The 132169-nt window shown below is 36.5% G+C and overlaps 2 protein-coding genes and 1 pseudogene across 5 annotated transcripts; 1 reads left to right on the forward strand and 2 right to left on the reverse strand.

Moving 5' to 3' along the window:
• Nucleotides 1–31898: 31898 nt before the first annotated feature.
• LOC123784387 (transmembrane emp24 domain-containing protein 2 pseudogene) lies at nt 31899–32524 on the reverse strand (annotated as a pseudogene).
• A 12617-nt stretch (nt 32525–45141) lies between these two features.
• LIPI (lipase I) lies at nt 45142–106826 on the reverse strand. Of its 4 annotated transcripts, XM_087861727.1 has the most exons (12): nt 106761–106826; nt 104313–104446; nt 102667–102831; nt 88363–88748; nt 86187–86295; nt 83604–83705; nt 74233–74322; nt 73090–73257; nt 71314–71406; nt 62123–62234; nt 55514–55690; nt 45143–46117 (listed from the first exon to the last, which is right to left on the reverse strand). In XM_087861727.1, exons 4-12 carry the CDS (start codon nt 88657–88659, stop codon nt 46030–46032), a joined length of 1236 nt encoding a protein of 411 aa, XP_087717853.1. In that variant the 5' UTR covers nt 88660–88748; nt 102667–102831; nt 104313–104446; nt 106761–106826; the 3' UTR covers nt 45143–46029. The 4 variants fall into 4 exon arrangements, with proteins under 4 accessions (XP_045641393.2, XP_087717853.1, XP_087717854.1 ...); XM_087861728.1 differs by lacking the exon at nt 102667–102831; XM_045785437.2 differs by lacking the exons at nt 102667–102831; nt 104313–104446; nt 106761–106826 and adding an exon at nt 101538–101783 and having other exon boundaries at nt 45142–46117.
• Nucleotides 106827–106912: 86 nt separating this feature from the next.
• Nucleotides 106913–119135, forward strand: RBM11 (RNA binding motif protein 11). The gene is made up of 5 exons (XM_045785440.2): nt 106913–107082; nt 110719–110881; nt 112205–112277; nt 116454–116550; nt 118079–119135. Exons 1-5 carry the CDS (start codon nt 106987–106989, stop codon nt 118364–118366), a joined length of 717 nt encoding a protein of 238 aa, XP_045641396.1. The 5' UTR covers nt 106913–106986; the 3' UTR covers nt 118367–119135.
• Nucleotides 119136–132169: the final 13034 nt, after the last annotated feature.

Here is a 132169-nt window from a genome sequence, read left to right on the forward strand (position 1 = left end):
GTTGGTGGGAATGCAAACTGGTACAGCCACTCTGGAAAACAGTATAGAGAGTCTTCAAAAAGCTAAAAACAGAACTACCCCACTATCTAGCAATTTGCATTACTAGGTATTTATCCAAAGAATACAAAAATACTAATTCAAAGGGATACATGCAGCCCAATGTTTATACCAGCATTATCTACAATACCCAAATTATGGAAACAACCCAACTGCCCAATGACTGATGAATGGATAAAGAAAAAGTGGTATATATAAAAAATGAACTGTTACTCAGTCATAAAAAAGAATGAAATTTACAATGATGCGGATGGAGTTAGAGACTATTACGCTAAGCGAAATAAGTCAGTCAGAGAAACACAAATGCCATATGATTTTACTCATATGTGAAATTTAAAAAACGAACCAAAGGAGCAAAGGGGACAAAAAGAGAGACAGAGACTCTCTTTGCAGATGACATGATACTCTATATGGAAAACCCAAAAGAAGCCACTCCCAAACTATTAGAAGTTATAGAGCAATTCAGTAACGTGGCAGGATACAAAATAAATGCTCAGAAATCAGTTGCATTTCTATACACGAATAACGAGACCGAAGAAAGAGAAATTAGGGAATCCATCCCATTTACAATAGCACCAAAAACCATACGTTACCTTGGAATTAACTTAACCAGAGACGTAAAGGACCTATATTCTAGAAACTATAAATTACTCTTAAAAGACATTGAGGAAGACATAAAAAGATGGAAAGATATTCCATGCTCATGGATCGGAAGAATAACATAGTTAAAATGTCCATGCTACCCAGAGCAATCTACACTTTCAATGCTATCCCGATCAAAATACCAAGGACATTTTTCAAAGAACTGGAACAAACAGTCCTTAAATTTGTATGGAAACAGAAAAGGCCCCGAATCTCCAAGGAACTGTTGAAAAGGAAAAACAAAGCTGGGGGCATCACAATGCCGGATTTCGAGCTGTACTACAAAGCTGTGATCACAAAGACAGCATGGTACTGGCACAAAAACAGACACATAGACCAATGGAACAGAATAGAGAGCCCAGAAATGGACCCTCAGCTCTTTGGGCAACTAATATTTGATAAAGCAGGAAAAAACATCCGGTGGAAAAAAGACAGTCTCTTCAATAAATGGTGCTGGGAAAATTGGACAGCTACATGCAAAAGAATGAAACTTGACCACTATCTCACACCATACACAAAAATAAACTCCAAATGGATGAAAGACCTCGATGTGAGACAGGAATCCATCAAAATTCTAGAGGAGAACATAGGCAACAACCTCTACGACATCGGCCAAAGCAACCTTTTTCATGACACATCCCCAAAGGCAAGAGAAACAAAAGATAAAATGAATTTATGGGACTTCATCAAGATTAAAAGTTTCTGCACAGCCAAGGAAACAGTCAGAAAAACTAAGAGGCAGCCCACGGAATGGGAGAATATATTTGCAAATGACACTACAGATAAAGGACTGGTATCCAGGATCTACAAAGAACTTCTCAAACTCAATACACGAGAAACAAATAAACAAATCAAAAAATGGGCAGAAGATATGAACAGACACTTTTCCAATGAAGACATACAAAGGGCTAACAGACACATGAAAAAATGTTCAAAATCATTAGCCATCAAGGAAATTCAAATCAAAACCACACTGAGATACCACCTTACGCCAGTTAGAATGGCAAAAATAGACAAGGCAAGAAACAACAATTGTTGGAGAGGATGTGGAGAAAGGGGATCCCTCCTACATTGTTGGTGGGAATGCAAGTTGGTACAGCCACTCTGGAAAACAGTGTGGAGGTCCCTTAAAAAGTTAAAAATTGAGCTACCCTATGATCCAGCCATTGCACTACTGGGTATTTACCCCAAAGATACAGACGTAGTGAAGAGAAGGGCCATATGCACCCCAATGTTCATAGCAGCAATGTCCACAATAGCTAAATCGTGGAAGGAGCCAAGATGCCCTTCAACAGATGACTGGATTAAGAAGTTGTGGTCCATATATACAATGGAATATTACTCAGCTATCAGAAAGAACGAGTTCTCAACATTTGCTACAACATGGACAGCACTGGAGGAGATAATGCTAAGTGAAATAAGTCAAGCAGAGAAAGACAACTATCATATGATTTCTCTCATCTATGGAACATAAGAACTAGGATGATCGGTAGGGGAAGAAAGGGATAAAGAAAGGGGGGGTAATCAGAAGGGGGAATGAAACATGAGAGACTATGGACTATGAGAAACAAACTGAGGACTTCAGAGGGGAGGGGGGTGGGGGAATGGGATAGACCGGTGATGGGTAGTAAGGAGGGCACGTATTGCATGGTGCACTGGGTGTTATACACAACTAATGAATCATCGAGCCTTACATCGGAAACCGGGGATGTACTGTATGGTGACTAACATAATATAATAAAAAATCATTAAAAAAAAAAAAAAAAAAAGAGAGACAGAGAGGAAAACCAAGAAACAGATTCTTAACTATAGAGAACAAACTGATGGTTACCAAAGGGGAGATGGGTGGGGGGATGGGTTAAATAAATGATGGGGATTAAGGAGGGCACTTGTGATGAGCACCAGGTGTTGTGTGGAACTGTTGAGACACGATATTGTACACCTGAAACTAATATTATGCTGTATGTTTACTAACTGGAATTTAAATAAAAACCTAAACAAATAAATAAACTGAAAAATCACTACTTTAGGTCATGTCCATTTCAGATCTCTCCAGAAATGGAAATCGGAAAACAACAGCAAAAAGCTTTGGCAGAAAATTTATTCCCAGGAGGAAGTACAGGCAACTATATTACACACAAAGTTAGAGGAATCTTATAATTATTTGTTGTCATATTTTGTAAACATTGAGCAAGCTGAATTGTGCATCAGAACTGACTGGTGACTAGAGTCCCTGTTTTTTATTTTATTTTATTTTATTTTATTTTATTTTATTTTATTTTATTTTATTTTATTTTTTTAAAGATTTTATTTATTTATTTGACAGAGATAGAGACAGCCAGCGAGAGAGGGAACACAATCAGGGGGAGTGGGAGAGGAAGAAGCAGGCTCATAGCCGAGGAGCCTGATGTGGTGCTGGATCCCAGAACGCCGGGATCACGCCCTGAGCCAAAGGCAGACGCCCAACGACTGCACCACCCAGGCGCCCCTAGAGTCCCTGTTTAATATAATTTTCTTACTATTTAGATGAGATCTCTGTTGTTGAAAATCTTAGTCTTCCTTTGATAATTCAGTTTTCAGAACCTGATATTGATTCATGTAACTCTTATTAAATGTAGCTGTGCATATGATTTGGGAATCATGAGGGAGATTGTAGGTTTCATAGCAGCTTTATTTTATGTCACTAGACTTATGTCCTAGCTACCCATGTCACTACTTTGAAATCTAGTCCTGAATTGAGGTTTTGCTACCTATTTTACCTCCAGAGTATAAAGATAATTCATTGCTCTGATTGAAAAATTTGGTTCCCTGGGGGCAGAAGAGTCTAGTTTCTCTCTTCTCTGTTCAGTATGAAAATACAAAAGCATGTGACTTTTGGAGTCTGACAAGCCTGAGTCCCACCATGGTTTCTTCTTCTCATAAACTGTGAATTCTCAACAAGTTATGAACCCTTTCAGAGCATGGAAAAAATTACATTACTTGGAAACATGAGTCTGATAATTAGAAGAAATGGTATCAACATAATTTCTGGGACATAGTCAATTTTTATAAATGTTGGCTTTCTTCTTTTATGATTCAACATCTAACGATTCTGCACTCAATCCTGGTGTGTGAGGCTTTTCCCCCAACATCAAGCAATTCTCTACACCAGCTGAGTGTCCTACAATTTCACTCATTTTGACACTATCTACCTGGATATCTATCAATCCCACAAGACTGCCCCCCACTTCAGATGCCAATCTCAAGTCACCTGTGCTTCTGACCAGGCTATGAATCAAAGGTTTCCATGACCACCTACTAAGGTTCAATTAATTTACTAGAGCATCTCACAGAATTCAGGGTCCAATTTATTCCCTAAATTATAGGTTTATTATAAAGGATATTAAAGGATACGAATCAACAGCCAAAAGAAGAGATAGATGCAGAGGGTAAGGCAGGGGAAAATGTGTGGAGTTTCTATGCTGTGAATGCGCTATTCTCCCCAAATCATCACGTGTTTAGCAACCCAGAAGCTCTATGAATCCCACTCATTTTTTGGGTTGATGGAGGCTACATTATGCAGGCATGATTGATTAAATTACTGACCATTGGTGATTGATTCTACCTCCCTGAAAATAAGGGAAAGGGACCATTCGTGGTGGTTTCCCCTAGCTGCCGCATCCCCCTTTGGGAGATTTCTATAAGTCACTTTATTAGAAAACTCAGGTGTGGTTGACAGGCACCAGTTATGAATAAGACACTCATTTCACCTTCACTGCGGTGAAGCAATTTCAGGAATTGAAAGGACAAGACACCAAATATGACAAAAGATGTTCCCATTGCTCCTATTGCTCAGTAATTTCCAAGGGTTTTGGGAGCTGTGGGCCAGGAACCATGAACAAAGACCAAAATATATATTCTCAGTCACAATGTCACAACATCTAAATAGAAGCCAGCTGGCAATTGTAAGACATTAGTATGAAAATGAAAGTTTGTTGATGGACCTTCAATTCTTGAGAGCTTACTTTATAGGAAGCAAAATTAACATTTTTTCCTCACACTCACACACACTGAGGAGACAGAGAGGCAGTGTTCCTACCAGGATGGAGACAGTATTCTGTGTGCACACAAGAAGATGTGAGAGAATGGTTTTATTATCAGGTGCTCTCCTTTTACTGGCAGTAACATCTGAAGAACTTAAGGGCATATGAAATAGACCTTAAATGGACTTAAGTGCTGGGAAATTTTCATGAGAGTGTTTTATTTCTTCTCTGGAAATCTGGGAACCAATAAAATCGCTTTGCTAATTCATTCAGTTTGTTCTTTCCAAGTGAAGCTATTTATATTCTAAACTTTATAGATATATATTGTAATTATTAATGCAAAAGCATAGCATCTCATTTGTGAATACATGAAAACTAACTGTATAACAAGGGAAATGTGATTTGAGACAGCTTAAAGGAGGGTTGCATAATTTAACAAATGTTTATGAATTCTTGTCCCTACTATAAAAGCATATATATCCTGAACAGAACACTGAAGGTAAGTGATCTCCTTAAAGAACTTGACGGTGAAATAGGTTTTAATTTCCATACGAACTGTAGAACTGTTGTTCAATGATTAAAAAGAAAGTACGTAAAAGTGAGAATAAAGATGTAGCTTATTAGCACCTTATTTTGTGAATTGGACCTGCAAAATTAAACCTTTCTTAGGGATAAACTGAAGTTAGTTATGTATATGGAGTGTAAATTGATAGTGTCCATATTTTCCTCTACTTAAAGAGAAATATGTAATTTGCACTTCAAAACCCTATTACAAATTAGCTGTGTCCTAAGCAGCTATTTGTAAGTGTTAAAATTATTCTAATTATCAAATAGGCCTTCAGTTCATTATAATGAGATGTTCCCATGATCCAGAGTTGAATGATATAGACAGACTTGGGAATCTTAATCCTTTGGAAGATCAACTGTGATAAGGGAAAATCTGTAGAATACTATTTCTACTCAAACGTGTTTCCATTTACAACACACTTTATCAGTGTTAACCACACAAATGTTTCTGACTAGCAGGAACAGCCCTTATAATTATGTATAATTACCCAGGGGTGAATTAAACATGTGGATTGAAAGAATTCAAGGGTCATAAGAATAAATATTATATCAGGCATTTCTTTTTTTTTTTTTTTAGGCATTTGTTGATATAGTGCTATATTTGGTTATTTTTCTGACAAGAAAAACATGAATACCTTGAATATCTAAGTTATCGAAGGAAAACACATTCAAAGGCATGATTTTATAAATAAGCCACATGTGTAAATCAAAACCATAAAATTCTACATTTAAAGTTGTCTTTAAAAAAAAGAAATAGGGATGCCTATGTGGCTAAGTCGGTTAAGCATTTGCCTTCAGCTTAGGTCATAATCTCAGGGTCCTGGAATCGAGTCCCACAACAGGCTTCTTGCTCAGCAGGGGACTGCTTCTCCCCCTGCTTGTGCGCTCTCTCTCAGTCTCTCTCTCTCTCTGACAAATAAATAAATAAAATCTTAAAAAAAAAAAAGAAAGAAAAATAGACAATTGGACAGCCAGTTATGGGCACTATAGTAAGATTACCCTGGTAACCTGGTAGCAAGAGGACCTTTGATACTAAAAGGCCTGATAAGCCACTTGTCCCATGAAGGCCATCATTTTTGCCACCAATTTTTACTCAAAAAGTCAAGTGGTAGAGATGAAGACTGTTGTGGAATCTCATGGGTCTTTAAACCAGAGATTTACCAGTTACTACTAGAAGCTGACTTGGAATACACTATCTAGAGGTTGAAAGACTTGGCCTTTTACAGAAGCTTCCACTAAGATAGGCAGGCCCTCCTGGAGACTGTTACTCTTTTGGCATTTAAGACAAGGTAATCTTAAAGATCTTGAAAATGATACACATTCTTCAGAGAGCAGAAGTTATTCAATTCTCTTGGTCTATTCTGGATTTTATTTTACAGTTGAAATGCCAAATTGTTTGATCGTTATGGATGAAAACATACCACATTAGCCTTTGTTCCAATCTCAAAATTTAGGATAACTCCTGGCAGCTGGAGAAATGATACATGGTTAGGGATATACATTCAAGTTTGATGACGGGCACTTTCTAATAAACTAGCGATGATGACATACCTGTTTACTGCCTAAACTCACTTTATAAAACCCTGTTAAATAAAAATCAGTGTTGAGAAACTAAGAAATAAAAAATAGAAATACAAAGGAATAAAAATAAAAATAGACAATTGCACAGCCAGTTATGGGCTCTATGGTGCCCATAGATGATGCCATTTACCTGTTTATGGCCTAAACTCACTTTATAAAACTCTGTTAAATAAAAATCAGTGTTGAGAAACTATTTTTAATGACAAACTGTTACACAGAAAAAGAAGTATATACATTCTGAACAACTGAAAGAATATACAGCCTCTTACTATATATGATTCTGGTTTTAAAATCCATTCTTAAATCATTATTTCTCTTTTATTTTCAAAATGCCATAGGAGGACTTTGAGAAAACATCTAGATAATTTGATAAAGAGAAAAATAAATGTTGGTATGCATTAAGTTAGTGATTTAACTAGTAGGTGGTAACTTGTAAGTTTTAAAGTGCTATAAACCGAAATAAAAAGAACACTTTCCTGAAAATTTTTAAATGCTTGAAAATCTTATTGAATGTCCTAAAACCCACACAATCGGATATATTCTATAGCAGTAATTCAAAAAGATAACTTTACATACCATATGGAATTTATATTTATACTGAGTTTAAGTAAGGAATGGATTACTTGTTATCAGAGGAGGATAAGAAACTCACTAGAATTGACGTGCATGAATCATGTTAAAATAAATTGATGTCAAAATTAAACAATGGATTCAGCCCCAGATGTGTGAAGAACAAAGGAAATTTTTGAAGTTTGGCTACTAAATTCCTTCCCTGAAAGGGCTTTGAGTCCAGACAATTGAATCCATTACTGATCCTCAGAGTCTCATGTTTCAAACCACATTCTAGGGCACCTGGGTGGCTCAGTCATTACGCATCTGCCTTCGGCTCAAGTAATGATCCCAGAGTCCCGGAATCAAGTCCCACTTTGGGCTCCCTGCTCATCAGGGAGTCTGCTTCTCCCTCTGACCCTCATCCCACTTGTGTTCTCTCTTTCTCAAATCCTATATAAAATCTTAAAAAAAAAATTAAACCACGTTCTATTGTAGCTACAAGGTAACAAAACATTTAAAAAGAAACAATCAAAGATCTAGGTAGGTAGTTATGGTGAGGGAGGTTCATCCACAGGTGGGCTGGCCCTGACAGGAGTAGGGAATGATAGGCAGGTCCCCAGAACGAGAACAAGGGAACCTATCAGCCAGAGTCCCAATTAGAACTGGAAACAGGTATAGGACATGGAATCCATCCTCATTTTTCTTATTTCACCCCTAGGGTTTTTAATGTCCTATGAAGCAGAGAGAGTGCCCTTCATTTCTGTTTGTTTGATTTAAGTCCTGCATGGTTTAGGACTATTCCTTGAACTTAGCTATTTGTTGAATAATTAATGACGACTAAAATCTGTCCACGGGTCATGTGTAGTACTGAAGAGAGACTTCAGCTATTAACGTACCTATTAGAAGTCTTACTTTTTATAAAGCCTCTAATTAATTATTAATATGTATCACTGACAATTTCACGCTCACAAGGTAGAGAAAGCAGGGAGGTTATTTGGCCTCTTGGCTCCTCTTCCTTTGCCTTCCACAGCCCTCTCCCTTGGTCCACACATAGGCATCTTTTGTGGCTTTCAATGTATTTTGCACTTCTGCCAAAATCTCTTTCCATCCTCCAGTGTAAGCAACTTTCCCTCTGCCCAATATTCACTTACAGAGGGACAAACAGCAAGAAGTCACTCTCTAGATGATAAGGAGAAAGAAGCATCACTAGGACTAGAATGACTCTCTCCTATGCTCAAATGGATATTTCTGCTGGATCTCAGCAATGCTTTCCTTTGAGCCCATGTCCTAAACTGGCCCTGAGTTAGGAAGAAGAATAAAGAATAGGACCCTATTTATCAAAAAATTCCCTAATCTAACTACCAGGTTGAACAAGTTAAATGCTCACCTCACCATCCTTTGTTTCTCCATGTCTGGATGCTTGATGGTGTTGGAAGCTCGACTCATAACAACCCATAGTTCAAAATTGTTAGCAACCAACCTACCAACCTTGTTGAGTTACATCTCAAGGCAACCTCTCAACAAGTCAACTTTAAGCCCACTGCCCAATCACACACCTCAGCAGAGCCGTTCATCATGCCAACTTCCATTATAACCCATCAAGACCATACCAGAGGCCAGAGTTCCTGACTACCTGACTTGCTGCTGTCATGGTACCTAAAAAAATAATAATAATAAAGGAATTTGGCATCTAAAAAAGCTGATATGTAGGCAATGTCCAATAGAGATTTTTTTTTTTTAAGTTTCAAATTTATATCATCAGGGCCACAAACCTAGGATAGAGTTAGGCTTACATTTAAAGGGGCTAAAAATATTTGAAGACAACAGCGGTAACTAATTTTATACAGGAATTTTTTTTTAATACCTAGCTTTCTTTGTGTCTTTTAGATTTTATGATTTGTTGATATAATGCTCTGTTTTTAAGTGAAGTGTGGTTTTTTTTAATAAAAAGAGAATGGAAAATATACTATTGACATCATCAAAGCTGCAGGAAAACCATCTGTATGTCCCACAGGCCTCCATCACCCACCTGGTAGCCATTTACCCAAATTGAAATCCAAATACGAAAAAAAGTAAATAATATTTGTGTTGTACTTGCCTTACAAGCTTCCAAGCCCAAATCTATAAAATGAGGAGAAACTTCCTAATTATTCATAATTTGCTCTGTGGAGTTGAAACAGATGGATTATAAAGATGATTCCATGATAAACAACTAAATGTGGTTACTACCTTCTGTGCTTTCTTGGTTCATATTTTTATTGTTTTTTTTTCTTTATAAGCAGATAATACTTTCTTTTCTGTAGCAATGCAAAATTTGTAGCTGCATTGGAAATGTCATAGTTATTTTTTTTTCTTTACCATAGGTGTCTATTTTTAAAAGGTAGAGAAAACAAACAGGAAAGTCTGCTCTTGGAAAGGGTAAAGAAAAATAAAGCTTGAAGAGGAAAGAGAGTTATTTGAAAACAAAAATTCTTAAGAGATAGGGGAGCTAGTTACTTAATTAGATTAAGGTTCTTTTCTAAGTTTTCCTGCTTCATCTCTTGGAAGACATTTATTGATAGCAGAAAAGAAAGAAGGGTTTAAGAAGAAAATACTTAGGTGTAAAGAGACTGACCATTTCGTGAAGATGTTACTGAAGATGCACCTTTTCCAACACTAGTCAGCCTGGCATTATGTACGCGTGTAATCTGAAGGAAAGTTAACACACATTGTTGGACGGGTGATCAAATCGTGATTCCCAGAATAGAATCAGACACTGATTCATTTTCCTCTTGAGATTCCATAATCTTAGTATCTAAAATTGAAAATTCAAAGGAAGCTTAAGATACATAATTTTGCCCCAAATTAAAAATCAGCAGGAGTCTATTATTACTGATAAATGTGTTTTGTTTCACCATCAAAACTAAAGAACATCATAGACTTAAACAGTATTTACATAGTTAATATAATCTAATATTGGATATTATAGTGTGATGTACAAAATGCTTTCCTAACACTCAAACTGATCTTTAAAGCAATTACCATGGGATAAATTTGCACATAAAAGAAAAGAAATGATATTGTGGGTTAAGGCAAAATGTTTCTGTTCAAATTATATGATCCTGAATGAAATCATTATCTCAAAGATACTCCCATGAGTATAAAAGAAAGAGAGAAGAGGAAGGAAGGAAGGAAGGAAGGAAGGAAGGAAGGAAGGGAGGAAGGAAGGGAGGAAGTAAGGAAGGGAGGAAGGAAGGAAGGAGAAGAGAAAAGGAAAAAAAAAGAAAAAAGAAAAGAGAAGAAAAGATTCTCAAATTAAGATAATTTAATAAAAGCTTATTTACAAAAGACTACTTACAAAGGTAAAGGGGATGGGAGTGGAGGAACCACAATGAGCAGCACTATAACTCTGGGTTAGTAGCAGCAGAGAAAATCATTGGGAAAAAAACATCTTTTTTTTTTTTTAATTTAAATTCAATTAGCCAACATATAGAACATCATTAGTTTTTGGTGTAGTGTTCAATGATTCATTAATTGTGTATAACACCCAGTGCTCATCACATCATGCACCCACCTTAATGCCCACCACCATCTACCCCATGCCCCCACCTCCCTTTCCACAACCCTCAGTTTGTCCATCTTAAGGGGCGAAGGGAACAGTGAACTTCCTCTGAGAGACACAGAGTGACCGAAGAGACCTAGTAGGGAGGGAGCTTGGGGGATAATCCCTGACCCCTCTCTACTCCTCCCCTCCAATTTCTTTTTTTTTTTTTTTTAAGATTTTATTTATTTATTCGACAGAGATAGAGACAGCCAGCGAGAGAGGGAACACAAGCAGGGGGAGTGGGAGAGGAAGAAGCAGGCTCATAGCAGAAGAGCCTGATGTGGGGCTCGATCCCATAATGCCAGGATCACGCCCTGAGCCGAAGGCAGACGCTTAACCGCTGTGCCACCCAGGCGCCCCTCCCCTCCAATTTCTTAAACATAAACAGAAGACAAAGGGCAAGGGAGCCAATGAGATATTCAATATAGGTCATTCTACTTGGACCAAAGCAGGGTAGACTGTGCAGTACAACTGGGGATGGGGACAAACAGAAGATATCTCTGGCATTTGTCAGTCCAGATCAATCATGTCAACAATGGGAGTGGCAGCTTCAGTATTTGAATTGTCCAATAAAACTCACATGCATTTCCATACTATAGCTTCGCATTTACAATGATTCAAGATACAAGTGCACACATAAAGTGTATTATCTTCCATGGTATTTAAATATATAAATACTTTGGAATAACTATATACATTCTTTATTATAAACTGATTTCAAATTATTTCTCCTTTATATAACTTGTGGCATTATATTCATTTCTTAAGGACTCAAATATGTACATTATGTTTTTCACTAACATTTTAGTGTAGTGAAGAGGCCACTCAAGAATGTGTTATGATTTAGAGGTATTAGGTCACATAGAGCTGAAAACCATTGGCTTAGATTTATCACTATTCATTCTATGGCTAGGAGGGCCTACTGAAGCATTTGGTGTCCAATTCCTGTATGAAATGGGAGTTCTATTAACCAGAGAAATTGAGAATGTCTCATGTAAGTAATAAGTGTGTCTTCTATGATTTATAACATTATGCACTCTCTTATTAACTAACAATTGAATAATTAAAAAGCTACAGCCCTCATAATGTGGAAAACATTTGATAAGTACTTTGAGACAAAAAAAAAATACATAGTCCCTGTTTTCAAGTAGTTGGCAGTCTAATTACTGTGATGATAACAGGTCTTTTGAAGGATATTAAAGAGAAGAGAAAGAAAGAAAGTCGTCTCTGTAATAGTGTCCACAGTATGGGCTTTCTGTGCTTTCTGTTAAAGGCACATCCGTATGATCTAGTAATTAACTGAACATAAAGCAGCCTAAAGGATAGCTTATGGTTTTGTTTTATTTTATTATTTACTTATGTATTTGCCAATCAACATAAATTTCTAGATCACAGGGCAACCATCCTTTCCTTGGAAATCCTTCCTGGGAGAAGCTGTGGGCAGAGGCAAAGGGCAATGGTAGCCCCACAGTAACTCTACGCTGGAAATATCCAGAACATCTATATCTAAAACCTACTCTTTTCTATCAGTCAGGTCTTAACTGAATCACTTAGTGACTCATTCTTAGTGAATCTCTGTTGCCAGCCTTTTATCCTAAGTGTTCTCAAAACACTCATTTAATGGACCTTCCTGAAATTGTGCTCAGGATCAATAAGAAGCTCATTGACATTTGGAATTCACCATTTGCTTCTTTTTTAAGCCTGGGGTAGTTACCTACCTTCTGGGTTCTAGCATCTCAACCCCTCTTCATGGCTCTCTCAAATTCACCAACATTGCTTTCAATATCATTCCTAGAAGACTTTCTGATCCTGTGTATTCATCTGACACTTGAACTTTTATAGCAATAAGAATCCAATGCTATGTCCCCCCAACTGAAACTCACAATTATATATTTTAGATCACCTTTGAGGTCCTTATCCTTAATACCAGACATCTTTTATAAATTTCAGTCTTAAAAATAATTTCTACTTGCTTGTCTATGAAGTTAGCTGAAATTTTTTACATGTATTCTATTATTACCAGAATTACATAATATATTGAAGGCTAAATCTCTCCAATTTTCTGATTACATTAAGTTGGAAATGGGAATATGTTTTCTTTCTTTTCCTAACTAGGCAAAGGTTCTGATTGCTCATGTAAACTATAGGCAGATTTAAAACGCTCAGGTTCTGAGTTTCTGAAAGACTTCACACAAGTGGACTTTATCTGAGTAGTTCCAGTTTCTAAATTAGGATATAGACATGTGAACATAATGGGGGAAATCAACTGATCACTTGGTAAACATTGCTTTGTGATCACCAAAGGAAACCATGTGTTTTTGTGCTTGGGCTCACAGAGCAAGAACATTTAGCTTGCTTGGATATCACTAAAGAAGAGTTTTGTAATTATTTATAGAACTCTAACGCATTTAAGCCATCTTGAGAGTAGCACCCATGAGGAAAAGAACATATGGAAAGCTTATTGTTTTTTGGTGTGGCATTCCTTTGGATTAAATTTAGCACTTTCTTTTAAACTATCTCCCTTTGCAGGTCATGTGCGATTTACATCCACTTAAATTTCTAGGTGTACCGCCAGAGCTATTTCCAGCAGAGGAAGTGGAAAGCCCTACACCCAATGAGGATTCTTTGCTTGATACTGCTCAACTAGAGCACTCTCTAAAAGCAGGTGCCTAAACAATGTTCTTCTGGATTCAGATTATTCACCTAGATATGTTCTGATAATGCTACCAAATTATGCCACTTGCAAAGCCAAACATGGAAGTCACATGTCTAGCATTCACAGACTTTAGATTCTGACAAAATGGAATAATAAATAATTCTGTGTTGAAGTTGAAAGGACTTTTTTTTTTGCTTATTGTCTTTATCCTCATACACACAATCATATTGCTGCATTGCTAACTGCCCTCTGGGAGCAAAGTCATACCAATCACAAATACATACCCCAAAGAGAGATGTTTATTACTCTTCTATGAATTCCATTTCCTATTATGCTTTACAGATGCTACAAACTTGAGCCATTACTACGTAAATGACATTTCCAGCAAGCCCCCAAATAACATCTTATGAGATTTCAAATGCCATGATTATGAAACAGTAAAAGACTTAAGGAAATAAAGAGCAGCACGGTATATGTATGGAATATATTAGAACACAAATTCTCAATTATGAAACATATAAGTAGTGAGCTTTATTCTAAACACCAATTAAATCAGAACCACCACACAGGGAGTACAAGTACATATTAAACCATATACCAACAAAAACAAAAATTTCTTTCTCCTGCATGATGAAATTTAGCATTTACTAAGGAAAGCATAGCATAAAATGCCTATAAAAATCCGTCCATCAACTTAAGAAATGTATACACTATTGAGAAGATTTTAAAAAGTCTCTGGACAAAGTCCAAAAACACTAAAAATGAGTATCAGTCAATAGTGAAGTAACTACATTTATTAATGTTATATTAATAATACATTGATTACTACTAAGGATTAACATTTATTCACTTACTGAGCCAAAACTCCCTTAACATCAACCATATACAACATTGGTATACTATTGAGAAAATAAGAGCTTACCATCTTCTAATTCCTTCTAAAGCCTTTACATGGGTTCTTTCATGCAATCCTTACTATACATTTATGAGATATATACTGATTTTATAATTTTACAGAGAAGAAAATTGAGTGTTATAGATAGTAAGTTGTAATGACATTCAGATAATCAGTGACATAGTGGATATTTGAAGTCACAGGATAGTAGAGTATAATTTAGAGAACAGTAAAATGATGGTTGGAGGCATAGGCCCCGGATTAAACTTTTAGCTCATTCCTTTAGTAGCTGTGTGATTCTAGGAAATTCCCTTACCTCTCTGTGCCTTAGTTTTACACATGCATCAGTTTGTGCCTCTCTTATGAGCTGCGATTATACTAGTTTATGCTTGCAAGGACACTTAAAACAGTACCTGGCTTTTGACAAATATTAGCCATCTTGTACCATTTTCTTCACCTTGAGTAGCTTATGGTCTGATAGAAATCAATATCAACGTGGTTAAATGATTATAAAGGCACCAGGAAGAACTGTAAAACCATAGAAACAACTCTATTTGACTGGAAAGCATATTTGAAAGCCTGTTAAAATTGAGAAGGGGAAGGGTGAGATCACAATGGTGAATCAGTGACTGGAAAGAGATGTGGCTTGTCAGAAATATTCTGTTGGAGATCCCAAGTCTTAAAACAAAAAGTTTTGACAAAGGGAAGGAGATGATTGAATAGTGTTGGGAAAAGACATTTTCTGAAGTCAGCAAGTATGATAGCTCAATAACAAGAAAAACAAACACAGTAAACAATATAAAGTAATAATGTATTTGAAGTGCTTTCTGAAGGGTAACACATGTAAAATCTGCTGTATGTAAATTATTACAATTATAATATCATTATTGCCTGGCTAATGCACTGCAGCCACATCACTTGGCCATGTGAGATCAATTTCCCATGCCTCAGAGAATACCAATAACATCCAATCAGAGGTATCAGCAACCTCTGTCCACAGCTGAGTAGACCCTCACAGCTATTGGGTGAAATTGATTATGTCTTCAAAGGCAGTTTCTAAGATATTAAAAATCTATTGCCAGTAAGCAAAGTGTAGGTTGCCATCAACACCTTCTGCTTTTAGTGTGTCTCAGATCACATTACAGAATGATTATCAATTTATCTTTTATCACATTCCAAACATTCTTTCTTCCTGGTGCAAAAAATATCTTCTTTGAAATTGTGGCATCTAGTTGCACCTCTATACCTTTTGAGCCTGGCATCCACTGACTATGAGCCTCTTACTTAGTCTTCTATTTAATTGCAAATTCTGTTTATCCTATGGCAGCTCTCTGCCCCAGTGCTGTTCCCCGACTGTATTGCTAGTACTGGGTAGAATCTGGTTACTGGGCTCTGTTGCCCATTTCATTCCCTGAGCTACATCTTCAAGTATTTCTCTCCAAACTTCTTCACCTCTAAGCACCTAGATCAATTTCTTATTTTCTGACTATACTTCCTCAGTGTTTCAGATATCCCCATCACCTCTTCTACTCTTGCTTTTCATCTGCACAGAGATGTCAAATTTACTGACTCTTCCAATTTCTTACATTTTCACTTATTCCAAGACTTTATGGGTCCTTATAATGTGTGTCTGTCCTCAGGAATTATGGTCCTACAATGTGTATATGACCATAGGTCCCATGTTAGGCATGGTGGAAATAAGGATAAATACACCCCAACACCTGCCTACAAAGAGCTAGTTTCCAGCCTAACGCACTGAAAAACAAGTAAAATCCAGAATGGTAAATGTCCAGAAGTTCATCTGTGTGTGCCTAATTCAGACTGAGGATATCAGAGAAAGCTTTTTGACAGTGGTTATACTACACTGTGCCCAGAAGAATGAAAAAAATAGAAATAAATAAAAGTAAATTAGAGGATGATATGGGTATGATGGTTGGGAAAGGACATATCTTCAGGCCAAGGGACCTTGGAAATGAGAGAAGGCATGAGAACATATAGGGAAGTTCATTAGCTCAATAAGGTTGGAGAAAAAGGTATGAAAGGAAAAATAGGAAGGAAAGCTACAAAGGAAATTAAATTGTATCACAATGGAATCCATATAACTTGCTAAGCTTTTTGGACTTCTTCCTCATGGCTTATAGGAAGACATAGAGAGACTTGGTATAAAAGCATGACATGCTTACACATGTGTCATACAGCACCCTCACAGCAATGTGGAAGATTTTTAGAAAGGAGGCAAAACTTCCAGTAACATGAGATTCTAAAATCAAGTATCAATAGTAGAGATGTAAAGAAAGGGTTAGAGAGAGGCTAAGGAGTTGGAAGAGGTGGGCTACATAGAACAAACAAGCATTGGGGTAGAGGGAAACATTAATGTTGAGTATGACCCATAGATTTTGGATGACACGGTGACTGCCAGTTGCTTTCACAAATATTAACAAGTAATAAATAGAGAGGTAAAAAGAAAATTATTGCAGTGTTATATTTCCTTCTTAGTAGAAACCGCAGCAAAACTTATCATCAATACTTGATATTTTAACTGACCAATACTCATTTTACTTCCTGGATTAACATTATCTTTCTGCCTGAAAAACTGCTCAACTCTTCTGGCTGGCAGTTTTCTTGCTAGTATACCCAGGCATTTCTGCTAATACCACCGAGTTGTAGGTTCACTAAGGGTGCCACGGTTGTTCCTCATTGTATATATGCTATTTTCTGTTATCACTGTAAACACAAAATTTAATTAAATATTATGAACGCCAATAATATGAGTGCAAATGTAGTTTTAAATGCTATAAGGATTAAATTGGTGCCTTTTCAACGTTTGCCACGTCTTAGATGAAGAGTTTGGAATGTGTGTTTCTAGTAAATGGATAATTCACTTTAATCATTCTGGTTCATGACTAAAATATAGGAAATGGCTTTAATCTTACCCTAAAACTTAGAAAACAGAAGACCATAGGGGAGGGGATGATGATTCAGAGTCTGCAAAAAACACGATTTATCTGAGTCAAACTTTGTTATTTCATGGGAGCAAACCTATCAGTCAATATTCAAAATTTACAATTTCAAAAGCAGAACATCGGACTGGGAAAGTTACCATTGCATGTACAGAAGAATGGAAGAATCTGCCTGAACACAGCAGTTCTAGTGATTTCCTTCATCAGTGGTTCCCAAACACAAGCCCCTGAAAAGTCTACATAAGGATAATTGGAAGGACATGTGAAAGAAATACATAGGCCCAGCTCCCCAACCCAGAGATCTAGGAGAAAGGTAAAAAAACCCTTCTAATCACATATATATGTATAGTTATCTGTCTATAACTATATAGTGGTGTCAGTGAAGGCCTAGAACTATGCTTCTTGACTACACAGAATTCGGCAATTACAATGGCCGGAAGCTAGACTCATAAATGGCACTTACAAGTCATATCACATATTAACAGAACAAATATGATATGATTTCACTCATAAGTGGAAACTTTAAAAGAAGTAAACAAAAAGCAGAATTGGACCTACACATATAATGAACAAATTGATGGTTTCCAGAAAGGAAGGGGAGTGTGTGATCGGGCAGAAAAGTGAAGGGGAGAGGGAGATACAGGCACCCAGTTATGGAATGAGTAAATCACTGGAATAAAAGGCAGATTATAATGGCATAGTATAATGCATACTGTAACATACACACTATAATATAGTATAATGATACTACAATAGTGCTGGAACAGGACAGATGGTAGCTACATTTGCGGTGAACATAACATAATGCATAAACTTGTCAAATCACTAAGTTGTACACCTGAAATTAATGTAACATTATGTGTCAACTATACTCAAATTTAAAAAAAGAATATTTCCCAAACTAAATATTGTCTTCTTTGATAAAGAGGCAATCATGACCCAAGTTTAGTCCACAATAACTGCAGAAACATTCAAGACAGATCAATGCCTGCTCTGTGTAGAGGTTAACAAGAAAGTACATGTATTTTTTTAATCTTTTTTTTTTTTAAGTAGGCTCCACACCCAACATGTGTCTTGAACTCACAACCCTGATATCAAGAGTTGTGTGCTCTACTGACTGAGCCAGCTAGGTGCCCCAAAAGTACCTGTTTTTATAATGTAAAAATTTGCCTCATTTGACACCAGGTGATCTTCTAGGATTTATCAGACAGTCTACATTCTCAGGCAGCTGCAGCATTTGAGGAGAACAGCCATGTGAGCAGGAAGGAATTCCCATTTCAGGTGATGAGAATTTAGCAAACACATTTTTCATTTGTTGAAATCACAGTGGGCACTTCAATACCATCCTTTATTAATTCTTTCATTATGAGATATTACCATGGGAACCTGATGGGAAATGAACACCATAGCTCCATCACAAAGAGAAACAATTAGTTATGAATTGCAGTTATATTGGTGGCTACAGGTCTCACAAGAAAGTCTTAGGAGTGTTGCTCCACCTATAAGGACATGAATAAAAAGATTTCTAAAAATCAATTACTAATGTTCTGAACAGCTTTCTTGAATCTCTGCTTGTTCACATTTGATTTTATCGTTCACTCTATTGTTGTTCCAGAAGCATCTTACATTAATTTCCCAACTACCGCTTTTTATACCACTGCCATCCTGAACAACAAAAAATAGAACTCACTCAGTGAGGAGGTACAGACACTGGTCAGTTCAGTCTTGCGTATGTATGACATCATTTTCCACCCACACCAAGAGCAGCCATACCTACAGCCATCTAGAGAATGTTGAAAAGAGAGAATCCATAGATAAAAAGGCAATGATAAGATGTTGGTGCAGGATAAATGGGCCATCCAGCATTCTGCTTAACCTGATTCTGAATGCATCCAGATTGCTAGTGCTATTCACGTCTCTTCAACAGTCCCAAATCTATTAATCTTCTGGGCTGTACCTTCCACTGCTAAAACTGCTAAATGTCTAGGAAATACCACTGAACACAGTTGACTCTTAAACAATGGAGGGGTTAGGGGCATCGATCTCAGCCTCACGCAGTTGAAAAAAATCACTTGTTAACATTTGACTCCCCAAGAGCTTAACAACTAACAGCCTACTGGTGACTGGAAGTTTTACCAGTAACATCAACAGTCAACTAATGCATATTTTGTAAGTATATACTGTACATATACTGTATTCTTATTGTAAAGGACACTAATGAAAAGGAAATGTTATTAAGCAAATCATAAGGAAAAGACATTTACAGTTTATACTGTAAAAAGATCTGTGTATCAATAGATCTATGCAGTTCGAACCCATGCTGTTCAAGGGTCAACTGTATTTATAAACTGGTCTTGAGCCTTTAAGTGCTCTCCTCTAGAGTTATATGTCCCAGTGATCTAACTTGGGGTTTACCCTAAACTCTACTTCCCTCGATAAGGTAGAGTTGTAAAGACTTTGCTTATTTCTTCATTATTGTTACACCAATAGTTGATTTACTGAATTCCACAGTGGGAATAATTGACTCCCTGCTAATAGTAAACATATCTTATAACCTAGACACATCTTAGCCAGGTATGTTCCTTGGTCTTTCTATGTGCAAGAGTGGGTGATGACAGAATGACCTGCAGTGTTACAGTTGTTGCCCAAGAGGCTCACGGGAGATGCAGGCTACTGAGGTGACCTTATGCATGGCACATTTCCCACCAGCAATTTGGGGAAGCTCTTCCCACACCCCATGTATCTTTTGATATGTGGGTTACATCTGAAAGAGAGAAAGAAACTCTGAACACAAGCATCAAATACTTTACAATGTTACCTAGAGCTGGACCTGTCCCAAAGCTTTTGTATCAAGTTGCTTACTAAGCAACTGTTGCCCATTGGCACATTCACCGTACAATACACACTATCAAACTTCAAAACAGGAGACCAAAATTTATATTTTATGTTTCCTAAAATTAAATAAAAATATTTTAAGCTTATACTCTCTTACAAATGTTATTAGATTTTTTTTTAATTCCAGGATATGCCAATTAGAAAATTACTTCCAGTTAAATGTAACCAGCCCCCTGCAGGTGGGCTAATTAGTTATAAATTGCAGTTATATTAGTGGCTACGGGTCTCACAAGAAAGTCTTAAGAGTGTTGAATAAAAAGATTTCTAAAAATCAATTAATAAGAAGGAAGAACTGTAGTGGCCTAGCTTTTCACTTTGAGGATCCAATTAATTGTACCATTTAATATTTTATTCTTATAGATATAAACTTGTAAGAACGTAAACTTGCTGAAAATGAAACCGTAAGTGTTCTATACACTTTGACGAAGGTAGCTATTTGGGGCTGAGATTTTGCCAGTGAGACATCCCTAGAAAATCCACTAAGAGATAGTTTCAGGAGGTCATTACACCCCTTAAAAATCAAGATTATTGCTTTTAACATAAGTATAAATAATTCATCCTCTATCAACCATTTTTGAGATTATAATACATAGCCTGTATGGCTTGTTTCGTGGCATAATTTACATAAGCAGGTGATCAATCATCTCACATGGTACATTTAGAAAATACTACCCGATAAAGTCAAGTTTTGAAAGTACCTCCCATCTAATTATTTTCTTATAAAAACAATTCCACTTTCTATTTGTCCCTCATTTTCACCTCCACTCTATCCTTTGCCTCTTGCCTGTTCCTCATGATCAGTGACCTGCAGCATTACATATTTCTGGAAACCCTTCAACATAATGATACCACATAGAGAAAAAAAACATCTCTATTAAGCATTGTTTTATTCACAGGTGTCTTTGCCTATTCATCTATAGGCAACTCTTTATAGCTCTATAGCTGTTAATTTATATGCACTTTTAGAATTTTCCTGAAAATGAAAGGCTTATATAAATTATATGCTATTGTTACAGTACAGTGCTTTCATTTGTATTTCACAATTCATAAATTGAAGCAATTAATAACCAGTTGTACAGGATTTATGATTTAAGCCAAAAGGTTGTTACAGAAAGGCATCGGCTTTATTTTGTCTAATTACTCTTTATTTCGTATATTCCAGCAAAGCTGGAGGCCTGGACTGGTCAGTAACTATATTAAACAGAAGAAAGAAAGGTTGCTTAAATTTCAACAACAGCTAAACGAAGGAGCTGACCCCTTTGAATACCACAGACACAAGACAGCCTTTAAAAATTAAACATTTTCACTGTTTTGGAAAATGTTGAAATAATCCATTTTAACTTCTGCAATTTTATTAAACAGAGGGAACTCATATCCTAACTTCATTAGTATCCTCTGAGGTTAAAAAAGAAAACTTTTTAAAAAATTCAGATAAATAAATTAATGCTGACATTTATTTGAAGAACTCTTTAACCTCTCAAAAAGCATTTTGACAACTAATTAGCCACATATCACTATAATGCAGGCTAGCAATAAATGGAAATAATGAGTTTCATTGTAAAGTTTAAGCCAGTGGTAGCATGATCAGGAATTTTTGTTAACCTAGAATGCATAATTAGCTCTAGAGGGGAAATGAAAGGCAGAATCACTTTACGTATTAGTGTTAAAAAATAAGGCGTAAAAAAATTAGAACATAACTTTATAAACTACTATTGTCCCATCGCTGTTAAGAATCAATGAAATCTGTAATTAGGAAACATTATGGAAAGGTTAAAGATGAGAATACATGTAGTCTATCTACAGGAAACCTAAACTGTTTAGGTTAATGAAATGTCTATGACAGTCATATTAATTAGCAGGTTCACAGGAACCTAACTTTTATTTTATAAATGCCATGATAAAAAGTATTAAGGCTCCATGCACACACTGTGTTCCATCTAGATTCCTGCACAGTGCTTACCTCTTTCAATCTTCTAATCATTTCCCACCTAATGATCCGGATGCTATTAAGTATTGCATATTTCTGAAAATCCTTCATGTGGTAGAAATCGTATTTAATGATATTGTGTGGAAGATAATGAGAAACAGTAGAAACTTGCTCTTTTTTTAGGAGAGGATTGTTGCATTGTCAACGTTTCATTAACACAATGTTATTAAGATGACAGATTTCCGAATTTTCCTCTTTGTTGTTATTTCTGTCTAATGTCAACCCAAACCCTTTCTTTCATTCAAAAGTGAGAATGTTGTCCATCAAAGTCCAGTTTATGCTGGGAAACAAAAAGCCAGAATCAAATTATATAGGAAGATTATATACGGTAAAGATAGTAGGACCAGGAAAAAACAAAAAAAAAGACAAAACCAGGATATTATCAGAATCAAGCACTACCCCCACATCAATTCTATTTCTATACCATGAAGTTAACCACTTATCTACAGGAAAACAATCACTGAGGACAGAATTTTCTGGTAAAAGTTGGTTATGGTTGTTCTTGGCTGCATCAGTTAAAATGATATCTATAAACAGTGCCTTTCACCACTTTTCTTACTTTCAAATGAATGAATATGTCTGATTAGCTGAGCCTAAGTTTCAAGACACATCTGCCTACAAGGGAAATAGTGAGCCTTGCTTCACTTTACAGAGGAGTTCACAGCTTGGAAAATTCCTTAAATATAGGGAGGTTTTTCAAAAGATGATAGAAAGTTTACTATACAATGATGGGTATAGTAGCTCATATCTGACTAACCCAAATACAGAGGAAAAATTATAAACTCTATCAAAACAATTTTAAAAACAGACACACTTGATGTTACGGCGGGGGGGGGGGGGACGAGAAAATAGGTAGAAATATCAGAGTATTCATCCAATGACCAAGTATTTGACCATCAAAGGCAGATAACTGCTCTGGTTAAGTGTGCATTACTATGGTTTTTCACCTGATGACACTGCAATCTTGAAGAAGTGGGTGACTACAAATTGAGCAATGATTTTATTCCAGCGTGAGGAGTAAGAGTATAGAGTTCCAAGCTAACAAAACAGAAGAGCTGGGAAATTAAGGGGAGTGGGAGAGAATCCCATTCAAGTGAAAGTCACAGAAAAGAATGTCACAGAAGAGAATAGTGAAGATCTGAAATATTCATAAAAATCCATACAGCTTATGGGTGACCCCCAAATTGCACATGCACAGAGGAGATTCCATAGACCCCAGCAGAAAGCAATAGCTGAGGGACTAGAACAGAACAAAGATTTCAACTATAATGCACTAGAAAGGTTTGAAGGTTTGGTATTTGAGTTACAGATAGATAAGTAATACTAGAAAAGAGTCACTCCTCAAAGAACAATAACAGAACCCAAAGTCTCTACCCCCCAAATCCAGTATACAATTAAAAATAGCTAGACGTGAAAAGACACAGAAAAATATAATACATAGGATAAAAGTAGACCATGGAAAGACACATTGAGATGGTCTACGTTTGGGATTAGAAGGCGGGGACTTTAAATTACCTAGTATAAGTATGTTCAAGAATTAAAGAAATAGATGACTATACATATGAATATATGGGGAATTTCCAGAGAGAAATAAAAACTATAGAAAAAAGGAAATAGAAATGCTAGAACTGATGAATACAATACTGAAATGAAAAATTTACTAGGTAGGCTTACCAGACATGGTAGAAGAAAATACCAATAAACTTGAAGATAGATCAAGATTTTTTTTTCCAAAAGGAAGAATAGAGAGGAAAAAATATTGGTTGAATCGTATGCTTTCTAAACACGAAATTTAATTAAATTCTCTAAATTAACTGGAATGTTTACTGTCACATCATTTGCTTTTCTATTACTTAAAAACCACAAATTTTCTTGAAAAACTTAAAATATCCATAAGAACTGAATCAGTATCGAAACGGGTAATACTCAGACTTCTACCTTTCTTGTTTTAAAGTCCCCAAGGTTTCCACCATGCAGTCGGACTTACAGACTTATAAAGCTCTGTCTTGTTCAATTACATCAACCTCATTCAATTTCTCTACTCTTCTATACAAAAGTGAGCTTTGACTATAAACTTGACACTTAGAGGGTATAATATATCCATTTATTTAACCAATACTTATTGATAAATGATTATATTTTTGGTTATATGCCAGACCCAGGAATGTAGCTGAAAATTACCTAAGTAATTTCGCTGTTCATTTAAAGAGAGAAAGAGAAGTACACTCAGTGTAGAATCAAAAAGAAATTTCAAGTCTCAAAGGCAGAGCTACATCATTCCATGGAATTCCTAACTGCTGTCATCATTCAGGCCCCAATCTGTCTAATACACAGGAAATGACTATACCACGTCACATAGAAATGGCTTAATTTCAATAATCTGGTGTTAAAAACATATTATCACTGCCTTTCAAAATATTTAATTTACAAGTATTTCTTTTAGAGTTTGCTCATCTAAAATCCTTAAGCTATAAATTGATAAATTTATCTAATTACATTCAATTCATAAAATACTGATTAATGGGGCATAAGGCTTTGAATTATAGAGAATGTAAAAGTTAACCAAGTTCATATCATAATAATATAAATATATACATATATGTTTTTTAAATATTGTCATTAGTAATTCTCTCTAGGTTTAATCACATTTTTTCTAGCTTGAGACCAAAATGGCCTATAGTGATTAGATTCAGTGCCTTATCATTTATAGATGAAATGTTTTCAATATAACTTTACATATTTTGCTGATATACTATCCAACTTCCCTAGTAATTTATATTTTAAACTTTTGCTTTAGCTCTTCCAAAGAATTTAACGAGTTTCTCCTTTGATACAAAATAAGTGTAATGAAATTCAAAATGCATTAAAAATGTATATTTTAGATTGAAAATTGATGAGTTACTATGATTTTTGTTATCAGGATGTAAAATAAAGATTTAAAAAATCTCACTAATTTTAAAACAAATTCCACTCCATCTCACATGAAGATCAGCTGTGTACATGTTATTAATCTTTAGGGATAGAGATCATAGTGTGCTCCATGTTTGCAAATGGCTTGGCAGATGTGTAACGTTCCCATCGATTTATAAATGCATAAAGGAAAGGATTACTTTTTACTAAGAAAGTTATTCCCTCCTAGTACAAGGCTGATGATTGCTGTAAGTTGCCACCAAATGAATGACAGTGGCTACTTGCATGTACATGGCATGTATATAGCCACTAGGTGGCAAAATTTAATTATGAATTCAGATTCTCCTCCATTCTCTTCCCAGAACGGGATCTAGATTCCAGGGACCAGACAGGAGTTTCCTATGTTGTCAAGATCTCGCAGTGGGCTGGAAGTAGCACCAAATATTAACCACCGAGATAGACTCACACTTTCAGTCTCAGTCATTAGTCCCTGAAGATCATTGCTGTGCCCACTTTGTCCCTAGCACAACCACAAATCCTCTCCAGATCTGCCAGATCTGTACAACACACATTTCTTATCTCAGGTCCACAGGATCATTATGAAGCTCCCTTGTCACTCCACCCATTGTGTGACATGCCCTAGTTTGACTAAGCGCCTCGCTGTTTTTTGATAGCAGTATCCAGGATGGGGTCACAGAGAGACTCTTCTGTCTCATGACTATAACTGGAATAATCTACAACTGTCAGAGGTGATGTACAAATACAACTTCAGAAATGAGGCCTTTCAATCCCTTCTGCCATAGGTCAGGATTGGTCCTAGAGATAGGGAGGTGAATACAGCCTATAGATATTGGTGTGTCAGAAGCAGGAAAGGGGGAGGGGAGGGCAGCTAAAGGGCCAAGCTCTGGATAAGAGAGAGGTATTAAGGCTGAAAACCTAGATACAGTCTTTAAACCACACAGGGAGATTTGGTCCTTTGTTACTCTCTGCCAGTAGCTGCTAATAGTCCTCAATTAGAATCACCTGGAGGGCTCGTGCAGCCACAATTGGCTGGGAGAGTTTCCAACTCAGTAAGAAGAGAAACCCAAATTGGAGCAAGGTGGGGCAAGGGGGGGGGGGCGCAAGTAGTTATAACACCATGTGCTACTCCTGGGAATGTCTCATGACTTTGGGAGAAGTAATTCTACACAGCTGTGTTACAGACCAAGCCCAGCCACATACCACCACATCTTGCAATTTAGTCTTTATCAATATATCTAATAGCATTGTGTCTTTAGACACTTAAAATTTTAAAAATTTAGAAACAAGCAATCCAATGATATTAATTTGCCCATGGCTAATAGATCAGTCTGGATGCCTCCAGCTTGCATTTGGTCATACAAAACTTTGGTGTACTCAGGTATACTCTGTAAAGCCATCTTTCTACAAGAGACAATTCAGCCCGTGTTTTCTTTATAAATTTAAAATATTTTTTGTTAGCAGTAATGAAGAAAAAAACCCACCAAAGCATTTGCTTGAACGTTTTGTGTTATTATTTGTGTGGCTTTAAGTAATTGTCTTAAAATTTCAAGGAATGCATACAGGTTGAGGAACAATTCGTGTTAAAAGGCTGCCCTCTTGTGACAATGTGTTGTATGTTTTACTGGTAAAAACTTGACCTTATACCCTCTAAAATCCAATTCATAATAGCATTAAAAAGATAGAAAACCTCAATGTCGTTTGGGATTTCTTAAAAAAAAAGGAATCTTGTTTATATGGCAGTTTTAGATAATGAATTTTTCTGATTAGGTAGGTGTTCCAAGAAGCTGAAATTCAAACCTATCTCATTATTTAACTAACTTAATATATACATTTCTAATATATACGACCCACTTCCCTGCTTTTAAAAAAATTAGTTAAATTTTGCTACAGACTGAAGTGTCAGTGGCACACATCACAGAACTTAATACTCATCTATGTTACTGTAACTATGAATGTCACCCCCGGATTGAAGAGTCAGTTAACCAGTAAATATCACTAAGGAAAAGATAAATAGTCCATATCTTCTGGCTTTGAGGAATTCTAGGTCTAAGGCAGGAGATAGGTGATGTAAACAAATGATCGCAAAGAAAAAATCATAAAAGTTATAGTACAGGTGTATATACTATACCTGGGAGTAAAGGAGAGTACTTAGCTTTTCTTTAGAGAACCAGGGAAACAGACTAGAAACAGCTAACATTGGAGACACTTGAAATTTGAATAAGACACACAGGATTTTATTATATGCCAAGAACCCCCTAGATATTAGAGATATGTTAATGAAAATAGTTAATCCCTACTTTTAAGGAACTGAGTTGTAATGGAGAAACCACACCATAAACAATCTGAATACAATGTGATGAGGGTTTATAACATTCTGTGGATTTTCTCTTTCCTATCTCTTGAAACTGTTCCCTTCTTCTCATTACCACCCTATAGTACAAATATAGTGGCTGTGGTGTTTTGTGATGTTAATTTTGGGTTGTTGTATTATTTTCTTGTTTTTCTTCCAGTATTTTTCTAGGTCTTCTTGCCCAGTTCTAGGAGAAAAGTGATTCTGGGTTCACTAATTTAGAAGAATGGAAAGAAAGCATTTTATGGAAAGGAATAGTAGCCTACAATTATTTCTGACTTCTAAAAACATAGCCCTTACTGAGAATCTAAAAGAATCATGGAATTAGTGGAGGAAAGTATTTTGATGAATGAGAAACACTGTATTATTGTGAAAGGAGACAGATTTTCCCCAGATTAGGAAAAAAATCCACTCTCAACACCTCTGCATTCCCTCTCTCTGGTTGAAAGGAGGGGAAAACAGAAGGTCCCTTGATCAGCAGAGGAGACCTAGAAGTAAGGAAATTACTTCCTAGAAACATCCCATGAGATGTAAAGGTCCCAGAAAAAAAAAAAAAAAAGACAAAGAACTACAATGGTGTTTAGGCAGAAGGGGCCATCGGCAGACTCATGAGAAGATTTTTGCACTCCAAATATGAGAAAGAAACAACATTGGGCTTTTGGGCCTCAATGAGCCATGTGGGGATGGACAAAGAAGAGGCCAGCAGCAGCTTGTGTGGACAGATGGTCAACTAAGGACCTAACTACCATCCACCCCCATGCTCTGGCTCTGCTTACCAAGGCTGTGCTCTGCCATCCAGATGCCGTCTTCAGGACTAAAGCACCATTCTCCTAGCTCCTAGGGGTGCTGACAGCTGACACCTTGCAGTACTGTCACAGCTGAATAAAAACATGTCATGGAAGTTCACAGACCCTTCTCAGCGACAGATCATATCCAAAGACTGGTCAATGTGGGTTTATAAAGCCCTGGCTCCTTTACCCCAATCTAGGACAGTTTTAGACCCATCAGAGTCAAGCTACCAAAAAGGAGGGGGGGGGGAGATTATTTTATCAAAGACAATGATTATTCCTAATGGTGTGACATCAAAATTCCAATTAAGTACAACTTTAATTATTATTTAAATGAAAATTCTAATTCCAGTGAGATAAAGAAGAAATTGGTAATAGCTTTGACTCCAGGGCAGAGAACTCTGGATATATGTCCTTTTCGTACATTTTGATTCTGTGTCATGTCAAGAGATTAAACCCTTTAACAAGCAATAGGAAATTCCTCATGACACATTATATACAGATTTCAAAAGTTCCAGAACTCAGACAACTTGGACAGACATGAAAAGTATGGCCTAGAAAACCCTGTTAGATAACACTAAAGGGGATTTAATTGGTAAGAAGACATTGATATAAAAAATGTATGTGAAGAGTTTGATTAAATTATTTCATGAAATGTGAGAATTTCTAAGTGTGAGAATTTCTAAAAATGTCTAAGAAATCTAAATTTCTTACATAATATGTATGATTAATAAATATAAGTAGATATTTCTTTGTATTCACAGCCTAAATTACATATTCAATTTATATATTCAATTGTGCTCACATGAAAATCTGAATTTCCTCAATGAGAAAATTGGGGAGATTTCTAACCCTTTCTCCTCCCCCACACAGGGATGTAAGCAGATACATATAGTTGTGAGTCAGTCATTTTTTCCTAGGAAAAAAAGAGAAAATAAAAAGAACATTAAAGACCCCTTATCATGATCTCTATTAAACAACAACAAACAAACAGAAGCAGAACAAATAAAAAATATCCTTATTCTGGAGAACAAATGACAGAGATATGATGCAATTCAAGCCTAGAGAGGATGGAACCAACTCATTTGGAATATTCATGTTTGGCAGGCATGGATCTGCAAACCACCTCTACGAGTAGCCCCTCAAAGAGCAGGAACTGTCCAAATTTACCTCTACTATGTAGGTCAACTCATCCTACCATTTCCCCCACGTCCTTGCTATTGCCGGAAAGAAAGCCTATTATGTCTTTTAAAATAAAACCCATAGGATTGTTAGGTGGATGGGACACAGTAATTGTTAATTGTTTCTCGTTTTTTGTTTTTTTTTTAAGATTTTATTTATTTATGTGACAGAGAGCCAGCCAGCGAGAGAGGGAACACAAGCAGGGGGAGTGGGAGAGGAAGAAGCAGGCTCACAGCGGAAGAGCCTGATGTGGGGCTCGATCCCATAACGCCAGGATCATGCCCTGAGCCGAAGGCAGACGCTCAACCACAGTGCCACCCAGGCGCCCCTGTTTCTCTTGTTTTGCCCCTTACTCCATTTGAGCCCGCCTTAGGACTTCCACTAGATTTTCACTTTGATAGGGGTGGAAAGGGGGTCTCAATACGTTTTAGAAGAAGGGATGAAAAAAAAATTATGCCTCATTAGAAGGCCACATCTATACAACACATAAACTTTTCTTTCACTCCTGCTAGGCTGTTGTGGCAAAATGTCAATGCACCGCTGTGCTAATTTCTCCATCTTCTTGGAGGTGCTCGCCTTGCTTACCTAATGTCTTTTATTATCCTACTTCGTATGCCCAGAGCCCCAGCACTGGGGTTGGAGAAAACCTCTTCAGTAAAGCATATGAGAGATATGTCTTTTTGAAAACGCAAGTATGCTCATGCCCTGTTCTTACCTGAGAATCTTAAATAGCTCCTGTTTAGAGTAAATCCTTGTCTGTGATACACAAAACTTCACGTAATCTGGCCTGCCTGTATCCCTTCTGTTCTTCCTTCCTAACTCATTGTCTACAAGTCTACCAGGCTACATTCTCTTCTATACCTCTCTCTTTGCATGTATTAATCTCCAACTATCCATCAAGAACGAATTTTGTTTGTTTCTAAAAAGAATTATTTATTTACTGAATGGGACAGATTAGATAACAACGAATTCTAAGTTTACATCCTTTAACTAAATTTTGCAGGGTTTTCAAACACACCAAACAAACAAACACCCAAACGAACAGTTGTCTTAAGGTAAAATACAATCGTCTTAAACTGTTGCAAGTAATTTCACTCCAGGATGAAAAATTGTTTATCCTGAACATGAAAACCTGTAACAAAATTAATTATATAAAACTCATTACTTCCAGTTTTCCCCTTGCAAAGATCCAAAACAAATGTACAAGTAACTAATATACATCAGTCACAATACAAACCTGGATTATATGCCACAACCAGATGCTCTTTTAATTTTAAACTCATCATCAGAGACCAAGAGAAAGTCATTTCAAAAATGAAATCCTAGTACGGACAGTGATGCTCAGTACCCTAATTGAACAGTGGCCAAAATACCACTGATCAAAAATAAAATACTGGCTGTATATCATGGCAGTGAAATTCAAGAGGCTTTAATCCTTGGCATCAGAAATCCAGTTTTTTCCAATTACATGAATGCACACTTCCTACACAGCAAGAGTGGAGAAAGCGGATGGGCCCCCATAGAAAGTGAAGAGCTACTGTCCGCAGGAACACCCAGAGAACTGGCTTTAATGGAGACTTCTCACAAGGTTGGGCAGAAACCAACAAACGGTTATTAGCTGCTGTTTCATCAATTCAGTCTGGAGGTGATCGAGTCCTAACGTTCAACATACAAATTTAGGCGGGAAAAACGTTGATTTACGTCTTATTTTTAAAGGAAAACACAAGACAGACAAGTATAAAAGTACCAGCCTGGTCCTATGCTCCAGTCAGAGCTCTGCCAATAGGCTGGGTAGAAAATGTCAAGATTCAGACTGCTGTTTCTCATAAGGACTCAACAGAATGAATCTATAATGACTCGAACTGTAGGATAAGGGATCCAAAGAATGCAGGCATTTTAGTTAAAGTACTATCAGTAAAGTACTAGTCTGAACAGACTGCATTTTATCGTGAAAACAAAAGGAAAAAAAGATATAATCAGGACTATATGCCTATATTTCATTTACAGTGTTTGAGTTCTGACAGGCCTGTATAATGGAGGCAGAATTCAAATAAAAAATTACACCAATCGAGTGTCAAATTTTCACCATACCTTTCCTAAAAAGGTGTTTTCCCCAATATCTACTAATCACAAAGAAACATGCACTGTGAGTACATAACTGTACATAAGTACCTTTCTGAAAAAACTGTAGAAACTAATGACATTGGTATGACAAAGATGTTTGGTAAATGGTGAATTACGATTTTGAGATCATCCAAAAAAAGTCTTTTTCAACAACCCTCCAGACTTCAAACATTTCTTCAGGTAGTTGAACTGTCCCAGTGTCATGGCAACGAGAACAAGAACTTCAACAAAGGCCCAGAGGACCACTCTGCTGCTTGTGCCATTGTTGATCTGTCTGTGCATCCTCTCCTGAACTTCCATGGACTCCTGTTCATGCTTGGCAGCTGCCGCCACCCCTGCCAGCTCATTGATCATTTCTTCCAGCTTGTTCTGGTGAGCTTCTATTTCCATGTCTTGTCCTCTGGGGACCTCCCCAATATCAATGGAGAACATCAGTATATTTGGAGTCATGGTAGCATCCTGTTGCTAAAACAAAACCTACTGTGTTCCATCTATGTCAGCAGCAAATGTGTATTTCCCACTGACATCTCAGTCTCCTTTATAAATTCTTTTATTATCAGGCCCTGTCATCTCCACATTGATGTCGGTAAGAAGCTGCCGTCTGCCATCTCGAAGATGAAGCCCATCTTGGTGCCCGAGGTGACCTGCTCCAAGAAGTACTCCTCTTCGTGCCTGTGGATCCTGGTGAAGTAGCCCACGGCTGTGGCCAGAAGGGTGGCCAGGAGCACCAGCAGCTCAGTGAGCATCACCATGGTGGGACTGGGGCCAAAGTCAGGACCTGCACTGGGGCCTCCAGAGCCACTGCCACTGCTACCACTGCCTCCTCAGCCACTGGTGCCTCCACTCCTTCATCAAGAACCAATTTAATCATCTCTATTACCAGTCAAGCCTTCCCTAACCTCCTCCACTGAAGCTGATACTTAGCCTTTCTCCACACCACACATTGGAGTAATCACTATTTCTGCAGTTATCATGTGGTACTGCAACATATGTTTATACAAGTAGCTTTCCTAATACAATATAAGTTCTTTGAGTCTCAGAATTCAAACTTTTCCATTTTTGTAATCCATATATCTGTCATACTTGAGTAAGGCTTATTGAGATTGAGATGATTAAGTACGTAGTAACCCCACTCCTTTCAAGGAGATGCATGAGGAACACTTGAGTGTTTGTAAAATATTGTAAAGCTGCAGAAGCAAGTCTTCAGAGATATACTCTCTAAAAAAACACTTCAAGAAACAGCTAGCTCAATATTGAATGAGATTAACAAAGTTGGAAGTATGACACTGACTTTGAGACTTACTATAAAGCTACAGTCATCAGGACAGTGTGGTGTTGGCAGAAGAATCACTGGAACAGAATAGAGAACACAGAAATAGACTCACATAAATACAGTGAACTGATCTAAGATACAGCAGCAAAGGCAATACAATGAGGCAAAGCAAAGACTGTCTTTTCAATAGTGGTTGAACAATGGAACAATTGGACATCACATGCAAAAAAAAAAAACCAGTGTATCTAGACAATCCTCTTACCCTTTATAAAAATCAATTCAAAATAAATCATAGATCTAAATATAAAACAAAAAGCTATTAAACACCTAGAAAATAACATAGGAAAAAAACCTCGACAACATTTGGCATGACCATGACTTTTTAGATATAACACCAAAGGCATGATCCATGAAAGTAATAACTGATAAGCTGGACTTCATTAAAATTAAAAACCTCTGCTCACTGAAAGACAATGCCAAGAGAATGAGAAGACCAAGCCACAGACTGTGACAAAATATTTATGAGACACATCTGATAAAGAACTTATCCAAAATAGACAAAGAAGTCTTAAAACTCAACAATAAGAAAATGAACAACCCAACTGAAAAATGTACAAGGACCTTAATAGACCTCACAAAGAAGATGTACAGATGGCAAAAAAGCATGTGAAAATATGCTCAACATCATATGTCATCAAGGAAATGCGAATTAAAACAATAGTGAGATTCCACTACATTATCTATTAGAATGGCCAAAATCCAGAATACTGACAACACAAAATGCCTGTGAGGAGGGAGAGCAAGAGGAACTCCACTCGTTGCTAGTGGCAATACAAAAGGGTATAGCCATTTTGGAAGACAGGTTAGCAATTTCTTATAAAACTGATGAAGGATAGTTGGAAGGCAGGCAGGCAGGGACAAGGGGCCTCCACACTAGGAGGAAACCACCCTTAAAAAGATTTTACACTACCCTGGGAGGAGTCCTCCACCCTTTCCCACGTGATAGATAGGTGACAAAAACCTGATTGGATGACAGGAGCAGGGAGGGTTCATCAGATTAAAACAGCCCACTGACAAACCCATGAAAACCCCTAGATTTAGAAACCCTGATGGCAACCTTTTCAGCACCAACAGAGAAAAAATCCTGTAACAAAACCAAACATACTCTTACCATATGATCCAGCAATCGTACTCCTTAGTATTTACCCAAAGGAATTGAAAACTTATGTCTACACAAAAATCTACACATGGGTGTTTATAACAGCTTGATTCATAATTGCTAAAACTTCCAAGTAACCAAGATGTCCTTCAGTAGGTGAATGGGTAAATAAACTGTAGTATATCTGGACAATGGAATATTATTGAGTGCTAAAAAGAAATGAGCTACCGAGCCATGAAAAGACATGGAGGACTCTTAAATGCATATTTTTAAGTGAAAGAATCCACTCTGAAGGGGCTATATACTGTATGATTCCATACCATAAAAAAAAAAAAAAGGCAAAAGCAAAACTAGGGAAACAGTAAAACTGTGGAAGCAGTAAAAACTAAAACTATGGGAACAGTAAAAAGACAAGTGGTTGCCATGAGTCGGAGAGAAGGGAAGGATGAATAAGGAGAACACAGGATTTTTAATGCAGGGAAAATACTCTGTATGATATTATAGTGATGGATACATGTCATTTTACATTTGTCCAAACCCATAGAATGTACACCACCAAGAATGTTAACTATGCAAACCATAATGTAAACTGTGGAGGTTGGGTGATTATGATATATCAATGTGGATTCATCCATTGTAACAGATGTTCAACTTTGGTGGGGGATGTTGATAACGAGAGAGACTCCCAAGCGTGTGAGCAGAGGTGTTAGAAGGCGGAGGAGGGGCAGTAAAGTATCTTCCACACTAAGAAGGCACTTTGAGAACAAAAAGCAAAGCAAGCCATTCCACGCCACCTACACAATTTTATTCAGGGTAACTCGCTGACAGGGAGGGGGTCAGGTGGGCAGGTGATCCAGGCACTAAGCAGTTATTCTCTGCAAAGTCTGGATTTTATAGAGGGAGGGGCTACTAGTTATCTAAAGTGATGCCATCTGTGTGCCAGAGGGGAGGGAGGGGAAGAACTGTGTTATCTCTACTAGTTATCAACAGCCTTAGGGAAGATCAGAACAAGTCTTCCTGCATTCCAGTCAGGATATACAATAACCTCCAAGGGGCCTACCGGAAGGCCATTGCACAGACATAAACAAGATGGAGTAGCTAATATGGAGTCAGTATTGTCAGCCATCCCTACAAAGGGATATATAGGAAATTCCTGTAACTTCCCCCCATTTTTGCTGTGAAACTTAAACTGCTTTAAAATTAACAATAATAATAATAATAATAATAATAATAATAATAATAATAATAATGTCTTAGTAAAAGAAAATGCTTCAGGCAGTCTCTGAACGGAGACCATCTGGCTAACAATCCAGCCAGATGACCAGCTTCTAATGACCTCATAGCACAATCTTGCCCCGACATATACTGTTCACACAGCACTGTAACTTCTGTTACTTCTAAAGTCTGCTCTGTAACTTCTAAAGTCGCTGACCAATGACCAATGCCTTGCTTCTTGCCTCTACCGTATGTAAAGGTAGTAGTTAGCCCACATGCAGATAATAGTGTATTGTTACTATGTGCCAGACATTATAATTACTTAATCCTTACACCAACCCTGTGAAGAAAGCATGATTACTACCACCATTTCTCAGCTGAGGAAACTAAGGCAGAGAGCTTAAGTAGTAAGATAAAGATCACCAGATGGTATGTGGCAGATCCAGCATTTGAACTCTGGAAGCCTGGCTCCTGGGCTTGGACTTGAAACCACAAGTCACCACAGACCGGTTGTAGGAGTACTCCTCCCACAAAGTCAGAATCCTAGACATTGCGGTTCTCTGGAAACACACTCAGAAGTGTTTAAGATGTGAAGTCCTGAAGGACAACCAATATCCTTCTGTAGCTTATTCTATAAAATGAGATTTCAGGGAGGAAAGAGCGACAGTAACAGAAGCACAGCATTTTTCCTCTTATAAATTTATTCATCACAACGTTTTATGCCTAAACACATAGTTTGTATGTTCGTTGCACGGTTATAAATAGATACACTCAATCTGGTAAAATGTAGAGAAAGTGGGCAGAGTATTTTTAATCTTGATAAAATGCTTCAGAAAGAAGCCCATTCTCAGGCTCTTTTGGGTCAGAAATAGGGACGTTTGTGAACTAGCTTCCTTACCTGTTGCTCAGTAGCCTCGATGTAGGTGTCCCGTGTTCGCTAGCCTTGAAGGTGGGTATTTCATGTTGAGTCTATTTTTGTTCCTCGAACCGTAACAGTTGGTATATCCAGCACCTCCACAGAGTTCTTCTACCTGATTTAGGTGTTCTGATGTCCAGGAAGTCCTTGCCATTAAGGGATGATACTTCATGGGCATTTCTGTCGACATCTTTTTTCTCAGAAACCAATTCCACTTCACCCTGCCTACATTTGAAAATGAATCATTTAATTCATTTCTTCTAATCTCTTTCTTTGCAGTCCATCAATTTTATAACAGAAAATAAACACTACAACCACTGTTGCAAGTAGGAATGATGATTGGCATTATTTTTATATATCATCACACAATATTATTGTTATTTTTCCATAATAATATAAAGGTAATAACTCTTAGTTATTTCAATCATTTCTAGTTAAAGTAGAACTAAATAAAATTAAATTCATAGTACCCTTCTAGGTTCAGAAATTGAAGTCATCCTTAATACCATTTTAGAATACAAAAGCATATTAAGGGTGGATAATTACGTAGAAAAAGAACTGGTTTAAAAAACTGGATTTAAAAAAACTGGATTTTGGGGGGTGTTCTTGGGCGGGCTCATTTCTGCACAATTTGTGAGCACTGGCTGCCTTGTTTGAATACCTTTTCAAGAATGTCTGTATAGAAAACAGGCTTGGGGTATAGAAGCAGTGTCTCCTTCTGGAGCGAAGGCTGAGCACATCTCTCTCTGGGGAAAAGTCCTGGCAAGTGAACTGCTATAATAAACGATGTAGATTCCCTAAGCTTGTGGTTGTTCTCCACAGTACGATGTGCAGACGTCGCTGGGCCCCTTTGTGTCGCCCTGTGAGAGCTGTGTACTCGGCTATCCTGTTGCTAAGAGCAATAGGGTGTTTTTCCCTCTGAGCCAGAAGTCTTATGTCTTCAGCCAGCATCCATTCACTGTGGCAGAAAAACTTGTTAGCTTGCGAGTAGGGTAATGTCTCAGACCCTTCTAAGTTATGGATGAAAAGATCTAAAAAATTTTTAATGTACAGTTTTATACATAGATACAGGTTTGGAGTGCATTAGTGAAGTGGGGAGAGAATAGAAATTAGGAGGAAATGCTAATAGGGATAGGATTTTATGATTTTTAAATTCACTTCTTTTTGTTTTTCCATGCTTCCACAATCGATATGTATATAAACAGGGAAAAAAAATCAATGTTTCATTAAAATAACATGCCAGGTATACTATACTTTATTGCCAATGTGAATTATATTTCTTTTAAAATGGTAGTTTCAGTGTTTTCAAACTTAGGAATACAGAGAAATTATTAATTTTTCTGTATTCTTTTACATCCTATCACTTTACAGCATTCTTATTTGTTACAAGGGTAGCTGATTCTATTGTGTTTTGTTGGCGTAGAGTATTACCATCTACTATTAACTTTAGAAAAGGGGAGGACTCAAAGTTAATGGTGTTTATACATGGTGGTAATACATAATATAATATGTTGCTTAAGTGTATTATATAATATTCCTATTTAAGCTATATATCATATATACCTTCTTTATTGTCTCTCAAATTTACATGTATTTTATATACACTTATGTTTCCATTTCACATTTGGGCAAAATTTCCAGATAATAACAACTACTAAGAGTCATAACAGGTTTCCTTACCTTGATTCTGATGTCAGCAAGAGTAACTTGGCTGTTGTATTAATTAAGTGAAAAACATTGATTTAAGATATGCACTATCATCTTAAAAGTGTTTTTCTTTTCTTTGTAGTTTAATAAAGTTTTATTTTGTCCTTCTATTTTTTGAGCTGAGGTTTGGATTTTGTACTGGCTTAAATAGTGTCTTCCCCCTAAATCCATGTCCACTCAAAATCTCAGAATGTGACATTTGGAAATAGGGTTTTTGCAGATGAAGTTAGTTAAGATGAGGTCATGCTGGAACTTTCCTCCCTCAACTTCCATATTTAATAAGTTGGCGTGTTATAGTTCTACCTTCAAAATACTTGAGTCTAACCACTACATCCAGCAAAACAAACAAACCAAACCAAACCAACAACAACAAAAACACCGTAGACCAAGCCACCATGATCACACAGCCTTCTTAGCAGTTCCTCTGCTTTCCACCTTGCCTGCCTATTGGAAGTGGCCTTCCAATAATGAAATACAAACACTGTTACTCTTATGTTTGAATGATATAAATGGTTTTATATTATATTTAGAATAAAATCCAAACTATTACCATGGCCAAGAAGATGTTTAAAATCTGGCTTCTGCCAATGTCATCAACCTCAACTCTTGCCACCATTCTTTGGATTGCTGAACTCCCAGCTCCACTGGCCTTCTTCCTATTCCTCCAACACACTTTCATTCCTCAGGTCCTTACACTTGCAATACCCTCTGCTGGAAATGCTGTTCCCTAGATCCTTGTATGGATGGTTCCGTCTTGGCATCTAGGCTTCTGCCAAAATATTGTCTTTTGGGGAGGTTTTCTGTGACCATTTCAACTAACTCAGTCCCTCTAATATCATTATCTCTCTTCATTGTTATTTTCCTTACCACTCTCTGAAATTAAATTTTTGTTACCTTATTTATTCTTTGCTTGAAGCTTACTGAGTTCAAGAACATGCTCTCTTTTGCTCATGGCTGTGTCCCCAGCAAGATGTCAGGCACACAATATACATCCAATGCATGTTTGAATGAACAAATGAATATCTATGTAGACATGTCTGATTTACACATTCTAGATGCAGCACATAGTTTTTTTTGCAATGATCCATGCTATACCTATTTCATGTTTCAGAAAGCACATTGCTTGACTTTTGCTGCATAATAAACAATCCCAAAACAGTGTCTTAAAACAACCACAACTGTAGTTCCCTCATGATTTTGTAAGTCTATTGTGTTTCTTCAGGTCTGGGCCAATTCTACCAATCTCTGTGTCTGTGGTCAATCTGCTGGGTGGCAGTCGTTGGCTGAGGTGTCTCAATTCTCCTCCATTCCTTGTCTCATCATTCCAGCAGCCTAGCTTGGGCATTTTAACATGATGTCTCTGGGATCCAAGGGCAGCAAGTACTTGTCAGGCCTCAGGTCGGGTTACATTTGCCATTGTCCCAGTGGCCAAAGGAGGCACGTGTTCAAGCTCAGATTCAGGGTTTGAGGGTGTTATCTATGGGAATGGTTACAGGGAGATTTGAACAAATTGGGTGATATTACTGAAAAAATCTACCACAGGTGGAAAGCCACCATAGCCTGTGTATATTTATTTCCAACAGTATAATTTTCCTGGGTTTGTGGGCTACTGATAACTAGAAAGTGAAATACTGTAGGAGAATGTGGAGAATGGAAATTTTCTTGCTCTCAGAAAGTTACTGAGTCCAGTAGATAAATGACCATACACCTCTGGTTGGAAAGTGAAATGGAATCACCGTGCAATGGGTCAAACTCTCTTCCCACCCCCTATTCTCAGTTCAAGTATCTGCCTCAATGTCCCATTTATGTTTGGTTATTATAACTTCCTTCTGAAGTTTGTAAGATTGTAAGTAATTTTCCTAGATTACAGATATTTTTAATCCTAGATTCTGTGTATTTCCTTGACTTGTTCAAATGAAAGAGAGGTAAGGGTGAATCTATCACTGTTGGCTGCCATCATCATAACCCTGTGGTGTCTTCCAAATTTTTCTTTACTTTATATTAAAACTGCACCTATATTCAAATCTATAAATATTGGTCAAGTGTTGTTTTCTTTGGTACAGATTGTGGGAAAATATGGTTGAAATAAGATAGTCCCTATGATAAGTAACTCATTATTTCACAGAAACTATATCTTGTGCTTCAGAATGAAAGTTTCTTGGGGGTGGTGTCCTAGGTCATGTGGTTCTAAGAATACACTTAGTTTGATCATTAAGATAAAGTGTATTCTTAATATATTCGAATTCTCTTTGTCACTCTCTCTTATCTCATACCCCCTCCCAATTTAAAGAGTCTTTGCTAAGAGTAAGCCCACTTTCTAAGTCCTTCCTTCTTCATTTACTTTGACAACCCTCATCTTGAAAACTTTTTCTATAGTTATTTTCCCAATTAAGCATCTCTCCTACCAAGTGTTAAAGTTTAACACAACACTAACATGTATTGGAGAGTAAAAAACCCTTTGATAGCTTATGGCAAGTTCAACTGACAAAGGTCCAGTGATTTCAGAATCTATGCCTGCTGCAGATTTTGTTTTTTTTTAACCTTCAAATTGTTTCCTTTTCCAGGGAGTTGTTTTTAAAAGACCTGAATTTTATCATTCTTCTACGTATTTAGAGTGTTAGTGTTTTAAAACTTTAATGATTTATGTGGAAGAATTTTTTTGAATTCAGTCCTAAATGCAAATTGTTCTTAAGTACTCTGTCTTGACTAACATCATCTAATGTTAAAATCTGGTTTTACTACATTTTTAGAAAAGAGTTTAACACACAGATAATCTTAAATTTGCTGTACTGTAGAGCTCTGTGATCTCCAACCAGAACGACTTATAACATTTTGTTCTTCTAAATAGCCTCAATCAAATGGTGACTGCCTACTCTTCCTGACTAAGCTGAAAAGAAACTTACTGCTTCATTTAATTCTGCATTTATCATTCAACAAATATTTATGAGACCCCTGAAACAGTCAAGGCATTGGTCTAAACCCTGAAAATACAAAGTTGTATAATACAAAATGTCCTACTCAGGAAGATCACATCCTTGTGATGGATATAGACAAATAAGCAAAGAGTTAATAGCCCATGTTGTAACAGGGACATAAAATAGCATCTCTGGGAAACAGAGGAGGAGGTGAAAGCAAAGGAAGAAGTGATTTGGTGAGACATAACAAGTTAACTATGGAAAAGGCCAAGAAAAGGACCAAGTGAGAAGTGAGGACAAATCTGAGTTAAGAACTGGAAGGTGCTAATGGGGATCAAACAGGAAAGCTGGAAAAGTGTTCAACTGAGTCCTAGAGAATCTGGGGGAATGATCTGTTGCTTTGAATCTTCAAACACTTTCTGCAATATTATGTTCCATTTGAAACACTTTAATCATGACTGCTAGCCCACATGCAAACACATTCTTCCATGTCCCTGTGAGAAATAATTCTACCCATAGCCAAGAGCCTAGCATTCCAGAAACTTAAGCCATGATACAGAAATCCAAATTCAATTCAACACCATCTGCATAACCAGCTGTTCACCTCCCATATTTCCTTCTTTTTTCATGTACCACATGTTCATGGGAAAAAAGAAATTATGAATGAAAATGTTAACTGTGCTTTGAAGTCCTACATTTCATAACCCCAAAGTCTTCCACTGATGTTCTCTGACAGCATTGTTTATGCCACCTGGAGAAGCAGATTATATTTCCTTGGGGCAGGACTCAGGTATTTGGTAACTTTTAACAGGATCTTCATACTAAGATCCTAAAAGCATACTCCAGAAAACCAGCACATGTGTCTGGCGATTTGCTAGAAGGGTTACATTCAGCAAGCACCTTGTCAGTTGGCAGGCACTCACCAACCACATCACAATTTTTGAGTCAGGCTCTTCTTTTTGCCCTATGCTTCTTTTCCAGTGGCCTTGACTTCCTGTTCACACATCCATCCATTTATTCATCCACAGACATTTACCTAATGCCTATTACATACTCAATAGACAACATACAACAAACATATCTTTCAAGTATTGTCAATTGATCAAAGATTTCTTTTTCCTCTTTTATTCCCCTTGGTCACTGAAGGTAATAAAAGTATCTAACTTACAGGGCATTTTTAAGCACTAAATGAAATAGTGCAAGTCAAGACTTAAAACACAGGCTGGTGGGGCACCTGGCTGCTTCAGTTGGTAGAGCATGAGACTCCTGATCTCGTGATCGTGAGTCCAAGCCCCACCCTGGGCATAGATCTTACTGTCAATCAGTCAGTCAATCACAGACTGGTCCGTAGTAAGTATGCATTATGTATTTGCTATTAATATTATAATAATGTCAAAAAATAGGATTAATACAGAGGCCATAAATGTTATGACCCACAGCACTTTTATGAATGTAACTAATTATAAGTAAGTATTCTTATAATTGTGCCTTGTCTATTTTGGCCACACATACACACAAATTAAACAATTATCCAGTACATTAGAATAGTATTACAGCTTATAAATGATGCAATTTGGTTTCTTTTTTTAAAGATTTTATTTATTTATTTGACAGAGATAGAGACAGCCAGCGAGAGAGGGAACACAAGCAGGGGGAGTGGGAGAGGAAGAAGCAGGCTCACAGTGGAGGAGACTGATGTGGGGCTCGATCCCATAACGCTGGGATCACGCCCTGAGCCGAAGGCAGACGCTTAACCACTGTGCCACCCAGGCGCCCCTCAATTTGGGTTTTTTAAAATGTATAGTTTGTTAAACAAAATCCAGTTGGTCAAGGATTATACTTCCTTGTCATTTCAGTCAACCATTGTGGGAACAAAGGTATGATTTGTTGCTTTGTTGATTTATTTCTGTAAATATAAAGTTTATTATTGCACAGAAACACAAAGGCGGCACATCAGTAAAACACTAATATAGTATTTAATTAGATAAATCCTAAAATTAACCTAAAAATAATAAAACTATGTTGTTGAGAGGACTTTGAAAGACAAGGTTGAGTCCGATTTTATGATTCATGCCAAGTAGGCATTCTGAAAGACAAAGAATCTAAACATCTCATCTCTTTGCTTCCTTTTCTATCTGTTCCAGAACAGCATGCCTTCAAAGCAGCCTGGCATAACGTATTTTGTGCATAATGTCTACGTGTACCTTTTGTTGTCCCAGATAATTGCTGTAGAAACCTTACGATCCTCCAAAAAGTGCATTTTTTCCTCTTCTATTTTTGATCTATGATTTCCACAAATTTAAAAAAAACCAAATATGATTAAAAAGATTGCTTGAAGACTATGAACTTGAGGTCAGACGAGTCAAAGTCTTCTTCCCTTATCTGCCTTTATTAAAAAAAAAAAAGATGGGAAGAATTAGGATTCTGGAGAAGTTATTGCAATATGGAAACCTACAAACATTTTGTAAGTTTATGCCTTCAAGTTTTCCCTGGGAGATCCTATGGCAAGGAAGTTTTATTATGAGGTTTGCAGGATCCGTTAATATGCTATAAGTCTATTACCCAGAGACCCAAGCAACCAGGAACACTGGAATAGAATTTCTCCTCCTCATAATATATCTATAGTGCATTTTATTTAATTTTAAATGTCATTAATATCACAAACTGAGACTCGAAAGTTGCTAGGGCTATCTGGCAAATTAACTGGAGGGGATTAGAAAAGTAAAATTACATGAGGGTTTGTAGTTTTGTTTAAGAATGTGGGAAGTCAGGGGCGCCTGGGTGGCACAGCGGTTAAGCGTCTGCCTTCGGCTCAGGGCGTGATCCCGGCGTTGTGGGATCGAGTCCCACATCAGGCTCCTCCGTTATGAGCCTGCTTCTTCCTCTCCCACTCCCCCTGCTTGTGTTCCCTCTCTCACTGGCTGTCTCTATCTCTGTCAAATAAATAAATAAAATCTTTAAAAAAGAATGTGGGAAGTCTGTGAGCAAATGCCTACCTGACAGAGAGGAGAGAACAGGTATCTCTGCAGACTTGAGTCCAAGGCCTGTGGAGAGAAGGGCTGAAACAGAAACTGAAGGAGCTGTCTTCAAGGACTGTCGGACAGTCGGGGGGTACAGGCTGCACTGATCAGATCCCTAGACAAAAAGTGAGGAGGCTTCTACTTGTTTCTGCCTGGAACACACATCTAATACATCAAGGGTCTTCACACAATGGTCCTAATTAACCTTCAAAAGACTTATTAGGCAAAGGTCATCATTGTGGAACTAATGAGTCATGGCAGGTGTTACAGACTGAACTGTGCCCCCCCCCCCAATTCATATACTGATGCCCTAACCCCCAGTACCTCATAATGTGACTATAATTGGAGATGGGGGTCTTTAAATAAGTGATTAAATTGAGTCCATTAGGGTGGGCCTTCACCCAATCTGACTGGTGTTTTCATAGGAAGAGGAAATTCAGACACATGAAAGAGACACCATGCACAGAGAAAAGACCACGTGAGGGCACAGCAAGAAGGCAGCCTCTGCAAGTCAAAGAGAAAGGCCTCAGAAGAAATTAAGACTACTGACACTTTGATCTTAGACTTTCAGCCTCCAGAACTATGAGAGAATAAAACTGTGTTGTTTAAGCCACCCTTTCAGTGGTATTTCGTTATGGAAGCCCCAGAAACCTAATATACTAGGAAGTCAAAAGTATAGAGACTGAATGTAATAGACAGATTAGTTTAGAAACATACATGAAACAGGGGCGCCTGGGTGGCACAGCGGTTAAGCGTCTGCCTTCGGCTCAGGGCATGATCCCAGGGTCTTGGGATCGAGCCCCACATCAGGCTCCTCTGCTGTGAGCCTGCTTCTTCCTCTCCCACTCCCCCTGCTTGTGTTCCCTCTCTCACTGGCTGTCTCTATCTCTGTCAAATAAATAAAATCTTTAAAAAAAAAAAAAACATACATGAAACAAACCGTGGGAGTATTCAGACATAAGTGAGAGGGAGCTGAGGCCCCAGGAATCCTTCAATTTCTTCATCAGTAGAAATAACAGGCCAACCACATAGGGTTTTAGTAAGGATTAAATGAGTTGATATATTGATCAACTCATTTAATAAGTCATTTATATATATATATTATTAAGCTATGTAGGAAGACAGTGATGTATGTGTTAGCTATAAGTATTTTTATTATTATTATCATTATGGGCAGACAATAGTCAAAATCTTGACTTAATCTTCACAAAAATTCTTAGATGACTGAGACATGGTAAGTCTAGCTACTCAAGTTCACACCATCAGTAAGTGGACCCAAGATTTGACCTGAAGCATTACAGACCCATAATATTATTGTGCTCCGTAGAAACAAATTTATTTACGATGCAAAATAGATCAAATGGAGTACTAAATGCCAAATGGATCACTAAACAGAAGTTATGTTTATGTTTACAAGATTTACATTAATCCCAGTGACTACTCCACATGACAAATTTACAATTAAAAATATATATACTCACTCATTTTACTACTGCAGTCTGAGAAGTAGAGAATGATACTATTTAGACAGTGTATTGAAGCAATCAGCTTCTCTATTTTTTTTCTGAAAACACAGTATCTGTTATTAATAAGTAATTAAGGGAAACAGTCAGTGATAAACATTTGATTGAGGTAAACAGAAATAAAGAGCTTTTAGAATATATTCAGAATGTGGGGTCCCTGGGTGGCTTAGTTGGTTATCTGACTCTTGGTTTTGGCTCAGGTCATGAGCTCAGGGTTATAGGATCAAGACTGGGCTCTACACTCAGCATGGAGTCTGCTTGCCCCCTCTCTCTCCCTCATCCCGCTTGTGCTTTCTCTCTCTCAAATAAAATAGATAAATTCTTAAAAAAAAAAAAAAAAGAATATGTTCAGAATGTTTTACCATATGCACTTTAATATTTTTCTATATTTTTGATTTTAAAAATTTATTCTGGAAGTAGAAATATCTGAATCCCAGATTGAACAACGCATTCTAAAAGAATACATTGTTCCCATTTACAAGTTCTTTAATTCACAAACAAGTTTTTTTATTTGATGGAAGAAGGCATTTTATATTTTCTTTGATGTGCATGTGCTTGGACTAAGAAATACTTCCTCATCTTCTTTAAGTACAAAATTGTATATGCAAAGTGGTGGTCTGTGGAAAGAGAAAAAGAAAGAGAGAAAAATAACTATTAGTAAAAAGCAGCAAAGTTTATATTTTTTCCTCATAAACATTAGAATATTCAATGTCTGTAATTAATTAGTTTTCCAAATGCAGGGACAAACCTATGGCATCGTTTCCATTCCATCTCATTTGGCTATCCAGGGATGAAGTAGACACAATATTTATGAAAAAGAAAAAACTCTCTGTGTTTCAATTTCTTCTCTGCTTGATGCTTCAGTCGGATAGTTACTTTATATGTGAGATATTTTTGGATACTGAAATAGCTGAAGCCTGAACTCCGTGCTTAGTGGCTAGGCCATTTTTTTCTACCGTGATAGCCACCATCAAAGAATTGGGCTTAATTGCATACACAGATTTTCTAATAATCTGATCAGTCCTCTCTTCCACCTACTAAAATGGAGATAATAATCAGAAAGAATTCTATATCTTGGAGAGATTGTGTATTTAGCATTTGAAGACTTCTGAAAAGTCAAGTCACTGTGATGAATCAAGCATCTTGTCTAGTTTTTATCTTCTCGTTGATGTCTTAAAAAAACTTTAAAAACCTTCTTAAAATCCTTAAAAAAGTAATCAAGTAGAATAAGAAAAGATTGGTTAAAATTCAGGGAAGGAGCTAAGGAAAAAAATACTCCTATGTGAGCAATAGCAACTTAGTCAAGGAAAAGAGACAATTCAGCTGCACGGGTGCTGACTGCTCACCTTTACTTGACAAGTGCATTGCTCTAGTTCAAGATGTACATTGCTCCCAGGCTCCTTCTAGCTTGGTTAGGACGCCATCAAACAAGCTTTTAAAATATTCAATAGCATTTTTAGTTTAAGTTATTCAATTTTTAAATAAATAAATTTTCTACATTTGCTAATGTGTTTAAAAGTAATAAAATATATGGGGCGCCTGGGTGGCGCAGTCGTTAAGCATTTGGCTTCAGCTCAGGGCATGATCCCGGCGTTCTGGGATCAAGCTCCACATCAGGCTCCTCCACTAGGAGCTTGCTTCTTCCTCTCCCACTCCCCCTGCTTGTGTTCCCTCTCTCACTGCCTGTCTCTCTCTGTCTAATAAATAAATAAATAAATAAATCTTAAAAAAAATAAAAATAAAAAAATAAAAGTAATAAAATATAGACATTCATTTTTTATTATAGAAACTGATACAGAATACTACAGTATCTTCCATTTGAAATAATAAAGGCATCTTGAAATTTTAATTTTAATACTATAACAGTAAACGTAAAATGGTAATACTTCAATCTTATTAAGAGTTTTAGGTGCCAGCAAAAGTAGAATTTTGTTATATTATCAAAGATCATCAACCTTCAGGGGCGCCTGGGGGCACAGCGGTTAAGCGTCTGCCTTCGGCTCAGGGCGTGATCCCGGCGTTATGGGATTGAGCCCCACATCAGGCTCCTCCACTATGAGCCTGCTTCTTCCTCTCCCACTCCCCCTGCTTATGTTCCCTCTCTCGCTGGCTGTCTCTATCTCTGTCAAATAAATAAATAAAATCTTTAAAAAAAAAAAGATCATCAACCTTCAAAATTACCAACCATGCAAAGAAGCAGGAAAATGGGCCCATCTGAGGGTTGCCACTGAAACCAAACCAGAACTAGCACAGATGTGAGAATCAGCAGGGGACATTAAAAGAATTATTATAACTTTATTCCATGCATTCAAATAGTTAAATAGAGACATGAGAGATATAAAAAGATCCCAATCAAACTTTCAGAGGTGAAAACTACTATGTCTGAGATGAAAAACAACCTGGATGGGATTAATAGCAGATTAAACATTGCAGAATAACAGTGAACTTGAAGACATAGCAACAGAAACTATTCAAAATAAAATACAGAGAGAAAATGAAATTTAAAAATTAACAGAGCATCAGTGAGCTGTGGGATAACCTCAAGCAGCCTAATGAACTTGAAATTGGAGTCCCCAAAGGGAAAGGAAAGAGAAGAGACTTAGGAAAATATATTTTAAAAAAATAATTATGATTTTAAATGAAATTTGATGAAAGCTATAAACCTTCGGGTCCAAGAAGGTCAACAAATGCCAAACACAAGAGGTATGAAGAAAATTACAAGTCACATCATAACTAAACTTCTTAAAATCAGTGGTAAGGAGACAATCTTAAAACCAGCCAGAGCAAAAAAGGTGCATAATCTTCACAAGAACAAAGGAAGGAGAGTAATAGATTTCTCATTAGGATCAATTCATGGTAGAAGACAGTCCAGCAACATCTTTAACTAATGGAACTTAAATAAATAAATAAATAAAAACAACAAAAACAAAACAAAAAAACCCTGTCAAACTAGACATCTATATCCAGAGAAATGATTTTTCAAAACGAAGGCATCATAAAGACTTTTTCAGATACACAAAAGTTGAAAGAATTCACACCAGCAGACCCACACTACCACATAAAACAACACAAAAACCAACCAAACACAAAACGCTTTAAAGAACTCCTTTAGCCCAAAGGTAAATTATACCACATAAAAATATGCATCCACATAATAGTGAGAAGTACACCAGAAATGGTGACTTTTCCTAATTATTCATTTCTCTAATAGAATGACTCTTTAAACAAAAATGATATACTGTATTATGAAGTTTCTAGCATATGTACAAGTAAATTGTATGCTAACAATAACATAAAAGCTAGGATGAGAGAAATGAAATTAATCTACTATAACGTTCTCATGTTAAATGTGAAGTGGTAAAATTCACTTGAAGGTAGACTCTGATAAATTGAGGATTATAATATAATGCCCAAAGAAACCACTAAAATAATCAAAGAATTAATAATAATAATAATACCACAATAAGGAAATAAAATATAATCATAAGACTACTCTTTATCCAAAAGAAAGCAGACAATGACAAAACTGGGAGTGAAGAACAGATGAGACAAATAGAAAACAAAATGGTAAGATGATAGATTTAAACCCAACTGTATCAATCACATGTAACTAAATGATGTAAATATCCTCAATTAAATGGCAGAAGCCATCAACATCATTCGTCATTTGAGAAATCCAAATTAAAAACACAATATCTAGACACCTATTAGTATGGAGAAAAGAAAAACCAAACAACAAAAACACTGGGGAGGGTGCACCCTTTGATGATGTGGGAGAGCAATGGAACTCTGCTAAGTGCCAGTGGGAATGCAAAATGTACAGTCACTTTGGAAAACAGTCTGGCAGTTTCCTCTAAAGTTAAACATACACTTACAGTATGACCCAGCAATTTCACTTCTAGGTATTTATCCAAGGGAAATGAAAACTTATGTTCACATAAAAACCTACATGCAAATATTTATGTTGGCTTTATCCATAGATAGATATCAAAAACTGTGAACAAACCATATGTCTTCAAACTGGTGAGTGGATAAACGAACCGTGGTATATACATACAATGGAATACTATTCATCAATAACATTCCGTTGGTATAAGCAACAAAATGCATAAATTTTGAATGTACGAAGCTAAGTGAAAAAAAGCCATACTCAAAAGGCTACATACTATTATGGTTCCATTTATACAATGTTCTGGAAAAGGCAAAACTAGAGACAGCGCATGCCGGGGAGTAGGAGTGGGGTTGAAAATAAGGGGGGTAGCACAAGGCAGTTTTTGTCATTGATGGAAATGTCCTGTATCTTGAATGTGATGGTCCTTACATGACTCCATGAATGTGTCAAAACTCATGAAACCATACACCAAAAGGAGTACATTTTACTGTTCAGTAAAGTTTTAAAAAGTAGCTTTAGTTCAACTTTTCTCAGGAAGTCATCCCAGGTCACCTCCGCTGTGAATATTCCTCAGTCCCTAAGTTTAAAGGCCCTACTCTACTGGAAACATTCTGAAGGAGATCTGTGCTGTAGTCTCAGAGTTTGTTACAGAGAGATAATTACCGGCTGAATGCATACACAGTTTATCCAGACCATAAGGTGTCACATTTTTAAAACTCACATTCCCAATAATTTGGCAGCGCTAATTCTCATTAATTGCACATTATCTGTATGGACAGATCTAAATAGAAAAAGCAACTAAATCGTTATGGCAATTATCTAGGTAATTAAACTTAAAGCATACATTTCATCCAAGCATCTGTTAGCATCCCCAGTCAGCAAGGAATGTTAAGAATTTTGCTAACCGGGGCGCCTGGGTGGCACAGCGGTTAAGCATCTGCCTTCGGCTCAGGGCATGATCCCAGCGTTCTGGGATTGAGCCCCACATCAGGCTCCTCCACTGGGAGCCTGCTTCTTCCTCTCCCACTCCCCCTGCTTGTGTTCCCTCTCTCGCTGGCTGTCTCTATCTCTGTCGAATAAATAAATAAAATCTTAAAAAAAAAAAAAAAGTATGTACATTAAAAAAAAAAAAAAGAATTTTGCTAACCACCCACAAAATGTATTTTAGGTTACCCCCCACCCCGCCGTAGAAACAACTGCAACTAAATTTTGTAAATTCAGTAAATTTTCATGGCCTATTCACTGTTTAGATTTTACATAAAAATTGAAATTACACACATGCTTATTTTTTGCTCTATACCCTCTTCCAATTTCTTTACCCTATTTTTTACTTATTAACCAATGAATGAATTGGGTATAATAGCTGTCTATGCAAAAATGATTAAGAAGATAGGGAGTCACATATAATCATGGACACACCTGTCTGCTTTTTTACTCTTTCCTTTCCCCATATAAGGGACATAAAAAGGAGAAATGCATGGAGAAAGCAACCACTGTCTGTAGGCTCACCAACAACCTATATCAACCAAGTGTGAACATCATGTGCTGGGGTGGAGGATTTGAAAATGTTCTTCCTCCTTGATGTTCCCTCTATGAATATAGAACAAGGAAGTTGTTCGCCGTGCAGATAGTTTTCTATGCATCGATAGTCAGTATTTATGATAAGCAAGCATTGAGGGGGAAAAAGCCCCCAGATGCCTAACAATAAAGGAAAGACTAATTTGAATAGTCCACAAAAGATGGAATATAATGGCAGCCATTAATTTATATGTTGGAAGAAAAAATGCTTCTGATCACGACCATGGTATTGCACGGCTCCAAGTACATTCCGTTCGCCTCGTTACCTGTGTGAATAGTGATGCCAGCAGCTCCTGCAGGGAGTACGCTGCACCATTCTCCACAGAAGCCGGCTTACCATTTAACGTAAACAATTAGATTCATGATTCACTTGTAACATGTGTGATGATAAGTAAGCATGACAAAATATTACCGTGATAGCTCCTGGTTATAGCGTTACATTTGAATTAAATTTTTAAATACTCCATAATGGGAATAAATCACTATATTAATTAGTGAAAAAAATGTTTATTCCTATCGAAATAACAGCAACTGAAAGAAAACAACAACATTAAAAACCCCAAAAAAGTCTGGCTTCAAATCATTGCACAGGCCCTTCTCAGCTGAGAAACCTTAGACTTGTTATGTAAAGCCTCTCCGTTTCTGTTCCCTTAGAAACAAAGAAAATACTTAGAGAGGTGTTGCAAAGGTTGCAAAAGCAGTGTCTGGGGTGTAGTAAATCTAAACACACTTAACCACTATTATTCATCTTGAAAATGGTTTACTAAATGTTGAAACTATTCAACGAAATGCAGTGTTAAATAACTAGGGAAGTTAACAGGAAGGAAGTAAGGCATTCAGGGCAAAGCCGCAAAACTGTCGATTTAAATATTAAATTAATTTGAAAAAGGACAAAATGTCTGAAGTTATACATCAACCCTCCATGATATACATTGGAGTAAATTATTTGAGGAGTTAGTACAATGTTCAACTCAAGTTGTCTTATCCGGCAAAATATTTCATTATAGCTATCCAGAACAATAAATATAACCACTTAGAAAACCTAACTTACCCCAAAATCATTTGAAGTATTCAGATCTTGAAAAACCTGAATTTGAGTGAGGCAGCTTAGCTATTCATTTACTGCCTTCATTCAGAGGTTAATAGCCAATCAAAATTATACTGAGTTTTTCGTTGTTAAATCAATATTTAACTTCAGTAAGATAAATTACAAGCTAATCTACTTTTAATTAATGTTTTGCCTGATTTATCAAAATATTTTCAGTCTTTCTGTAGTGTCCTGTTATTTTTTTTCACCTTACAGGTAATATTATCTTCTCTGGTAATATTACTTCTAACATTCTTCATCCTACTCTCAATTTATAAACTTTGATTGAATGTGATCCAATCTTGTCACAGAGCAAGCATAAATCAAAGGACTTATTTCCCTGGCCAATCAGAAGAATCTACTTCCCTGACCACAGTGTGAGGTTCAAAGGTATGCACTTGCCCAAAGTCAGTGACTTGCAAAGAGAACTCTTTCCCTACCCATCCACAGGGATTTGAATTTGGAATCAAGTAGCAGCCAAGTTGGTATTACAAAGACTGAGGATGAAGCAGTGAGAATGGCAAAACCAGGAGCTAGCACAGCAATGAGCTTGGTCCTTTGAATGCAGCTAAGCCAGGAGCCATTATCTTCCATGGGATTTTCAGATACATCTGGCTACATGCCCCCTTTATCTTTAGGGATTTGCGGTTGGATTTTCTGTCTTTTGTAGTAAGAGTTTGCTTGTTTTTCCGCTACACAATATCATGCCTATAGTAAATAATAGAGCGCTTCAAAATTTGTTGAAAGTAAATCTCATGTTAAATGCTCTTACCAAAACAACAATAAAAAAAAATGGTTAGACAATATAGGGTGGGGGACAAGGGGGTGGAGCTGGCCTCTTGCTTCACCTCGAGCAGCAGGGGCAAGTTCTTTAATGAATAAGCCATTTGGTGAAACACATCGGGTGGTGGTTAATTAATGTTTTGCCTTAACTGGCAAATGTCCATAGCTATTAGAAAGTGTATTTTGTTTACATCCTCAGACTGAAAAGGAAACTTTTTTTTTCTCTTTCCATATATGATATATAGGGAGAAGACTTTACTCTGAGACAATATGAATTCTTTACACTTTTTTTTTTTAAAAGATTTTATTTATTTATTTGACAGAGATAGAGACAGCCAGCGAAAGAGGGAACACAAGCAGGGGAAGTGGGAGAAGAAGAAGCAGGCTCGTAGCAGAGGAGCCTGATGTGGGGCTCGATCCCACAACACCGGGATCATGCCCTGAGCCAAAGGCAGACGCTTAACTGCTGTGCCACCCAGGTGCCCCGAATTCTTTACACTTAAGCACCAGAAACAGAAGATATAAAATTACAACCTCTAAACTTCTCTGTTCATACTCACCTTCCTTATGCTCAGAGAGCTGTTAATGGGGAAGACAAAGGGGATATGATGGTGCAACAAGCTTGGGCCCTTTAAAACTTAGCTTTGGGGGACTACGAATATAGTTTGCATTCTTTTTTTTTTTTTTTTCAAAGATTTTACTTATTTATTTGACAGAGAGAGAGAGCCAGAGAGAGAGGGAACACAAGCAGGGGGAGCGGGAGAGGAAGAAGCAGGCTCCCAGCGGAAGAGCCTGATGCGGGGCTCGATCCCATAACGCCAGGATCCCGCCCTGAGCCGAAGGCAGACGCCTAACGACTGAGCCACCCAGGAGCCCCTATAGTTTGCATTCTTATGTTTAGTAGAAGCTTTGCATCTTTAAGATAATAAATACAGGGGGTGGGGAATAAATAATGTCTTAAAAAAGGTAATAAATACAGAGATCAGTTGAAGATTAAAAATCTTGAGCTCTAGTCCTTCAAACATGACCCCCTGATGTGTGTCTGTCTGTCTGTCTCTCTCTGGTATACTTTGGCAGGGAATAATGTTGCTAATATTCCTAGCTGAAAAGTTCTATATATTTTGTTATTTTTTTGTAGGCATTTCAATCAAAGGCAAAGAATAGTAAACTTATTCCTAGATTTTTTCCACTATAATGACATCTTACTTACTGACTTTTGAGTGGCTATTTTCATGCCAAAAGTTACAAAATAATTTTCACTTCAAAGAATCTTTCCAATTCTCCTTTTTTTATTTTTTTTTCATTTTTAAAAAGATTTCATTTATTTCTTTTGAAGAGAGAGAGAGAACAATCAGGGAGACAGACAGGAGGAGAGGGAAGAGCAGGCTCCCTGCTGATCAGGGAGCCTGACGTGGGGCTCGATCCCAGGACCCCAGGACCATGACCTGAGCCAAAGGCAGATGCTTAACCAACTGAGCCACCCAGGTGCCTCCCCCCATTCTCCTCTTTTGATACAGACCTTAGCTAAATGCATATTCTTATCATTTATTATTTTCATTCTCCAAAAATTTTTATTTACTATGTGCAACATTCATAGAAAGGTAATTAGGGAATCAAGTATATAAATACAGAAACATAAAAAGAAATAAAAAGTAGGCTCTACTGCCAGCTAAAGAGAGATTTCTAGCAATCCACAAACCCATTGCTATTGGCTCTGAGATGACACTCATAGTTGGAACAAATCACATGTCACATATCCAAATAGACAGATAGTCAACTCATTAAAGAGGTCTTAGTGGTTCTTAGTGCTTTCACAGGGGTGTTTTTGTGGGAATATGAATTCTGCTGTGGTGAACATGTATATCAATATTGTGGGGACAAGGATAGTAGGAAAACCTCTTCAGTTATGAGCATACAGAACTAAGAAAAGCATATTAAATGGACTAAGAAAAATACTGCTGGAGTCTATCATCTTCCCCAAAAACCCCATCAAGTCATGATGTGGAATGGAGGTATTTGTGATACAACAGACAAGCCAGGATATATGATGGTAAAATTAAAGTGTAGAATCAGATTTTCCTCATGCTGTTATTGAATATATGCTAGAGCTTCACTTCTGTCAATATATTGTTGGGGTTGAATTTCCAATGATATGTAGAATCTTAGATACAAAGATGAAAATGCACTTTTTTTCTCTTCCTAAATAAAAATAAACTTAAGAGAAAGAGAAAAATCATTGAAAGTCATGGTGACTTCAACCTCCAAGACCATATGCCTCATTACGGAGTTTTCAGCCATTAAACCCCATCTAAAGAATTGTATAAAAGGAATCTCATCCACTTTGTAAAAATATATGTATAAATATATGAAATTATTGATCAACTTCTAAGGCAGATGTCTCTTTTTTTTCATTTTTATTGTGTCTAATGAAATGATTGTTTTTTTTCTTTGCTTAGGTAATGTGATTCCAAACTAAGTTTCATTCAAACTAATTTTCATTTTTAAAAAAGTGTATTTTGTAACTCTTAGATATTCTAATATTTATGTAAAATATAATCTGAAATGCACAATAAACAGATATTTGAATACATAAACTCTTAAAACATCTCTTAGCATACCAATATTTTCAAGTATAAAAGATTATACACTGAAACCAAAATTTAGTTTTCTTACCTTTCTGGATATGTAAGTGATTGTAACATGATACGTTGGATGTTGTATCTGCCTGTGAAACACTGCAAATTTGAGCCCTGAGAATATGCCAAACCAATGCTTGAAATATTTACAACATCATTTAAAAATTGAGCAAGAATCTTGACTTCTTGGAGCTCATTAAATGATCTGTTCTTCCTAAAGAGAGAATTTAATATGCTCAGCATATTAGTAAAATATAATTTAACTCTAAAGTCAATGTAATGTTAACAGTGCAGGATGGAAAGAATAATCTTAAAGGAAAAAGGCCAAACAATAAAATATTTGTTAAAGTATTTATTAAAATAATTTAAAATATGACCCAGCAATTATACTACTAGGTATTTACCCAAAGGATACAAACATAGTGATCTGAAGGGGCACCTGCAACCCAATGTTTATAGCAGCAATGTCCACAATAGCCAAACTACGGAAAAAGCACAGATGTCCATCAACAGATGAATGGATAAAATACATTATATATTTATATATATAAAAATACATTGTACACACACACACACAATGGAATATTGCTCAGCCATCAAAAAAATTAAATCTGACCTTTTGCAATGACATGAATAGAACTAGAGGGTATTATGCTAAGCAAAATAAGTCAATCACAGAAAGGCAATTATCATATGATGTCACTCATATGTGGGATTTAAGAAACAAAACAGAGGATCATAGGGTAAGGGAGGGAAAAATAAAATAAGACAAAATCAGAGAGGGAGACAAACCATAAGAGACTCTTAACTACAGGAAACAAACAGGGTTGCTGAGGGGGAGGAAGTTGGAGGGATGGGGTAACTGGGTGATGGGCATTAAGGAGGGCACATGATGTAATGAGCACTGGGTGTTACATGCAACTGATGAATCACTGAACTCTACCTCTGAAACTAATAATACACTAATTGATTAATTTAATTAACTGAATTTAAATAAAATAAAATTTTTTAAAAACTAATTTAAAATAAGTTAAAACAAAATAAAATAATAATATATACACCTCCATATAAAATTATTGAGGATACTTTTTGAGAAAAAAGTGGGACATCTTGTCTTTCTGACTTGGTGTCTAGATTGTACATTTAAGATTAGAGAAGTCCCCTTATGCTTCTTTTTTTTAGACACTGAACAACTATCATAGTTCCCTGAATAGGCTGGATACTCAAATAATAATTCTTCATTGTTCTGTGCCATTTTACCAAATATTTGTGAATTAAAGGAATAATTATAAAAGCCTCAGATTCAAAAGGAAAAAATAAAGGTAGAATTTAATAAGTACAATTTTCTGAGCATTTACGGTATACCCAGAACTGTAATAAAGTTTGACATACTTAACTTTATTTAACTATCTTAACAACTCCCTTTATTAGGTACTATTCGTATTGCCATTAACAGACCAGAAAACTGAATATCAGAGCATAAGCTGGTGAAATGCAATTCCTAAGCTAGTGAATGCAAAGCCGGAACGCAAACACAGTCATGTCAATGTTCTTCATCACTACTCAAATTCCTCATCCTTGTGTGCCAGAAGCTTGGGGGCCTGGAGTCAGTTAGATCAATATGGATCTGCTTAACTACAAAGGGAACTCCAAAGAAGAAGGAAAAGGAGAAGGAGGAGCAGGAGGAGGAGGAAAGAAAAGGAGGGAGAGTGGGAGGAAGGGGGAGAGGTGAGGAGGAAGCAAGGGAAGAAGAGAGAAGAGAAGAAAAAGGAAGAGGAGAGGAAGAAAATTTAAAAAAAATCTATTGTACTGGGGCGCTTGGGTGGCTCAGTCAGTTAAACCTCTGACTCTTGATTTCGGTTCAGGTCATGATCTCAGGGTAATGGGCTTGAGCCCTGTGTGGGGCTCCACACTCAGCGCCAAGACTGCCTGAGATTCTCCCTCTCCCTTTGCCCCTCCCCCTGCTTGCATTTTTCTCCCTCTCTCTCTCTCTCTCAAATAAATAGATAAATCTTTAAAAGAATCTGTTGTATTAATTTCCTCCTTCAAGGCAACAATGATTTGCTTGAGCAAAGGCAACAATCATATGTAGGACAGATGAAGAGTGTGTCCAGCACTTGTGCCATCTTACATTTATCCCCACCATTTCCTCCTCTCAATTCTTCAAAACAGCTAGGCCCAAAAAAGGTTGTCATCACACACCTCAAAGCCCATCTCTGATCCCTCCAGGCACTGTTACTACCTCCGCTTTCACGGATTATAACATCAATGATCATATCTCTAATTTCTGTCCAAGACCTTATCTGGATTTTGCAGAGATATTTCAAAGTCAGTATGTCCAGATGGGAACGTGCTATCTTTCCCTATAATTTCACACCCACTCTAATGGTTTCGGATACCAACTGTTTGTTCATGACCACCAAATCTCTGCCTCTCACTGAGCTCCATCTGCTGAGATCCAGACACACATACCTACTGTTATTCACCATGTCTACTTGGATATCTCAAGCTCAGTAGATTCAAATCTAAATGACATCTTCCCCAACAACCATTCCTCACCAAAAAACAAAACAAAACCTGACAGCTTACAAATTTCTTTATCATTTTAAATGGCACCACCACCTATTACCCAAGCCAGACAATTAGTATTCACCCTTGATATCCCCTCTTTCAACCCCTACTTCCAATCTATCATAAATTGTAACTGACTATACCTATGAAATATCTTGAATCTGCTTTGAATCCATCCTCAGTTTCCATCTCCACTGCAAGCACTCAGGACACCATTGTTTCTTGCCTATATTCTTGCAACAACATCCTGTCTTTTCCCTCATCAACTCACTGTGATCAAATTGTTTTTCCAAAATAAAGATCCAATCCCACCTCCAACCAGGCTGCCCCAACTAAAACACTTTAGTGGTTTTCATTTGCCCAGTGAGTAAATATAATCCTAGAAATGCCCTATAAGTTCTAGTTCTTACAAAATCTAGGGGTTTTCTACCTCTCTCATATCTCTCTTGCTTTCCCTGCCTCCATTCTAAGACATTATAAAATTTCTTCAGTTCCTAAAATGGGCTATGTTCCCTCCTATTTCAGGATCTATGCATTTGTTGACCCTTCTGCCTGGAATACAGCAAAGCAGACGAATTCCTGCTTATCATTTAGGTCTCAACTAATATGAAATGTCCTTAGAGAAACTTTTAGTGACCTCACTACCCCCTATTTTATATTTCTGTACACACTATAATTTGCTTCGAGACATTTTTCAGATTTTATTTATGTATTTTTATTTATTTTTGATTAGTTATATCCTTCATCAAGCTGTAATTTTAATGAGGGTAGGACCATGTCTATTTTTCTCATCACAGTATCCTTGGCACTTTGGACAGTCCCTAGCTCAACGAGATACACATTAAAAATTGTTTGAATAGAGGAATGATGAACATCATCATTTTATTTGTATTATGTATTTGTAAAGTCTGTTGGCTGCACTGGACAGAAATTATGTAAAGACAGCAATTTAATTTGTCCAGAACTGTATCCTAATTTCTAGTACATTACTGGCTTATAGAAACTTTCAAAATATTATATTGAATGATTAAATTGACTCCTCTCCATGACCTCCTAGCTCAGTAAATGGCACCATAACTTAAATATTTGCCTCAAAACTGATTTCTTTCCTTCACTTTCACATATTTAGTTAATCATAAAAACACATCTAATCTAAATCCTAAACACACACACACACACACACACACACACAAACACACACATTTCCATGGATTTAGTCCAGGCCTCCATTATCTCACAGAAATTATTACGATAGCCACCTCTCTGGACTTGTGCCACTCTAATCTCTCCATTACTCATCCTCTGAGGGAATTGTTCTAACCAGAATGTCCAAAATTGATACCTCCTGTTTAAATTCCTATGTTGATATATTAATATATTTGGCATCATATTATAACGTGTGAGTAATTTTCAGTGACATAAAAAATGATTACGCTGTAGCATTCAGTATAAAAATCAGGATAAGATCCTAATTTTGCTAAGTGCAAAAAATACTGCACAGGGGTATGGCAAAAAGAAAGAGGAAGGAAAGGAGGAGGTAGAGGAAGAGGAGGAGACATAGATGTAGACCAAATAATAAATGTGAACATCCCTGGATGATATAATTATATATGACTCTCATTTTCTATTGTATGACACATTTTCTACAGTGAACAAATATTCCTTTTCAATTTTGAAAAGGGAAACAAAAGGTCATTAAAAAGTCTCTGGGTTCCCTGGTTTCTGAAACAGTTAGAATCCCAAAGCATGACCAAAGCTATTAGCAAAGAATTATTAATAGAAAAACAATAAAGCCTTTGGCCAAGCTTAAATGGACATATTTACCATGAATATGTCATCCATGTTTTATATTCCTTCATGAAAAATGCACTAAGTCACGTATGTGAATCAAACGCATCAATATTTCATGGTATTCTGCATAGACAATGATGTTTATAAAGGAAATCAAGAATCGCAATTTCATTGCCTTCTGAACAAGTTGGAAACAACTTCTCTAGGACTATAGTCTTTGTGCTGTTACTGAACTCTGGTACTTTCCTCTTTCCATGCTTTTGAAAACACTCTCTCTCTCCACTCCTTGACTGCAGTCTCTCCCCTTCAAATGCTTCCTTGCTTCCTCCTCTGTACACACACAGCACGTAAGTATTCTGCTACTACAGAACTTATTACTCAGAGCTATAAATATGCATTAGTCTCCTCCAGGATTCTGTGACTTCCTTGAGAACAATAACAGTGCTATTTTATCTTGAATACCCATTATTTGGTGAAATGCCTGAATAAGCTCCATTGGTGCTGAATAACACTGTTGAATAAGTGGATTCAAAACCTACGGAAGCATGTGTCTTATAAAAATAAATAATGGATCATACACATATGTGTGTTATATATATGCACATATATATACTATTTTAAGCAATGTAAAGCAATAATCTATTATAAAATAACTATTTATTATTACAACACTGTCAATCAGTGCTCAAAATTAAGTGGCAAAAGCTTAAGTTTCTCTTAATAAAAATTGGGCCTTGATGTAAATGAAGAATTTGAAGAATCTGAAATCCTAATTTGATTTATTTAATATTCTTCTTTGGGTGACTGAGGGGAAGTTGAAGAAAGGGAAAAAACCAAAAATAATTGATGCTCACTCATCACCAGTTCTATTCAACTACTAAATTATCTGCAATGCCTTTGATCATTTTAAGAAAATTAAATTTTTAAGGATCTAATATTAAAAATACATTTATCTCAATGTTTAAAAATTTTTCCCTGACTTATAACTCAGAATATTATTTCCAAGAATGACCTCAGTATCCCATGATGAAGTAGTCTTTATATTACTTCAGTACATAGGTTCTCAATATTTTATCATAATATACTTCTTTTACTATTATTTTTCTTTGTGGATTTCAAGGTTTTAAAGATTTATCTACAAAACAAACTTCATTTATTATGAGCTATGGCTACTTTTTATATTTTAATATCATTTTAGATTTTATACGAGGTTCATAATAGTACAGTAAAATTACATACATTGCTTTCATTGTTTCAATGCTAATGTGCAAATATATAAGCATGCAGAGACTTTTCTCTGGTTTGCTTTAATGGTTGAATAAGTTTGGACCTCACAATGTATGCAAGTCCAAAGCCCATCACACATCAGGTTTAGTCAATTCAGGTACTGTAACTACCTAGACTATGACAACAGTAAACATTGGATATACCAACTATGCTTCCTGAAATTCTAATGATGTCGTCAGTAATCAGTCTAAACTTAAACTAAATTGTTCTAAGTCCAGGCACAGTAAAATAAAGTGTATCTTTTATTTCATCACTAGATATGGTACCAGCGATCCTTTTGAAAAGTTACATTATTTAATGGATTTCTAGAAGTCTAGCACAGTAGGTTGGAAACTACAATTTTAGTAGTTGCATACACCTTCATATCATTCTTTTGTTTAACAGGAAATGAACTTCTTAGTTTGAGAATATATTAAATACACAAATATGCATTCAACAAATTCAAGCTGAGAACATTCTTCGAGATGATTAGATAACTTTAAAAATATGTATATATACCTACACATACATACATACACAAAGAGTTAAATAGAAGATTAAGTAAAAACAAAACCTCTTCTATTATTTGTGGGATTTGTGGCTGGGAGTGTTCTCTGAAATAACTGAAATTGGGTCACTCTACCAACAGAAGTCACTAGACATTTATTCACGTCACGGTGAACACAATGTTGCCTGAAAACCAGAGAGAATTAGAAGGCAAGGTAGTTTGAGAAGAAGAACACAGGAATGAGACTTAGAATGAGAGGGAAAAAAAGTTTCCCCTAATATTTGTAGTTCCTAAGGTGTGTATGACATAAACAAGTTAGCCGACTTCATATTCAGCATCTTCTTCCATAGAATGAATGGACTGGAATATACGCCCAAGATTCTTTTAATGTTTAACATTTTAAGGCTCAACGGATAGAAAATTTACACCATTTGTATTATATTTAAAGTAGATGCTCAAGAAAACAAACATTTAATTTATGAAAGGAAAAAAAAACTAAATTGTACTTACTCATAGAGCCTTGGCTCTTCAACCATTCCAAGCTGGTTTAATAATTTAAATGTAATATAGCCATCCTCCAGGGTGTCATCCAGAACAGTTACAGTGAGAACAAAATAATAGGCTATAAAACAAAAATATAGAATGCAATTCACATTATTTTTTTCCCTTATTTTTGGTGCCTAGGCAGATACACATATATGTATATATGTATGCAATCTAGGCACATATTATATACGCACATAATACTGACTGCCATTCATTTGGTACATGGGTAATATATTTTACTTTTTGCCAATTTTTAATTAGACTTGAAAAAGCCTGCTAGACAGTCATAAATATGGTGAAAAGTTGGCTAAATAATTATAGAATACTAACTGGTCTGCAAACCAAAAAATTTCAGAATTTAGGTCAATGAAACAATTTTTCTTTTTAAATAGCGCAACTAAAGTAAATATGATAAGGTTCCTTAATTATCTGATGAATAGTCCTAGGTAAAATTGTTTGACAAATACAATTCCCAATTTCACTGGTTTTTTAGGAATGACTGTAAAATTAAGTATTTCTATATTTAACAAGCTCATAATAGTTCTTATTCAAAATGCCACAGCTAAAAATTGATATAGTAAATCTTCCAGAGGCAAGGATGCTGAACTTACCCCTATACTCAATATTGTCTGAGTATATAGGAAGTTCTGACTCCCTGTGAGGTGGCTTTTTTTTTTTTTTTTTTTTTTTTTTTTAGCACAAGAAGAATTTAGTAGGGGGTATGTAGTTCAAATAACCACTGAAGGCCAGAGAACAAGGCTCTGCCAGAAACACCACCCAAAAAATCACAGCCCAGAACTGCTTCAAGATCCCACTACTCCCACCTGCAAACAAGCGCTAGAAGATTAGCTGAGAAAGCCGGTTTAAGATACTTTCATTTCTATGATGAGAAGATGTTGAGCATCTGGAGGGGATATATCCAGACAGAGGGAGGATTTAAATTCACAGCAAAGAGATATTTTTAAGTGCTCACTAAGTCTACCCCTTTTACCACTTAACATCAATATCCACTTTTCTTCCTATACTTCAAGTATAATGCCATTATGACTTAGATGCCCATCCCCCAGTCCCAAAAACAGCCAAGTGGACTACATTTTGCTACACTCCAGTGTAAGGTGATACCTGTTCTTTTAGTTCTATCCCAGTTCTGTTGTGATATTTTGACTTATGGACTAGAATGTGCAGTCCATCTCCATCATACCTTATATAAGAGAGGTAGACATTAGTCCCTGTACTGTGAACCATTTCTTAGAAGAAAATGTACCTAAAACAGAACATGGAGGGGCACCTGGGTGGCTCAGTCATTAAGTGTCTGCCTTTGGCTCAGGGTGTAATCCCAGAGTCCTGGGATTGAGCCCCACATCAGGCTCCTCCACTGGGAGCCTGTTTCTTCCTCTCCCACTCCCCCTGCTTGTGTTCCCTCTCTCGCTGGCTGTCTCTCTGTCAAATAAATAAATAAAATCTTAAAAAAAAAAACAAAAAAAAAAAAAACAGAACATGGACTGTGAAATTTTCTTACGAGCAATGCCTGTACTAAAATCATGCATGGTAGCTGTTAAATGTTGCTACTAAACAGGCAAGAGTAGTAACTTCTTATTTTATTCCTGATGCTGAGTACGACCTCAAATAAGGTAATGTATTTATCACTGGACCTCATCAATTTCTAACACAAGAGAGTTAAGGACCACTTCTTACTTTGAAGTGACTGCTCAGCTTTAGACAAAATACTTTGTTCCACCTCACCCAAAAAAGCAGATGTTCAGACTTTCTCAGATGACTTCTGGTAGCATGATATATTGAGAAGTTATAGAATAAGCCCACCTCTTGCTACAAGTACATGTAAATGATGATTATACAATTCATAAATTAAATACACAACCAAGCTCAGATGAAGGTAGGAAAAATATCAGGAAGCAGAAATGAAGAGAAGGTAAAGGCAAAACTTAAGACGGACTGAAGCTCTGGATCCCAGCAGGACCTGAGAACTGGATGTAGGGAGACTGAAGCTGCAGTGTCAACTTCCATGCACAGGAGACATTATGTTAAGTGACAGAGCTGAAATGAAGTCCCTGCACAGAACCAGAGACCTCAATTCTCTGCTTTGTCATTCAAAGAGGAAGTTAGAAAATTCTTCCTACTGGTTGTCTATGAGTCTTAGATGGGGGGAAAAGTTTTCCAAGACTAAATAAAACTCAAGGTAACATGGAATTTTTTTTTTTAAGATTTTATTTATGTATTTATTTATTTATTTATTTGAGACAGAGACAAGCAGACTCCGCCCTGAGCATGGAGCCAGTCACTGGACTTGATCTTAGAACCCTGAGATCATGACCTGAGAGGAAATCAAGAGTCCCATGCTTAACCAGTTGAGCCACCCAGGTGCCCTGGTAATACGGAATTTAAATTAGCACTCATCACTCCCCACCCCTTCCAAATTATATTAAAAATGCTCTGAGACTATGCTACATAAATTCTGGAAAAAACAAAATCCAACTTGCTCTGAAGAGAGAATTTTGAAGAGCTGACTACTGAGAGTTTTCTATATTAGAAGAATACACGAATCTTTATTTTGAAATAGCACAGATATCTTTCTTTAATTTTTAAGAGACTTAAAATGACCATTGAGACTAGAAAATAATAATAATAAATCATGAATAGATTAATTAATTAGTTAATTCATCCAGAAGAAAACTATAGATTACCTACAGAAAAAAATTTACACTGACAATAAATGAAAAAAGAAATTTATCTAAAAAGAAAATTAATATCTTCAAAGTGCTGAGTGAAAATACCCTTAATGTAGAATTCTATCTTGAATTAAATTTGCATTCCAGAGTAATGAAAAAAAATTTATCTAAAAAGAAAATTAATATCTTCAAAGTGCTGAGTGAAAATACCCTTAATGTAGAATTCTATCTTGAATTAAATTTGCATTCCAGAGTAATGAAAAAATAGGACATTTTCAAGGAAATAAACTGAGAGAGACCACTAGTGAAAAGTCACTAAGGACATATTTTAGTAAGACAGGAGTTAAACTCAGAAGGAAAAAGTGGGGGAAGGAAAAGAGAACAAAATAAAAGGTAGAAAACTAAAACTGGTAAATACGGTGAGCATTGGTTGTAATGATAACACTCAAAATAAATACCGATTGTTAAGTAGCATGTGAAATAAAATACTGCAGAACATAATATGCAAGACAGAAAAGAAAACACAGGTTCAAAGGCTCTATGAGACAAATTGTTGTTGTGATAGAATCAGATAAAATTGGGAATCAAAATGCAATTTTATGCATAAAGCAAAAAGAAGCAAGTCCCCAGGAATATACAAAAATCCTGAACCTTTATACATCTAAGAAATCACAGCCTCGGAATACATAAAGCTAAAATCTAAACAATGTGGCTGCCTGCTTGAAATAAAAGATTTAAACAGGACTCAAATTCCAACATAATAAACAAAATGTCCAGGATGTGACGGAAAATTGCCCATTATACCAAGAACAATGACAACCATAACTTTGGTGAGAAAGGACAATGAAATGATGCCAACACTGAGATGAATCAGACACTGGGATTATCTGACAAGGGTTTCAAAGAAGCCACCATAAAGATGCTTCAAAGTCAGTTAGAGCCTCTTGAAAAAAGGAATAGAAAGATCTGAGCAAAGAAATAGGAGCTGTAAAAGAAAACAAAGTAGAAATTACATAAATGAAAGCTACAGTAAAATATATAAAACTCACTGCATGTGCTTAATGGTAGAGTGGATGATAGAGGATAGAAATCAGTGAATTTGAAGACAGATCAATTGGCCACTCAACCTCAGCCATGGAGAGAAAAAGAGACTGAGGGGAAAAAAATGAACAGGGCCTCGGATACCTGTGTGACTATAACAAAGATATTATATGTGTGCTATCATGTCAGGAAGAGAGAAAAGAAAGTAGGGCTAAAGAATATTCAAAGAAATAATAGCCAAGGACTTTCTAAATTTGGTGAAGAAAACAGATATGCAGATTCAAGAAGCTGAGTGAACTTGAAACAGGATAAACCTAAACAAATTTCACCAAGGCATATCATAATTAAACTTCAGAAAAAGAAAAACAGAAAAAAAAAAATGAAAGCAGCCTAGGACAAATGACGCATTATCCACAGGAGAACACCAATTTGAGACACAGTGGAATTTTTATCTGAAACTATGGAGGCCAGCATTTTTCAGGCATTATGTGGTACATTTTTTTAACATATATTTTTTAATTTATTTACTTAACAGAGAGAGAGAGCACAAGCAGGGGGAGCAGGAGGCAGAGGAAGAAACAGGCTCCCCACTGAGCAAGCAGCCCAATGTGGGACTTGATCCCAGGACCCTGGGATCATGACCTGAGCCGAAGGCAGACGCTTAACCGACTGAGTCACGCAGGCACCCTGTGGCACATTTTTCAAAGGTCAAAAGAAAGAGCTCAACTCTAAACCTTATAGCGAGCAAAACTATCCTTTGAGAATAAAGGATAAACAAAGGCACTCTAAGACAAAGAAAAACTTAAAGAATTTCTTATTAGCAAACTCCATCTCTTAAATATTGTAAGAAGGGATTTCTTCAAACAGAAAGGAATTGAAATCATCTCAATGCATCTAAAACAAAGAGGTAAAAATGGGAAGGGAAGACATCTGCATACATACAATAGATTATCCTTTTCCTCATGAATTTTATATATTTGATAATTGAGACCAAAATTATCACGCAATCTGCTACTCAAGACAATGAGATTTTAAAGTGGAGAATGTAAAGAAACCTAAATGCAAGTCAAGTTCTCGCAACTTCACAGAAAATGCTGATATCAGGAAACTGAAAAATCATATGTGCTATTATAATTGTGGTAGACCTCCCCAAATATGTCCATGTCCTAATCTCTGGAAACTGAATATGTTACCTTAAATGGCAAAGCATAATTAAGATCTCAAATGGAATTAAAATAGCCAATCAGCTGCCCTTAAAATAGGAAGATTATCTGATTTGTCCAAGTGGGAGCAATGCAGTCACAAAGATGGTAATCACAAAGCCTTAAAAGCGGAAGAGGAAGATGGAAGAGAATCATAAAAAGAGGGCTGAAGAGATGCAGTGGGTGTGAGTGAAGACTCAAGCCACCACTGGGGAAGAAGAGGCCACAAGCCAAGGAATGCAGACAGCTTCTAGAAGTTCAAAAAGTCAAGGAAAGAGTATCTCCCTTGGAGTCCCCTGAAATGCAATCCTGCTGACACCCCGATTTTTGCAGTGACACCTGTGTCAGTCTTCTGACCTACAGGACTATAAAGATACTAGAGTCTTGTGTTTTAAGCCACTAAGTTTGTGGTAATTTGTTGTTAGTGACAGAAAATGAATTCGTATTTTGATGTGAAGAATGGGATGCTCTTGTAACAAATATCTAAAAATGAGGACGAGGTTTTGAAATTGGCAATGAACAGAAGCTGAAAGAATTTTGAGGAGCGTGATAAAAAAACCTAGATTACCTTGAATACATTGTTAGTGGAAATGTAGATGGTAACAACTCTGTTGTTGAGGCTTCAGAAGGAAAGGACATGATTATTGGAAACTGGTAGAAAAAGAATACTTGCTATATAGTCACAGAAAGCCCAACAAAATTATGTCCTGAAATTATACGGAAAGCAAAAGTTGTAAATAAACTGGACATCTAGCTAAGGGGATTTTCGTGCTAATGAGGCTTCAAAGTATGGCCTTGTTTCTTATTGGTGTTTATGGTGAAATGTGAGAGGAAAAATGTAAATTGAGATAAAAGTGTTACACAAAAACAAACCTGGACCCAATGACTTGAAAAATCCTTATCCTATCAAGTTTGCAAAAGATACTAAAACTAAGAGATTCATCGCCAGGAAATCACGCTCTAGAGAAAAATCTAGGAGCATGGCTAGACAACCTTTTGTCTTATACAGATCAAAAAGTCAGAGTATTCAGTAACGCAAAAGGCTCTTTGGAAAGATTAAGTATGTGGTTCTTAGATTCCCTCAGCCATCTCAGCAGAAGCCCAAAATAGAGATAGGATTATCTACAAAAGATATTTGGAAGTACCTCTTGTCTAATTGAATGAATCTCTGACATATATGGACATCTACAAGGTTTTTGACAATGTTATACCATAAACAGTCAGCTTGGACTGAAGGAGACAGAGTACAAAATGAAAGAATGTTGTTGGACCCCCAAAATTTTTTAGGCAAGGAATAGAATGTTAAAACTATTCAGCGGTAAGCATAAGTTACCATTTATACAAAAAAAATAAAATAAAAAAGAAGAAAGAAAGAAGAAAAAAGATGATTCTAAGAAGCTAGAACATGGAGTCATGAACTCACAGAGCAGACCCCAGGAAGAATAAACCACAGGGAATTATTCCCAACCCTTGAAACCAAATGGAATTTGCCTCATTGGACTATAAAATTGCTTCAGGACATTGACTCCATTTTCCTTTCATTTTTTTCCCCTTTTGAACAGGAATGTCTATGACAAGTATACTATGCCTGTCTCACCAACGTATTTTGGGAACAGATAACTTGATTCTTGAGTTTCACAGACTCACAAATGAAGGTAATTGTGCCTATGGGTGGATTCTACCTAGAGTCTTACCCAAATCTGATTTAGATTTGGAATTGAATGATATGATTTAGAACTTTTTATCTGATGACATTAGATGAGATTTTTTTACTTTGAGTTAATATTGTAATGAGTTGATGATGTTGGAGACCAACAGAATCTTATGGACAGATATTGAACACTGCATCCAACAAAAACAGAATACATATTTATTTCAAGTGCCTATGAAATATTCACCCAGATAAACTATATCCTGGATTATTACAAAAATTCAACAAATTTAAAAGAATTGAAATTATATAGAATTTGTTTTCTAAACATAATGACTAAAGAATATAATCAACAGTAGAAATCAGTAATAGAAGGACAACAGGAAAATCTCTAAATACATGAAATTAAACAACATGCTTGTGAATAATCCATGGTCAAAAAACCTACAGTAAGAAACAACGCTTTCTTCTAAGATTGGGAATAAGACAAGATGTCTGTCCTCACCATTCTTATTTAACGTAGTACTGGAAGCTCTAGCCACTGAAATAAGTCAAGAAAAAGAAATAAAAGGTGTACAGATTAGAAAGGAAGAAGTAAAAGTTTCTCTCTATTTGTAGATGATATGACTGTTACATAGAAAACTTTAAGAAATCTATTTTAAAAATCCAAGAAATAGGGGCGCCTGGGTGGCACAGCGGTTAAGTGTCTGCCTTCGGCTCAGGGCGTGATCCCGGCGTTATGGGATCGAGCCCCACATCAGGCTCTTCTGCTAGGGGGCTGCTTCTTCCTCTCCCACTCCCCCTGCTTGTGTTCCCTCTCTCGCTGGCTGTCTCTATCTCTGTCAAATAAATAAATAAAATCTTTAAAATAAATAAATAAATAAATAAATAAATAAATAAATAAATAAATAAATAAAAAATCCAAGAAATAATAAGTGAATTCAGCAAGGCTCCAGGAAACAAGCTCAATACAAAATATTCAATCCTATTTCTACATACCAACAATAGACATAAGATATAAAATTTTTAAAATATCATTTACCATCACTCAAAAAATTTAAAAAAAATAAATATTTAGGTATACATGTAACAAAAGATACACAGGGCCTATATGCTGAAAATTACAAAATACTGATGAAAGAAATCAAAGAATCGAAGTAAATGTAGAGACATAACATGTCTATGAATCAGAAGACAACATGGTAAAGATGTCAGTTCTCCCCAAATCGATCTATAGGTTTAATGGAATTCCTATCAAACTCCCAGCCAAAGTTTTGTAGACATAGACACCTTATTTTAAATTTTTATTGAAAGGCAAATACCCTAGAATATCTAAAATAACCATGACAAAGAAGAACGAAGAAGAAATAATCATTCTATCTGATATTAAGGCTACAGTATTAGCTATAGTAATTAATAATGTGTGGTATTGGAAAAGGGATAAGCAGATAACTAACAGGATAGAGAATGAAATCTAGACCAAGTAGAAATATGCCTAAACAAAGATATTTAACTGATTTTTGATAAAGGTACAAAAGCATTTCAATAAAGCAAAGATAGCCCTTTCAACAAATGGTGCTAGAGCAAATGGACATCCATTGCCAAAAAAAAAAAAAAAAACTCAACCTAAACCCCACATATTATACAAAAACTAAATCAATAATGAATTACAGACTTAAATGTAACACATAAAACTATAAAACTTTTAGGAAAAAAATGTGGGAAAAAAGTCTTCAGGACCTAAACTCAGCAAAGAGTTCTTGGACATGAAAAAAAATGTTCTATGAAAAGAAAAATGATAAGTTAGATCTCATCAAAAGTAAACACTTTTGCCTTTGCAAAAGCCCTTGTAAGAAGATGAAAAGATAATCAAGTTACAGACTGAGAGAAAATATCTGCAAACCAAGTATCCAACAAAGACTGCTATAAAAATATATGAAGAAAACTTTTAAAACTCAACACTTAAAAAAAAAATGCAGTTGGTACATGGGCAAAAGACATGAACATACATTTCACCAAAGAGGATATATAGAAAAGATATTCATTATCATAAGCCATCAGGGCAACAAAGATTAAAACCACAATAAGGCATGACTATCCACCTATTAGAATGAATAATTTTTTTTTAATGATGACAACACCAATTGCTAGTAAGAAATCAGAGAAATTGGATCATTCATACTTTGCTGGGAGGATTGCAAAATGGTACAGCACACTGAAAAACACTGTCAATTTCTTACAAGGCTAATTAGCTTCTGACCCAGCAACTCCATTCCTAGGCCTTTATAAAGAAGAAATAAAAACTTAAATTCACATAAAAACTTGTATATAAATATTCATAGCAGCTTTATTTATAACAGCCAAAAACCAAAAATATTCCTGATGTCCTTCAAGAGATGAACAATTAAACAAATAAAAAAAATCAAGTCCTTATTTGAATTTGGCTCTAACAAATTTCAGAGTTCCTTGAAATTTCATGATGGAATTGGAGTGGGTAGGAAGAACATTTTGGAGAAAATATTAATTAGTATATAAAGCCAATCATTTGTTCATTTGTTGAAAACGTTAACTTACCACAGAATGGACTTGTGCCAGCAGTATCTAAAAACACAGTGGTCTCTTCTCTTCTTACTTTTAAAACATCTTTCCATAGCTCAGCTTGATAACCTAAGATTTGAGAAAGAAAACATTAGAAACTAGATTTCCATCAAATAGCACACAAAGCTTTCAAATCACTAAAGGAACCAAAGAATCAATGCATTATAATAATAATTTATGATTTTTATAACTTAAAAACCACTTTTCAAATAATTTTATATTCTATTCATTCTAATTACATAATAAATCAAATTCAAGACTCACAAACAAATCCCCTCCCTGGAAATCTTATCAGAGCTGAGCATACTCCATATGGCTACAATCGATTTGTAGCAGTTTTTACCATTATTTCATAAATTCAGAATTTTATTTGTATCTCCTTTTAGTAAATTCAGCAGAATAAAATGATTAGATAAAACAAACACAAAATTTAGTTCCATGAGTACAGCTCCCAATTCTCCTACATATATACATTCATACAGATAAACTATGCATGCGTATACATTATAAATGTGTTGTACAGATAGTATCTACATACACTATATATTAGGTATATATTCCAGATACATACATTATTAGTACATTTGAAATATTATCACACTTTATGTATTTGCTTTATGTATTTGTCTGTTCCCACATTGCTACCTCCAAATTCAAAATTTGAGTATAGTAGAAAGAACACTGAGTTGAGAATTAAGAAGTTTAATTCTAGTTCTCACTTGTGTCCTTACATAATCCTTCTGTTCACTGGGTCACAATTTTCTCACTTATATGGAAAAGCAATGAGACCAGAAAAGCAATCCCCAACATGAGATCTGAAGAAAAAAAATCCCACAAGACGTCTTCTGGACAGAAGGGGTTCTATGAGAAAATAGGTCTGGCAAAGCCTGCAGATTGCCTGCCTCTCCTAGCAATTCTCTACACACGTTAGTATAAACCTCCTGCCGAAGAACACTGCAGAAAGCTGTTTAATTCAGCCGTTGTAATTGCCTCCCATTTCATTGAGCCCCTTTGGCTTTGAAACATTTCTAGCAGATCCTGATCATGACACTGATAAGATGTTCTATGCTCATGACATGCTTGGGGTCTGGTAATCTCTTTGGAAAATCCTGAGCAAAAACAGCCTCTGAAATTCTTTCAGCTCTACCGTTCTATTTTTATGTGGATTCTTTTTTCCTCTATAATTTCCCACCGGCAGGCTGTCGTTATCGAAAGTTGCAATACTTAACTGCTCTTGCCAAGCTTTATCGATTTGGAAGGTGTGAACCATGTATGATTCATGCCTACTTGCTAATAGCAAATGAAAAGCTAACTATGGTTTACACCTCTCCACTTGCTCCTAAGACTTTCCATAAAAATAAAAACTTTCAGTGCCACTAAGAATGCACAAGTCTCAAAAAGAAAAAAAAAAAAGCATGCACAGTCTCTTTCTTTAGTGGAAATACAGATGGATGATAGACAGACTCCTTTACAAAGCAAGACCAAGGATCATGGTGAGGTCACCAAATTTGCACACTATATTGAGCACCGTTGGTTAAATTTCATTGAGCAGTTGATTAAATTATTTTTACTAAACACCTTAAAAATATTTAGTAGGAAATAAACTATTTTCTCTGGTTGTTCCACAGGTAATTTTTCCATAAAATGCTAACATGTTCGCAAGTAAATATGAAAGCTTCCAATAAAAATTCTAACAATTATGTTATTCATTTTCCACAAAAACTTAGAGTAATTAATCACAGTCTCACTTACCTAGCCTAGGGCATGATTTTTCACTGAACTTGTCACAGTCTACACATGAGCCAGCTTTAAAATCTTCATATGAAGGACAAGGAAATGAAATAAAATTGCAGTTTGTTTCCAAGGAGGCCATGAACAAGTAAACTGCTCTCTGGTGGTCGCATTTAATAAATCTAATTCCTTAAGTGTTAAAAATCAAGCAGAAAAACTGTAGATGTATTAAACCAAGTTCAAGTAAATTACAGAAAAATTAAAGGTTAAGTTCTACTCAATACTATGCACTTGTGAATATTAAAGTGTTGATTACAACGTACAGTTTTATCTCAAGCAATTAAATAAATAGTACCATTAAAAATTTACATTTAGTATGCTTTTACATGAGATTTATAAGAAATTTTTCTGAAGTAATAATTACCACAGGAAAAAAATGTTTAATTTCAATAATTTGACAAACTCTACAAACACAGTGCTACCATATTAATAACTAAGTGCACATCTTTCCCTTTAACCCTGCACCCCTAACATATCCAATCAATGTCAGAGAGGACTATGAAACCAGGTAACATTAAAGCTTCATCATGTCCCTTTCTTTCCCCAACTCCTCACATCCTTATAACCTTTGGCCAAATTTTTCTAGCTGCAGTGGCCTTTCACTATATGTTACTTAACCACTTGTCACTGTAGACCTCAAAATATTGAATTCCTCGGACTCTGAAGTGAGCCAAATTCCACACCTAGAGCAGCTGCTCGGTTATTTGTGTAACAACCGAGTGCAAGAGATTATGAATCTGTGCTTGTACAATATTAGAGTGATGGTAAAGATTAAATCCTGAGACCAAGCTCATGTTCCGTGATACTTCGGCCATCTGTGCTTCTTCACTGACTTTAGTACTTCTCCTAATGTTTGAAATGATGAAATAAAGCTGTTGAAACTCATGTAATGGATCGCATCATGACCAAATGGGATATCTACTGGCAAGCTTTATGAACTGAGAAAAATCCAATTCAACCATTTTTTGCCAATCACTCTCCTAAATCATGAGCAAGGGTGATCAAAATCTTACCCACAGGTTAAGAAGGAAAAAAGTAAAGTAAATTGATTTTCCTTCATCATTTGAATCATATGTAATTCATTCAAAATTACTGTTGGTATACCTGATAAAATGGACTTAGGACAGCCAGGTTGCGTTTTTCCTCCATTTGGATAAAAATCTATATGTCCCAAGGGTTCTTTAATGCCTAAACCTAAGAAGAAAAACACTCAAAAATCACAAAGTGAATATAATCAGGTCAACAACACTTTTACAAAATAAAATCTCCTATAAATTCCATTGAAAGTGACTCTTAAAATTTGAATTGAAAATAAATGCCATTTTTTAAAAGAGACATTTTTCTGGTAATAATGCCTCAAATTAATTCCTCATGAAAATTATATGTCACTAATTTAACATATTTACCAGTCACCAATTTACTATGAGCCCAGCACAGTTCTTTGTGTTACGAATATATAAGTAAAAAAGAAAAACAGAGCAAAACTCTTTTTTGTAGTGGAAATTACATCTTAGTGGAGGAAGACATAATAAATAATTAAAAATATATTATTGTCAGATAATGATAAGCACTGTAGAGAAAACACAACTAGCATAAGAAAACAGTAAGTGCCTAGTCAGGGTGGTAGGTTGGTTGCACTTTTAAGTAGTTTGGTTAGGGAATTTTCCATTGAGGTGGTAGAGTCACGCAATGATGTGAACGATGTGAGTGAGACTGAGGCAAGTCGAAAATTATGTGAGTATACCTAAAGTATTCAAAGAAGCCAGGTTAGCAGGTTAGCTCCCTCCAGGGAGCACTGGAGGAAATGAAGCCAAGTCATACAGGACCTTTTAGGTCAGTGTGATGATTTGCTTACACTCTGGCTAAGGCCTAAGACTTGGTACTAGATTCACTAGCTGGAAAAATCTAAATATGCTGCTACAGCTGGAACAAATTGAGCCAGAGTTACATAAATGTGTAGCTATGATTTAAGGGCTTCCGTTTATCTGTGGGTCCTCAGGGCACTGGGGAAGGTGCAAATGCTGGGTCCGTTATTACCAATATGGGGGCTATAACCCAGGGAAGTCATGGGAATGAAAGAGAAGAGCAAACTCAGAATACTCAGGAATGGGATTAGATATGAAAATCCTGCTGCCAAGTCAAGTCACAGTGCTTTGGTTTAGGCACAAGAAATTTCCTACAACATAATAAACTCTTGAAAGTGATCAGCACTATATTTGCATAACAAAGATAAATACTTGGGTCTGACAGTGGGATTAAGATGCAGTGATGGCGCCAATGGACCTCAAAAGAAAGCTGGGGTAGCAATTCTCATATCAGACAGATTGGATTTTAAACTAAAGACTACAGTTAGAGATGCAGAAGGGCACTATATTATTTTTAAAGGATGTATCCACAAGTGGATATGACAATTATAAATATCTATGCCCTCAACAGGGGAGCAGCAAGTTACACAAGCCAACTCTTAACCAGAATAAAGAGACATATAGATAAAAATATGTTAATAGTAGGGGACCTCAACACTCCACTACCAGCAACAGAAAGAGCACCGGAGCAGAAAACCAACATAGAAACAAGAGCTTTGAATGCCATACTCGACGAGTTGGACCTCATAGATATATATAGAATACTACACCCCAGAACCAAAGAATACTCATTCTATTCTAATGCCCATGGAACATTCTCAAGAATAGACCATGTTCTGGGACACAAAACAGGTCTCAACCGATACCAAAAGACTGAAATTATCCCCTGCATATTCTCAGACCACAACGCTCTGAAATTGGAACTCAACCACAAGGAAAAATTTGGAAGAAACTCAAACACTTGGAGACTAAGAACCATCCTGCTCAGGAATGACTCGATAAACCAGGAAATCAAAAATCAATTTAAACAATTTATGGAGACCAACGAGAATGAAAACACAACGGTCCAAAACTTTTGGGATACTGCAAAGGCAGTCCTAAGGGGAAAATACATAGCCATCAAAGCCTCACTCAAAAGAATAGAAAAATCTAAAATGCAGTTTTTATATTCCCACCTCAAGAAGCTGGAACAGCAACAGAGGGACAGGCCTAATCCACTCACGAGGAAGCAGTTGACCAAGATTAGAGCAGAAATCAATGAATTAGAAACCAGAAGTACAGTAGAGCAGATCAACAGGACTAGAAGCTGGTTCTTTGAGAGAATCAATAAAATTGACAAACCGCTGGCAAGACTTATCCAAAAGAATAGAGAAAGGACCCAAATTAATAAAATTATGAATGAAAAAGGAGAGGTCACGATCAACACCAATGAAATTGGAAGGATTATTAGAAACTTTTATCAACAGCTATATGCCAATAAATTAAGCAATCTGGAAGAGACAGAGGCCTTCCTGGAAACCTATAAACTACCAAGACTGAAACAGGAAGAAATTGATTTTTTAAACAGGCCAATTAATTATGAAGAGATTGAATCAGTGATAAACAACCTTCCAAATAACAAAACTCCAGGCCCGGATGGTTTTCCTGGGGAATTCTACCAAACATTCAAAGAAGAAATAATACCTATTCTCCTAAAGCTATTTCAAAAAATAGAAACAGAAGGAAAGCTACCAAACTCATTCTATGAGGCCAATATTACCTTGATCCACAAACCAGGCAAAGACCCCATCAAAAAGGAGAATTACAGACCAATTTCCCTAATGAATATGGACGCCAAAATCCTCAACAAGATCCTGGCTAACAGAATCCAACAGTACATTAAAAGGATTATCCATCACCACCAAGTGGGATTCATACCTGGGATACAAGCGTGGTTCAACATTCGCAAATCGATCAGCGTGATACATCATATCAACAAGAAAAGACTCAGGAACCATATGATCCTCTCAATTTATGCAGAGAAAGCATTTGACAAAATACAGCATCCTTTCCTGATTAAAACCCTTCAGAGTGTAGGGATAGAGGGTACATTCCTCAATCTCATAAAAACCATCTATGAAAAGCCTACAGCAAATATCATTCTCAATGGGGAAAAGCTGGAAAGCCTTTCCCTTAAGATCAGGAACACGACAAGGATGCCCACTCTCACCACTATTATTCAACATAGTACTAGAAGTCCTTGCAACAGCAGTCAGACAACAAAAAGGGATAAAAGGTATCCAAATCGGCAAAGAAGAAGTCAAACTGTCTCTCTTCGCAGATGACATGATACTCTATATGGAAAACCCAAAAGAATCCACTCCCAAACTATTAGAAGTTATAGAGCAATTCAGTAATGTAGCGGGATACAAAATCAATGCTCAGAAATCAGTTGCATTTCTATACACGAAGAATGAGACTGAAGAAAGAGAAATTAGGGAATCCATCCCATTTACAATAGCACCAAAAACCATACGTTACCTTGGAATTAACTTAACCAGAGAGGTAAAGGATCTATATTCTAGAAACTATAAATCACTCTTGAAAGACATTGAGGAAGACAAAAAAAGATGGAAAAATATTCCATGCTCATGGATCGGAAGAATTAACATAGTTAGAATGTCCATGCTATCCAGAGCAATCTACACTTTCAAAGCTATCCTGATCAAAATACCGATGACATTTTTCAAAGAACTGAAACAAATAGTCCTTAAATTTGTATGGAACCAGAAAAGGCTCCGAATAGCCAAGGAACTGTTGAAAAGGAAAAACAAAGCTGGGGGCATCACAATGCCGGATTTCGAGCTGTACTACAAAGCTGTGATCACAAAGACAGCATGGTACTGGCACAAAAACAGACACATAGACCAATGGAACAGAATAGAGAACCCAGAAATGGACCCTCGGCTCTTTGGGCAACTAATATTTGATAAAGCAGGAAAAAACATCCGGTGGAAAAAAGACAGTCTCTTCAATAAATGGTGCTGGGAAAACTGGACAGCTACATGCAAAAGAATGAAACTTGACCAATCTCTCACACCATACACAAAAATAAACTCCAAATGGATGAAAGACCTCGATGTGAGACAGGAATCCATCAAAATCCTAGAGGAGAACATAGGCAGCAACCTCTACGACATTGGCCAGAGCAACCTTTTTTCATGACACATCTCCAAAGGCAAGAGAAACAAAAGATAAAATGAACTTGTGGGACTTCATCAAGATAAAAAGCTTCTGCACAGCCAAGGAAACAGTCAAAAAAACTAAGAGGCAGCCCACGGAATGGGAGAAGATATTTGCAAATGACGCTACAGATAAAAGACTGGTATCCAAGATCTACAAAGAACTTCTCAAACTCAATTCACGAGAAATAAATAAACAAATCAAAAAATGGGCAGAAGATATGAACAGACACTTTTCCAATGAAGACATACAAATGGCTAACAGACACATGAAAAAATGTTCAAAATCATTAGCCATCAGGGAAATTCAAATCAAAACCACACTAAGATACCACCTTACGCCAGTTAGAATGGCAAAAATAGACAAGGCAAGAAACAACAATTGTTGGAGAGGATGTGGAGAAAGGGGATCCTTCTTACATTGTTGGTGGGAGTGCAAATTGGTACAGCCACTCTGGAAAACAGTGTGGAGGTCCCTTAAAAAGTTAAAAATTGAGCTACCCTATGACCCAGCCATTGCACTACTGGGTGTTTACCCCAAAGATACAGATGTAGTGAAGAGAAGGGCCATATGCACCCCAATGTTCATAGCAGCATTGTCAACAATAGCTAAATCGTGGAAGGAACCGAGATGCCCTTCAACAGATGACTGGATTAAGAAGTTGTGGTCCATATATACAATGGAATATTACTCAGATATCAGAAAGAACGAATTCTCAACATTTGCTGCAACATGGACGGCACTGGAGGAGATGATGCTAAGTGAAATAAGTCAAGCAGAGAAAGACAATTATCATATGATTTCTCTCATCTATGGAACATAAGAACTAGGAAGATCGGTAGGGGAAGAAAGGGATAAAGAAAGGGGGGTAATCAGAAGGGGGAATGAAGCATGAGAGATTAAGGACTATAAGAAACAAACTGAGGGCCTCAGAGGCGGGGGGGGGGGGAATGGGATAGACTGGTGATGGGTAGTAAGGAGGGCACGTATTGCATGGTGCACTTGGTGTTATACGCAACTAATGAATCATCGAACTTTACATCGGAAACCGGGGATGTACTGTATGGTGACTAACATAATATAATAAAAAAACAATAAAAAAAAAAAAGATGCAGTGATGGGCTTTAGTGATAGTATGTAACAGAACAAGATAACTGCTAGTGAGGTGTTCCAGAGTGAGGATACTGGGCAAGTGCATTATGGGGGAGAGGATTGAGAGCATAAGGAAAGGCAAAGAACAATTCATTAGAACTCCTTAGAATCCAGGGAAGCATGGGAATGATTTGATTGCGACAGTGGTGAGGGTATGCTAGCCAATCCCTCTTTACAGTCCATCATCTGCTTGCATTCTCCTAAATATGATAAAAAAAAAAAGTCCAATTATTTTTTTTTAATTTTGGAGATCTTTACAATTTCCCCATGTCTGAATTCAACATGGAGTTCCAAGACTTAGGGGTTCCAGTTGGAGCCATCATGTTCTCCAGTCTGCCACTAAAGTAGAATCAAGCCAAGAAGACTCCTCAGGAATCAGGGAGAAGCAAAAGACATTTATGTTAACTTACAAGCAGCCTTTGATTCAGGCATGTCTTTTCTTCTTTATCAAACAGAAAGGGCAGAGAGGTTTGGTCTGTTTAGGTCATTCATTCCCTTGGTTTCAAGGAGAGTAGATATGGATTTTTAAATATCCTTGTATTGTAATTTAAAATACACACATACAAACAAGAACATAAATCTAAAGATTAATTCATTATTATAAAGCAAATAGCAACTTAGCTATCACACCCATGTCAAGAAACAGCACCTAAAAACCCCCAGGTCTTGCATAATCACCAGCTTCTCCCTTTCCTTTAAAATTAATAGCATCTTTTAATATAATAAATTTTTTGCTATTCTTTACCTTCCAAGGATGTCTCCCAAAACATTACAGTTTAGATTTGCCCATTTTGGAACTACATATAAATTGACCCACATTTCATGTATGCTTTTGTGTATGGTTTTATTATAAAGTTGCTTTTTTATAATAATCCAAATTGGGTGCGATTCATTATCCATTTTTACATATTGCAGAGTTGGTTTACTAATGTGATGTTTACATAGAATTTTTGCATCCATGGTTATAATAGAGAATGTCCACAAATTTTCTTTTTTTTTTTTTTTAAAGATTTTATCTATTTATTTGACAGAGATAGAGACAGCCAGCGAGAGACGGAACACAAGCAGGGGGAGTGGGAGAGGAAGAAGCAGGCTCACAGCGGAGGAGCCCGATGTGGGGCTCGATCCCAGAACTCTGGGATCACGCCCTGAGCCGAAGGCAGATGCTCAACCGCTGTGCCACCCAGGCGCCCCTGTCCACAAATTTTCTTTTCTGTAATGTCTATCTCAAGTTTTGGCATTCTTGTGATGGCTTTTTAAAAAGGTTATAAACAGTTTCCTACATTTTATTATTCTCTGAAACCGTTTGTGTAAAAGTGGTCTTACTTTTCCCTTAATTGTTTGGTAGAGATGAAAAATTTGCCTAGGATTTACTTTGTTGGAAGCCTTAAATTACAGTTTCTATTTCATTAATAATTATAGAACTATTCAAATTTTCTTTCTTAATTTGTAAGTTTGGTAAATGTTTTTGCTTTTTCATAAAAATTTTTCTATTTTATATATCATACCATATAATCATACATTTTCATATTTATTTGCATAATATTATTCATTATCTCATAATATGATCAATTTAATACCTGTAGTATCTATAAAACTATCTTTTTCTATTTATTTTTATTTATTTATATATATATATATTTTTTAAAGATTTTATTTATTTGTCAGAGAGAGAGAGAGCACAAGCAGGAGGAGTGGCAGACAGACAGAGAAGCAGGCTCCCCACTGAGCAAGGAGCCCAGTGTGGAACTTGATCCCAGGACCCTGGGATCAAGACCTGAGCCGAAGGCAGACACTTAACTGACTAAGCCACCCAGGTGTCCCCTTATTTTATTTTTTTAAAGATTTTATTTATTTATTTGAGAGAGGGAGAGAGAGATCACGAGTGGGGGAAGAGCAGAGGGAGAGAGAAAAGTAGACTTGAGCAGGGAGCCGGTTGTGGGGCTTGATCCCAGGACCCTGAGACCAGAGCAGAGGGCAGATGCTTAACCGACTGAGCAACCCAGGTGCCCTTTTTTTAATTATTGATATTCATTGTGCCTTCTCTCTTTGTTCTATTTTTTCTCCCCAAGAATATATTAAATTGGAGGGTGATATATAAAGTTGAAGCATTGTATATTCCTTCATTTCATGGAAAGAAGGTAAAAATGAGATATTTTACAAGCCCTATGTAAGGGTTTCAAAAACATTTCCCATACTCTATGCATCAAGAAACCTGCCATAAGAAAAGTGACTCCAAACTACCAGTTTGCTTCCCTGTAATTTTTCTATCTTCTGGATGTTGGATTGTTATTTTTTCCTGAAAACCTAGCAACGATGTTAGTCCAAATTATCCAATTCACAATTTTAGAAGGCCACATAGCTTTTTAAACATATACAACCGAATATGGACAAAAACTAACGGTAAATAGAAGATACACTCACTGATGAGTATTCAAGGAAAAGGGATCTGCCAGATATATGCTGACCCCAAGTGTCTCACTCAGAAATTCCTTGAGACAGGTCGATATGCAGCCTCAAAATTCTGTGTCCCTCATTTGCGATGGTTGTGAAAAGATCAATCAAAGGTGCCAACAGTGTGGCATCTAGTAGTAAGTTAGATCTGATAGGCTGGGTCATCAAAAGATGTTGAGAGTGAAAGACAATAAAAACAGGTTTTTTTAATTAGGAAAAGCCAAAAATATAAACAAAAATAATAAAAAGTATGAAGTGCTAATTCAAAAGCCATAGGCAAAACTGAAGTTGGGGTTTCAGAAAGAAGAGCTCAGACGAAGAACTGCAGAGCAATTGGGCAGTAGGTGTACTGTGTGCGGGAAAGCTAAGCTGATATAAAGGGATAAAGACAAGGAAGGCCTGAGACATTGAGGTATCACGTTCAAGCTATGAACCTTTGGGCACTAACTCCCTGTGATCCACAAGTGAACTCAGATTCCAAAGGAGCAGAACGATACCCATAGAGGCTCAGCCCCCTGGCATGTAGTCACAGAAGCTGAAAAACTGTCCTCTGTGGCATTTACAGCCTTTGTATCTCTCACAAAGGCATTGGTATGAATCACCACAAGGAAAATTCAGAGGACTATGGGAGCAAATAAATGATCTGGACCAAAGAGAAAAGAAACCTGAGGAAAGGAAATCAGAACAGCCTTAGCATAACTTCCTCCTTTCTCCATGGTGGTGCCATATCCTCCCCATGCCCATAGCCATCGCGCATGTACATTATCAGCTGGTCAGAGCAACAAACTGGTGAAGCGCAGACTCTGGAATCATAAGATTTCAAATTCTGGCTCTGCCACTTGTGACCGTGACCCTAGCTTCCCCATCGATAAAAAGGGGATGATATTTTCTTATCTCATGGGGACTTAGGAAAATGCCATAATTAATTCACAGAAAGCATCTAAAACATTGCCCAAGGTATAGGAAGTGCTCAATCAGTAGTAGTATCATCAATTTCCAATGAGGAAGGGGCTCAGGGCCACGTATATTCTTCCTTGAAAGTATCTGTCCAAAGCACTCTAGCCCAAACTACCAATAGCCCGTTAGACATTTTCAGGAAGATAACTAAAAACAACAGAGAAATTATTTCCCTACCTTTAGGGGAGGGTATTCTCCATCTGTACCTGAAATGCTATGTTCAGTTCTAGTTGATACACAACACAGAGAGAAAGTGAGTAGAGAGAATGGTAACCTAAATACAGCAGGAATGTGAAGCATGTGAGGAAACTGGGATCAGTCGAAGTTGTCAATAGCATGAACAAGATGAAGCATTTTTTTTATCAAGTTTCAATTTTTTTTTTAAGATTTTATTTATTTATTTGACAGAGATAGAGACAGCCAGCGAGAGAGGGAACACAAGCAGGGGGAGTGGGAGAGGAAGAAGCAGGCTCACAGCGGAGGAGCCCGATGTGGGGCTCGATCCCATAATGCCGGGATCACGCCCTGAGCCAAAGGCAGACACTTAACCGCTGTGCCACCCAGGCGCCCCTCAAGTTTCAATTTTTTAGGATGATATGACAGTCCTTGAAACCTGAAAAAGGTAAGCTGATGGCAAAAAGTGCCATTTGACACCCTAGGACATCATGAACTCCAAGAAATGTCATTTCTGGGAAACAATCATTTTATAATTACAGACTCATCATCACTTTACCCACTACTCTTTCTCCTTTTATGTTCTCCTCTTCCCCAATGTCTACAGCTTTTCATTTTCAAATAATTAAGCAATAAACCCTGCATTGTTACCATTGGTATCAGAATGGATGACATCCACAAACTTGGCATCGGTGTAATCTAATCTGTCATTAAATGATTTTCCAGAGAATTTTGGCCCAGCAGGGTCAAGACCTGAAATTCAAGAAAGAAACTGTCAATCAATTAATCAATTCCTATTACAGTGTTTATTAGATCATATGTTTGCATTATTATTACATTATAAGCATGTCTATGTAGTTTTACCTTAAACTTGTACAAAAACTAATATTAAGATAAATGAAATTGGATGAATAGCAAATATCTTCATTATTTGAATGATACTTTTTACCAACCGTCAGTTTATCAACAATCTAGTGTTAAGCCACACTTAGAGATGCCTCAACAAAATACTGTACGTTTTATTTTTTTAGCATTTTTTTTAAAGATTTTATTTATTAATTTGACAGAGAGAAACAGCCAGCGAGAGAGGGAACACAAGCAGGGGGAGTGGGAGAGGAAGAAGCAGCTTCCAGCGGAGGAGCCTGATGTGGGGCTCGATCCCAGAATGCTGAGATCACTCCCTGAGCCAAAGGCAGACGCTTAATGACTGCGCCACCCAGGCACCCCTATTTTTTTAGCATTTTTATTTAAGAAGTACTTAGGGATAAACCAGTAGTAGCTTTATAGTTAATAACAAATAACTACTACAGCCCTGAGGTGGGGGGGATGAATAATATCCTGCTCCTGTCTTGAACCTCATGCCTTACTAGTTCATCCCAGATCTATCTACAATTCGAAAATGATTTTTTAAGTGCCAAATAAAATTTGGGCTGTGGCATAAAACATATTATTATTTTATCATTCATTTTTCACAAAAGTTTCCCATATACACACAGAAAAATGTATCAGACTTCCATGGAATATAGATATTATTTCTGGTGTATTTGAAATTTTATTTATTGTTTTAAGATATTATTTATTGATCTGACAGAGAGAGAGAGAGCTCAAGCAGGGGGAGCAGCAGAGGGAAAGGGAGAAGCAGACCCTCTGCTGAGCAGGGAGCCCTACATGGGGCTTGATCCTAGGACCCTGGGATCATGAACTGAGCCACCCAGGCACCCCATATTTGAAATTTTAAATAGAAATTCTAGGCTCATGACCTACTGGCATGTGTCAAAAAGGCGAGGGGATGGGAAGGAGGTAAAATTCAACAACTTCAGAACATTTATGCCATGGAAGATACAATCATCTCAAAAAAGGTATTTTAAAAAGTAAAATATAATGTTGCTCATCTCAAGCCCTTCTCCTATCCCGAGTTTACTTAGCCCACTTGACTGAATGAGGCCAAAACTTCTCTTCTCATAAATAATTCTGATATAGACCTACCACATTTGCTGGACTTTTAAACCCTGATGGTTGCTTGGCCAGTGGAGCCAAGCGAACTGGACTAATGTGTGAGTAAACACACTTAAGCATAAAGTAGGATTACTATGGTGGTTGAAACAGAATGGGCTTTGGGTGCTAGAAAGTTTTGTTTAAATCCTGGCTTAGCTTTTAAAAACTTTTTGACTCCCTCCCCCTACATTCATTCAGTTAACCTGTTTTCACATCTGTATAATGGGGATAATATTAAAATTGATCAGAATAAATAAGTATGGTATACTTAAGGTTTGTAGGTATACTTAAGGTTTGTAGAGATCCTATCTATGCAATTCATTCACCTCTCCCCTCCCCCTTTGTTTAACTTAACACTCTATTACTTATTACTTTTATTAACACTTGAAATCATTATAAATCTTCTATGGACACAGATCTCAATAGTCATTAAAAAGCTGAATTGATTGGGGAGGGATACGATCTTTCTATTCTAAAATCACCACCATTACCAAATGGAAGCATGAAAATCCCTGTCAGCATTACTTGGTTACTAGGCTTTCTGGACGCAGGAACTCTGTTAAGAAAATTTGAGGGGTATCAGATCTAGACTCTCTCAAGCTTGGATATCAACTCCTGATTCTCTCTTCTGGAGTTCAAATAAAATTCTTAAAAGAATAGAAATGTGTCGAAGTTTGAAAATTAAGTACAGGTTATATATTTAGTTAATACATGAAAAAAGTTTTATATTTATGGGTCATATTTTCCTCTGGATTGTTACAATAATGTGTCCTTAAAATTCACACAGGGTTGCAGAAATTGATCTTCTACCTCCCTTTTCTATAGGAGCACTTCAACTCTGTTAAGAACTAAACAAGAGTGGCGCCTGGGTGACACAGCGGTTAGGCGTCTGCCTTCAGCTCAGGGCGTGATCCTGGCGTTATGGGATCGAGCCCCACATCAGGCTCCTCCACTATGAGACTGCTTCTTCCTCTCCCACTCCCCCTGCTTGTGTTCCCTCTCTCACTGGCTGTCTCTATCTCTGTTGAATAAATAAATAAAATCTTTAAAAAAAAAAAAAGAACTAAACAAGAAACAAGACTTTAGAATCTAACTAAAGCAAAGACTAGCATTTGAATATAATACAGAAAAAAAATTGCATTATTTCTACTGCTTAATTATTGTGCCTGATAACTTTTAAATAAAATAACTTCTGATGCTTTAAAGAATGCTAAACACATTTTATCAAAAATATTTTACCTGTTATTCTTCCAAGTTGACCTTGAAATATCTTTCCAACAAATCCACTAATATGAGCCCCTAAGCTTATCCCTATGAAATGAAAATTATCAAGAGACGCTCCATGCTTCTGCAAGTGAAAATGCAATGTTATTATTTTCATTTCAGAAATCGCAAATTATGTCCTGCGCATCAATATTCTAGAATTCATTATTTTTTTCTAGTTTAATACATTTCTGGGAGATGGAGAATGGGATTTTATAATTTGAAAACAACTATATCTTTGTTCAACATTTTCCATAACAGATCTGATTTTTCTCTATACGTTTTTAGTAATACCAGTACATTTTTAAAAACCTTTGTTATCTATTATCTAAACTAGTAGATGCAAAATAATACCTTTAGTTAAAGAATTTTGTTATAATAGTAGTAGACATTATGGGGTACTTTACCTTGAATAAGTGCTTTGTAAATCTCACATTTAATATTCACATTAGTCTTATGAGATATTTACTTTTATCCTATTGTCTCAAACTATTCCTGGCACTTATTAAATGTTGAATAACATGGTTTGATAATGAGTTGCCCAAAGCCACATATACTTATTACTATAAAAGAAAAAGATGGACTTCAAGTCCAGGCCTGTTTAAATCCAAAATATATACTAACCTGCCTTCTTGTTTTTTTCTGATCAGATTGTGTCAAAATCACTAAGAAGACTGACAGAGTGTGAAATGAGAATGCTCATTTCAGAGATAATAAAATGAGACTCATAGATTCCAAGTGTGATCATGGATTCCTAAATCACAAGCTGAAAATCATGGAATCCAATATTCCAAGCTCAAGTTTTGAACACATTTTAGAGCCTTGTAGAAAGATGTGGGACATTTACTGCCAATGAGAAACTAAATCCAGGCTTTCCAGGTAGAAGGTGTTAATTTTCTTCAAATTCCTCAGAGCAATGCCCAGAAACCCAAGGGAGCATCACTCTCAACTTTAGTGTTATTAAGCTTTTTATCCTTTTTCCTAAATATAAAGACTTATGAATGTTTAACATACATATTTCCCACACTTTAAAATACATGTTATTAGAGAAAAGACCACTGCTGTAAGCAAAAATCAATTATGCAGTTTATAGACTCTAAGAACAGATGAATCAATTACCTCCTCTTTCTCTCTCGAGAGATGGTTTGGTTTTGCCCAAATGTGGGGATGTAAAAATTATACTGATCCTGGTTTTATTTAATGATTATTATATGTCAGGCACTGGTCAATAATTAATTTCATTTAATACTTATACAAAATATTGTTATAAAGTTTGGTTATCCCAAATGTATAGATGAGTAAATGAGGCAGAGAGATTAAGCAATTGCTTAAAGTCACACAGAAGATAAGAGAGAGATTTTGTCGTTGAACTCTTTCAGTCTGACTCCTGACCACTACATGTAAACTGCTTCTTGGCTCTGGTAAGCTTGCCCAATTTCAGAAGAGCCTTGGAAATTCAGCACAACAAAACTCAAAGCAGATTTCAAGCCCAAGAATGTTCCAAATCAGAAATCACCCTTCTTTCTCTCAAGTGCACATCACCACCACATCTCTCTCTAGAAGAGACACTGATCTCCGTATGGGTTGACACAGTAAATGTAGATCATTCAAACTGCAGATGACCTAAAACTGGCCTGAATGTAATTGACTCGCCCCAACCCTGCACCTAAATGCTGGACAAATCCGAATGGTACTAAGACTTGCCTCCAAAGTTGGCAGAAGTCTGCTACTTTTCAAGATGTTTTTCCCTCACTTTGACCAATTCACTACTTGCTTAACTATAAACATATTAGCCATACCTTAGAAAAGATATCTAAAGAACCTAATGATTATATAGTTTACCCCCTTGTTCTACATGGAATTACTACCCTAACATCATGTCAGTATAGGTGGAATTAAAAAAAATTAAAATCTTAAAAGATTTTAAGACAAAACATTATAACTGAGTCTTTAAGATTTTTTTTTAATAAGACACTTCATAACGAGGTATGGAATTTATCCATTTACACACATTAAAAACGGCTGTAAATGTTAGCACATCAAAGCAATAATTCCTAATGTGTATAGGAAAAAAGTATTTCTTACTACCACTTTGTGGTATTGCATAAAACACTATATATTGTAAAACATATACAATATATAAAATTCTTACCAAAAGATTCCGAATGTATCCACTCAAACTCATGGCGACTTTTCTGGTGTTTTTAACTGCTCTGTTGTAAAGAAAAGTTGTAGCACCCCGGTTCCAGTCTACTACAATTATATTTATATCGTCTTGATTCAACAAAATCCTTAGGAAGCGCTGAAGCCATGAGGGAGCAGAGCCCGTTGGTCTGTAACCATGAATAAGCCAGACTGTTTTCTTGCTTATATTGAAATTCACATTAAGTGAGTTACTCTGCTCAAACAGTGGCTCAGCACAGTTGAGGTTGTTCCTTGTATACAACATCAAGAAAATCTCCGTTTGGGGAACAAACAAATCTTTGAAGGAATCCTTTATACTTAGCTGAGAGAATTCAAGGCATAATCTTTTATTCTCTGAAATAAGAAAAAAAAAGTTAGTCAAGCTGAGTACTGGGATAGTATTTGATACAATTCCTATGGCCGTAACAAAGAACAGATTTGAACTTGGAGGGAGGATTTTATTTCATAAGTATTTCAACATAAAACTCTGCGTAACTACAATGTTTAATGTGTTGATTATGTAAAAAGGCCCTTTGAACAAGAAGCATCCAAAATTTTTAAATAAAATACAGAAATATGATTGGTTAAAAATTAAGAATTATTTTTTATCTGTACAAAATAGCAATGGTGTCACTTAAATCATTAATATTGTTAGTAAAGGGGCACCTGGGTAGCCCAGTCAGTTAAGCATCTGCCTTCAGCTCAGATCCTGATCTCAGGGTCCAGGGATCTAGCCTTACACCGGGCTCCCTGCTGGGTGGGAGTCTGCTTCTCACTCTCCCTCTGCTCCTCCTCCACTCCCCCTTTCATGCTCCTGCTCTCTCTCTTCTCTCCCTCCCTCTCTCCCTTTTTTTCTCTCTCTCTCAAATAAATAAATGAAATCTTTAAAAAAATACATTGTTAGTAAAGAAAGTATTATGCACACCAATAAAAGTAAATAGATTATGAGCTTTAACAGAAATTTTGCAGGATAATATATATGTATAATAATCATTCAAGAAAACATATTTTATCTAACTAGTGATCAAATATATACAAATCAAAACAATAAGGTATCATTTTCTTCCTATCGAACAAAAAGAAAAAATCATTTTAATACTTAATACTTGTGAAGGAATATGTAACAAATATTCATATACATGGATTCTGAGAGCATAAGTTGATACAACATCCTTTTGAAATTGAAATTATATAGACACATAATCTTAAAAATATGTGTTCTTCCTTATTTTCTTCCTAGGATTTACACTAATGAAATAAATGATTTGTGTTAAGTGTAAAAACATTAATAACAGGCTTATGCATAATTGCACAAAAACTTAAAACATCTTAAATATCACCATATAGTACTTTCATCGATGTGTGTATCCTATGTGTCTGTCTATCTATCTACCTACCTTCCTACCTACCTACCTACCTATGTATCTATCTATCCATCCATTTATCCTAGAGAGAAGTATGGCAGAATGAAATAACTAAGCCAAATCAATAGCAATAGTCATACCTAGGCAGTGAAACAGTGGCTGCTTTTTAATTTTCTTTTTCATAAATTCTCAGAATTGTAATTTCTTTCAAAATTAGCATATAATCCCAATTTTTTAATGAGCATATGCATGTACTATTTTAGGAAGTTTAACTTATTAAAAGATTTGGGGAAACGATTTTGTCCATTTATATCAAAAATTCAAAAAATTGTTAATATAGTTCATGCCAATAATTCTACTTTTAAGAACTTGTCCCAAGAAAATAGTCATTTAAACATATAAAAATGAACTAATATATATTATTTTTGGACTGAAGAAATGGGAGTGATTTAAATGCCCAGAAACAATGATGTGATTAAGTAAACTACAAATATATTTAATAAATATAAATATGTATTACATATACATATATTTAAAACTACAGACATATAATGTGTATTTGATAAATCCGTAATAATATGCACAAATTACAATCTACCTTTTAGTTTGGAAAGTATATATGTGATTTTGTCACAATTATTCAGAAGACAAAGGGGGAAGGCAGTGAAGGAGAAGCACAATTAATTCCCAGGTTAACAGATGAGAGATACTCAGACAAGTGAAAACATTGAAACAAACTTCATTTGTCCTAAGTACTAGAGAATGAGGAAGTGGAGAGGAGAAATAAATCAAACCACAGTGCAATATCACTGCTTACTACACTATACAAATTGCATAGGGAATTGTGTACATCCATCTTTCCACCATCTGAAATGCTTCCATCAGCTGAAACTCGGAGAAGGCCAAATGCAATCAGTATATCCAAACTGTTGGTCCACTCCAAGCCAAGGTAGATTTTACCTGGTCCTGGGATGAGTAATGAGGAATAAAGAGTAGTATCCCTCTGATAAAGTAAGGGACAGAAATCACCTGAAACAATCAACAGAGCAATCTATTATCTGTTGCCAGATGTAGAAGTAATTGCAGAAAATTCAATAGCACTCTCATTATAATACAAGAAAAATCGTGTCCTCCCTAGGAGGACATTAACAGAAAATTTGGTAAGGTAAAAAAACAATAGCATAAAATGAAAAGTGGAATAATGAGATACTACAATTCAAGAAAAGAAAAAATGTAATCATAGAATAAAAATTCACATTACATGTGCTAAATCATGGAATGCTCACCTGACAAAAAGAAAGATTTTAATTATGAAGGGAAACATAGATATGGGACAGAAAATGATGATTCAAATTAAAAATCATCATTGTTTTCTTGGGGTGGGAAGGAATTGGAGAGGGAGAGGGTTGCAGTTACAATCACTAAGGAAATAATTGCATTCCAGGGTGTGCAAACTGAAAAGACTCATCACAATATAGAGAAAATCAGTTAATCAGACTCACCAAGAGGCTTCCTAGAAACTAGTTTGGGTTTTGGTGAAAGAGAAAAATATCCTAAAAACATCAAGGCAGAAAATCCATGTTAAAATAGAGGAATGAAGTCATGATGACTTCAGATTTGTCTTCCAAAACAATACATTAGACAGATAAAAGTCCAATGAATGAAAGTTATAAGTGAAAAAGTTTGTGGCCTAATGATTTTATATCCTCCCTAAACTACACCACTCATAAATGACATAATAGAGTTCCTGACATCATCACTGTTAAATAAATGCTAAGTTTACTGAAGATAAGATCCACAGAAACTCATTACAAAAAGATTGAAAGTTTATATGGAAATAGGAAAGACACCAATATAAGTGTATATATTATAAAACTGAGTAAAACATACATGCAATATCAAAAGGCATTCTTATTCAAATGTTTGCTAAGAATATTTAAATATTAGTATAAGTCAATATACTAATAAGATGGGAACATAGGTTAAAAGGAGTATAGAGAAAATAAGTGTGGTACAAAAATTCCTTAACTGGGGGATTCAAAAGATGTCAGTTTTTAAAATTTTAATGAATAGATAAGTGTGGCTTTAAAAAGACATTGAAAACCTTAAATGTTAACCACTGTACTATATAAACAGTACCCATAACTTTGTACACACTAAAAAAAAGGTATAGCAAACAGTGCATATATACAAAAGATAAGAAAATGAAAAAATTAACTATAGAAGTAAAAAACATGAAACAAAATGACACAATTACACTAGAGAAAAAATATATATGATATATACAGTTATGTAACTGGATAAAAATTGCCCATTAAAAAGCAAAGAATCTCAGCTTTCATTAGAAAATGGGCAATGGGTGTTTTAAGCAAGTGATTAATCACTAAAATTACTCCTGAAACCAACATTGTACTGTATGTTAACTAACTAGAATTAAACAATTTTTTGTTTAATTTAACTAACTAACTAACTAGAATTAAACAATTTTTCTAAATGACACTTAGCTATGAGTCATTTAAAAGAAGTACACAGGAAATTTTAAAGAAATGGGGAGGTATATTCTACACAAAATAAAAAAAAAGGAAAGCTGGTTGATGTACTAGATTATATGGGTGGCTCCAATTCATCACCCTTTCTTGAATCCATGCCATTTGCCTTGTAGCTTTGAGTCATTCTTCTACCATCATAAATGGGTGACTTGCCTCACTTCTTGATATGGGCACAAACAAATAACCTGCTGTGGAAAACAGGACCCTGGTAGACTTAACACAAGCAGAGGCTTGAAATGGGCTTGCATGTTGGGGGGCTGGCCTCTCATACTTCTGCCATCACCATGAAAATATCCTTGGTCTGGCCTGATAAAAGAGGAGAGAGAGAGGGACAAAAGAGCCAAGTTGCTGGTTGTGCTAGTCGCCCCCAGCAAACCGATGACCAGTCAAAAGCAAAACATGTAAGTGAACCCAATCAAAGAAGAGCAGTGTTGCCTAACCAATTCCCCCACCTGACCCCACAAGTGTGAGTAATACTGCTTTAAGTCAAATGCTACTGAGGGAATACGTTTTTGTTTTGTTTCATTTTGTTTAGCTTTATTGGGACATCATATAGCTGATTACATTGGTAATATTACTATTAGAAAATAAAAACAAAAGTTTTCAAAATGATAAAAAAAACTGTTAACCAGTATATGTTAAAAAACATGGAACTAACTAAAAAACATGGAACTGACTCAATTCTGGTAGATGTTAGGAGTAGAAAAATAAAGTTCTAGGTATCAAAAACTTACCAGAATCCCCAATAAGATTGTCAGATTTCTTAGCAGAAGCTTTGCAGGCCAGAAGGCAGTGAGATGATATATTTATATATTTAAAGTGATGAAAGAGAAAAACTTTCAACCTTGAATTCTATAACCAGCAAAACTGTCCTTCAAAAATGAGAGCAAAATTAAGATATCCTCAAACAAACAAAAGCTGAGGGAGTTCACTACCATAGACTTGCTCTACATGAAATGCTAATGGGAACCTTCAAGTTGAAATGAAAAGATGTTAGACAGTAACTTAAAGTCATATGAGAATATAAAGAGCTGTGGAAAAGGCAAATGTATGAACAAATATAAAAACAGTATTTTTGCAATTTTGATTTATAATTCTTTTTATTTTCTACAGAATTTAAAAGACAAATGCATAAGTATAATCATAAATCTATGTTAATGTTATGCAATATAAGGATAAAATTAGTGTCATAACTGAAAATGAGGAAAGCAGAGCTGTAAAGAAGTAGTTATTTATGTAAAAGTTAAGTTTTTATTGAAATCTTTTTTTTTTAAGTTGAGTATCAATTTAAGAAAGGTTGTCATAACTTTAAGATGTTACATGTAATCCCTATGATAATCACAAAGAAAATAATCTGTAGAATACACACAAAAGAAAATGAGAAGGGAATCAAAACATGTCACTACAAAAAATCAACTAAACACAAATAGAAGACAGTAATAGAGGAAGTGAAAGGCAAAAAGAAGCTCTAAGTATAAAAACAACAAAATGGCAAAATAAGTGCTTCCTTATCAGTAATAACTGCAAATGTAAATGGATTAAACCCCCACATAAAAAGAAATAGATTGACAGAGTGGATAAAAAAACAGCATCCAGGGGCGCCTGGGTGGCGCAGTCGTTAAGCGTCTGCCTTTGCTCAGGGCGTGATCCCAGCCTTCAGGGATCGAGCCCCACATCAGGCTCCTCCACTAGAAGCCTGCTTCTTCCTCTCCCACTCCCCTGCTTGTGTTCCCTCTCTCGCTGGCTGTCTCTGTCTCTGTCGAATAAATAAATAAAATCTTTAAAAAAAAAAAAAAACCAGTATCCAACTATATGGTATCTATAAGAGACTTACTTTACATCTAAAGACATTCATAGGTTGAAAGTATTAGGATGGAAAAAAGATATTCAATGCAGAAAGTTACCAAAAGAGAGCAGAAATACAATCTAAATGTCCAGTGAACGAATGGATAAAGAAAATGTGGTATATATACACACATATATATGTGAATAATACAGAATATTATTCAGCCATAAAAAAGTGCATCCTCCCATTTGCAACAAATGGATAAACCTAGAGGGCATTATGCTAAGTAAAATAAACCAGACAGAGAAAAACAAATACAAATACTATATAGCATCATTTATATGTGGAATCTAAAAAAATAAAATAAAGGCCAATTTCATAAAAATAGATAATAGAATGGTGGTTACCAGAGGTTTGGGAAGGATGGATGGGGAGATACAGATCAAAGGGTGCAAACTTCCAGTTATAAGATGAGTACGTTCTGAGGATCTAATATGCAGCATGGTGACTATAGTTAATAATATGATACTATCTATTTGGTTCTGTAATAATATAATATTGCATACTTGAAAGTCGCTGAGAGTAAATCTTAAGCATTCTCATCACACACACAAAAAAGTGTTAATTATGAGAGGTAATAGATGTATTAATTATCCTGATCTTGGGAGTCATTCCACAATGTATATGTGCATCACATCATCACATCATACAACTTAAACATACACAATTATATTTGTCAATTATTCCTCAATACAGTTGTGGGGTAGGGAAAGAACAGACTGGGGTATCTATACTTCCATCAGAGAAAATAGACTCTAAGTTAAAATTCTTACAAGAGAAAAAGAAGGACATGATAGAACTAACACCATAAAAATCTTAGAAGAAAACATAAGAGAAAACTTCATGACTTTGGATCCGGTAATGACTTTTTGAGCATTACCAAAAATAGCACAGAGAATAAAAGAAAAATGGATGAATTGTACTTCATCAAAATTAAAAACTTTTGTGCACTGAAGGACATTATCAACAGAGTGAAAAGGCAACACAGGGAATGGGAGAAAATGTTGACCAATCATATATCTGATAAGGGATTTATACCCAGAAGACATAAAGACCTCCCATAATTCAATGACAATAACAACAACAAATACACAACCAATTAAAAAATTGGCAAAAGATTTAAATGGACACACAGATAAAGATATGCAAATGGCTAATAATATGAAAAGATGCTCAATATCACTAATCATTAGAGAGACGCAAATCAAAACCACAATGAGATACCACTTCAAATCTATTAGGATTTGAAGGTAAAAAAAAGTATGGCTACTATCAAGAAACAGAAAACAACAACTACTGGCAAGAATGCAGAAAAATTGGAACCCTGTCCATTGCTGATGGGGATGGAAAACGGTATGGTGGTTCCTGAAAAAATTAAAAAGAGAATAACCATATAATCTAGAAATTCCACTTCTGGGTATACACCCAAAAAAACTGAAAGCAGAGACTCAAACATATTTATACACCTACGTTCACAGCAGCATCATTCATAATAACCAAAAGAAGGAAGCATTCCAAGTATCCATCAACAGATGAATGTATAAACAAAATCTGGTATACACATACAATGGAATATTATTCAGCCTCAAAAAAGAAGGAAATTCTGACACATGCTACGACATGGAAGAACTCTGAAGACATGATTCCACTTACATGAGGTACCTAAATTTGTCAAATAGAGACATAAAGACATTGCCAGGGGCTGGCACAGAGAGGAAAATGAAGAATTACTGTTTAATAGGTAAATAGTTTCAGTTTGGAAAGATAGAAAAGTTCTGGAGATGGATAGTGGCAATGGTTGCACACCATTGTCAGTGTACTTAGTACCACTGAACCGTACACTTAAAAATTATTAAAATGGTAATTTTTATGTGTGGTTTATCACAATTAAACTTTATAGAATCCAATTCCTGCCATGAAAGATACCCAGACTCCTCTTACTTCTATAAACAGCTAGAATACTGGATAAAATGTATATAGAAAAGTTTAGACACTGGACAACAAAGGGCTCAGAACTGTGATGTCTAAAAGAAAGGAAATAAATTATTTGAACACTATAATCTAATAGCTTTCTGCCTGGCATAGCTTCCTGCCGTGCAGGAAGGTTGGACCCAAGGGAAGCATGGTGGTGTTACCAAACTGGGGAGAAAGATCAGAGTTTAGGGAGGGTAAAACAACTAGAATTTCTATCAGAAAGTGCTGCAACAGAAGGAGTTGTGTGGAGGCAGAGCTCTGAAATAGCGGGGACTCAGAGGCGTCCCCACGAGTAGGTTGCTGGATACAAGCCTACACAGGCAGAGGGTGACATTCCACAAAGAGCTCTAAGCAGAACAATTCTAAAAGTCACAAATGCTCTGGGAGACAATGACATTCTCACTAGCCAGAGTAGAAAGACCTTAAAGAACATCATGGACATTCAATAGAGACCCTAGAAGGATCATATTTAATTTTAAGCGAGCTAAACTAGCTCTAGTGTAAAAGAGACCCATCTTGTCTCCTTCTCATGCTCTCAATTCTGCTTGCTTTGATTCAGCTTCACTTTCTGGCAGTGAGCAGGCTATGTGTCTGAAATATTGAGAGAAAATATTAATGATTTTGAAGAAGGCAAGGGTTTCTCCAACAAGATTACAGTAAGTGTGACACATAAGAGAAAAACTGATAAATTGGACACTGTCATAATGAAACATGTCTGCTTCTAAAAGGACATTGTTAAGAATATGAATATGCAGGCTTGCAATATGTATGCCTGAAAGTCTCCTGTGTCCAGAATGTGTAGGGCAGGGGAACATGTGTGTTTATATACACATACAGGTAAAACACAACACCTCAATGTTTAAGAATTGTCAAAAGAATTGAAGTCACTTAACAAACAATGGTATAATGGCCAATAAGCTCTAGAAACGATGCTCAACATCACTAGTCACCAGGAAAATATAAATTAAACCAAAATAATACATCACTATACACGTACTAGGATGGCTAAAATTAAAAAGACTGACAAAACCAAATATAGGTGAATGTGTAAAGCAACTTGAAGCATGCTTCATTGCTGAAGGAAGTGACAAAATGGTACAGTATTTTGGAAAACAGTTTGGTAGTTTCTTAAAATGTTAAATATGTACTTTTATGACCCTAAAAAAATCACTTCCAATTGTTTGCCCTTGAAAAGTAAAAGCACTTGGAGTGCCTGTGTGGTTCAGTCGGTTAAGCAACTGCCTTTGGCTCAGGTCATGATCCCAGGGTCCTGGAATCGAGCCCCACGTCGAGCTCCCTGCTCAGGCGGGAGTCTGCCTCTCCCTCCCCTCCGATGCTCCCCCTACTTGTGCTCTCCTGCTCTCTCTCTGTCAAATAAATAAATAAAATCTTTTTTTAAAAAAAAGAACTTGTCCATAATATTTATAAATTCATAGACGCTTCTTTCATAAGGACCCCAAACTGGAAAAAACCTACAATAAATATTTATTAACAGCTGTAACTATACCATCAGCGACAGTAATAATGCTTAATGGTTATTTAGCACTCACTCCATGTCAGGCACTGTGCTGCTTTATATTTGCTATCCTTTCCCTCATTTCGTATATGAAGAAAGATCACACAATTAGAAGCAACAGAACATTCACGAATGACGTCTGAAAAGTATAACTATATTCATGGCACAAGTTATTATGCAAACAGTTGAGCAACATAAATTCACTAGCTCAATTCTATTCATGTGTAATAAAAAGAATGAAGACCTTTTGGGGCCAGCAAAATGTCAGGTACAAAACAACAGACTGACCTGATGCCTAAAAAAAACAGAGGTTTATATGGCCATAGAGTCAGTTAAGACACAAAACTGTAAATAGAACTTTAGTATCTCTGAAAGCTAGGGGCAGAAGGCGAAATAAGAGGTAAAAGTATCTTTAATTTTCTGGTTCTGAAACAATCAAAGCACATTCAGAAAATATACACTATTTAACAAGTCATAAGTAACCAAGATATTCCACCAGAAACTCTTCCAACTGTGCAAATGTTTGGAAAGTTGTGGAAATGAAGCTGACTACACAAACAAAATAAAGTAAATGTCTGAGAAGTCTTTAGATCAAGAATTCTCAAGCATGGGTTTAAAAGTGAGGGTAAAAATGACTGGGAAAGTTTGTTCAAAATGTAGTTTCCTGGTGCCATCCCCAGAGATTCTGATTTGGTAGGTAAATCTGCATTTTAAAATGCATAACCCAGGGGATTCTGATACCCATGGTCCATACAGGTCTACCACAACTGTATGGTGTAAAGGCCTACACCTGGAAATTAATCTGAGACAATTACAGAGAAAATGTACATGGAAGAAAACACAATGGAGTATTCTAACCTAATTTATAATTGACCAAATCACACATTTATGTTAACCTCCTTTGAGCTTTGCAATGCAGTGAGACAGTATTATGAGTTTTACTTTCATTTAAAAATGGGGAAGCTAAGGTTCACAGATGTTAAGTGATTTGGCCTTGAGATAACAAGCCACCAGGACTTGAATCTGGGTCTTTTAAATGCAAATTCCATGTTCTTGCAGGTCAAGCTCATCTTAAAAAAACTTTTGTACAATAAATTAAAGTTGCTTGTAGCCATGTGATCTTAGCAAATCAGTAGAAATAAATTACTAGTCACATCAGAAAGATTTTTAAATACAAATTACACAAATTTATACAAATTTTACAAAATTTTTATACAATTATATAAATTTTTATACAACTTAGAGAAAAATGATGAATTTGTTGAGTCAATGAGCTCAGAGTGCCTCTGGTTTCAGAAAGATCATTGCCCTACAAAGCCTGCCAAGGAACGTTCTATAAATTTCTATACTCTCTCTACTCCAAGTATAGTCCCACATACCCACAGGCATCACCTGGGGGTTTATCAGAATTGCAGAATCTTGGGCTTCACTTCCAGCCTGTGGATAAGAATCTGTACTTTAAACAAGATTCCCGAGTATTTTATATTGCATATTATAAGTGTTATCATCTTAGAAAAATGACTCCATTTTTTCTGAATTTCACGGTCCTCAACTGTAAAATGAGAAAGAAAATTAAGTTTCTTTAACATCTCTTCCAAGTTACTGGAATATGAGAGTTGGCAAACTATGGCCTCAGGGCCAAATCTGGCTGGCAAGGTAAGGCAGTTTTTACATTTCTAAATGGCTGAAAAGAATTAAAATAATAATATTTTGTGACATGTGAAAATTGCAATGAATTCAAATGTTATTATCTATAATAAATTTTATTAGAACACAGCCATACTCATTAGTTTATGAATTGTCTACAGCAGTTTCCATATTATAATGACACAGCTGAATAGATACAGCAGATACAGAGCTGAAAAGATACAGTATGGCCTTCGAAGCCTAAAATGTTGACCAGCTGGCCTGTTACAGAAATATTTGCTGACCCTTGCAACTACAACTACCATTTAAGCACGTAATATGAATCAGAAACTGTACTAAGAATATATATGCATATAATTTGAATATATGTCCGTATATATATCTGTACATAGTTTGTTCAGCTACCTCTCCATTCCCCTTTTATTCCATTAAAATTTTTTTTTTAAATATTCATTTGAGAGAGAGAGTGTGTGAGCCGGGGGGAGGGGCAGAGGGAGAGTGAGAGCGACAGCAAGAGCGCGCGCGCATGCGCGCGCGCGCGCGAGGGAGAGAGAGAGAGAGAGAGAGAGAGAGAATACTCAAGCAGACTCCCAGCAGAGCACGGAACCCCATGTGAGACTGGATATGGGCTCAATTTGGGGCTCCACACAGGGTTGATCTGATATGAGCCGAAATCAAAGGTTGGTTGGCAGCGTAACCAACTGAGCCACCCAGACATCCCTCCATTTAAAAATGTTTAAAACATCTGATAACCTTGGTTTTTTAGAATATTTTTCCTTTTTTGAAGGCAGATGTAATCATGTAATGATTTTCATGTTGAGGAGTGTGAGACAGACTCTTGAAGAGGCACATATCAGAATCTCTAGTGGAGAAGGGAGGGGGATTTAAAATTTGAATAAAACATACTTGTAGGAAATTAATTACTGAAAATTCAACAATTTCCTAGGCACGTGGGATTTTGAGGAAAATGGGAGGGAGCACTAAGAGTCTGCATGGGTTACAAATGATTTTGAGAATAACTGATCTTTAATTTCCTTATTTTCTATTTACTGTCATTAATATCTAAAGGGCCTGCTGTTCTATTTCAGTCAACAGAGACAGAAACATACATAGTAATTATATCAGAGTTTCCCCAACTGAAAATTTAGGTAATTCCTAACTACTAATCAAAACAATCATCTTAGAAATTTTGCCACATGAGTTTGGAGTATAAACCAGAATACAAAAATGATGTAAACTATAAATGACACAAAGTTAGGGGCCTGGACTTCAAATTTCTCTGACTTCTAAATTAAGATGCCACTATCATACATTACACAAATATAAAATGCCTATCAAGAAACGTCTACATGAGAAAAATATAATAAACTGTATATTAATATCACTTAGATTCTGTATTTGAATATAAAACTCAAACATTTCTAGAATTTGATTAACTCAAATATCCAATTGAAAAAAACAAGAAATAATTTGAATTTCTACGTGATATTTTAAGGTTATTCAAGGGTGCATTCAAGAATTTTTTTAAAAGGAAATTTAAAACAAAGAAAATCATCTGCCTTTGCAAAGGCACAAAAATCCATTCATCATGAGTTTTAAATATGTTACTTATTATCATAAAGTAGAACAAGTAGTTCTAGTTCTACTTTATTACCAGAAAGAAGTAAATGATATTACTAACATTAATAAACTTTATTACCATAAACCAGTAAACCAAGAGAATAAAGTTCTACTTTATAACTATAAACCAGTTTGTGTTTTGTTACACTTTAACATAATAGGTCAAAAAAAAAAGTTGTAGTATATGTTTACTTTGTTTGCTTTGCAATTGGCAATTATGTAAAGAGTTTCCTCAAAAGTAAGATTACTTGAGCACTGAAATTGAAACAAGATGTTTAGTAAGTCATGATTTTCAAATATTGAATTAATTTCCCTATTACTGAATTATTCTTTCTTTTGAATATTTCTGTTCTCTATGTACATCTTCTTATAAAAGGATTTTTAGTTATTAATTTTCTGGAAAGTAAATAAAATACAGAATATACAATTTAAGAAACACATACACACACACACATATGTATATATACACAAGATTTCTTCATAATTACCCACTTGATATAATTAGTACCCAAATCATACTATTTTTTTTCATACTATGTCATAAAATTCTTTATCCCAGAATCAGAAGACCATGCTGATTATCTTACACACAATTTGGTAAGATAAATCAAATTATTCAGTTCTTACCAGATCTTGCCCAGCACATCAAACAGAGAAAAATGTATACTCTCATTTGAAATCCAATAAAAGGAAAAGCAGCACCCAGATTCCACAAGAAAGAAATTCCGAAATTCATTAAGGTTTCTCTTTGGTAAGATTGTCAGAGTCTGGTAGGTTTTAGCATAAAAGATTCTGATCTTTTGCTCCTCCCTGTTCATAGAAAAGGTAAGGTGGTTTTGTTTTCTCTTATCTGGCTTGTGGTGGTGAGAGGATTTTTAAGTCAAGACTCTTAAGAAGTCACAAACAGCTGCCCAAGTTAAATTTAAGGGGAAGAAAAAGTAATTATATCTTTCTTTATTCCTCTTAACCTCAAGATTTCAGAAGTGGTCAAGAAGAATATGTCTGTTGAAAGCCTAGAGCAAATGTGATGTTAAAAAATGCTAGAAATGGAAAGAGTCAGAAAATGTTGTGGTTTATGTTCACTTTGATTACAAACTAAGTTGTCTTCATATACCATAAAATCAATAATAAAATCCATATCCATCAAGCTGTCAAATATAAAATATGACTTTTTCATGTTTGTGTAATTTTATAACCCAAACTTAGTGGCTATTTTAAAATTCAAAATGCTAGCTTGTCCTTGGGTTCTACAACTGGAAAATAAAAAATATTTTTTGTTTTTAATACAACATTTTTAAATTACAGTTTTTTTTCACATGTTTACTTCGTTTTCCCCCTTATTTTCCTTCCAGCAATGGATTTTAAAGGTCCGGAAAACAGAGAACCGGTTTAAGTACACATGTTATCAGTTCAAAAGTTAAATTTGTTTTTTATGAATTCAAGTCTCTATAAATTTCCAAAGATACTTTAAGAACAGAAGTGCCTAATTCATATCATTGATCAGCAGAAACTAATGGAGGTCTGGGAGGTATTTCAAAGAATCCACAAACAAAAGGAGGTATTCATTTAAAAACCATGTAAAATTTAAATTTTATCAATTTGAACTGTTGATCTCTAGGGATTTTATGTGAGACTTCATTTTTAGGAGTCCACTACTATAACTTGACTGGAGACCACCAATGTACTTCTCTAACAAAGATAGGAATAAACCACATCATTTTAGAATGAGGGAAGAAAGGTAATATAAATATCATACATGGAGTGCCTGGGTGGCTCCAATGGTTAAGCATCTGCCTTTGGCTCGGGTCATGATCTCCAGGTCCTGGGATTGAGCCCCACAGCAGCAGGCTCCCTGCTCAGTGGTGTGTTTGTCTCTCCCCCTGCTTGTGTGCTTTCACTCTCTCAAATGAATAAATAAAATCTTTAAAAAAAAAAAAGTCATATATGTTAAAAGAGATTCTTAACAAGTTTATACTTACAAAATAAATCTTTCCTATTTAACATATAATTTTTCTTTTATTTTGTGCTTTCGATGTGACATTGAAATATTAATCTTATATGTTATTTTCATATTCACCACTCTGAAGAGCTCATATTGAAAATATCAACTTGGCATTTAAGACAGTACAATAGGGATGCACTGTATGGTGACTAACATAATATAATAAAAAATCATTATTAATAAAAAAAAAATAATAAGACAGTACAATACATAGCAGAGTTTCAAAATATAAAAAACTATGCTGTTTTCATATTTTTTACTTACTGTCGATAGCAATAAAATTGAGATTAATGTCCATTGCATTAACTAGCAAAATATTGAGAAGGCAAATTATATAAAATATCTACAGTTTAGTAAGAGAATAGTTCCATGATTATTTAGTCCTCTTTCGAAATAAAAAATGATTTTAAGCTTACAGACATGGATACAATATAAATAATATGATAAAAGTAATAATGAGGATGATGAGGAGGATAAGGATGAAGATATAAAACTGATTGAGCCTTATGTACCAAGCACTTTACAGGTAACTATAATAGGTCGTTAAGTAGTATATACTGAGATGGAGGAGTCATTGTTTATCAGAATATATTTTGGCACAATATTTTTGTATAATTTAGCAATATGTGTCAAAATGTTTAATGGTCTTACCCTTTGATTCGGCAATCAAACACCCAAGATATTTTTCCACAGAAATACTAACACATGTGCACAAAGACATATGAGCAAGGATGTTAATCTCAGCATTTTTATAATGGCTAAAAAACGGCAACAATGTAAATGTCTAACAGTGGGGGATTAGTCTATGCACATATTGTGGATTAAAATTAATATAGATAAATCAATATTAATTGGTATAGAAAGTCTCCATTATGTAGTTCAAGGAGAGAAAAGGCAAGCTAAAAAAAAAGTATGTATAGTAAAATTTATTTTACTATAATATGTTTTACATATATATGCATAGATCAAAGTTAGGACGTTTCTCCTCCAAAATGTTTGTCTCTGCATGATAGATTTATGGATGTTTTTTTATTTATTTCTTTAAACATTAAAAATATTTCTTTACAATAAGCATCTAATACAAGTAAAGCAAACAAAAAAGCTATATTTACTTGGGACAAATATGGTTAGGAAAATCAGAATAAATTAAAAATGAGGATAGGAAAAAAGTGAAGACAAACGTGAGGTCAATTTTAGGAAAAGCATCCACTAGAATTCCTTAACACTAATTTATCAAATTTCTCCATTCACTCATTCATTTATGCAACTTTTATTAAGCATGTACTGATTTCCAGGCATAATGTAGTGGGACATACAAAGTAGAGACATTCATTTATTCAAACTGTATTATGTCAATAACTATTTATGATACATCTACATAGGTACTGAAATATATTTACCCTATAGCAATTCACAGTGAGGAGGGCTTGAAAAAGGTGTATCTATGGAACCATTGCACCACACAGCAGGGCAGCCAGCCAATCTAGGGTGCAGAGTTCAGGGAAGCCTTGTAGGAGATGCTGTGTGGGCTGAACTACAAAAGAGAGTTAGAGTCAGCTGGGCAAAGAAAGGGAGAAAGAAGCTCTAGTTTTAGATAGACAGACAGACAGATAGATTTATATACATGGCTTATAGTTTTACACATGTTATATATATATAAACATTTTCATTTTTGAATAGATAAAGTTAGCAGTGTAAAACATCCTGATATGAGTGAAGGAAGGCTAATTCTTTATAGTGTTCCATGCATTTAACCCATTAAATCTTATATTTGAGTAATGGTCCAGGAAATGCTGAGAATAATTTTTTTAGCTACTGCTAGGTTTATTACAATGTGTTCATTCAATATAAGTTAGGAAATGCAGTAAGCTTAAATTAGAAAAATGATATATATTTACGTCAAACTGAATAAACAGCTAACTGCATAGCTAACTTTCAAAGCTTGTAACATTAAAAAAGTTACTCTAAAAGTATAAGCACCATAAACTCAGGTCCTGCCAAAAGAAAAGAGGATGTGATAAGAACACCAAAATCACACACATTTGTAAAAAAAAAAAAAAGTATGATGCAAACTTCAGTGAAACAACACAACATAACTGTTAATTTATATATATTATATATATATATATAATTTATAAATACAGCTAAAGGTTTATATCATTCACAATCAGATACGTGCACTGAAAATTTTACAATGAAACCTGAAGATCCGACTCCTAGATCAGCTGTGACTGAGGGGAAGTTAAAGAGGAAATATATTCATTTGGATAAGATTTATGAGATAAATGAACTTAAAAAATCAATAGTTTTACACATAATTGAGACCTTCAGGTGTCCATTCATTTATTAACATATATTTGTTATGTAACTACAATGTGCTAGTTTCCTTAATTCCCTCTTACCCTACCACAACAATGTTGATGACAGAGGAAAGAAAGGAAAAATGGAGACAGGACTTAAATACTTAGGATATCAACAGAAGGTGACTACTGAAGTTACCGACACATCATTTTGTATTTATTTGTATGGGAAGTCTGTCTCTCTCATTATGCTGAAAGCTTTAGAAGGACAGATCTGCATACTTAACCTTTGTTTCCCAAGGATTAAAGACAGTGCCTGGCACATAGCTAGCATTCAAAAAATGAAGTACTGTAACTACGTTAGCCCAATCCATTCTTTAAGAAATAGAACTTGAATTCCAAAAAGTGAAATTACTTATTTAAAGTAATAAAATTAATGTCAGAGTTAAATTAGAAATCAGGGTTCCAAAGATGTGTTCCTTTTCATTAGAAAAGATGGTGGTTTTTTTGGTCCACCAACCAAATAAACTCGCATGACTCCTCAGTGCAAAATGAATTATCACCACGCCTAACTAATAGCCAAATGATGTCCTGATTACTGTATATTTACAGGATAATTTCAGGGTCTTTCATAGACATATGGATTCTTCAGAAAGGAAGCCAAGTGAACAGTTAGTTGACAGTTCATTTATCCAACTACTGATAATCTGAGTGGGTTTTCTTCGTCCCTCTTTTTTTTTTTTTTTTTTTTAGATTTTACTTATTTGACAGAGAGAGAGACAGCCAGCGAGAGAGGGAACACAAGCAGGGGGAGTGGGAGAGGAAGAAGCAGGCTCTCAGCGGAGGAGCCCATGGATCCCAGAACGCCAGGTTCACGACCTGAGCCAAAGGCAGACGCTTAATGACTGAGCCACCCAGGCGCCCCTCTTCTTCCTTTCTTTTACTTACCTTTATTTTTTTTAGGATTTTTTTTTTTCCTAACCCTCCTCAATTGTATACAAAGTACAGCCCTTATACAAGATACAATCAATGGATCCCGCTACAAGCGCCCCGCAGCTATCCTCAAAAATTCTGGCTTCAGTCACAAAACTTGCTATACTTTCGGTAGTGTTCCTCGGTAGAAGCCATTTTCTCAAGTTTTCAAATGCCTTCTGGAGTCCACCTAAAACCTCTGTGCCCATTTTCAAATACTTCTCTAGGGCGCGCTTCCTGGGTAAATAAACTTTAATTCTAGGACTCTATTGTATTTCACATACATATCCATGCAGCATGGATTTATTCTTTCAAAAAAGTATTTTACATAGAATATAAATTCAAACTCCTCATGATTTATTCATTCACTCTTTGGAAACAAATCTTCCCCCATTAACCTGGGAGCTCCAGTACTGCAGCTAGTAGTCTTAAAACATCTCCACAGACATTTTATTGAAAATGTTGATTGAATAAATCCAAAGTCAATTAATAATGCTGTGCCTAGGAAAATGGAAGGCACTCCACAAGCAAGAGGACAAAGCCCCGAGCCCGGTAATCTTTTTTATTCTCACTCACTCTTCTAGGGTCCGGGAGAGATCCCGGGCAGCGTGGCGGTGCGGTGTGCGGCCCCGCAAGGCTCGGGGGGGGGGGGGGGGGGGGGCGTGGCCCCGCAGCCTCGCCCCGCCCCCGGCGCGCGCGCTCCTGTCGCCGGCCCGGCTACCCTACTCTGAGCGGCGCAGAAAAGCGACGAGAGGGGGCGGGGTCTGGAGACCTCCTCCATCCTCGGGCTGAGACCGGAGGGATGTTCCCTGTTCAGGAGGAGGCCGACAGGACGGTGTTTGTGGGGAATTTAGAGGCCCGAGTACGGGAAGAGATTCTTTACGAGCTGTTCCTTCAGGTATCGTCGGCGGGGGGCGGCGGAGGGGCGGGGAGCGGCGGACTAGCGGGGAGCGGCGGACAAGCGGGGAGCGTCGAGCCGGAAGCGCAGCCCGAGGGGCGGGGCGCACCTGGACCACCCGGAGCCCGACCCCCTTCCCGCCGCATCCTGTGCCTAGGTGTATAACTTAGTTCCGTTTTGGCACACCTGCCCCTAGGTGAGCAGCTGGTAGTGAAGTGATATACTATGCGCCCCATCGCCATCCTCACTCTAGAGCCCTGGGGGTGGGCAGTGACCTGACTCCCCCCAGCCTTGCGTAGCGGCTTCGCGGAGAGACTGCCTGGGCCTTGGGTGTCTAGGGCAAAATAGAAAACAGTCTTGTCACTACCTTCCTTCAGGTAATAAGCACCCTCACGCCTTACATCCAGCGAAATGATTGGTATAGATTTTAAAATGTATACGTTTTGTGATGTATATATTACTTATTCCCCCAAAGCCTTTCATATGGTGGGTGTTTTTACTCCAATATGGTAAGTAAGATTTAATGATTCGGACAGTCAAATCATGACTATGACCAATTGATTCCCTGGGCAGTTCCCTATATTTCATACCAAGAGGACCTTTTGGAAACTTTTCGAGACTTAGGACCTCCATGAGTAAGCCTTCAGTCCCCTGTAAACACTCAACTGCTGTATACATGTAGGTGTCACTGATAAAGAGATCTACTCATCCAGCCATTCATCTAGCCATTACATGACAAACACGAAGTAAGATTGCAAATTTAAGAACATACAAATTTAAGAGATAGCCCTTTGTCTTTCTAAAAGGGGAAATTTCAAATTAATTACCATAATTTAGGATAATCTAAAAAGAGAAGGATACATAATATAGTGAAGTTGTTTGGGAGTATGAACTCTAATGTCGATGTGACTTTGGGCAAGTAAATGACTATCTCAGTACTGTAGTTTCTTTAAATGTCAAATGGTAGTAATAGCATCTACAATATGATGTGATGTGAAGATTAAATAAATTAATCCAGGTAAAACAGACTTGAGCTTGGCATTTCTAAGTGTTTGCTGCTGCTACGACTACCTCTAATAGCAGTACTATTACTAATACTACTAATACTAATATCAAGAAAAATCAAGAAAGAATGACTTCCCCTATCAGAATAAGGACAAGTTCCAAGGCAGACAATAGAAAGCTAAATTTCTAGGATTAAGTAAGAGTACCAGTGGTGAAAAGGGTTCTCTACATAGTTTTTGAAAGGCCCTAACTTTGTTTCTGTCTTCTGTTAATTTCAGATACACACAACTTGATAAAGAGAATTCCTCCCCCGGGAACAACAGTTTCCTTTCCTGGAAATGAAACTTTATTATTTGAAAAATATTGTTGATTTTAAGGGTTTTATGCTTACTTTTCTAATTTGCCATCATTTTAAATTTGCCCTTTTTAATCTGCTGATAGTTGTCTTTTCCTATAGTTATTTCCCCCAATTAATTTGAAACTTATCACAAACAATAACAAAAAATAAAAAAATAAAAAAGAAAGGAAAACAGAAAGAAAGAAAAAAACCTTATAGCTCTTTTTCCCCTGGTTTCGCTCATGTTGAGCCTCCAAAAAGGAGGAGGGGAGTTCGTGAGAGGGTTAGGGATAGACATAAAGGCTCCAAACATGCACATACATTATTTCTAGTCAGTAGGAACTGGATCGATATGAATTGTATGGATCTACACCATAGATAGATAGATAGATAGATAGATAGATAGATAGATAGATAGATAGGAGATATATAAAATCTTTTCATTTTTTAAAATAATTTCTACCTAAACAAAATGTTCATCTCTTTTAACAGATCAGGCAACCAAGCATATGTTTTTATTTTTGCCTAGGTCCTTCTATATTCTGTAAGCATATGCTAAAGCGAGGTGTCTTCTAGAAAGGCTTTTTAAAACACATTAACTTAGGGGCGCCTGGGTGGCACAGCGGTTCAGCGTCTGCCTTCGGCTCAGGGCGTGATCCCGGCGTTCTGGGATGGAGCCCCACATCAGGCTCCTCTGCTGTGAGCCTGCTTCTTCCTCTCCCACTCCCTCTGCTTGTGTTCCCTCTCTCGCTGGCTGTCTCTGTCTCTGTCGAATAAATAAATAAAATCTTTAAAAAAATAAAAATAAAAAATAAATAAAACACATTAACTTAGTCTTCAAAAAGACTAAAAGATGATGGGATTGTTACTTCAAGCAAGTTTTATTGAAATTTATCTTTAGAAATGCTTTGGTATATCTTCAATTTGTAAAATTCAAAGCGTTTAAGCATATTCTGTTCATTGTGATTTCATATATTTAATATATGTAGTAGAACAGTACTGATTAAAATTGGTTTATTACTGTATATTTATCCTTTTACTAGTTTCTTTCAAATTTCTAATTATCCTTTGAAGTGAGAAAATCAGGTTTAAAGTCTTTGTACTTTCTCCTAAGAAATACTGAAGTAGAGATTTGGAGGAGAAAGATAGTGAATTCAGTTTCAAATATGTTGAATCTGAAGAACAGTCACACAGAGGTCTCTAGGAGGCATGAGTGTAAAAAATAGATTGTTGACGAAGTGGTCCTTGAAGCCAGAGGGAATGAGCTAGTCCCCGAGAAAGCAGAAAATGAAAAAAAGAGAGAGAGAGAGAGACTGAATCTTAAAATATAGTATCATTTTAAAGATGATAGTTAACATTTTTCTTTAGAATAAAAGCAATTTCTTTATCCTACTCGACAGAGAAAAGTAATCAATCATTAAAGTACAATTAAAAAGTATGAGCCATTTGCCATTAAACCTTAGTTGTTTATAAGACTTTGTGGGTGCCTCCTGTAATCATTATCATGGGGGACATGTAATTTTTTTAGTTGTAATTAATATCTTTTTACAGTATTTCACTCTGCTTTTTTACTGTCTTTTGCTAATTATAGGTTTTACTATCAATACAGTCTGATTATTTTCAATTTATCTTGTTTTATTCCAATTTAGTAATACGTGATGGAATAATATTCTCCCATTGTTGGGATTAGAACCTTTCTAATTTTTCACTCATATAAGCAATGCACCTACTCAGAAGTCGTAAACATACTAAAATATTTTTTTCCTTTGGGAATATTTACCAAATGGGATTATTAGGTCAAAACACATTATCAATTAGTTTCTCTTGTCAAAATTTTTAACTTTGACAAAAAAATTAGGCCATGCTACAATATAACACTTTTTTAGGCTCACTCGTAAACCAACTTAGGTTTGTCATTTCAATTTGTTTTTGAGTTATACATAGTTAATGTGTATGGAGATAAAATAGTATTTTATTCTTAGATTTAAATGGTCTTTAAATTGTTTTGTTAAACCTAACAGAGGATAGCATATCTTTTCTTCTAAGATTTGGAACTATTACCTAAAATTTTCTGTTCTTAACACCATGAATGTTTCTTTGATGAGCCAAAAAATATCAGAAAGTGTGATGAAACATGATATTTACTGTTAGGAAAATGCATTATTCGCAGAGCTACATAAAACAAATATGGCTAACAGATTTTTTTTAAAGTCTGAAGTTGAATATACTTGATTTATCTGAATGTAAAAAAAATCTTTAGATTTATGAGAAAATAATTTTTAAGTTTTTTATAGGCTGGGCCATTAACCAAAGTGACTATATGCAAAGACAGAGAAGGAAAGCCGAAGACTTTTGGATTTGTCTGCTTTAAACACCCTGAATCGGTGTCTTATGCCATAGCTTTGCTGAATGGAATTCGTTTATATGGAAGACCAATTAATGTACAGTATCGATTTGGTAGGTCTTGCCACTGATGAATCTTCCAAGTGTGTTTTATCGATGGTGTTGTTCTCGAAGGTGTGAACATTGTGTTTTCTATATAATAAGACCACAAAAGTGCTCCTGTTGTCTCTGTTAAATTTTCTCAGAATACATGTAGCCATTCATAATGTTATATGATTAACTAGTATTGCCAATCCTATAGCATCTTTTCTATATTAAAATTTAAACTGTTCTATCTTAATACCAGCCAGCAAGTGATAGTTGCTATTGGCTGTTTTAAATTAAGCAAATCTAAATTAATTGGGGACACACAGCTCTAGCCTTTTATACATCAAGGCCATTTGCTAATCTTCTTGTCACTGCTAGTGTATGGTATCAAATACCTACTGTTCGGAAGGTAGAATGAGCGCCTTAGTCATTCTCCTGGAAACACCATACTCTACATATTGCCCTAGATCTAAGCCCTGCAGGAGTAGCTGGCCAAAAGTGGCTGCAGAGTGACCCTCAGTCACTGTGGAGGAGAGCTTCCGGACACGAATGACCTCAAATGCCTTCTACTACACACCTGTCAAGAACTGATTAGATACCAGAGAACACTGTACTAGTACTCTACCTCTTTCATGTTTTGATGGACTGATAGAGGTGATGCTTATGCTTATGTGCAGTGTTTGCGATGCTTACGTTGCCTCCCTCCCCTAAATGATGCAAGCTGATTGATGTATCCCTTGTTTTTTTCCTGTTGTTATACTAAAAACAGATAATAAGAAAACAATACCTCATTGCAAAGGAAAAAGGTTTCTCCTTGTGTTTCTTTCTTTTATTTATATTTTTAATGATTTTGCAAAGGTAATTGGCTGTATCATGCTTTCAAGTACTGTTTGGGTAACTCACACAGACAGGTAAAGTGGGCCAGGATGCACTCCGTTCCAACTCGTCCCAGCCGCTGCTCAGCATCCTCTGTAGGGTTGCATCCACCTTACGGAGTTTTAGAGAACTCATGCATTCTCCACAAGATGCAGAGAACACTAATTTTTGCCATTGTTAGTCTACAAGTATGTAGAATAACACAGCATCATGTATATATGGTCCCATGTCAGTATCATTCTTCTGTACAGCCATTGCTTTGGACAAAGCTTGATTATAATTCAGTCATTTGTAGTAATGTAACCAGTCTGTAAATATCACTTGGGAGATCAAAGATATATTCATGTACCTTATATGATTAAGGAATTTTAACCAATGCTATATCCTTTTAGGTTTGGAGTTTTTCTGTGGTTTAGCAGTAGAACTCCAAAAAATTGTACCATGAACTAATCTGTTATTCTTTTTCTTCTATAGGGAGCTCTCGCTCTTCTGAACCAGCTAACCAAAGTTTTGAGAGCTGTGTTAAGATAAATTCACACAGCTACAGGTAATTAAAAATATTTTTTCAAAAAAACAAAGCAAATAAATATGTTCTTATATGAGAAATAGTTTTTATATATTCTGAACTATTGTAAAACCTTACTATTTAGACATAGGATAAAATTAAGCAATTCACTTTTATCTGAAATGATGAAAAGTGGTGAAGTATTTTGATTTAAAGTTCAGTTTTAATATTTTCAGTAGTGAGAATGATTTATATTTCTGGTGTTCTTTATGGTTTTCCTTGTGCATTTCGTAGATATTAAATCACTTAAGCTTCCAAGGTGTCATTGTGATGGATCATAGAGATGCTATTATCCATATCTTATACTTGAATAAACAGAGATGTAAAAGTTAGCTAATTTTCAGGGTCATAAAGATGAAAAAGTGATCATTGCTAGGCTTGAAATTAAGCCTTCTGACATTAAGCCATTCTGTTATTTATTTACTACTTTTTAGAACTTCTTTATGATAGTTTTCCAAATATTCTAAAATTCTATTTTGGCTGATTTCTTGATGCAATGGTAGGCTCTAAGGACACTGTCAGCAAGCTATCCCAAGGGTCATGGAACAGAAAGGCTCTGAAACTGAATTAAGATGTTCAAATCACACCATTTATTAAACCAATTTAGAAGACACAGTGAAAAGCAACAGGAAAGATCCCAGATAGATTCTCGCACTTAGCATCGGGTACAAGTGGACCAAAGGACCAGCACGCTGTGTTCTGGTTGGGCTAATATTCGTGTGCCGTGTTTCTCTCTGCCTCATCAGCCTTCCTCACTGCTAGTGTGGTTGTGAGGGCTAGATTTAAGGTTTAATAAGGGTATCCTTTCAGATGGAAAGTTCCTGGAGCTAATCTCACGCACCTGCTCTCTCAAAGAGACTTAGGGTCAAATATACCTTACCACAGAAATAACTTCTTGGTTAGTCTACCAGATACACCCGGATTTTATCTGAGTTTCTGAGGCAGAGCAAAGACAAGAAAAGCAACATAACTGTTAGCCCAAGGGTGACATGATGAGGACTTGCTGTTTCTTTCCCTTTTTTGTCTACAAGTAACACTCTTACTTATTCCACATATTATCGATTGAATCTATCTGTAGCATGTCTGACAGGATACTAATATCTGTATTTAGCGTATATTATAAGTTCTGCCTGTATCTCCCAAGTGACTTGCTTATTCTGTCCCATAAACTACTGGCTTACTTAGAGTCTATTACGAGCATTTCATCCATCTTGTTTGTTTTTGTCTTCTGCTGCAGAACTGAGTATACATGGAGCATTTCATCCATCTTGTTTGTTTTTGTCTTCTGCTGCAGAACTGAGTATTCTCATGTAAACTACCAGTAGCTGAAACTCCTGTCTCTCTGAGGCATAAGAGAGTGCCTCTGAGGACTGGCAATTACACAGGCTTATCTTTATTTGCATCCCAAATAAAACACGGTGTGTTGCACATCTTCATTCTTCTCAGCATCACTGTATCAGTGAAATCAAGAGAAGTTAAAAAGTAGGTGCTGACATCAAATTACGTGAACTTAAATCTTGCTTCTGCCACTTTATTGATGGTATGACTTTAGATAGGTTATTTCGCCATACTGTAACCTATCTCTAAAACAAGGATCATACCTCAAAGATTATTGTGAGAATCAAATTTTGTAATACATTCAATGTATTTAAAATACTGGACATATAGCAGGTATTCCATAAATACTTTTAGCCAATGTTACCAGAAAGGGGGGAGTGATTTACTATGTTGGTAGGGGACATAATATAGACTAGTGAATTGAGCCATATATATAATATGAGAGCTTCCTCTCTTCTACTAGTGGGAAAACTTACTCATTTTTCTCGGGAATTAGGAAAAAACAAGCTATTTCTATTTGGGCAGAGGGAGAAAGACAAGCACTGTAAGATGTCATAACTCTTGTATTCTATATTTATGTTTGACAAACTAAATCATCACAAATTCTAGAGTAGAAAATCAGAATTAGGGGCGCCTGGGTGGCTCAGTCGTTAAGTGTCTGCCTTCAGCCCAGGGTGTGATCCCAGAATCCTGGGATCGAGCCCCACATCGGGCTCCCTGCTCCGCTGGGAGCCTGCTTCTTCCTCTCCCACTCCCCCTGTTTGTGTTCCCTCTCTCACTGGCTGTCTCTCTGTCAAATAAATAAAATCTTTAAAAAAAAAAAAAAAGAAAATCAGAATTATATGTATATTCCTTAAGAGTATACTTCATTGGTAGTACCTTATCTTCTAGTATTTGTTACATTATAAAGGAATAATGAGAATAGGTTATAGTGTCGTAGAAGTAAAGTGCAGAGAAAAATGGTGTGCATGTGTATCCTTAGTCTTTCACAGGTCTTTCTTCGAAAAGCATCTTTTATGCTTCCATTGCCTCTTATGCCTTCTGTTTTTAATAAATAATTCCTGTATTAGTTTGCTAGGGCTGCCATAACAAATAACCACAAAGAGGTGTTTAAACAGCAGAAATGTATTTTCTCACAGTTCTGGAGGCTAGAAGTCCAAGAACAAGGTGTCCACAGAATTAGTTCCTTCTGAGGGCTATGAGAAAGAATGTTCTGTGTCTCTCCCATAGTGTCTTCTGGTTATTTGGCAGTCCTTGATATTTCTTGGCTTGTAGACACATCTCCCAGATCTTCATACAATATTCTCCTGTGTATACCTGTCTTTAAATTTCCCTTTTTCTAAAGACAATAGTCCTATTGGATTAGTGGCTCATCCTACTCCTGTATGACCTCGTCATAACCAATTACATCTGCAACAACCCTGGTTCCAAATAAGGTCACATTCTGAGGTATTGGGGGTTAGGACTTCAGCATAGAAATTTTGGAGTGATACAGTTGAGCTCATAACTCTGTCCGATTTACATGTGATTCATCTCTGTAGACAATGATGCATGCCCTGAGATTCACATAGGAAAGATAGTGGTTTTAGAGAATCTGCAGCTGTTTCCATGATGGTGCTAGTCTCAGCACTTCTGCTACTGAGGTCATATCTTCCCAGCTGTATCCCCCACTCTAATTTCATTACACTTTTCATTTGTTTCTTTACTATCACTTACTCTGCACACACGTTCTGGTCTCCTCCAACCTTGTCTCCAAATCAGACTGTTATATTTTTCCCCTTCTTCCTGAAAAATCTTTTATCCTTCATATCCTTACTTCCTACATGCTTCTTAACCCCATTGTTATATGGAAGGTGCTGTGTTAAAGGTTATCAGGAAGGAACCTTCTGAACAATAATTCAGTGGCTTCAATGCTTATTCAGTTTACTTTTTTATAACAACTGACACCTAATTCCTTCCTTAGTGAAATTTACTCTTCCACTGGTTTTTGCGATACTATTCTCACCACTTATAAATGGGATGTCTGCCTATCCATCTGACTCTTCCTGTCGTTCACCTGCCCTCAGCTTTGCCTCTGCCTGTGTTAGTTTCAGCCTTTCCCACAGCACACCTCCTTTCCTAAGGATTAGTAGTATTCGCATTAAAATTGTGTAATGCTGTGGAGCATGTAGGTAAGCGAAGGCTAGCTACAGAATCTAACTAGTAATTGTAACTGGAATTTATTACACATCTTCAGAGAAGCAAATATTGCAACACTTATAAATGAAACTTCAGCTCACCACAGTTTTTAAATTAGGGATTTTTATTATCTTAATTTATGTGTGAAAGAAAGCCACAAACGTGGATAACATTAGCAGTCCATTTAGGAAAGAGCCTAATTTTTATAGTTAAACAGTAAAGATATCTTCAACAATAAATTGAGGAAAATTTCTATATTTCTTTCACTTTTTATATCTGTAGAAGATTGAATGTACCTTTGGTGACTACTAATGACTTGCTTTGCTCTCCTCATACCTAAGTGTCTTTTTCTTTATACACATATAACGCTATTTAACATTTTCCTGTCAGAAAGCCAGATGTAACTCCAAATACTGAGATTTCAGCATGTAGCAATGAGTAAGACTTAAGGAACTACTATGTCACTATATTACCAGTATAATATCTGATTATTTGTGTGTATATGTTTCAAGTTAATCTTAGCTGTGTTAGAGAAGCTTTGTTTTTTAATTATAAGGAGCTTTTTTCCTTTTCTTAAGAAAAAAGGACATATGTGTGTAGGGATTTTAACTTTTTATTAATTTTTCTCTTACCTCCCCAAAGAAATGAAGAAGTTGTGGGCAGATCTTCCTTTCCCATGCAGTTCTTTCCAATTAATAGTGCAGCTTTACCTCAAGAATATTTTTTCTTTCAGAAGATGGTAAGTTTGATGTACTTTGGTTCAATATATAATATGATACAGACTGTGGGAACTCAAGGTTCTCAAATCTAAACCTGGGATGAAGGCAGAAGCTGCCTTGAGCACTGTCTCCCCAGTGGCAGTCTGTTCTACCACAGTCGTCTCCAGCCTCATACCTGGTACTGTAGCAAGTGCGTCAACACAACAGGGGCAGATGGTAGTGACGCTGCACTGTGGTCCAAGTACAATTTGAGTAGAGAGTTCTCATTTAAACTTTAATTTAATTTAGATTCTCAGTGGTAGAGTAAACAGTATTTCCAGGGACTCTCAATAATAATAATAATTTCTGGCCTAGAAATCATACTTATGGTCACAACAAGTTAAAAGGGAATTTAGGAAATTTTTTTTCTTCCGACTCCTCATTTTATACATAGTAAAATTGAGGTCCAGGGATATTAATCAGTAGGCCCAAGACAGTACAGCTTGTTAGTGGCAGAAGTGGGACTATGCACAGGTATTGTGATTCGCAGGGTGGGATTGTTGTGAGCACCCAACATATACGTGAGCTTCAGATTTTTCAAATAGCCATTTTCATTTTGTAAACATAAGGAAAATGAGAATTTAACTTTTAGAAAAAAATTTTCTTAGTTACAGTGAGATATTAAAAAACAACCAGTTCTCATCCAAAACTGTCAATATCCTTCTTCCCAGAATTTTTTATCCTTGGTAGAGATGAGAAACACACAGACACACAGCACATGCATACACACGTGTGTGCACACACACACAAGTTCATATTGTCTCTATCAATCTTTAATCTACTTTGAATAATTAGAAATTTGAGTTAAAAACAAAAATGGGTCTCTCTGTCTTAATAGTTGACAAACCTGCCGCACCATACTGTGGCCATTAGCCACGCGTGAGACCAAGGAGCGGAGTTTTTAGTTTTATTTAACTTTAACTTTTATTAAAATTTAAAAACAGATACTTGGTTCAGTTATTAGAATATCTTTAAGAATATTTGCAGGAACTTGGGTATGTGAATCTACTTTTTCAAATGTAAAGTTTAGGTAATCTAAATTCAGATTAAATATTTTCAATGCAAATGTAGCATCCAAATTGAGATGTGCTGTACACCAAATTTCAAAGACTTAATAGGGAAAAATGAAAGTAAAATATCTCATTAATAATTTTTATATTGTTTACATTTTGAAATGACAATATTTGGGATTTGGGGGGATAAATAAAATACATCATTAATGGCACCTGTTTCTTTTTTATTTCTGTATTGCGGCTACTAGAAGATGTAAAACTGTATGTGGCTTGTATTCTATTTCTGTAAGGCAGAATCTATATTGTAGTAAGCTGTATACTTCCTTAAATCTTTCCATTAGCCATTTAAGGGAACTACCGTATTCCTCTTGAAGTCACTGTCCTAACACATGGTGTAGTTTGCCTGTAGGTATTTGTATAATGCGTGTAAACTGTTAACTTCTTTTTTTTAATGTTTTGGGCTTGTTTTGCGAGATGATTGTCTTTTTTTTCACAGCAGTGGCATGCCTATAATCCAGCCCTGCAGCTTCCTTACTATGAGATGGCCACATCGCTTCCTAACAGCACGTCTGCGACGTCTTCACTAAATTGTGTTCCAGATCTGGAGGCTGGACCCAGCTCTTACGAATGGACTCAGCAACAACCCAGTGACCCTGACCTTTATCAGACCAATAAACGAAAGAGGCAAAAACAAACCAGTGACAGTGATAGTAGCACAGAAAACAAGAGAGGAAATGAATATAGCCAAAAGTTCCGAAAGTGTAAGAAAAAGAAAAGATATTAGCATCATGTTTACGTGAAATTTATCTACCCTGGTCTTCATTTTCTTAAAAGAAAAAAAACAAACAGACCTGTATTCTTCTAAATGACCAATTTCGTGGCTTTCTTGTGTTTTTTGAAATATATAATATGACATCTGATTTACTATTTCATTTTTGTCTTGAGTGACAAAAACTTATAAATAATATAATGTAGTACTTTTTGTAATGGTATTTTTGACACATTGTCAACAAGAAATATACTTTGAGTTGTTATATTTTAGTACTGATGAAGAAATTGCAGGAAATTATCAATCAGAAGTCTCTCACTGAGCCCTTGTAGATAAGCACCATGCTCTCCTAGACTGTTGCCTGTATGGAGTGGTGGATTTTCTGAATGAAACTAGTGCAACTATTTAGGAGTTGCATGGTTTTCCTAACAAAGATGGAAACGCAGGCTTTAGTTTCCTTTGTGAATAGCATTTTATTTTTTATGTCTAAATATGTTCATCCTGAGCCTTACATTCCGACAGGTTTATTTCATAAAATGAGGATATCTGACAGTGATACCAAAGGAAAGATGAGTATCATGGGACTAGTTTTTTAGATCCTTCCTTTTTTATGTGAGTGTATATAAAGAGAAATACCTGCCTCTTTACTTCTCAATTGTATTTCATGAAAATTCGTTGGCTGTGACAGTATTTATTATCCACCTCTTTTGCCAACTGGGTTTGAGATAGGTATATTTGACATACTTAAATCTTGATAATGAACAATAAATAGAGTGATATTTCATTACTATATGATATTTAATATTTATTACAAATCAGGTTTCCTGTTTCTGGTTCATTTATTTTTAGAAGACAAATAGAATACATGTAAAATTGTTTATTTGGACACTTTGTTAACTTTGTAGCTCATCATAAGCTACATATGATGCTACATATGAACTACAATTATATAATGATGAAAGTATTTATTTACTAAAGCTAATTAAGAGACTCCTGCAACTTCATTGGGGGGGTACCCAACCACTTAAATAGGAAAAGCCATGCTTAGATATTTCTTTTGCAGGTTGCATAGCACTTTATAGATCTTTATTTAAAATAATGAAGATGTGTTTAGCAAAATGAGTAACTGAATTTAACTTCTGATTGTAAATACACAATGCAGTAGAATTTTAAATATAAATATTAATCCATTTCCATTTGATGAACATGAAAAATTAAATACTGCTTGATATAGCTTGATCTATATACAGTGTATGTTCCTGAATAATCGACTAAAAAAGATGACCTTTTTTTTCTTTTTACCTTCACATTTTTGCAATTTAAAAACATTAACTTCACCTCAGCCTTTTTTTCAACTCTTATACCTGTAGTTCAACTTAGCCCTACATTATTTCATAGTGATCAGCATTTTAGAAAATGTGTACCTAAGAAATATCTCTTAGCAAGTGAGAGTGCATATTTGTAAGAGAATTACCTTGAAATACTGTTACATGAACTGAAATCTTGGAAGTGCGAGGAATTCTTGCAACTTCTTCCATCACAGGCATGAATTACCCTGATACCAACTTTAGAAAGTCAGCCAATTTGAGCCAACCAGAAGGCAAATACACCTATTTGTCCTTGCTGTCTTTCATTGTTAAAAAAAAATAGAAAACTTTCCTTAAAATGTTACTATAATCTACAATTCTGTATACTCAGTGCTGTGTCTTTGAGTTAAAAATTATATAAATTATTTGCCTTAGAGGGTTTTATTTTTCTAATTTTAATTCTCCATCCTCAAAATCTACTTTATGTATGTGCACATTCTGTTGCAAATGCTAGGAGAAGGCTGGAATTTGAGAGCCAAATTAGTTATCTTTCTATTCTCATCTTCACTAATTTTTTAATGAATTTTTGTAATGCATCAGGCAGTGGCAAAACCATTAAGAAAAATTAATTAGAATGAAAGTTGTTCAAAAAGATGAGTGCAAAATACACCCTTGAAATCTTTACTGAAATTATGCATCCTGAGCTATGGTTTCAAATAGCCATGTGTAGCTATTAAGACGGTCGTCACCTTTGAAATCTTAGCATTAAATGCAATTATTAAAAGATTAGCGATAAGTAATTTATTATAATGCCATAAAATTCTGATGTAATAATGTTATCTGTTTAGAGTGCAATGAAAGAAAAAGTTAAGAATTATTGCACTTTCTTTAGCACTGTCCAAGTGCAGGAACATTGTACACTGAGTAGTCAACCTCTTCCTTTATATGGCCAAATACTAATAAATTGTTGGGTAATTAGAAAGTGAAATTTTCATCTCTTGTCAATACAGTACTTCAGAAACTGTATCCCAGACCATTTCCTCCAGTGCCTACTGAACATTCCCTCCTGGATGTCTCATTAGCAATACAAACTCAACACTTTGAATATTACCCCACTTTTTTCCTCCCCCAATATTTTCTTCTGTGATCAGTGTGGGCCAGTATTTCACAATGGACTGGGTCCTGGAGGGTTGGAACAATTGTTGACCTCACTCAGTGACTTAATAGAGAACTGTTTCAGTCTCTCTTAGCCCTTGTGCCTACTTCAAGGATAATGAAGCACTCTTGATGTTACGCACTTAAGAGGGAAATTAAAACAAACCCGTTTATTGGGACTAAGAGCAGAATGCAAAGATAAAGGTGATACCAAGTTACTCAGCCCCATCTCGATTTAAATATGTTTAAGGACTGGGCTTATTCTCCTCAGGGCGGATGTGCCTCAGGGCAGATGTGGTTTAAATAGCCGCCCCTGGGTGATAGTGTGGCTGTTTGGTTCCCCATCTTACCTGTCCCCAGGAGGAAGGCTAGAGGAGTAGGGTTGGCTTTTAGAATAGGAACCTAAAGAACTGATGGAACATCAACTGAACTACTCAGGTCTGTAGTCAAAGCTCAGTTTAAAGTGTCCATATTCTACCTCTATTTTCCATTTCTATACATCCTAGTAAAGCTAGTTACATCAGAATAAAGAGCCTGTCTCTCATTAATTTATTTCCCATTAAGAAATGTGAATTACTAGGAGTTAAGATGGCGGAGGAGTAGGAGACACCGTTTTCAGCCGGTCCTCCGAGTCGAGCTGGATAGGTACCAGACCAGCCTAAACAACCACGGAACCAGCCTGAGACGCAGGAAGACGCATCTGGATCTCTACAAATGAACATCTCCAGCGCTGAGTATTGAGGTACGAAGCGGGGAGCCATGAAACTGTGCACAGATATCGGAAGATAAACGGAAGGGGGAGGGAGCCGCCGCGTTCGGGCGCCGGGAAGCGGTAGCCACTTGCACGGGAGAGCGGGCGGGGCTCGCGGTCGGCACCCGCAAAACAGCAGACTGAGACCGTGAGCCGGGTGCGCGCGCCACCAGGCATCTCGCGGAACCCCGGAATCCCGGTGCGCTCACTGGATCCAGACTGAGACCGGGAGATCCGGGAGCGCGCGTGGGCGGCTGGCGGCTGGCGGCGTTAGAAACACAAAGGACAGAGACGCGGGCCCGGGAAGTGAGGGCTGGAGGCCGGGTGTGGGGCGCACATCCCGGGTCGCTGCAGGGTTGAGCAGCACCAACAGAAACAGAGTTAAAGTGGCCAGAACATTAGTAGAGAATGGGCCACAATCCTTCTGTTCCGTGACAGAGGCTGAAATTTGGCCGCTGCTGCTCTGACTCTCAGAAGAGGCAGAGCAAACCGCCAGGGAAAGCCGCCAGAGAACAAAAGCCGGGAAATACCGGCTCAGGGAGTGCCCATCCCCATCCCCCCTCGCAGGGGACACGGAGACTCTACCCAAACAGGGCTGCCTGAGTATCGGCGCGGCAGGCCCCTCCCCCAGAACACAGAAGGCAGGCTGAAAAATCAAGAAGCCCACAACCCGAGGCGCCTGGGTGGCGCAGTCATTGAGCGCCTGCCTTCGGCTTAGGGCGTGATCCCAGCGTTCCGGAAAGGAGTCCCTCATCGGGCTCCTCCGCTGGGAGCCTGCTTCTTCCTCTCCCACTCCCCTGCTTCTGTTCCCTCTCTCGCTGGTTGGCTGCCACATAAATAAATAAATAAAATCTTTAAAGAAGAAGCCCACATCCCTAAGATCCCTATAAAACAAGGGGCACGGCCTGGGACCCAGTCAATAATTTGGGCTCTGGACAACCCCTCAGCCTCTCCTCATCAGAATGACAAGAAGGAGAAGCCGCCCCCAGCAAAGAAAAGACAGTGATTCTGTGGCCTCTGCCACAGAAATAATGGATATGGATGTAACCAAATTATCAGAAATGGAATTCAGAGTAACGATGGTCAAAATGATGAGTAGAATTGAAAAAAGTATAAACGAAAAGGTTACTGAGAATATAGAATCCCTAAGGACAGAAATGAGAGCGAATCTGACAGAAATTAAAAATTCTATGAGCCAAATGCAGGCAAAACTAGAGGCTCTGACAGCCAGGGTCGCAGAAGCAGAGGAAAGGGTTAGTGAATTGGAGGATGGGTTAATAGAGGAAAAAATGAAAATAGAAGATGGTCTTAAAAAAATCCATGCCCACGAATGTAGGTTACGGGAGATTACTGACTCAATGAAACGATCCAATGTTAGAATCATCGGCATCCCCGAGGGGGTGGAGAAAAACAGAGGTCTAGAAGAGATATTTGAACAAATTGTAGCTGAAAACTTCCCTAATCTAGCAAGGGAAACAAACATTCGTGTCCAAGAGGCAGAGAGGACCCCTCCCAAGCTCAACCACGACAAACCTACGCCACGTCACGTCATAGTGCAATTCGCAAATATTAGATGCAAGGATACAGTATTGAAAGCGGCCAGGGCAAAGAAATTTCTCACGTACCAAGGCAAAAGCATCAGAATTACGTCAGACCTGTCTACACAGACCTGGAATGAGAGAAAGGGTTGGGGGAGCATATTTAAAGCTCTTTCAGAGAAAAACATGCAGCCAAGGATCCTTTATCCAGCAAGGCTGTCATTCAGAATTGATGGAGAAATAAAGACATTTCAGAATCGCCAGTCACTAACCAATTTTGTAACTACGAAACCAGCCCTACAGGAGATATTACGGGGGGTTCTATAAAAGTAAAAAGGCCCCAAGAGTGATACAGAACAGAAAGTCACAGCCAATACAAACAAAGACTTTACTGGCAACATGGCAACATTAAAATCATATCTCTCAGTAATCAGTCTTAATGTAAATGGTTTGAACCATCCCATAAAGCGCCACAGGGTTGCAGATTGGATAAAAAGAAATGACCCATCCATTTGCTGTCTACAAGAGACTCATTTCAAACCCAAAGCTGCATTCAGACTGAGAGTAAGGGGATGGAGTACCATCTTTCACGCAAATGGTCCTCAAAAGAAAGCTGGGGTAGCAATTCTCATATCAGATAAATTGGATTTTAAACTACAGACTATAGTTAGAGACGCAGAAGGGCACTATATTATTCTTAAGGGAAGTATTCAACAAGTGGATATGACAATTATAAATATATATGCCCCCAACAGGGGAGCAGCAAGATACACAAGCCAACTCTTATCCAGAATAAAGAGACATATAAATGAAAATACATTAATAGTAGGGGACCTCAACACTCCACTATCAGAAATAGACAGAACACCCTGGCAAAAACTAAGCAAAGAATCAAAGGCTTTGAATGCCATACTCGACGAGTTGGACCTCATAGATATATATAGAACACTACACCCCAGAACCAAAGAATACTCATTCTATTCTAATGCCCATGGAACATTCTCAAGAATAGACCATGTTCTGGGACACAAAACAGGTCTCAACCGATACCAAAAGATTGAAATTATCCCCTGCATATTCTCAGACCACAACGCTCTGAAATTGGAACTCAACCACAAGGAAAAATTTGGAAGAAACTCAAACACTTGGAGACTAAGAACCATCCTGCTCAGGAATGACTCGATAAACCAGGAAATCAAAAATCAAATCAAACAATTTATGGAGACCAATGAGAATGAAAATACAACAGTCCAAAACCTATGGGATACTGCAAAGGCAGTCCTAAGGGGGAAATACATAGCCATCCAAGCCTCACTCAAAAGAATAGAAAAATCTAAAATGCAGTTTTTATATTCTCACCTCAAGAAGCTGGAACAGCAACAGAGGGACAGGCCTAATCCATGCACGAGGAAGCAGTTGACCAAAATTAGAGCAGAAATCAATGAATTAGAAACCAGAAGTACAGTAGAGCAGATCAACAGGACTAGAAGCTGGTTCTTTGAGAGAATCAATAAAATTGACAGACCACTGGCAAGACTTATCCAAAAGAAAAGAGAAAGGACCCAGATTATTAAAATTATGAATGAAAAAGGAGAGGTCACGACGAGCACCATTGAAATTGGAAGGATTATTAGAAATTTTTATCAACAGCTATATGCCAATAAACTAAGCAATCTGGAAGAGATGGAATCCTTCCTGGAAACCTATAAACTACCAAGATTGAAACCGGAAGAAATTGATTCCTTAAACAGGCCAATTAATTATGAAGAAATTGAGTCAGTGATAAACAACCTTCCAAATAACAAAACTCCAGGCCCGGACGGTTTTCCTGGGGAATTCTACCAAACATTCAAAGAAGAAATAATACCTATTCTCCTAAAGCTATTTCAAAAAATAGAAACAGAAGGAAAGCTACCAAACTCATTCTATGAGGCCAATATTACCTTGATCCCCAAACCAGGCAAAGACCCCCTCAAAAAGGAGAATTACAGACCGATTTCCCTAAAGAATATGGACGCCAAAATCCTCAACAAGATACTTGCTAATAGAATCCAACAGTACATTAAAAGGATTATCCATCACGATCAAGTGGGATTCATACCTGGGATGCAAGCGTGGTTCAATATTCGCAAATCAATCAGCGTGATACATCATATCAACAAGAAAAGACTCAGGAACCATATGATCCTCTCAATCGATGCCGAAAAAGCATTTGACAAAATACAGCATCCTTTCCTGATTAAAACCCTTCAGAGTGTAGGAATAGAAGGTACATTTCTCAATCTCATAAAAGCCATCTATGAAAAGCCTACTGCAAATATTATTCTCAATGGAGAAAAGCTGGAAGCCTTTCCCTTAAGATCAGGAACTCGACAAGGATGCCCACTCTCGCCACTATTATTCAACATAGTACTAGAAGTCCTTGCAACAGCAATCAGACGACAAAAAGGGATCAAAGGTATTCAAATTGGCAAAGAAGAAGTCAAAATGTCTCTCTTTGCAGATGACATGATATTCTATATGGAAAACCCAAAAGAAGCCACTCCCAAATTATTAGAAGTTATAGAGCAATTCAGTAACGTGGCAGGATACAAAATAAATGCTCAGAAATCAGTTGCATTTCTATACACGAATAACGAGACCGAAGAAAGAGAAATTAGGGAATCCATCCCATTTACAATAGCACCAAAAACCATACGTTACCTTGGAATTAACTTAACCAGAGACGTAAAGGACCTATATTCTAGAAACTATAAATCACTCTTGAAAGACATTGAGGAAGATATAAAAAGATGGAAAGATATTCCATGCTCATGGATCGGAAGAATTAACATAGTTAAAATGTCCATGCTACCCAGAGCAATCTACACTTTCAATGCTATCCCGATCAAAATACCAAGGACATTTTTCAAAGAACTGGAACAAACAGTCCTTAAATTTGTATGGAACCAGAAAAGGCCCCGAATCTCCAAGGAACTGTTGAAAAGGAAAAACAAAGCTGGGGGCATCACAATGCCGGATTTCGAGCTGTACTACAAAGCTGTGATCACAAAGACAGCATGGTACTGGCACAAAAACAGACACATAGACCAATGGAACAGAATAGAGAGCCCAGAAATGGACCCTCGGCTCTTTGGGCAACTAATATTTGATAAAGCAGGAAAAAATATCCGGTGGGAAAAAGACAGTCTCTTCAATAAATGGTGCTGGGAAAATTGGACAGCTACATGCAAAAGAATGAAACTTGACCACTATCTCACACCATACACAAAAATAAACTCCAAATGGATGAAAGACCTCAATGTGAGACAGGAATCCATCAAAATTCTAGAGGAGAACATAGGCAACAACCTCTATGACATCGGCCAAAGCAACCTTTTTCATGAACATCCCCAAAGGCAAGAGAAACAAAAGATAAAATGAATTTATGGGACTTCATCAAGATTAAAAGTTTCTGCACAGCCAAGGAAACAGTCAGAAAAACTAAGACGCAGCCCACGGAATGGGAGAATATATTTGCAAATGACACTACAGATAAAGGACTGGTATCCAAGATCTACAAAGAACTTCTCAAACTCAATACACGAGAAACAAATAAACAAATCAAAAAATGGGCAGAAGATATGAACAGACACTTTTCCAATGAAGACATACAAATGGCTAACAGACACATGAAAAAATGTTCAAAATCATTAGCCATCAAGGAAATTCAAATCAAAACCTCACTGAGATACCACCTTACGCCAGTTAGAATGGCAAAAATAGACAAGGCAAGAAACAACAATTGTTGGAGAGGATGTGGAGAAAGGGGATCCCTCCTACATTGTTGGTGGGAATGCAAGTTGGTACAGCCACTCTGGAAAACAGTGTGGAGGTCCCTTAAAAAGTTAAAAATTGAGCTACCCTATGATCCAGCCATTGCACTACTGGGTATTTACCCCAAAGATACAGACGTAGTGAAGAGAAGGGCCATATGCACCCCAATGTTCATAGCAGCAATGTCCACAATAGCTAAATCGTGGAAGGAGCCGAGATGCCCTTCAACAGATGACTGGATTAAGAAGTTGTGGTCCATATATACAATGGAATATTACTCAGCTATCAGAAAGAACGAGTTCTCAACATTTGCTACAACATGAACAGCACTGGAGGAGATAATGCTAAGTGAAATAAGTCAAGCAGAGAAAGACAACTATCATATGATTTCTCTCATCTATGGAACATAAGAACTAGGATGATCAGTAGGGGAAGAAAGGGATAAAGAAAGGGGGGGGTAATCAGAAGGGGGAATGAAACATGAGAGACTATGGACTAATGGAAACAAACTGAGGACTTCAGAGGGGAGGGGGGTGGGGGAATGGGATAGGCTGGTGATGGGTAGTAAGGAGGGCACGTATTGCATGGTGCACTGGGTGTTATACACAACTAATGAATCATCGAGCCTTACATCGGAAACCGGGGATGTACTGTATGGTGACTAACATAATAAAAAATCATTAAAAAAAAAAAAAAAAAGAAATGTGAATTACTAGCCTGAGTTTGATTTGGGTAAAATTAGGACTAATATGTAATCTTTACAGAAATTCTATTTTAATGCAGAAAATTCAAAGGATATCTTGTTAACAAAGGATGATGTCTGCTTCTATGCCTCAAGCCAGAGGAAGTTCAGTGAGCTCAACTTCTTCAATTCGCATTAAGTGATATTTTTTGAAGATTTTATTTATTTATTTGACAGAGATAGAGACAGCCAGTGAGAGAGGGAACACAAGCAGGGGGAGCGGGAGAGGAAGAAGCAGGCTCATAGCTGAAGAGCCTGATGTGGGGCTCGATCCCATAACGCCAGGATCACGCCCTGAGCCGAAGGCAGACGCTTAACCGCTGTGCCACCCAGGCGCCCCCGCATTAAGTGATATTTGCTGAAGTTGTTAGTGATGATGTTATTTGATCAGAATGGGTTCTATGGGGTCACGTGGTATTGCATCTGTGGACTAAGTCTATTACCAGTCATGCCCAACCTGCAAAAATTACTTCATGTGCCTGCAAAAACTGCCTTAGCAGGTGAAATCAAGTAATCTATTATCTGGTTCCCTGTAAAATTTCCTTTCAAGCTTCCAATACCTTCTTGTAGTAACAACAGGTTTTATAAGGATTAAGAAACACATGTGCTACTTGCATCGTAATTAGAAAACCTAACCAGTATGTAAGGATAGACATATATTTCCTGTGTTATAAACTCTGGGAATGATTGGTACCCAACAAGTTTACATAATATTATCTGCTGCAAGGAATCTAGATCTAACAATAACTGTTTCAAGTACTCGACCTTGGTTGGGGAGCTTAATAAATGAAAACATGCTTTAAATGAATACTGTTGATCAGTCCAACACACTGTTTGAAACCTGATAATTATAGTCTTTGCCTCTATTTCTATATGAGACAATTAGTAATAACCTGGATAGGAAAATAACTCTCGCCCCAGCTGCTTGCCCCAGGCTGACAACAAATCTTCAGTGATTTTATCCCACCTCCAAGTTAATCACAAGGGAAACATTGCAGACTCTCCTGCATGCCAATCAAAACCCTGGGAGTTATTCTAAACAGCTCCCTTCACTCCATTTCTAAGTGGTCATTAATTCCTCATTATGACCTTGTTCAGGTTCTTTTCATTTCCTGCTTAGAATATTCATTAAAGCCAATCAATCAACAAGGAATGATTATCATTCCAAACACAGATCTTGGTGCTGAGGCCACAGCGTCACTGGAAAAGTTTGATCCCAACATTCAAGAAGTTTATGATCTTTCGGCATAGATGGACAGTTAGGTGATTTCAGAATAATGCTACAACATAATAGAGGTAAACACAGAGTGCAATGATGGGGGGCATGAGAGTCTCCAATCCCTAAAGAAAATGAATCCTGGACAGAAGAAAAGTAATCACCTGAATACACACACACACAAAAGGAGATCTAGGACTCCAACAATTTTCTGTCCTAATTCTCAACTGTCCTCACATTTTTAGCCCTGCTCTTCACCCATCCTTGGAAGAGCGTCTGCAAGTATTAAATCTGTACAAGTAAAATGGCTTGCCTCTTGTCAGTGTCATCCCAACCTCTTAAGTATACAGGAACTTGGGTTATGATGATAAATTTTTTTTTAAAAATCATGTTCTTATGGAACAGTCTACTGGAAAGAGAATAAATAAGATAAACAACGTATAAAGTTAGATGTTAATAACTGATAACTGCTGAGGAAAACAGTTGTTTTTTTTTTTTAAGGGAAATGTTTAGGAATTAAAAACTTAAAGCCAGAGGGAAAATTAAGCCATGTGCATATCTGAGGGAAGAACACCAGGCAGAGGGAACCGCAGATGCAAAAGCCCCATGGAGGAAGCATTCCAGGGAAAATAGGGAAGGAAGCTAATTTGGTGGAGGAGGTTGATCACAGATGAGATGTGAGCAGAAGATAATGGGAACTCATAGGCCATTGTAAGAACTCTGACTTATATTCTTAATGGGGATGTCTTGTGGATGGGTTGTGGGGAGTGAGGGTGGGACAAGATCGAACATATTGAGACTACTGAAGTTATTCAGTCAGGAGAAGATGGTCGTTTAGGCTCAAAATAGTAACAATAGAAGTGGTCAGATTCTAGATGTATTTTAAAAGTAAAGCTGACAATTCACTAAGCATTCTAATCCTGGCAAAGAGGAAATGAAGGGTGAACAATGACTCCAAGGTATCTGGTCAGAGCAACTGAAAGAACTAAGTTATCATTTATTGATATGGGCAAAACTATGGAGGGGCAAGTTTTGGAGCAAGATCTGGAGCAGAATTGCAGACATGTTAATTATGATTTGTGTATCAGAAATCCAATAAAGATATCAAGAAATTTGTATATACAAGTCTGGAGTCTAGGGGAAAGGTTGAGGTTGAAGATTTAAACATTAGCATTATTGGCATATCAATGGTATTTCAAGTCTCAAGACTGGATAAGATCATCTAAGATGTGTGTGTAGATAGGAGATGAGTCCCAAGGTCTGTTCCCTGAGTATTGCCAGTATTTTGTACCTTTGGGAGATGAGGAAGAACCTCCACTAGAATGACGAGCAGAACATGGTGTCTGGGAATCCAAGTGAAGGAAGTGTTTCCACAAGGAAGAAGTAATTAGTTGTGTCAAATGTTATTGATAGGTCAGGTAAGATAGGGACTCAGAATTTGTCACTGGATTTAGCAATGATGCTTCGTATAAGACATTTTGAGTGAATGATTCTGGCAAAAGCATGATCAGAGTGATTTCGAGTGAGGATAGAGGAAATAACTAATGGACTACAAGAAGAGATAACTTATTCAAGTTTCTTGCTGTGAAAAGGAAGGGAGAAATAGGACCATAACTCAAGGAAGATACATAATTAAGAGAGATTTTTGTTGGGTTGGTTAGTTTTCTTGAAGATCTGGAGAATGTCTAATATTTTGTTATTATCTCTTTTCCCAATCCCTGCTGCTTAAGTATTCTGTTTTTTTTTTTTAATCTTTACTCTTGTTTTAATCAAGTTTTTGGAGAAAGAGAAGATAAAACTGGTCTCAGTATGTCAGTATTTCAGGTTTAAAAAAAAAGTTCTTTTTACTGATTTTTAAATCCTCTTTTAAGAAAATTTGCTCTTAAGAAAAAAAGAAAATTTGCTCTTTCTTATATATATATGTAAATAATTTTCCAGTTTATTTTTTTGTGTTTTCTTGCCAGAGCAGAAGATTTTAATTTTCATGTAGTTAATATATTGTCATACATATTAGTCTTTCTTATAGTTTGGGGGGTTTTCCCCAGAAAGCCTTTCACAATCAAAGATTAAGAAAAAATCTGTTTTCTTTTAGAATTTTGCCAAATTCAATTTTACATATAAATCTCGGATCATGGAGTGCTTTATTAGGGTAGGAAGAGATCAAATCTTCAGATTTTTGTACAACATAAGCAATTTTGAGTTTCTTTCTGAATGCTTGCCTGAAGGTTTTTTATATTAATATAGCAATTGCGTTCCTATGTTAGGTAATCCCGTAGCAGATACGATCCTGAGGGAAGGAGTAAATACTCCCACTGACTGAATTTATTGCCCCCACCCATTGTAATGGGAGTGTGAAGAAGAAATTAAGTTGAAGAGATGTCATCCTTTTTACATAGAATAAACAGTACAGTCAGCAAAGGGCTCGAATAAAGTAGATTTCATTTCCACCTGAGGTGACAAGGTAGAGTTTATGAAGGCGGTGACATTAAACTTAAATTTAGAACAATGAGTGGTATTTTGAAACACCCAGAATGAGGAGGTTTTTTCTCAGCAAAAGGAACAGTTTAAAGGTAGGAAAATGACAACGTAATCAGAATATGGCAAATAAAATTAGAGGGACGTAAGGAACAGAAGTAAGATACATTTGATGGCATTTAGAAACTTAAAAGTCAACTAAAATTTAAGTCTGGGGAATCTTAAGTAATTATATGACACACTTTTAAACAGCCTAAAAAATCTGTCTGCTGTCCTCAAAAATTTTAAGAGAATAGTTGAATGAACCTCTAAGGAGGGTAGACTGTCAAGGAACAGGACTGAAAATAACCCACATACCTACTTTGACAAGGAGCTAGCCAAAAATAAGGATTTCCTGCTGCTTCTTCCAGGCAGAAGGGTTAAACGCAAGCTCAGTTTCCTGGGGGCCGAATGGCTTTCTCCCACCTCCCCACCCCCACAAGGGGCACTGCCACTTCCCAAGGTCTTCAAGCTCAGGGCAGCACCGGCAATGGCCACACAAACTCATAGGCACACAACGTCAGCTTCTCTGAGGGAATAGTGGGAGGATGGCAAACAGTGCCTTCTCTTGTCTTGCTCTATGTTTCAATGGAGTCTCCTCTTCAACCCATCAATGGGACAGTGAGAAATTCATCCCGAGTCCTATTGCAAGACACTTGGTGACTCCAAAGTGACCCAACAGACATCAATCCATAAACTATTTTTTGAAAACAAGGACACAAAAATTTAGAAAATGGATCTCTTTTCCAAATTATCATGCTATAATATATTTTCCTTTA

Source organism: Ursus americanus, chromosome 4, assembly GCF_024610735.1.
Source record: "Ursus americanus isolate L20-20 chromosome 4, mUrsAme1.1.p, whole genome shotgun sequence".
Taxonomy (NCBI): Eukaryota; Metazoa; Chordata; class Mammalia; order Carnivora; family Ursidae; genus Ursus; species Ursus americanus.

What these genes read in the sequence shown, in the direction of transcription:
- RBM11 (XM_045785440.2), top strand. Translation starts at nt 106,987, where the DNA reads ATGTTCCCTGTTCAGGAGGAGGCCGACAGGACGGTGTTTGTGGGGAAT. An exon ending in TTTACGAGCTGTTCCTTCAG is followed by an intron (nt 107,083 to 110,718) that starts GTATCGTCGGCG and finishes AGTTTTTTATAG; the next exon opens with GCTGGGCCATTAACCAAAGT. An exon ending in TAATGTACAGTATCGATTTG is followed by an intron (nt 110,882 to 112,204) that starts GTAGGTCTTGCC and finishes TTTCTTCTATAG; the next exon opens with GGAGCTCTCGCTCTTCTGAA.
- LIPI (XM_045785437.2), bottom strand. Translation starts at nt 101,646, where the DNA reads ATGAATTTCGGAATTTCTTTCTTGTGGAATCTGGGTGCTGCTTTTCCT. An exon ending in AAAATCATGCCCTAGGCTAG is followed by an intron (nt 71,407 to 73,089) that starts GTAAGTGAGACT and finishes CTCAAATCTTAG; the next exon opens with GTTATCAAGCTGAGCTATGG. An exon ending in TGGCACAAGTCCATTCTGTG is followed by an intron (nt 62,235 to 71,313) that starts GTAAGTTAACGT and finishes TTTGTTTTATAG; the next exon opens with CCTATTATTTTGTTCTCACT.